This window comes from Phacochoerus africanus, chromosome 1 (assembly GCF_016906955.1).
Source record: "Phacochoerus africanus isolate WHEZ1 chromosome 1, ROS_Pafr_v1, whole genome shotgun sequence".
Classification (NCBI taxonomy): Eukaryota; Metazoa; Chordata; class Mammalia; order Artiodactyla; family Suidae; genus Phacochoerus; species Phacochoerus africanus.
Window position 1 is genome coordinate 262,157,844 of NC_062544.1, and position 105,692 is coordinate 262,263,535.

General features: G+C 42.1%; 1 protein-coding gene and 1 pseudogene across 1 annotated transcript; one reads left to right on the plus strand and one right to left on the minus strand.

The window, feature by feature from the left end:
- Window positions 1-34,432: 34,432 nt before the first annotated feature.
- Window positions 34,433-87,250, plus strand: CXADR (CXADR Ig-like cell adhesion molecule). Its single transcript, XM_047794729.1, has 7 exons — window positions 34,433-35,053; window positions 67,049-67,215; window positions 72,312-72,516; window positions 79,295-79,450; window positions 80,579-80,701; window positions 81,237-81,375; window positions 82,879-87,250. Exons 1-7 carry the CDS (start codon window positions 35,011-35,013, stop codon window positions 83,141-83,143), a joined length of 1,098 nt encoding a protein of 365 aa, XP_047650685.1. The 5' UTR covers window positions 34,433-35,010; the 3' UTR covers window positions 83,144-87,250.
- On the minus strand, window positions 59,747-60,793 carry LOC125135077 (heterogeneous nuclear ribonucleoprotein A1-like; annotated as a pseudogene).
- Window positions 87,251-105,692: the final 18,442 nt, after the last annotated feature.

A 105,692-nucleotide genomic window follows, 5' to 3' on the forward strand; every position in this document is an offset into this window, starting at 1 on the left:
ATAAAATAAAAAATAAAAAGTAGGTACAAAAAATATCTCTAGTATGTCCCCATGTACATGTATATGTGTTTTTAACAAATATTATATACATGTTTGGGTTTATATGTGTAAAACAATTCTGGAAATATATACTAGAAATTAGTAATGAGTCAGTAGCAATGGCTATTTCAGATTTTGACTGAATACCTTGCCAACTTTGATCTCCATAAAATTGTGAAAGAACATAAAGAACAAATTAATTACATCTATAAGATTTAGCAATCAAATTAATGGCCCATATTTGCAACTGATGATTTACTCGTTTGGGGGTTTTTTGTTTTGTTTTTTGTCTTTTTAGGGCCATACCTACAGCATATGGAGGTTCCCAAGCTAGGGGCCTAAATGGAGCTGTTGCTACCAGCCTACGTCACAGCCACAGCAATGCTAGATCCAAACCAAGTCTATGACCTACACCATAGCTCATGACAACACCGAAGCCTTAACCCACTGAGTGAGGCCAGGGATTGAGCCCGAAACCTCATGGTTCCTAGTCAGATTCATTTCCGCTGCACCATCATGGGAACTGCGATGGTTTACTCATTTTAACCAATATTTAATATGGCAAAATTCTGATGAACTAGAATAATTCTAGAAGTTTATTATAAAAAGGATCAGTGATTATATAATTGAATTTTTTGTTATTCAGGGACCGAACCCGCAACCTCATGGTTCCTAGTCGGATTCGTTAACCACTGCACCACGACGGGAACTCCTGAGTGATTTTTTTTTTTTTCTCAGCTCTTGTGAATGTGAAGAGGAATGAATAATAAGTAACTATGTGGCCCTATCAATTCTGAGATGTCAGGAAAAATCTGGAGAGGACAATCTGAGTGCAAGATTAGTAAGAGGAAATTACCATAATATATAGCATTTTTTCCCCTCCCTAAAACCTCCATATGCCGCAGGAGCGGCCCAAGAAATAGCAAAAAAGACAAAAAAAAAATCACTCAGTGGGTTAAGGATTTGAGAGAACTGAACAATGCAATGAGTTATTTAACATTTTTTATACTCTCTTACTTTTGTTTGTCTGACCTAATCATACTGGGGTATATATAGGGCCACATATTATAAAAAAGAAAATGTTTTACAATTATTTTATACTGTACAATATCTTGATGAAAACAAAGTGAATAAAACAAGAAACATCAGGTAAAATGGTCAAATAACAGAAAGACATTTTGCAAAGAGAAATATTGCAGGTCTAGAGGAAAAAAAAAAGGAGAACCAAAACAATATTAAGACACACCTCAACGAATTGTTAATAAATGGCAAGGGATGAGATAAATGCAGGTAAAAGCTACATTACTAAAAGAGATCCTCACAATGAAAGCAGAATGAAACAGCCAAAGATAGAAGCAATTAGAGAGGGGCTAACTGGGCTAGATGTGGAAGATAAAGAGAATTAAATATAACATATTCTTGAAAAAGTGAACCCAAAAATGCAAGAACATTTTGATTCAAAGATATAATTCCACTTATGATGGAACATGATGGAGGATAATGTGAGAAAAAGAATTTATGTATGTGTGTGACTGGGTTAGTTTGCGGCACAATAGAAATTGACAGAACACTGTAAACCAACTATAACGGAAAAAATGAAAATCATTAATTAAAAAAAGATATAATTCAAGAAATATCCCTGAAATGCACCAAAAACTGAATATGCACCATATGCCACATGTGTGGCCCTAAAGAGAGACCAAAAAAAAAAAAAAAAAAAAGCTTTTCAGCTTCTTCCCTGGTTGCACTTTCTCTCAGAGACTCATTCTGGGGTAAGCCAGCTGTTAAGCCAAGGACAAGGTTCTGAGGAACTGAAGTCTTTTGCCACCAGCCAGAAAAGAAGAATTTCCCAACAGCCACCACCTGACAGTCATCTTGGAAGAACATCTAAACCCAGCTGACCCTTAAGATGCCACAGCTTGAATGCATCCTCACAAGTGATCCTGAGACCAAACCATACAGCTAAGCCATTCCCAGGTTCCCAATCCTCAGAAACTGTGTATTATATATAACAAAGGTGTTGTACATGGCTAAAATTTCAAATAATTTGTTACACAGCAGTAGGTAATTAAAACCTCAAAAAGGGAAATAAAGTGTGACCCAAGAATAATATACAAGGTAACCCAAGAGCAATCTATTCTGGCAATATTTTATTCAAGAATAAAAGTAACAACTAGATACTTTCATAAGTAAAAAACATGAGGCAATCCAAGATGCATTAAAAGAACAAATTGTGAAGACACATCAGCCAATTAAGAGATTCAAACAGAGAATTCAGAAATGGATATGGTGGAAAAAAACCTGACAGTGAGTATGGACTCTGTGAAAAGGGAGAAATGATACATACTGTGGAAATTTTGCTACAGACTGGAAAATAAATGTTAAAAATCACACAATGTATAAACAATAATAATAGTATAAATAACAATATTGGGAGGAACTGCCAAAGTGCTAAGATCCTGCTTTCTTAGTGATATGAAAATAAAGGAAACTTCATTAAAATGGAGTTGGGAAGCTCTCATGCATGTCACTTGCCCCAGCTTACAGACCCCAGCAACGGCAAATTGACCCCCCACCACCACCTGCAGCCAATAAAGAACCACCAGTGCCCTCCCCAATTTCCTCCTTTCTTCTATAAAAGCAAGCCTTTCTCCTCCAGACTTGCCTATGTTTTCCCATACTTTGCTTGTCCCAAAATGAAATCCCTCTGCTATTCCTGAATTAACTCATTTTGCTGTTTTTTTTTTTAGGTCAAGAGCAGTATATTAATTATTAATAGCTAAGATGTAAAGGTTTTATTAAAAACTAAACACAACTTCAACGTCTTTGTACCTTTCATAGATTCTTTGTTAATGAGAGAAACCTTTTAGAAAATATTATCTCCTGTTGCTAACTAACATTTTAGAAAGAAAACAGATTGAAATAATGATTTGGGGTCAGGACCACAGCCCAGAAGACACAAATTTAAGAAGCACTTGAATTATGCTCAACCTGAGGACGAAATGGGGGAGGTTTATAAAAGCAAAGTCTGCAGGGTTACAGTTAGTTACATGGGTTGTTTATCAAGAATTATAATTGGAGCTGGCAAGAAGTAAGGGTGCTTGTTAAATGAGGATTGGTTGGTATCTGAAATAGTTGGAGAGTTACAAGGGGAGACCTTGAGACAGTAAGGCTGCAGCTGGCAGATGTTGTTCTGAATACGCCTGAGTAGGCAGCGTCCTTGGTTCTGGTACAGTTCAAAGAAAGTTCAAGTTTTCAGTGATGCAGAGACGAGTCTGAGGCCCAATGGCTCAAAGACTGCCCAACTCCATTTCTGTACACCTGAACTGTGGTTTTTCCATTATAATTTCAATTTGTCATCAATGTCCTGATTTTGAATTTCAACCATTACTTTAATCTCACTTTTCTCATATTGTATACTTGAATTAAATTGTATTTAGAAATAGGATTTATATCATCTCATTTGTAGAGAAGTTTATTTTTCACTCTTCTTCTTTTCACTGAAAAAATGTCTTAAGTGAGGTTCACTATTATGTGGGGTTTTTTGGGTTTGTTTTTTTGTTTTGTTTTTTAGGGACACACCTGCAGCATATAGAGGTTCGCAGGCTAGGGATGGAATCAGAGCTACAGCTGCTAGCCGATATACCACAGCTACAGCAATTCGCCCACACCACAGCTCACGGCAATGCTGAATTCTTCACCCATTGAGCAAAGCCAGGGATCAAACCCGCTTCCTCATGGATACTAGTCAAGTTCATTAACTGCTGAGCCACAATGGGAACTTCTATTGCGTTATTTCTTGGTGACAGAATTTGATGATTTTTTCCACTTCAATTTTGTACTTTTCCACATTGCATAAATTCCTTATATTATGTACATCTTTATTTGATAATCATAATTGAGTAATTTTTAACAATAAAATACTAGAAGCACATACAATATGTTTAGTGACTTATTCTAGAGGATGGGAATATTTACATTTGTGATTTTCTTCTTCATACTTTTTTACATTTCAAACTGGGAAGAAATAAAAAAACAATTTTGTTTTGGTCTTTTTAGGGCCACACCGGCGGCATATGGAGTTTCCCAGACTAGGGATCTAATTGGAGCTGTAGCCACCAGCCTACGCCAGAGCCACAGCAATGCCAGATCCTTAACCCACTAAGCAAGGCCAGGGATGGAACCTGCAACCTCATGGTTCCAAGTCAGATTCGTTTCCACTGCGCCAAGACAGGAACTCCAAGAAAATGATTTTTTAAAAAGCAACAAGTATCTAAAAGATTTTTCATAGCTTACATGTAACTACTGATATGTTTTTGTATGTACATGTATATATGTATACATATTTTATTGCTTTGTTGACCATAAAAGCAACACATGGCTTTTCTTTTAAAAATGTAAATGATGTCAAATGTAAGCCATGTAAAAAAAAATTTTCTTTTTACAGCCAAACCAACAGCATATGGAAGTTCCTGGGCAAGAGAATCTGAGTGAATCTGAGCTGAAGCTGCCAGCTGAAATGCCAGATCCGAGCCACATCTGTGACCTGAGCCGCATTTTATGACGAGGCCAGATTCTTAACCCACTGAGCCAGGCCAGGGATCTAAGCCTCATCCTCACAGACACTATGTTGAGTTCTTAACCTGCTAAGCCACAATGGGTACTCTGAAAAAATATTTTAAAGTGTAAAAGAAAAGAGTAGACTACCAGGATAGTCTTAAATTCCAATCCACCGTGATAGGCCCTGTAAATAAGCCTTTTCTTCTGATTTTATATTGTGTATGTAATCCACTAGATGATTGTCCTCTTGCAGAAAGATAGTGACTCTCTATTCACTGCTGCACCTCCTGTGCCCAAAACAGTGCCTGCACATATGTGGCACTTAATTCATCCTTCCTACTTTAATTAACAAATGGTTTTAAATTGAGATGATGTAGTATTTATGGGTTTGCATTTCCCTTTATTCATCTATTTCATACTTGTAATGAACTCTTCCCCATGTGATTTTTCTAAAACATTTTTGTCTATTCATTGCCCATCACATAAAGTCATTTTAGTTCACTATTTCCTTCTTGTTACAGTTCAAATTTTTTCTAAAATCTCATTTTTGTAGAAGTTCAAGAAACAGCCTTGTCATCAATCTGTCTGCATATTCATGGCTGATTATTCCTCAGAACAGATTCTAAAATGTAGGATTACTAGATCAAAGAGCATGAATATTTTAATAGCAGCATGATTTAGTAACTTATAATATAGCTACAACAAACATTATTGCACACTTACTCTGTACCAGACATTTTACTAAGAACTTCAGTCTCTTTGAGCAATTTACACTGACCCTACAATGTTAGTACTATGGCTATTCCTACTGTGCAAGAAAACCTGGGCTGAGAGAGTAACTTTCCTGAAGTCACACAACTAGTAAGTGGTGGAGGCAGGACTAGAAACAAAGCAAGATGACCCCAGGGCCTAATTCCATCCTCAAAGGTGAAAGTTGGGCAAGAAGTTTCCCCGGGTTTATTATTTCACTTCCACTATTTACTGGCTTTGGGACTTAAATAAGTTACTTAATCTCTTTGTCTTTGGTTTTCTGTAAAACAGAATTCATAATAATACTTTTCAAAGTGAGACAAATGAGATACTGTAAATAAAACTCTTACCAGTGCTGATACATAAGAAGAGCTCAACATAAGTTAGCTACCTAATTGCTATCTTGTTATTTTAGAAAGTTCTGACTATACCTTGTACATTTTCTACCAAAGCCTGACACATAATATTCTCACCAGGAATGTTACTGACAGATTTACATAGCTGCAGATTATACTGGGTTCCAAGAGTGCCAAGAAAAATAATACACCAAAGAGATGACCTACGTATACAGAACCTACTTCCTTTTGCTTGCATGTGATATATGCATCCTAAAGGTATTATCTGAATTTCCTACCCTAAACTTCCTTTCTATTCTTTGCCACAGTATTCATTTTGGGAAGAGGATTGTAAATAAGTAGAGAACTGACAGGATAATTTTGGTAAATCAAACCCTTAAAATTAAGTTGATATGAAATCTCTGGTTTATGAAGACAAAACTGAGGTTGTTTAAAATTAATAGTTTCATCGTTATTCTTTTTTTTCCCCAGGCATACAAGAAGCTAGAGAAAAAGAGAAATAACAGTGCTCCTCAGACTGCTTAATGTTTGAACTACTAATAAAATGGAGACATATTTAACTTACATATTACTCCTTATTTCATTCAATTTTTCTCACCCTTGTTGCAGCAAAAGCAAGCATTGACATTATAACCAAGATATTTTCATAATTTGTGATCAACTAACGGTAATAATCTCAAGAATTGTAAAAATGTAATTACATTCAAAGTGTTCACAACTTGATGATGAAAATACAAAGTGTAGAAAATTGGATGAGTACGTTCATCAAAATATGGAAATTAAAATAAAGACCATGGAGTTCCCATCATGGCTCAGTGGTTAATGAATCCAACTAGGAACCATGAGGTTGCAGGTTCAATCCCTGGCCTCGATCAGTAGGTTAAGGATCCAGTGTTGCCTTGAGCTGTGGTGTAGGTCACAGACGCGGCATCTGGTGTTGCTGTGACTGTGGCATAGGCCGGCAGCTACAGTTCGGATTAGACCCTTAGCCTGGGAACCTCCGTAAGCCGCAGGTGTGGCCTTAAAATAAAAGACAAAAAAAAAAGACCAAATAATAAAAGTTTCTATGCTTTTCAAAAATATTCGAAGATATATTGAAATTAAAGGTAAAATACAAATTAGAATCAAAGAATATCACAATTTTAAATTGAAATTATTTTAAAATGCTTAATTTTTATTTACCTTTTAGAAATTTAATTACATTGTATTGGGTTGGCGCTTTTTTTTTCCCCCTTTTTATGGTTGCACCTGCAGCATATGGAATTTCCCAGGCCAAGAGTCAAATCAGAACTGCAGCTGCTGACCTACGCCACAGCAATGCCGGATCCTTAACCCACTGAGCAAAGCCAGGGATCAAACCCACATCCTCATGGATACCAGCAGGGTTCTTAACCCAATGAGAACTCCTGTATTAGCTTTTTTTTAATTATGTGTAATTCTAGCATTCACTGCCCATCTAGTTGTCAATGTAAAAAAATCATTACTCCTGGTCAGTATATTCCGACATATATATATATATATATATATATATATAAACATATATATATATATATATATGTTTAAGAATAACATGGATTCTTCAACCTCACTTGCCACTATTCCAAATACCATATGAATACCAAATTGAGAGGTACCCACAGTTGGGAACCTGAACAGAAGCAAGAAAACAGAAGCTTCCCACTAACCGGAAAAACGATACGTCCATTAAGCAAGAATTGGCTGCATTCATGCTGAAGGGGAGGACTTGACAATCGGTCCTTTCTCTTACCTGAGCATTCCCGCTATTCAAATCCTCCTCACCCGCACCTTAAGGCAGTGTGTTTTTCTGACACAGGCAGCAAGAGACCTTCACGTTTGGTCACAGTAGTCTTGAGTTTCAAGGAAAGGAGGCAGGAGACGCATTTCCATGGGGTCTGAATGATGTCAGCCACAGGAGTGAATATGGAGGGTCACGGGCATCGCGTGCCAGCGTGCACCCTGTAATGACAAAGGCGCTGTCTCAGGCAGTTCCGCTTGCCACAACAGTATACCATAAATTGGGCCGCTTAAACTACGAACATTTATTTCCTCTCAGATCTAGAGGCTGGAAATCCCACATTAGGACGCCTGCACGGTCACGTTCTCAGCAAGCGGCCTCCCCCGGTTGTGTCCTCACAACGCCTTCCTCCGCGCACACGTGCAGAAGTAGAAATCCCTTTGCGCCTCTTCTTTTTATAAGGGTATTAACCCCACTGCCATTTCACCCGCCTTCACTAATCAGGGTCATTTTGAGACTCACAAGTCCTTCCATAGGCAGGTACCTTAAGCAACAAGATGCTTCTGTGAGGGATTTTCCAGGGACTTGGAGTCAGCTGTGTCTGCTTGGAGCTAGTTGAGACAAACTAGGCCCACGACCCTCCAACTGGGCATGCGTGAGTTTCACTCGGTGCCCTTTGGACGTCAGAGGGCGGGACACCGACCCCTCTCCACCCTCGGCTAAGCGCCTCCAATTCTGCATGGGCAGAGGCCTGTTGTTTAGTTACGCCTGCGCAGAGCATGGGTTACCGCACCTTTTTCCAATCACATCTCCCCATGCCTCCCCCACTCCCCACCCACCGCTGCCCTGCTTTGTTATTCTTTATCCCGCAAACATTCGAAGCACCCTGCCTTTGTGAGGGTGGATCTGAGACTTGTTCTGTCTTCTCACTTTGCTGCCTTGAGAATAAACCCTCTCTTTGCCGCAAACCTTGAGGTCTTAAGTGTTTTGGTTTGCCGCATCAAACGCGAGCCTAGTTCAGGAACACCATCATGAGGGCAGCACCCCTCAGGACCCAATTTAACCCTAATTGCCTTCCAAAGACTTGATGCCAAATGCCATCATATTGGGGGTTAGGGTTTCAACATATGAACTTGGGAGGGACACAAATGTTCAGTCCATAGCAGATATCCATGTGTTCTTTAAACATTTACGTTGTGGATGTTTTTGTGATATGTGTGGCCTGTTACAGTGTGGGACCCAGGGTGGCCCTCTTGCCCAGTTCTGAGAGCCTAACTACAGCAAGGGAGTGAGTATTGCATGGTCCCATCTTCAGAGTTTCTATCCAAACACCAAGATGAGAGTCCTACATTACTGGCATAGAACCCTTAAAAATTCACAAGGTCCTCCAGAGCAGGCATTCCTTCAGAGGCCAGAATCCCAAGTTCAAAGGGGTCAACTCTTCTATTTACAGTAATAGCAACTCGGGGTTCCCACTGTGGCTTAGTGATGACTAGGATCCATGAGGACGCAGGTTCAATACTGGGCCTCACTCAGTGGGTTAAGGATCCAGGTTGCAGATCCAGCTCGGATCTCACATACCTGCCCCTGTGGTGTAGGCCAGCAGCTAAGACTCCGATTGGACCCTTAGCCTGAAAACCTCCATATGCCTCTGGTATGGCCCTAAAAAGACAATCAATCAATCAATTTTAAAAAATAATAGCAATTCAAGGAACAGGAGGCCCCAAAAGAGCTGGCTCAAGACAGATGGTGGGCCCTACTTTCAATTTAGGGTCAGAGTCAGATGCTTGTTCCCACATCTTATTTCAGAGGCCCCTCTGCATTATCTGCACTTGGGTCTTGGTTGGGACCACCCTAGTACAAATCTGATTCTACCTGAAATCAAACCTCAGATAGAAAACTTTGGGGACAAGGATTGAGGTATTTATCTCTCCCTTTTCAGAAGATGTCTAGGCTCCTCATGTAAATGGATCCCTTCCACTTCTTAGCTCAGAAGCTGACTTTAAATCCTTGGAGTTCCCATAGTGGCACAGCGGAAACAAATCTGGCTGGGAACCATGAGGTTGCAGGTTCGATCCCTGGCCTCGATCAGTGGGTTAAGGATCCGGTGTTGCCATGAGCTGTGGTGTAGTTTGCAGACATGGCTCTGATCTGGAGTTGCTGTGGCTCTGGCGTAGGCCAGCAGCTGTAGTTCTGCTTAGACTCCCCCCCCCCCCCCAGTCTAGGAACTTCCATATGCTTCGAGTGCGGCCCTAAAAAGACAAAAAAATAATAATAAACTAAATCCTTCTTTTTACCTTTCTCCTGGGCATCAACCCATGTCCTCCTATACAAAAGACATAACGATCTACTCAGAAGTGGTCTTCCATCTCTACAGGTACAAGGAGGGGGTGGTAATATTCTCACATAAGAAAAGAAAGAAAATATGTCTATGATCCCTTTCAGGGCATAAATTTGGAAGATAATCCCATTTGACAAATCATTAAAAGCCTACTATCTATATGCTTCTAATTCCATGAAACCCTTCAAACAGTGTTGACATATTCTCACAGTAATTGGATACATTTGGTAATTCAATACATTTTATCTAATTGGTGTTCTAGGAGAATATATGTTTCTATTGTTTGTCAAGACTGGACTTCTGGGGAGTTCCCCCTGTGGCACAGTGAGTTAATGTGGTGCGGGTTCAATCCCTAGCCCAACATGGCGGGCTAAGGATCCAGCGTTGCCACACCTGTGGCATTGGTTGAAGCTCCAGCTCAGATTCGATCCCTGGCCCAGGAACTTTCATATGCTATGGGTGCAGCAAAAAAGAAAAAATAAAGACTAGTACCTTGGCTGTTTATTAGTGGTTATTTTTGATTAATCCTGATGTTGTATATTGAATGCTTGTCAAGATTCTGTATTTCACTACAAAGAGAGACCCATAACATGTACATCTTTAAAAATATGTATAAAATTTCTTAGCACTTTTAAAGGTAAAATGAGTCTTTTTTTTTTTTTTGTCTTTTCTAGGGCCACTCCCATGGCATATGGAGGTTCCCAGGCTAGGGGTCAAATCGGAGCTGTAGCCTCCAGCCTACACCAGAGCCACAGCAACGTGGGATCCGAGCCGCGTCTGCAACCTACACCACAGCTCACGGCAACGCCGGATCATCAACCCACTAAACAAGGCCAGGGATCAACCCCGCAACCTCATGGTTCCTAGTCAGATTCGCTAACCACTGCGCCACAACGGGAACTCCAAAATGAGTCATTATTTTTATTTCTTTTATGTGCAGCTACCACATAAAAGTAAATTTTGAGTACCTAGGATAAGGACTTTATGCAATCACACTATAGAACACTTTAAAACTAGTTTCATTACCTTTAGTATTTTTTTTTCCTGATTACAAAATTAATTAATATTCTCTGTAGTGTAGACTGGAGGCTGTAGCTCTGATTTTTTTTTTTTTTTTTTTGTCTTTTTGCCATTTCTTGGGCTGTTCCTCGGCATATGGAGATTCCCAGGCTAGGGGTCAAATCAGAGCTGTAGCCACTGGCCTATGCCAGAGCCACACCAACATGGGATCCAAGCTGCGTCTGCAACCTACACCACAGCTCACGGCAACGCCGGATCGTTAACCCACTGAGCAAGGCCAGGGATCAAACCCACAACCTCATGGTTCCTAGTTGGATTCGTTTCTGCTGCACCATGACCCACCATTTATTTTTAAAGCTGGGTTCTGAGCATACTTTTGGTTTTACACTTTGATGTCTTCACTTAACATATTGCAAATTTTTTCATGTTATTCAGTATTCTATGACACTTTTTAATGGCTGAAGGCCATATCATATAGCCCTATTGTTTAACCAAAACTCCTATTTTTAGACATTTTAAGTTATTTCTTCTGTTTTACTATTATTAACACCAAGAAAATTTCTAGAAGTACAGATTTTTTCTGACCACCCCCATGGTATGCAAGGTTTGGGGCTAGGTATCAAACCTGTGGCACAGCAGCAACTCAACCCATTTAAGTGAAAACACAGGATTCTTAACCCACTGTGCCAAAAGAGAACTCCTAGAAGTAGGTTTTTTTGTTTTTTGTTTTTTGTTTTTTGTTTTTGTCTTTTTAGGCGGCATGTAGAGGTTCCCAGGCTAGGGGTCTAATTGGAGCTACAGCTGCCGGTCTATACCACAGCCATAGCAACACCAGATCCAAGCCACATCTGTGACCTACACCACAGCTTACAGCAACGCTGGATCCTTAACCCACCGAGTGAGACCAGGGATCGAACACGCAACCTCATGGATGCTAGTCGGATTCATTTCTGCTGCGCCATGACGGGAACTCCAGAATTTTTGAGTAAAAGTATCTGTACATGTTCAGGTTCATGATATCCACTGCAAACTGCACACAATCATCGAGCCCACCTTCCACCCCACATTTACACAAAAGTCCGTTTGGCCTTTTGTGCATATAAAAGCCTATTCCCCACAACATTGTAAATAAAGTTTAATTTAAAAAATTTAAAAAAAGTTTTAAAAGCCTGTTGCCAGCATTTTCCATCATGGGGTGTTATATGTTTTTCAGTATTGCCCCGCCAATTTCTTTAGTTACTAGAAAAGAATTCTTTTTTTCTCATATATTTAATTGCTTCTTGTGTATATTTTGCCATTTTATCTGGGGTAGTCACATTTCTTAATGATTTTTTTACATTGGAAAAATAAATATTAAGGTAATTATCCTTGTCATATACTTGCAAACATTTTAACAATGTCATTTTTGCTTGTAATTTTGTTTGACATTTTTCAATTTACAGATGTTTTAAATTATTTGTGTTGTCAAATGTTATCAGTCATTTCCTTAATGTTTTCTTCCTTAGGTTTTATGTAATTACCCAGAAGTGTTCAGCCAGTGAAAATATAGCCAGCACACTTATGATTTGTGTACTTCTTCCTATATATGTTATATTTCAATAAAATTTACAAAAAATAGTAAAGATCTTTTCTAGTCTATATATGTATGTTACACATACACACATATACATAAACATATACATTCTTCCGTTTGCTTTATTACCTTATTTTTTAATTTATTTAATCCATGTGTGTATATTGCTGTAAAGTGAACTAATTAAAGGTATTTTTCCAAATCCTCAACTAATTTTATTTATTTATTTATTTACTTATTTTTCTCTTTATGGCTGCATCTGTGGCATATAGAAGTTCCCAGCCCAGGGGTCTAGACCACAGCTGTGACAACACTGGCTCTGAGCCACAAGTGCAAACTATGCCACAGCTTGCAGCAATGCTGGATCCTTAACCCACTCAGTGAGGCTAGGGATCCACCCTGCATCATCATAGACACCATGTTGGGTTCTTAACCTACTGAGCCACAATGGAAACTTCATCAACTAATTTCAGCAAAAAAAGTAATTTTTCTCTGATGAAGGGTAAAATTAATACCTCTTGCCCCCTGAACCTCAGTACCCACATTTGCAAAATGAATAAGATGGACTGATCTCTTGGCTCTTCTCCAGGTCTAAAGTTCTCTGATATAGTAATACAGATGTTAGAGAGTAATCCATAGTGATTTAAAACTGTAAGTGAAGGAAATACTGAAACTAAATATAATTCATCTACAACTTCAGACAGACTTGAATAACCAACCTAATGGCAATTGCATTCATATTAGTAAGGACCATGATAAAAAAATAAAAAAAATTAAAAAAAGATGAGGAAGTTCCCGTTGTGGCCCAGCGGATTAAGGACCCAACTAGTATAAATGAAGATGCAGATTCAGTCCCTGACCTCACTCAGTGGATTAAGGATCCGGCCTTGCCACAAGCTGCAGCATAAGTTGCAGGTATGGCTCGGATCTGATGTTGCATGACTGTGGTGTAGCCTGGCAGCTGCGGCTCTAATTGGACCCGAAGCCTGGAAACTTCCATATGCATGGGTTTAGCCCTAAAAAGAAAAATAAACAAACAACAACAACAAAAAGATGAAAATGAAGGTAGAAAAGTTGTTTCTCCCAAACTTGTAAGGGGAGGGGTCCAGGGAAGAAATTACCAGAAGCAGCAAATCTAGCTGAAATCTAGCCACATTTATGACCTGCACTATAGCTTGTAGCAACACCAGATCCTTAATGCACTGAGTGAGGCCAGGGATCAAACCCAAATCCTTCAGGGACACTATGTTTTTAACCCACTGAGCCACAGTGCCAACTCCAAGCAGAGTCCTTTCAAAGATCTAAAAGTATTGGAGTTCCTGTCATGGCTCAGTGGTTAAGGAATCCGACTAGGAACCATGAGGTTGCAGGTTCAATCCCTGGCCTGGCTCAGTGGCTTAGGGATCCAGCGTTGCCGTGAGCTCTGGTGTAGGTCGCAGACAGACGCGGCTTGGATCCCTCGTTGCTGTGGCTGTGGCATAGGCCAGCAGCTGTAGCTCCAATTAGACCCCTAGCCTGGGAACCTCCATATGCTGCGGGTGCAGCCCTAGAAAAGGCAAAAAGACAAAATAATAATAATAATAATAATAAATAAATAAATAAATAAATAAAAGTATGTACAGAAAGATCTCTCTCCCTCTAAAATTATGAGTGCTAAAAGCCACATGTAGAAAGTGCCTACCTAAAACAAAGCCAAACTGAGAAAAAGCAGAGCCAAAGGAATCAGCTAAGTCGTTCATTTGAACCTCTGGATTCAGCCATGCCTGAAGCAGGTAGAAAGCTTAGCAAATATTGGCACATATATATAAGTGTTAGTTGTTTGGGCTGTTGTTATTCCTTGAAGTGTCACCTCTCCTCCCCTACCATCCTGAAATACTCCAAACTCCTACACAAATTTATTACAGATGTTTTCAAAATTGTAAGAACTGCCCTGTCTACAGGGATCCTGGGAAGACACTCCCAGGGGCTGTGCTCTGAATCCACTAGAGTGTGAGTTCCAAGGTCAAGCTGCCCATGACCTGCTCCCACCAATGGCCCCCTCGTACTAGGGAAATAAAAGTAGGCTCATTCCTCACCTGGTGACTTGGCCTGAGGACTCCCCATTGGCTTTGCTGGAACTTTTTGAGCTGCACTGCAGTCTAAGACTCTTCTTACCCATCCTTCCTACCTCCCCTCCCTCTTTCACAAGAGTCAGTGCTCTGGTCTGAGCCTCTCTCAGTCTCCTCTACTGCCCTTCTCTCTGTTTCCCCCACAGGCATAATCCTGAGATATTTCATGCACTTCTAACCCTGTCTTGACATCTGCTTCTCAAAGGACCTAAACCCAACACAAGTCATAATCTGCCTTTTCATTCCTGTGTTTACATTTCTCCCTAAATGACTCAGGGTGGACACTATCAGACTTGTTAAATACCCACACCATACATAGACACACACACACACACACACACACACACACACACACACACACAGAGTCAGAACCACAGGCCAAAACTTCTTGGTCATCAGGTCAGCCTCAGAGACTTTGTGGTGTTACTTAGGGGAAGTCAGGCTGTGGTTAAAACAGGCTATCAGGAACCACGAGAACTGGCATATTATCAAGAAGCTGAATCATGGGCAACTGTTCCTCCATCTCCTTCTTCATTTTTTGTCCATAATTCATTTATTTAAATTAGTTAAGAAATAGGGATAATGCAGTCTATTTCAGCCTCATTTTCTAAAACACCTATATTCCTAGCACCTCAAAATTGGAACTTCTAGCCTATAAACCAACATTTCCATTCCCCACCATTCATCTCCAATTACTAAGGCACCATGGGATATTATGTCAGTCAAACTTATTCTCCTCTGAGTCAGCAAGTCCTCTTGGAAAACAAAAACAGAATTTTTATGCCTCGAAGAATTCTTATGTCTCCAGCCTCTGTTTAAGGGAAGTCGATCTCAGCAGTGAGTGAACCAGCCTGCTACATGCTCCTCCTCCCCCCCTCCCCCGCCCGCCAAGTATATCAGAACCCAGGAACTTTGTACTACATCCCCACCAGTGGGTTACCAGGCATTCTTTAAGACATAACACAGCCACAAGAAATTTGTGGTGACTGCTGATCCACCACAATGAAAGTATGCATGTTACAACATGCCAGGTCCATGCTGCACCCAATATCTCACCAGTGTGACCCTAAGGACTCCTTTTTTTTTTTTTTTTTGCCATTTCTTGGGCCGCTCCTGCAGCATATGGAGGTTCCCAGGCTAGGGGTCCAATCGGACCCATGGCATATGGCATATGGCATATCGGACCCATGGCATATGGAAGTTCCGAGGCTAAGCGTCAAATCAGAGCTACAACTGCTGACCTACACCACAGCCACAGCAACATAGGATCCAAGCTGTGTCTGAGACCTACACCACAGCTCACGGCAATGTGGGATCCCAATCCACTAAGCGAGGCCAGGGATCAAACGTGCATCCTCATGGATCATAGTTGGATTCATTTCCACTGTGCCACAAGGGGAACTCCAATAGAAGTTCGCTTTCCTTGGCACTGAGAATCTCCATTCTGTGGCCCTCCACACTACCGTGCTTGAAACTGCTAACAGTTACTGTTTCTGGAGAAATTGGAAATGACTGACAGGAATAAGGAATGATTTTAATATTTTATTCTATTTTATTTGGCTTCACTTGAAACACATGGAAGTTCCTGGGCCAGAGATTGAGACCAAGCCACAGCTGTGACCTATGCCATGCTGTAGCAACACCAGATCCTTACCCATTGCTCAGGCTAGGGATCGAATCTGTGCCTCAGCAGCAACCTAAAGCAATGCCGGATCCTTAACCCACTGTACCACAGTGGGGACTCCTTTTTTTGGGGGGGGGGCTGCACCTGTGGCATATGGAGGTTCCCAGGCTAGAGGTCCATTTGGAGCTGTAGCCGCCAGCCTACACCGCAGCCACAGCAACACGGGATCTGAGCCGCACCTGTGACCTACATCATAGCTCATGGCAACACCAGATCCTTAACCCACGGAGCAAGGCCAGGGATCGAACCCACATCCTCATGGGTGCTAGTCAGGTTTGTTAACCACTGAGCCACGACTGGAGCTCCGGGACTCCTTTTTATCATTTTATAGCTACTGAGGTTGTATGTATATAATCACATTAACCACTCAGCAAACTGTATATAATGTATATAATCACATTAAGCACTCAACAAACTAAAATAAAATAGATTACTGTGCTGTTCCTTAGGAATCTTAGATAGTCTAATGAGAATCGAATCAAGGCTCACAATTCTTGCACTTGGGAAGATAATTATCTTGGTCTATTTGGTCTGCATTCACAGACTGGGTGGCTTAAACTACAGTTATTTATTTCTCACAGCTCTGGAGACTGAGAAGTCCAAGGTCAAGGTGCCAGTGAATTCAGCATCTGGAAAGGACCCATTTGCTAGTTCAGTGATGAGCTTCTTCTCACTGTGTCCTCACATAATGGAAGGGGTTAAATAGCTCTCTGTGGTCTCACACTTATTCCATTCATGAGGACTTAACCCTCTTGACATACTCATCTCCCAAAGGTCCTACCTTCACATTACCATCACATTAAGGGGTGGGGTTTCAACACAGGACTCTGGGGGCAACACCAATATTCAGTATATAGTGATACTACTCTTCAGTCACTAAGTATCTCTCTGGTATAACACTTTCACAATATTTTAGCTATGCCTCTTGCAACAGGAACACTTCACATCTCTGAATCCCTCCAATAATGCCTTCCACTCCTCTTTCTAGAACATGGTGCTTCAGTATAACTATGGAGTCTATTCAGATCTCACAACATTTGCTTCCACAAGGCTTTCTAAAATAGACAATTTCCTAGCTGGCCCCAACCACTCAGTATTCACCTTTCAGCAAGCTGAGACAAGGTAAAATTTTCTATAGATCAGCATAAATCACCAAAGACAGAAATTCTTTGGCACTTCAAGTGGAACCATACAATCCCGATAGATAGAATGCATGCGTGTATATGCACTTGTTATTTCTAGTGAAAGGATCTATGACTTTTCATTAAATTCTCCAAATGAGGATTTCCTACTGTGGTGCAATGGGATTGGTGGTGTCTCTGGAGTGTTGGGAGCAGATTCAATCCCTGGCCCAGCACAGGGAGTTAAGGATCCAGCGTTGCTACAACTGATGTATAGGTTACAACTGCAGCTCAGACCTGATATGCCTGGCCTGGGAACTCCATATGCTGCAGGGTGGCCAAAAAAAGGAAAAAAAAAATTCTTGAAATGATTTATAACAGCTCCTCAAAACTTAAGAACCATGTAACAGATGTTGAAGGTGCCCGGCTTATATCCATCCTACATTTACTGTTCCCATATTTCCTATGGGTAAGAACCAATGGCTGACTGCCTGAGGGCTTCTCCAGATATGGAATATGCTAGCCCTGGAAAGGACAGATGGGGAATGCTGGGGAGTTACTGTCCCCAGGAATAGCCTTTAGCCACTGAGAGATGAGAGCTGGTAAACGAACTGTCAGCTCCTTACGCATCGTATAGGACAATTCCAAGACCTACACTACATAATCTTTCAGGGTCTCCCATTAGGATTAACCAACTGTTCACAGAGCCAATCTGCTCATCAATATACCTTCTATTGGCTTTTATCCATGATTGTCTCCGTTCTCCATTTCCCTACTTGTGCTTCCTGGCATCACTTGCTAAATAAAAACCTGCACTCAAATCTGCACCACAGGAGTTCCCATCATGGCTCAGTGGAAATGAATCTGACTAGCATCCATAAGGACGCAGGTTCCATCCCTGACCTTGCTCAGCTGGTTGAGGATCTCGCATTGCCATGAGCTGTGGTGTAGGCCACAGATGCAGTTCTGATCCAGCATTGCTCTGGCTGTGGCATAGGCCGGTGGCTACAGCTCCAACTGGATCCCTAGCCTAGGAACCTCCATATGCAGAGAGTGCAGCCCTAAAAAAAACAAAAAAAAATCTGTACCAAAATGACAGCCCAAGTCAAACTACTACCCTTTCAGTTCCCATAGAGATAATCCATTCTGACTGTCATCTGGGTCATCTGTACTCCAACCAACCAATATTAAAATCGGAATGCCTGCTAAATGGACCTAGTTCTATATCCATCTTTGGAAACCCAACTGCATTTCTCTAATTCCTCCAATAGTGCTTTTATTAGACTCCGCTTTGGATTCAACCTCACCACACTCTATACCACACAACGTAACTTATGGGAAAATGTATTACTCTTCCAATGTTTTAGGCTTCTGTGCCCTGCACCACTACTTAAAAATTCTCAGCAGCCCTTTGGGGCCTGAGGGAAAAAAATAAAACAAGTGAAAAAGGGGCTAACCCAAGATATCAGGAAGCTAAATCAGATTCATTAACCATTCATTTTGTTGAAGATTACAACCTACTCTGGTTTGTTCTTTGACTTGAACTGAGACTCCTCCTTCTTGCTGCCATTCCTTGGCTCTCATGCTTCTTAAGAAATTAATTGGAGTCTTAGCAGCATTCTAAGAAGCTGGCCCCTGGAATCTGGAGGCATGTCTTTTGGCAGATGGCTTTTTGCAGTTCTGCAGACCAAACCTAATTATCCATTTTGAGTTGTCATCTGAGTTTCTATGTGAGTTGCCAATGTTTGTCCATTTGATTCTTCTCCTGTCCATTAAGCAATTTTAGTGCATGAAAGAGCATCTGCACAAAAAGAGTGTCAGGAAACCAACAGCCATTTTTTTGAGGGCCATATGGGATATGCCGGGTTGTTCACCAGAAGTCGATTTCTTTTCTCTCCTTTTTTTTTTTTTTTTTTGTCTTTGTTGTTGTTGTTGTTGTTGTTGCTATTTCTTGGGCCACTCCCGCGGCATATGGAGGTTCCCAGGCTAGGGGTTGAATCGGAGCTGTAGCCACCGGCCTACGCCAGAGCCACAGCAACGCTGGATCTGAGCCGAGTCTGCAACCTACACCACAGCTCACGGCAATGCCGGATTGTTAACCCACTGAGCAAGGGCAGGGACCGAACCCACAAGCTCATGGTCCCTAGTCGGATTCGTTAACCACTGTGCCATGATGGGAACTCCCGGATTTCTTTTCTTAATCAAGTAGGAAACATATAATATTGGAGTAAATAAAAAAGATATGATCTAGCACACCAATAGGACAGTTTGGAAAAGTCCTATCATGTTAAGCAGTGCAACATATGCATCAAATGCATTCTACTTGGTCAAGCAGAGTGGGGTTTTTTTGTCTATTTATTTATTTGTTTTGATTTTTAGGGCTTCACCTACGGCATATGGAGGTTCCCAGGCTAGTGGTCAAATCAGAGCTGTAGCTGCTGGCCTAGGCCACAGCCACAGCAACGCAGGATCCAAACCACAGCTCACAGCAATGACAGATCCTTAACCCGCTGAGCAAGGCCAGGGATTGAACCCGAGTTCTCATGGATGCTAGTCAGACTTGTTTCCACTGAGCCATGATGGGAATTCCAAGCATAGTGTGCTTAATCTCTAGTAGAATAGCACAAAAACCAAAATGCACAAAATAGCACAAAAACTAAACTGAAGTATTTAAATACTTTTTAAGTAAGTACGTGTTGAATGTATTTACATGTCCTTTCCTCAGTTTTGTTGAGTTTCTACAAAGGGTCAACTGCCACCCCAACTCCTGGCCAATAAGTTTATCTGACTCACTGACAAAACAAAAATTAATCTTCTTTTCACTGACTCAGCCTATACTCCTTCTTTGCTTAGCAATAGCAGCACCAGGGAAACAGAAACTGAATATACAAAAACTAAAATCAGTTTATATGCAGTAAGGTTTTCATAAAAGTGCAATCACAATGGTCGGTGATTACAAGAGTGCTTTTTATAATGATAAAGATGACTTCTTAAGTCTTTCACATGCTTCTGAATCAGGAATGCTTAGCTGAGGTGTTCCTGTTGTGACCCAGTGGAAATGAATCCTACTAGGAACCATGAGGTTGTCGGTTCGATCCCTGGCCTTGCTCATTGGGTTAAGGCTCCAGCATTCCCATGAACTATGGTGTAGGTTGAAGACATGGCTTAGATCCTGTGTTGCTGTGGCAGTAGCTGTAACTCCGATTTGAATCCTAGCCTGGGAACCTCCATATGCCTCAGGCACCACCTAAAAAAAAAAAAAAAAAAGGTTCTGTTTCCCAACTCCAATATTTGTGTGCGCTACCAAGCAATTCTCAGATACCAGTAGGGTGTCCTTCAGTTCTGACACTATCTACCCAAACTGTGCATCAGATTCCACAGGTGGAAGGCTCAGACCTATAAGACACCCCCCCCCCACACACACACAGAATTTGCAAGCTCTTATTATCACCTGTGCTCCTAACCAACTGGCTGTAGGTGGGAGGTTCCAACTACCTCCACTATGGATTTATTTTCTAGGGCAGACTTCAGATGCCAGTCACAAATCCAAGTTGTTACCTGTACTTGTGAACAATGGGCTATAAATCAGAGGTTCCCATGATGCCTTCCCTAGGTTTGATTAATGCTAGAATGGCTCACAGAACTAAGGAAACCCATGAGGTTATCAGTTTATTACAAAGGATGTTAAAGGATAAAATCAACAGCCAGATGAGATACTTAGGGTGGGGTCCTGAACAAAGGAGCGTCTCTCCTAATGGAGTTTGGGGCCAGCAGGGTAGCACATGAAAGAGATCTGTTTCACCAACCAGGAAGCTCTTCAAAGCCCCTCCTTTTGAATTTTTATGGTGGCTTTATCACTTAGGCAGTGATTACATCGTTAACCATTGCTGACTGATTCAACCTCTAGCCCCTCACTCCTTCCCAGAAATCAGGGGATGGGAATGAAAGTTCCAACCCTCTATTTACGGTTAGTTCCCTTGGCAACAAGTCCCCATCTTTTTTTTTTTTCTTTTTCTTTTTTTCTTTTTTTTTTAGGGCCGCACCCACGGCATATGGAGGTTCCAGGTTAGGGGTCAAATCAGAGCTGTAGCCACCGGCCTACACCACAGCCACAGCCATGCGGGATCCAAGTCACATCTGTGACCTACACCACAGCTCAGGGCAATGGTGGATCCTTAACTCACTGAGCAAGGCCAGGGAATCGAACCTGAGTCCTCATGGATCCTAGTCAGATTTGTTTCAGCTGAGCCACAACGGGAATTCTGTCTTCCATCATGTTCTAGCCCAAGTGATTGAATATAGTCCCCTGTATATAGACTTCATTGCTTATCCATTCTAAATGTTAATAGTTTGCATCTACTAACCCCAAACTCCCAGTCCATCCCACTCCCTCTTCCCCTCTCTTGGCAACCACAGTCTGTTCTCCATGTCTGTGAGTCTGTTTCTGCTCCCTCTCACTTCTTTCTTTCACTCTTTCTTTCTTTCACTCTTTCTTTCACTCTTTCTTTCTTTCTTTCTTTCTATCTTTCTCTCTCTCTCTCTCTCTCTCTCTCTCTCTCTCTCTCTCTCTTTCTTTATGTCTTTTTGCCATTGCTTGGGCCACTCCCGTGGCATATGGATGTTCCCACGCTAGGGGTCAAATCGGAGCTGTAGCCACTGGCCTACGCCAAAGCCACAGCAGCACAGGATCCGAGCCGCATCTGCAACCTACACCACAGCTCACAGCAACGCCGGATCCTTCACCCACTGAGCAAGGCCAGGGATCAAACCCTAAACCTCATGGTTCCTAATCGGATTCGTTAACCACTGAGGCACGACGGGAACTCCATCCCTCTCACTTCTTTAAATGGAAATGTAGTCCCTTCTCCCTAAAGCTACAAACAAAACTAGTTCCGCATCATAATATGTGCAACTTGCCCTTAAACATTCTACGCTCTGCTCTTTTCCATGTCCAAGCCTTACTGGGGTCCTGGGTTGGCCTTGTGAATCCAAGTCCCTATAGAGACAATCTTCTGTCATTTAAGTCCTCATACAAACAGTCTTATGAATAACATTTCACCTGCTCTATCAGGAACATCATAGTCTAAATGGGTGTTTGTGGCCTTCCTTGGAAAATTAGGGAAATTAGCATAGCTGCTGTGAGATTTACAGCCAATGTAAAAAACAAACTAATTCCTCAAAGGAGTGTAATCTAGGCTCCAAAATCTGGATCTCCAGCCAGGTTGTCTCTCTTTCTGACACCTCCACTTGGATGTCCTCCGGCGCCAGAAACCTAACATTTACACTAGACGGAACCTGCTTGTCCTCTATTCCCTGTTTAGTTAATAGCACATTATCCACTGATTGCCCAAACCTAGAAACTTGAGAAGTCTGGGACAGGTTTCCTGTTCTTCACAGCCCACATCCAACTGGGCTTACATCCTGCTAGTCCTTTCTCTGAAATGTCTCTTTCACCACCACAACTCAAGTTCAGAGCCCAGCTTTTACTGTAACGATGACAATAATTTCAAACAACCTTCCTTTGTTTCTTCCTACTCTCTTCAGATCCATCCTTGATACTGCTTCTAGAATTTTCTTCCCAAAACACAGGATTATGACAAACCCTGTTTAAAACAAAAAACAGTAACAACCGCCACAACAATACACACACACAGCCCTGAATTCAGAAGATTCCTTTATTTAGGTATATCATTTTTTAAATTCTTTAAAATTTTTAAAATACTTTTTATAATTGAAGTATAATTGACCTACAATACTACATTAGTTTCAGGTGCACAATGTATTGATTTATATTTCCATACATTATAAAATGATCACCCTGAAAAGAGATTATTGCCCACTCTGTGTTACACTGATAGTACCTCTATCACTGATAGTACCTCTATCACTTTTGCTGGCAGCAACTCTCCACGCTCAGATGTGAGCCCTTCAATAAGGCCAGGGAACAGCAGCTCGAATGCTTCTAGTCTCTCAGCCTTTCTCTCTTTCTGTCTTTTCTTTCTTCCTTCCTTTCTTTCTTTCTTGCTGGTTTTTTAGGGCCACACTTGAGGCATATGGAAGTTCCCAGGCTAGGGGTCAAATTGAAGCTGCAGCCGCCAGCCTATGATGGCCATAGCCACAGCAACACCAGATCCGAGCCATGTCTGCAACCTACACCACAGCTTGGGGCAACGCTGGCTTTTTAACCCACTGAGGGAGGCCAGGGATCAAACCTTCATCCTCAGGGATACTAGCAGGGTTTGTTTCTGCTAAGCCACAGCAGGAACCCCTCTCAGCCTTTCACTAGAGTGAGCCCCTCCTAACCCATCAAAGGAACATAAGAAGATGACTAGAAGCCAAAGAGCCAAAGGGAAATACACAGAGAAGTCCACTTTTTTTTTTTTTTGCCTTTTTGTCTTTTTAGGGCCACACCAGCGACAGATGGAGGTTTCCAGGCTAGGAGTCAAATTGGACCTGTAGCTGCTGGCCTACACCCTAGCCACAGCAGCACAGAATCTGAGGCATGTTTTCGACCTACACCACAGCTCATGGTAACGCTGGATCCTTAACCCACTGAGCGAGGCCAGGGATCAAACTTGCATCCTCGTGGATGCTAGTTGGGTTCTTTAACCACTGAGCCACGATGGGAACTCCAAGAAGTCCACCTAGGTTCGAGTGGAACTCCTTCTATAGAAATAAAAAAAGAAATAATCCCCTGGTTTTCTTATCTAATCTCAGATTTCCAAAGACCAGAGATAAATTTTGTATTAAATTGTGGTAGATCCTTTTTTCTTTTGGCTGCACTCATGGCATGAGGAAGTTCCCAGGCCAAGGATAAAACCCACACTACAACTATAACCTGAGTCGCAAGAGTGACAACACCAGGTCCTTAACCTGCTGAGCAACGAGGGAACTCCCTTACTAGAGTTTAATGGTTTTAGTTTGAATTAAGTTGTTAAAAGTGTCTGTATATTTTCCTATTCAGATATGTTATAATAATAACTTAGAATGCCAACCATCTTATTTGGGATTATAATTCCAAGTTGAAGCTCGGGATTTGGGTTCAAATACTGATAGAACCACTTTTCCTAAAATCTAAATTAATTCAATCAACAAGTATGTTTTGAGGTCATATTTAGCACCAAACACTAAAGTAGATGCTGGGGCTACTATAGCAAGGAAAACCAGGCACTCTCTGCCCTCATGGAGCCTGCAGTTGGGAGAGTGGGGTAGGCATTCACCAAACAATTGCACAGCACATTCAAGTATAAAACTGCAACCATGCTAATTGTCCTGAAGAGGAGGTACCTCATATTCTGTGAAACTATGAAGTTGGAATTTGGTTTAATATGAGGTTCTCCTAGGAAGAGACACCTGATCTGAAAAAGCAAGGATAACCAGGAGATACTCACTTCACAAGGTCAAGTATTCCGGGTGAAGGGAACAGATTCTGCAAAATGGCTATAGCCACAGGGGGAATAGAGTGTATGAGATGAGCTTGGAGAGGTAGGTAAGAGTTAACCCCATTCATGGTTAAGATGTATTATCTTTATCACAAACACAATGGAGGCCATTGAAGAGCTAACTTTATAGTGAAGGAAAGTGTGCTACTATGTGGGATTATGGTCTAATAAAAGAGAAGGGAACTTATTCTGAATTCCATCTTTGACTCCTGGAGTGTCTTGTTAACAATTTAATGCCTCGTGACTCAAGTTTCTTTACCTATAACCAGCTTACTTCATGCACATCATCTCAAGTGTTGTAGAGACATTTTAAGGAAAAATGAATCATAACTATAACTACTGAGTTCTTTGAACACCTTGGATGAAAGATGTTATACAGCCTATAAATGCAAAGCATTATTATTGCCCATCAGACAGAAAGCTGTCTCCAGCCAAAAAGAAACCAGCAAAGTATAAAGTGTATTAGGTTCCCTCTACTTCTGTAATATTCAAATTTATAGTCTGGGTATAAATTAATGGGTTTAATGCTAGGTCAGCTTGGCATCTTTGATCTAAAAGGCCCAGAGCACTCTGCAAACATTGTCATCTATTATTAAAACACCAGCCACTATAACAACTCTTTCTTCCTGAGAATTATGATAGCATTTACTAAGTTTTTTTGTGTGTGTATTTGTTTTTTGATCATGGCCATGGCGTGTGGAAGTTCCTGGGCCAGGGATTGAGCCCATGCCACAGCAGCAACCTCACCTGGGCTGCTGCCAGTGACAATGCCAGATCTTTAAACTGATGTGCCACAAGGGAACTCCTTACATTTTTTCCAAAGGTCAACACCAAAGTTAGAGTCAAGCAGCCAAAGAGGGTACAAGCTCCTAGTTTATCCTGCCATCTGGTTGTTGTTGTTGTTTTTGCTTTGTTTTGTTTTCAGTCAAACAAGAAAACAAAAACACTTTAAAGCCAAAATATAAACTATAGAACATTGAGATGAAGGAAGAGGGAGTTCCCATTGCAGCTCAGTGGAAGTGAATCTGACTAGTATCTATGAGGATGCAGTTTCAATCCCTGGCCTCAATCAGTGCGTTCAGTAACCTCCCTGTGCCACAGGTGCGGCCCTAAAAAACCAAAAAAAAAGGAGGAGCTTAAATTCCCCCCCCAACCCCCCCCCCCAAAAAAACCAAGCAGGAGGCAGGAGTTCCCACTGTGGTTCAGCAGATTAAGAACCTGATGTAATCTCTGTGAGGATGCAGGTTCGATCTCTGGCCTTGATCAGTGGGTTAAGGATCTGGCGTTGCCTCAAGCTGCAGCATAGGTTGCAGACATGGCTTGGATCTGGTGTTGCTGTGGCTGTGGTGTAGGTCAGCAGCTTCAGCTCCAATTTGACCCTAGCCTATGAAATTTTCTATGCTGCAGGTGTGGCTGTAAAAAAACCCAACAACAACAACCAAAAAAACCACCCAAAAAAGCAATAAACTTTTTTTCCTAAATAAATATCCGATCTTATCTTTAGTGCAGGGCAATTTAGTACTTTCTGGATTGTTTTGGCCTAACAGGTGTCAACTAAAAAAAGGCACAACCTGAAAGTTGAAAGTTAAGTTTTATTTGGGGTGAAATTAGGACTTAAGCTGGGGAGACCGCATCTCAGGTAGTCCCGAGAAACCACTGAGATAGAAGGAGGAGGCAAGAGGTGAAGCTAGGATATATGAGTTTTTGCAACAAAGGAAAGGTAGTGGGAACAAAATGCAACTACAGGTAAGCAGATTTTTCAGAAAACCAATTTCTATGGGACGATGTAAAGGTCTGGGCTTACTGGAATTACTCCTCTGATATGCACCTCAGCTGTGGGCTGGTCTTTGTTTCTTCCCTGAGTTCCCTCAGGGCTCACTGGTCCACGCTTGGGAGTGACTGTTCTCACAGGTGACCATAACATCTTTGGTTTTGTCCACTTAACTAAGCCCAGGAGGCAGTATTTCAGAGCTACCCCAAAGAGGGAAGGGGGTAGTATCAAGATCTAAGTCATAAAGTTGAAGGGGGAGGTACATGCAGCCATGCCTACATTTTGCATAAGTTTGCTGCTGGTCTCATGAAGGTGCCACTAGTCACAGACATTAGTCATCATTGAAGGATTTTAGTGTTTTTCTACGTATGAGGAGATGCAAGAATTGGGCTCATAAAATCTTCTCTTAAAAAGTATCTTACTATCTGAAGACCTGCTCTTCCAGTTTTCCCAGAGCACAGAGTGCCTCATTCCTGGTCTCCACCCTAAGCTCCGCTCAGGGGGTGCTGCAGGTTGGCAGCTGCAGTGGCTCATGTTTCACTCCATGTAGAGGCTGATGGCAAGTGCCAAACTTCAGTTCACACAGGAAAGTAGAGAATAGGAACTGCAGATGAAAAAACCCTAAGGATGGCAACTTTTGGCAAAAAAAGTGAAATAGAGACAGAGCTAAGAGGGAAGTTTTTAAGTTGACTTCTTTCCTTTCAAAGAAAACCTTTAATATTATTAGTATCCTCAGCATAACTTATATTAGGGGAGGAGAGAGGGAGGAAGAGACAAGGAGTGCCCAGAGCCAGCTTGTCCAGGGCCTGTGAAAATGTTTTTAGTTGTTTTAAAATCAGAAGAAATGATGATATGATCCAGCCTGGATTAGATTTGTCTTTATACCAACACATCTCTGAAAGACAATTTAAAATTTCTTTTATTGGTGAGAGGGATTCACTAAGGAAAAAGTACTCAGGGCCTGTGAAAGTCAGAATGTGCTCTCAGAAATGCCGTAACTTAGTTATTTTGAAGAAAATTTGCTGAAGAAATACTTGACAAGGATTTATTTATTCTACCAGGACACTAGAGAATATCACAAAAGCAACAAAATATAATGTTTTTCAAGCGATTCAACAAACTGAATGGAACCAGCTAAGTGAAAAAATCTGGAGGGCTATCAACAGAGAAAGACATGGTTTGATTTCTCTGTACAGCTAATCTACAAAGCATGGGATTGTTATTTTATCTAAAAGGGCTAGTGGAAGTTCCGTCGTGGCTGGGCAGTAATGAACCCAACTAGTATCCATGAAGACGTGGATTCGATCCCTGGCCACACTCAGAGGGTTAAGGATCTGGCGTTGCCTTGAGCTGTGGTGTAGGTCAAAGACCCGGCTCGGATCTGGTGAGGCAGTGGGTGTGGCACAGGCTGGTGGCTACAGCTCTGATTGGACCCCTAGCCCGGGAACCTCTATATACTGTGGGTGAAGCCCTAAAAAGACAAAAAAAAAAAAAAAAGAATTGAATATCAAGATTTTTCCAGAATTGAGGGATGACAGTGATTCTCCCAGGTTCAGGAAATCCTTGGCTGGATAAATAAATAGAAACCCCAAACTAACACATTGTAATAAAATTGATCAACAAATCAAAGAGAAGGTCTTAAAAACAGCCAGATAAACTATGAGGAATCATTAGACTGACTTCATTAAAGCAGCAAAGGAAGGCAGAATACAGTGGAATAGCATTTTTTGTTGTTGTTGTTGTTGTTGTTGTTGTTGCTATTTCTTGGGCCGCTCCCTCGGCATATGGAGGTTCCCAGGCTAGGGGTTGAATCGGAGCTGTAGCCACCGGCCTACGCCAGAGCCACAGCAACACGGGATCTGAGCCGCTTCTGCAACCTACACCACAGCTCAAGGAAACGCCGGATCGTTAACCCACTGAGCAAGGGCAGGGACCGAACCCGCAACCTCATGGTTCCTAGTCGGATTCGTTAACCACTGCGCCACGACGGGAACTCCGGAATAGTATTTTGAAAGCACTTACAGAACAAACCAGTGAACCCCAAATTCTATACCAAGAATTCTACCTTTTAAGAATGAAGGGGGAGTTCCTATTGCTGCACAGTGGTGGCGGGGGTGGGGGGGAAGGCAAAATAAAGATACATATTTTCAGACAAACCACAACAAAGTTTACCTTAAAGAGAGCCTCAGTAAAGGAATTTGTAAAGGACATACTTCTGGAAGAAGGAAAATTATCCCTGAAGTGGTTTGAAATACAAGAAGAAATGGCAAAGAATACATAGATTGTTGACTAAAGAAGAATGCAAGTTTTATTTGGGATCTTACTGAGGACTACAGCCCAGGGAGCAGTCTCTTTGAAAGTTCTGGGGAACTGCTCCAAAGTGGTGGAGGAGAAGCCAGGATATACATAGGAGTGTTTTGCTGGGGGGCGGGGCGGGGAGCATGTAGTCATGTAATCAACCATCAGAAGATTACTGCTACTCACAAAAAAAAAGACATCTCAGGTGCTTTTCTATGTATGGGAAGATGGAAGATGGAAGAGTCTGGCTCCCTGAAAATTTTCCTTAGATAATGCATCCTAGCTATCTAGGGCTAGTATCCAAAGCACAGAATGCTTCCTGTTTTTCTCCATCTTGGATTCCCCTCAGGGTGCACCATGGGGTGGGAGGTGGGCAGTTGCAGAGGTTGATGACTTAATCCTTGTAGAACTGGAATGGTGAGCAAAGTTCTTTTTTTACTGGAGTGGTGGCAACATTCCCTTTCCCCAAGACAAATCTTATTAAAAATTGGCTATACATATATTTAAATAACAATGTATAATTGCAAGGTTGACAAAACAAAAGCAATGGGTTATAATAAATTATGAGAGGGACTTGATAGGAGTTAAACCAATCTAAGATCCTTGTATTATTCAAGAGAAGAGTAAAGATGTTCATTCTGGAGTTGCTGTCGTGGTGCAGAGGAAACAATCTGACTAGGAACCATGAGGTGGCGGGTTTGATCCCTGGCCTCTCCCAGTGGGTTAAGGATCCGGCGTTGCTGTGAGCTGTGGTGTAGGTCACAGATTCAGCTCAGATCTGGCGTTGCTGTGGCTGTGGCATATGCTGGTGGCCACAGCTCCTATTGGACCCCTAGCCTGGGAACCTCCATATACTGTGGGTGTGGCCCTAAAAAGCCAAAAAAAAAAAGTTCATTCTCTTCAGACTTTAAAAATTTCAATATGCAATGGGGACAGTTCACCCCAACTGAGGGCAGACTTGAAGAAAGATGGAGAATTAAACACACACATTTGCCTCTATTCCTCCTGAGAAACTGCATTAAAATTACAGTAAATGGACTTTTTAAAAAGGCCTCCAGATACTAGGACAAAGACAACAGAACAGAAGATAACAAAACCAAAATTTTGGAAACTTTGCAAAGCAGATGCATGCAAGTTTATTGATTGGATGCACTCAAGAAACGAGTTCTGGAGTTCCCGTCGTGGCGCAGTGGTTAACTAATCTGACTAGGAACCATGAGGTGGTGGGTTCGATCCCTGCCCTTGCTCAGTGGGTTAATGATCCGGCGTTGCTGTGGGCTGTGGTGTAGGTTGCAGACGCAGCTCTGATCCTGCGTTGCTGGGGTTGTGGTGTAGGCTGGCAGCTACATCTCTGATTAGACCCCTAGCTTTGGAAACTCCATATGCTGAGGGAGCAGCCCAAGAAATGGCAAAAAGACAAAAAAAAAAAAAAGAAACTTGAGTTCTAAGTAATGGGTCTAGTGAAGCTTCAAATAGTTTCAAAACTGAGCAAGACCCTCAGTGCTTCTTTGGGCCCTCCTAGGTACAAATCCTTTCCATGTCCCCATTTTCTTTCTTTTTTTTTAATTTTAAAAAAATTTATTATAATTATTATTATTTTTGTCCTTTTAAGACTGCATCTGCAGCATATGGAGGTTTCCAGGCTAGGGGTCAAATTGGAGCTGCAGCTGCTGGCCAGTGCCGCAGCCACAGCAATGCCAGATCCAAGCCCCATCTGTGACCTACACCACAGCTCAGGAAAAAGCCGCATCCGTAACCCACTGAGCGAGACTAGGGATCGAACCTTTGTCCTCATGGATGATAGTTTCATTTCCACTGAGCCACGACAAGAACTCCTTTAATTATTTTTTATAATGACTTTTATTCCCATTTCTTGTTTGAAGGAGATAGGCTTCCCTCAGCCTCCTTGACCTTCCTTGAGGTTCAAAAGTGTGTCAAAAATTGCTAATCAGAAAAGTGAGGGAATACAGAAACAAAGGAGGAGCAATAAAGAAACAATAGTGCAGCCATAAAGCAGATTCCTGCTTCCTCCTCAAGGGATAAACATAACAATATCTTTGAGTTCTTCTGCGGGAACTAAGGCCCTCACCCAGGTAGAGGATGGTAACTTTAGGCTGAACACAAGATTTCTGAAGCAACATCCTGTTACCTCACCATGAACCCATCAGAAGAAAGTGTGCACACAGCAGAAGATACCAAATCCTCTGACTTCCTCCCTAAATGATTAACTGCAATTAACTTCCCCTTTCTCCCTTTAAAAACTTCCATGGCTGAGCAGAATCTTGGGAGTTGGTTCTTGGACCCCAGGCTGCCAGCCTCCTGGATAATGCAAACTTTCCCTTCCAACCAATGCCTGTCTTAGAGTGCTTGGTCCCTTACCAAGAAAGGGCAATTCATTTAATGGTTGTGTGCTATTTGTTAGCTTGGTTTTCCTTTTTTTTTTTTTCCTGTCTTTTCTAGGGCCGCACCCATGGCACACGGAAGTTCTCAGGCTAGGGGTCTAATCGGAGCTATAGCCACTGGCCTACACTAGAGCCACTTTTTTGTCTTTTTGGGGCCACATCCTGAAGCATATGGAGGTTCCCAGGCTAGGGATAAAATCGAGCTACAGCTGCTGGCCATAGCCACAGCCACAGCCATAGAAATGCAGGATCCGAGCTGAGTCTGCGACCTACCCACAGCTCATGGCAACGCTGGGATCCTTGCAACCCACTAAGCAAGGCTAGGGATCGAACCTGCATCCTCATGGATACTAGTCAGGTTTTGTTAACCACTGAGGCACAACAAGAACTCCAGCTTGGTTTGAAGATACCAAACAGTTCATAATTTGTGTGTTCTAGAATCAATGAGATTATCTCATTACAGCTTCCAGGAGACAAAATTTCCAAGCTGACAACCACTACAAAAGCTTTTTAAGGTTCCGTTAATAAGTTTCACGGCTGGAGTTCCGGTCGTGGCTCAGTGGTTAATGAATCCGATTAGGAACCATGAGGTTTCAGTTCGATCCCTGGCCTCACTCAGTGGGTTAAGGATCTGGTGTTGCCGTGAGCTGTGGTATAGGTCGCAGATGTGGCTCAGATCCCGTGTTGCTGTGGCTCTGGTGTAGGCCAGTGGCTACAGCTCCAATTAGATCCCTAGTCTGGGAACCTCCCTTTGCTGTGGGTGTGGCCCTAGAAAAAGCAAAAAGACAAAAAAAAAAAAGGAGTTTCGCAGAGTTCCCACTGTGGCTCAATGGATCAGCGGTGTCCTGGGAGAAGTGGGATACAGGTTTGATTCTGGGCCCGGCACAGTGGTTTAAGAATCTGGCCTTGCTGTAGCTGTGGCTTAGGTCTCAACTGTGGCTCAGATTTGATCCCTGGCCTCGGAACTCCATATGTCATTGGGCAGACAAAAAAGAAAAAAATAGTTTCAGGTTATGCATAATTTTAGCTACTATTTATATGAAATAATGTACTCAAACCAAAGTCTAAAGACGACTTCATATAACATTTTTTTCCTTTTTTCCCCCAGTTTTAATATAATTTCTAAAAGAAAAATAGTTCACTAAATAGGACAAACTGCTTCTTTCAAAATTACTTAAATCTTAGAGATGATACATTTGGAAAAATCTGTGTTCAATAATCTGAAGAAGTAGAAAACATTAGTTTTGTGAAATTTACACTCAGAAGTACATCCTAAAAAGATACATTAAGATGTAATGATTTGAGTTATCACATGGATATTTATGTAGTCTTTATTAACATATATCATATGCTAATATATAAGTTAAACATATTCAGTTCATCAAATACTAAACAACCTACTATGGGCTGTGCTTCAAAGAGAAAAAAAAGATGAATGATGTACCTTTTGGCCTTGTAGGAATATTCAGAGTAAGAGAAATCAATGATAGGTATGAAAATACCAACCACAGAAGGAGGCAAAACGTAAGGACCGTAAAGCAAAATACCAGAAGGAAAGGGATTAAAAATCCTTTGGGGTAAATTACTGAGAATTTCCTGTAGTAAGTGGTTGAGATGAACTCTGAAGGGTGGGTTTGATTTCTACTGAAGGAGACACAAAGGTAGCAACTTAATAACAAATGTGTGTACTGCTTGGAAGTGATTAATACTAGAAAAATCCTCATAAGAGTCTGAAATAGATATGGACTTTAATACTTAATATTTTCTGGAGTTCATGTCATGGCTCAGTGGTTAACGGATCTGATTAGGAACCATGAGGTTTCGGGTTTGATCCCTGGCCTTGCTCAGTGGGTTAGGGATCCGGCAATGCTGTGAGCTCTGGTGTAGGTTGCAGACGCGGCTTGGATCCCATGTTGGTGTGGCTCTGGCATAGGCCAGTGGCTACAGCTCCAATTCGACCCTAGCCTGGGAACCTCCATATGCTGCAGGAGCAGCCCAAGAAATGGCAAAAAGACAAAACAAACAAACAAACAAAAACAATATTTTCTGATTTCATTGCACAAAATTTTCAGTTCCAAATATTTTATTTTTATTTTTTGACTGCCCCAGGCGGCATATGGAGTTCCCAGGCCAGGGATCAGATTCCAGCTGCAGTTGCAACCTACACTACAGCTGCTGGATCCTTAACCCACTGTGCTGGGTTGAGGATGGAAACTGCCTCCCAGCCAGAAACACCCGGGATCCCTTTGCACCACAGGGGGAACCCCTTCAGTTACATCCAATAGAATTCCTGTTTTCTTACCTAATAGTTCCTAGTGGTTAATCAGGACTCTCCTGAGATGAGCCAGGATTCTACTGCAGACAAATTAAATCAGGATTGCTGGAGGTCTTGGCATTTCATATAATTTCTCCAGAAATTCTGATCTGCAGGATTACAAACCACCGGACTAAACTGCAGTAGGGCAACTTTGGTCTTCCTGATAACTAGTTTATTTTCTTTGCTGGTTCAATAACTAACAAGAATTTTCCAATATTATTTTTTATTAGCTTCCACTTTACTGAGCACTTACTATGTGCCAGGCACAGTGCCAAGCATTCTTTTGTGCATTATCTCATCTAATCTTCATAGCTACCTTTGAGGTGGGTGCTACTTCGAAGTTACTTGCCCAGTTACTGCCCCATTCCGGAGCGCAAGTGTTTACCCACCCCAATCCACTAACTCCCTCCTCTAATTGACTCCTAATAAGGAACTCTTGGAAACACTAAAGTCTCTCAGCAGTTATAAATAAACGTTATCTGGAAAGAGCAACCAAGAATAAGCAGCAGAATGACCGAAGAACAAGTATGGAGGGCACCAGGTGACAGAAAAGTCAGGAAGATTCTGGCAGATTCAAGCTCTTCAGTTGCCTGACTCCCCCAGCTCTACCCCCCCGCCCCGCCCCAGGACATTAACCGTCCCTGCTAAACCCCAATTTTCAAGCTCACTAGTCTTTGTTGGCCAATTTCAGGGCTGGAATAACCTTTAAATACAAAGGAGGAAACCCAATCCGGGTATTTTCCAATTCCATAGCCGCAATTTAGGAGGTTAAGCAATACTGGGGATGCGGAAAAGCCTTCCGTAGCCTTCTTCAGCAGCCTAGTCGTCTTAACGAGATGGGTACAAATGCGAGGGGCTGCTCAGTTGGCTTCCTTTATCTGGAACCTTAGGTGGGAGAGCCCGCCCCAGCAGCAAAGCTCCAGAGGTAGGAGGCGTGGCTGGCCGGAGGCCCCCACCCCTACTACCCCGAAGGGAGGGGAGGGTTAGTGCGGACGCGGCTGCCCGCTTTAGCTGCCCTTCAGGGTCGGGTGCGATGTCTTGAGGCAAGGGCGCTACCGCAGTTTTAGTCTTCTGGGGAGACCAGCTGGCCGGACCCACGTGCACAAACCCGATTTAACTGAAGGCATTGAGACGGAGATCCCGGTTCAGACTTGGGGCCAGTGGCCGCTGGCGCACCTCAAAGCGGGAGCTCAGCCGGCCGGGAGTTCCTTTCTGGGGAGTGTCCCCAAGGGCAGCCAGTGAGGGGCTCCCGGTTGCCGTGGCAACCCCACGCGCCCGGCGGGGACCGCGCGCGCCGAGGGGCTTCGCCACTACCGGAAGTGACGTGTTTCACCTGCCGAGCGAGGGCGGGGTGGGACCAGGCTGCGAGGTGCCGCCGCCGTCAGCCAGTCGGGAGCGCGCGAGGAGCCGGGTGACTGAGACCGGTTTAGAGCCGCCTACCTGCAGTCGTCGCCCACGGCCGGGCCGCCACCATGGCGCTTCTGCTGCGCTTCGTGCTCCTGTGCGGAGTCGCGGGTGAGTGGGGGCAATTCGGTCCCTCGGGTCCTCATTGCCTGGCCAGCCCTGGGGCGTTCGCTGCCTGCGGTCACCCGGGAACAATGAGGCGTGGGGGAGGGGGCGGGAGCGATTTGGGGGCTGCGGCAGCCGTGGCGGTACGCGCGGAATTGCATTGGGATGATTTTGCGCGGCCGGGCTCGCGAGCTGCGAAGGTGGGGCGGCTGGGAAGGGAGCCCTGAGGTGGCGTGGGGTGCCTGGTGCGGGGGAGTTGGAGCGAGCTGACCGAGCCCCGGCATGAGGTTGGCGGTGGGGAGTCTCCCCGGGCGCCGGTGGGTGGGCGCGGCGTGCTGGGTGCGCCTGGTGTCTCTGCCAGACTATTCTTTGCGGTGGGTGCGGGCTTTGCTTTCTTTGCTCTTACCCTTTCCCTTCTTAGCCGTGGTGTCGAGTGTGTCCAGGGTCGGCCGACTTCAAAAGCCTTGGGCGGTGAGTTTTCAGGTGTCGAGCAGTCTAAGCGGGGAGGCTGAATTACAAACGCCATGATTAAATGGACACCGGGCTTTTCAGTGCTTTGGATCATCCAGGCTACCTCTAGGAAAGAGGCGATGAACGAACTGTAGCTTGAGCATTCTTGATCTCATAGAAGAGGCGAGCCCAGGCATGAGCTGTTAACTAGACGGTAACTCGACGAAGTAGACCGTGGAAAATCAGAAGTAGGTTCCTGCAAAAATGCAGTATTGATTTCTCCTCCCATTGGGTAAAGTGCAAAGGAGAAATTACTAACCTTGGTTTTGAGTATGTAATGATTTGATTCATTTTGATCGTAAGATGGGATGATGTGCTCAGGGTAATTCCGAAAGGATTCGCCAAACATGCATTCTACTGCCTCTTTCTGGGGAGGGAAAAATAGGCATTTTAAAAATGCCTGGACCAGTAGAAGGCATAATCATTGGCTGCTTAAAAAAGAACTGATCTTGTTTTGTCCAAGTAATCACTTGTCGAATTTTAGATCCCCAAAATCCTTTAAACCAACAAAAAAATTGCATAGGTGGAACCCTAGGAGGCACATTTTGTGTAGCCTCCAGTAGGATATTTTTAAGCACTCTAAAGCGGGGTCGAGTAGCCCTTTCTGTTGGGCTGGCTCTCTGCTTCCTGTTGAAATGTTAATTCCATTGTTGGATGCCACAGCTGTGGGCATTACTCCTGGGATCAACATTCTATTAACAAGTCTAATCTTCGATCTGGGTCTATAGCACTACCTCCACCTTTTTAATACATATCATTTAGGCCGGGCTGAAATTTCCAAAGCTTCCCCTAAAGATGAGGGGTCGGGAGTTCCCGTCGTGGCTCAGTGGTTAATGAATCTGACTAGGAACCATGAGGTTGCAGGTTCGATCCCTGGCCTTGCTCAGTGGGTTGGGGATCCGAGTTGCCGTGAGCTCTGGTGTAGGTCGCAGACATGGCTCGGATCCCGAGTTGCTGTGGCTCTGGCATAGGCTGGCAGCTACAGCTCCGATTAGACCCCTAGCCTGGGAGCCTCCATATGCTGCGGGAGCGGCCCAAGAAATGGCAAAAAGGCAAAAAAAAGATGAAGGGTCAGTAACATTTTACATGATACTGTCCCATCTGTTTTTTGGTCAAGGGCTACACTGAAGTAGAAGTTGAGACCATTGTGGCCTCTGTGTGAAAAAAAATGTTTTAGCCTATATCTAAACAGAAGTGGAAGAAGCTAAACCATATAGAGGAATTTTTTTTTTTTTCCCCCAGGAATATCAGGATAATTGTCTGGATTTAATTTTTTCATGATGCCTCACTTTGATAGGCACAATCTCAATCCCACAATCAATATTTTGATACATGTAGCATCATCCTGCTTATAAATTGTACTTCAGGGTACGGTGAACATCTCTTTAAAGGACTATTGTCTTCAAGTAAACAACTATTAGGAAACAACTCAAAAACTGCAGCCGATGTGGAGCTTTGAGTACTTCTACAGATACTTCATATTTTATTTTTGTCCTTTTTTTAGGGCCGCACTTGTGGCACATGGAGGTTCCCAGGCTAGGAGTCTAATCGGAGCTGTAGCCACCGGCCTACACCACCGCCACAACAACGCAAGATCCGAGCTGCGTCAGTGACCTACACCACAGCTTAGGGCAACGCTGGATCCTTAACCCACTGAGTGAGGCGAGGGATCTAACCTACAACCTCATGGCTCCTAGTCGGATTCTTTTCTGCTGCACCCTGATGGGAACTCCAAGATACTTCATATTTTAGAAGTCTGTTGCCATGAACTCAGTTTTGAGTGGTAACATGATTGATTGTACAATTGGAACCCTGACAGAATTCTTTTTGATGCATTTTTATTGCCTATTTAGTAGCAAGTCATACCATCAGTAATAGTGGTGGCAGTGGTGATGGAGCAGTAGCAGTAGTAGTAAAAGTAAAGCAGTTTATTAAATGCCAGGCACTGTTCTAAGGGCTTTACATATACTCATTTAATGGACCTGGTAACCCTAGATGATATGTACTGTAATGATCCCTGCTGTGCAAGTGGGAAAACTGAGGCACAAAGTGGTTATGTAACTTGCCAAGGTCACACATTTCCTCCTGAATCCCCTTCTTCTTATTATTGCTGTGCTGTTCTGCCTCTAGAGCAGCCACTGTCTTCTTTGATTACTTCTAATCAACATCCTAAATTTGTATCACTGGTTATCTGTCATTTATTATGAACCTGCTGTTGGTTTGACTGTGTGCCAAGAACTGAAGGCTTTTATTATTAGCCCTTTATTTTTATTTAAAAAATTTTTTTGAGGTTTTTATTATTTCTATTATAGTCGATTTACGTTATTCTGTCAATTTCTGCTGTACAGCAAAGTGACCCAGTTATACACATACATATATGTGTGTATGTATATATATATATATATATACATCCTTTTTCTCACACTATCCTCCATCATGTTCCATCACAAGTGACTAGATATGGTTCCTTGTGCTAATCAGCGGGATCTTATTGCTTATCCACTCCAAGTGCAATAGTTTGCATCTACTAAACCCAAACTCCTAATCCATCCCAGTCCCTCCCCCTCAGCAACAACAAGTCTCTTCTCCAAGTCCATGAGTTTGTTTCTTTTCTGCAGAAAGGTTCATTTGTGCTGTATATAGCTTCCAGATGTAAGTGCCATCACATGGTATTTGTTTTTCTCTTTCTGACTTACTTCACTTAGTATGAGAGTCTCTAGTTCCATCCATGTTGGTGCAACTGGCATTTTGTTCTTTTTTATGAATGAGTAGTATTCCATTGTGTGTATATACCACATCTTCTTGATCCATTCATCTGACAATAGACATTTAGGTTATTTTCCATGTCTTGGCTATTGTGAATAGTGCTGCAGTGAACATAAGGATGCATGAGTCTTTTCCAATGAAAGTTTTGTTTGGATATATGCCCAATAGTGGGATTGCTGGATCATATGATAGTTCTATATTTAGTTTTCTGAGGTACCTCCCTACTGTTTTCCAGAGTGGTTGTACCAGTTTATTTATGTTCCCAGCAGTAGTGTAGGAGGGTTTCCTTTTCTCCACACCCTCTCCAGCATTTGTTATTTGTTGACTTGTTATATTTATTTCTTGATCTTAGTTGAATATTTTCAGGCACTCTGAGAACACGAAGATTCAGACTTAGACTGGTGGTGTAAGCTAATGTGGCCCATGACCCAGCAGCAGCACCTAGGGGTGACAGTGTTAAAGTTTGGGGTGCTGCTGCTTTTCACATTGTCAACATGAGTGAAACTAAAAAAAGTAATTCTGGTCTCCCGACCACTTGTTAGCTGTTTTAGTGGTGGCAGGCCCCTGTCCTCTTTGTGTGCCTCAGTTGTGTCAAGGACGGGGATCCCACTAGAGGTCTTTATTGTTTGTTTATTTAATTATGATGATGATTTTTTTACTTTTTGAGGCCACACCCGCAGCGTATGGATGTTCCCAGGCTAGGGGTCAAATCGGAAGCTACAGCTGCCAGCCTATGGCACAGCCACAGCAACGTGGGGTCCAAGCCACGTCTGTGACCATACCACGGCTCATGGCAACACCAGATCCTTACCCCATTGAGCGAGGCCAGGGATCCGAACCCACATCTTCGTGGATACTAGTCGGGTTCATTAATTGCTGAGCCACAAAGGGAACCCCTATTTATGCTTTTTAGGGCCACACCCGCAGCATATGGAAGTTCCCAGGCTAGGGGTCAAATCAGAGCTACAGCTGCCAGCCTGCACCACAGCAACACAGGATCCAAGCTGTGTCTGACCTACACCATCACAGTAATGCTGGGTCCCCAACCCACTGAGCGAGGCCAGGGATCGAACCTGCATCCTTGTGGATACTAGTCGGATTTGTTTCTGCTTCCCTACAATAGGAACTCCCTAAGTGTATTGTTCTGCTTTACCTGGAAAATAAATGAAGATTTTAGATGTGAATTTTATCCTCTCCATATGCCTCTCCTATTATACCACCACCAGCACAAAGTTGCTTCTTCACGGCAAACCCCACCCCACATTAGCTCCTTACCCTAGCTATTGTGGGGTTTCCATAAAATTACCCATTATGTCTCACTGCACTAGATCAGAGAGCAGGGACACTCACTACCTGTGTTCATTGTTACAGTCGCAGTGTTAGCTTGTGGCACTTGGCAGATAGCACATGTTGAGCAAATGTTGCGTGATGTAACGCTTTCAGCCTCTCTGCTGCCAGGCCTATGTATGATAGAGCTCGAATGAGTTCCATCTCTTTCTCTCCCCTCTCGTCCAGTAAAGATGGTCCTCCGCTGGTGATCAATCCACTAGCCTTATTTCATTCCATTGTTAGCCTAAAGAAGTTAAGCCTCTGTTTTATCTCTGACTGCATTATTCTGTCCCACCCCCCTGCTTCAGCTGCCAAAGGTATCAGTAACCTCATGCCAAGTCCATTTATTTTTTTGGAGCTCCTTGACACCTATTTCGGTTCTTGCCCACTCTGTTAACCTGCCCTTTGCTGCCTTCTATAATAGTCCGTTAAGTGTCAGCCTTCCCCATGATTGGACCCATAGTCCTTTTTTCCAGCTTTGTCTTAAACCCAGGTGACTTCATCTACCCATCACTGTAATCTCCAAGTGGTTGCTAGTGACTTAAAATGTTGTCATCTTAGCTCTCCCTTGAATTGTGGGCCACTATTTCCAACTGCCTAACACTCAGCATTCCACGTGAATGCACTTGCATACCTCAGACTCTGCCGGCCCTCAACTGAACTTAGCATTAACCAATTGATAAAAGGATCCAGCATTCAAATATTTATGGCCTGCTGTCTACTGTGCCTGTGCTAGATGCCCCTGCAGTGGTTAGCGCAAGATTTTGAAGACTGTGAAAGATTCCGTAGAACATCCCAGCAGATAGGCTGTGTCTTGGGAGTTGAAGTGTTCAGGGCAGATAAGACATCTAACTAGCACTAATGTCTCTCTCGCTCTTTTTTTTTTTTTTTTTGCTTTTGGGCTGCACTTGAGGCATGTGGAGTTTCCCAGGCTTGGGGTCAAATCAGAGCTGTAGCTGTTGGCCTACACCACAGCCACAGCTTTTCAGATCTGAACCTTGTCTGCGACCTACACCACAGCTCAAGGCAATGCCAGATCCTTAACCCACTGGGCGAGGCTGGGGATTGAACCCACGTCCTCATGGATGCTAGTCAGATTTGTTTCTGCTGAGCCACGATGGGAACTCTTTTTTTTTTTTTTTTACTTCTGTCTCTTTTTGATGTGCACTTGAGTCATTATAAGGAAGTGTGGAGCTTGAGATTTTGCATTTTAACAGGTTCCACATGATGTCACTGCTGACTACCCTTTGGGTGAGCAAAGACATAGAGACTGTCAAGAGCTTAAGAGATGATCTCCATGAAGTAAGGTGTTGGTTCCCCCCCGCCCCAAGAGTGACATTAAGAAGCTTGTGAAGGGGTTAAAGAAGTGAGGTTATACACTTATAATAAGGCTTATTCTCTTGAGTGGTGCAGATCTCTGCCTCATTTCTGGAGGCAGGTGGAACCAATAGAGCTAACACAGGAATCTATCTGGGGTGATCTGGACACAAGCAGTCCCTGTCAAAGTACAGCAGAGTGGTGCTGGGCTTCCTCTTTGATCAGGAAAGTTGTGGGACCTGGTATCTGGTTGGTTGAATGGAGAGAAGAAGTTGGAAGCAGTAAGAATTCTGGCTTGAGTGAGTAATTATATCACTAACCTACAGGGCATAAAGAAAAGAGAAGAAGCAGGTTTTAGGAAGATGACAGTGAGCTTAAGTTTGAACAGATTGTATTTGCAGGGCCTGAGGGGAGATGGAGGTAAAAGATATCCAGTAGGAAGACTTAAGCCAAGGACAGGATCTCAGGAGAGAGGCGAGGATGGGTGATATGGAATTGAGAATCCCTGCTGATAGGTGGCATCTGTGTAAGTTTAACCAGGAACAGCAGGTAGGACCAGAAGAGAAGGTGTGATGTGCTAGGGAATATCAACATCCAATAAGTAGGCAGGAGGTGAGCAGTAGGAGTGATAGGGACTGTAGGAGGACTAGAGGATCAGAGTGTTCCAGAAAGTGATGAAGCAATGAGGCCAGTGGTCTTACATGAGGAGATTATTGAGAACATTCGGCAGGGGTTTTTTTGTTTTGTTTTTCATGGCTGCACCTGCAGCAAATGAAAGTTCCCCGGGCCAGGGGATGAATCAAAGCTGCAGTTGCAGGCCTATGCCACAGCCACCACAACACAGACCCAAGCTGCATCTGCAATCTATGCTGCAGCTTGTGGTAACACTGGCTCCCACTGAGTGGGGCCAGGGATTGAATTTGCGTCAGTCTTAACCCACTGAGCCCCAGTGGGAACTCCCATTTAGGAGGTTATTGATTTCAGACTTAGGACAGTTCCCGTATTGAGAGTAAAGCTAGATTTTAATAGATTGAGGAGTAGGCATCAGGTAGGTAGAGAATGAAAAGTGTACTTTGCACTTGAAGTTGGTTTAGCACTGTGTGTTGCAGTAATTCCAGGGGAGAAGGTAGAAGCCAGCAGATAAGAACTAATGTGTGTGTGTGTGTGTGTGTTTACTGAAGGTTAATTGATATATCATATTTCAGGTGTATAGCAGTGATTTAGTTCTCTCTGTATGTATATTTTTTCACATTCCTTTCCATTATAGGTTATTATAAGATACTGACTATAGGGAGTTCCCGTCGTGGCGCAGTGGTTAACGAATTCCGACTAGGAACCATGAGGTTGCGGGTTCGATCCCTGCCCTTGCTCAGTGTGTTTACGATCCAGCGTTTTCGTGAGCTGTGGTGTAGGTCGCAGATGCGGCTCGGATCCCGCGCTGCTGTAGCTCTGGCGTAGGCCGGTGGCTACAGCTCCGATTGGACCTCTAGCCTGGGAACCTCCATATGCCACAGGAGTGGCCCAAGAAATGGCAAAAAGACAAAAAAAAAAAAAAAGTAAGATACTGACTATAGTTCCCCTTGCTATACAGTAGGATCTTGTTTGTCTATAACTCTGACTATCCAGATTTAGAACCTTGTTCACATAATCATTCTTCCATGGAGTTCCCATCGTGGCTCAGTGGTTAATGAATCCGACTAGGAACCATGAGGTTGCGGGTTAGATCCCTGGCCTTGCTCAGTGGGTTAAGGATCTGGCATTGCTGTGAGCTGTGGTGTAGATTTCAGACTTCGGCTTGGATTCCGCGTTGCTGTGGCTCTGGCATAGGCCGGCGGCTACAGCTCCAATTAGACCCCTAGCCTGGGAACCTCCATATGCTGTGGGAGTGGCCCTAGAAAAGGCAAAAAGACCCCCCTCCCCCCAAAAAAAATCATTCTTCCTTAAAACAATGTATTCCTCTTTACACTCATTCCTGGACTCTGAAACCTTTCCCAGGAGTGTCACTCTCCTATCCCATCTCTTATATAGGGATATCATCAACTTAAAAAAGCTTAAAACTTGAGTATCCTTCCTGACATGTCTTCAGCCCTTTTATCCCTCCTTCAGCACTGTCCTGTCTCTCCTCTTCCTCCACCAGATTTCTTAAAAGGAGTTGCCTGCATTTGCTAACTCCATTATTTTCCTTCATGTCCACGCATTCTTCCACCCTTTGCAATCTTTTCACTTCTCTCTACTCCTATTAAACTGTGGTGGCCACCTTGGCTGCATCCAGTGGACATGTCACTCCGTTAATATGTCTCACCTTTAACCTTTTAAATGTCTCACAAAAATGGCTCTATTGTCTACTCTCTTTCCCTCTTGAGCTGCTCATTTTCCTTTGTGTGCCCACTTTTCCTCCCAGTACTTGTCTCTGGCTTCAGTTGCCATTTATATCCTTACAGTCTGTTTCTAGTCTCATTTTCCCAACACTTTGCCCATAATGTCAAATCACTCACTTGACAGCTCTGCTTAGACTCCCTCCAGGCACCACCAATTGAACTTGTCTCCACATCACTGCTCCATCTAACATTAAATGGCATTTTCAGCCACCGAAATGCCCAGGCAGAAATCTGGGTACCTTACTTGACTTTTCCTATTCTCACCAGCTTACATTGACTTGTATCCCTCCAGTCACAATTCATTGTTCAGGTTATACCATCATCTCTCTGTCTCTTCTTTTTGGCTTTTGTCTTTTCAAGGCTGCACCTGTGGCATATGGAGATTCCCAAGCTAGGTGTCTAATTGGAGCTGTAGCTGCCAGCCTGAGCCACAGCCACGCCGGACCTCTGCGACCTACACCACAGCTCATGGCAATACTGGATCCTTAACCCATTGAGCGAGGCCAGGGATCAAACCCCGAAACCTCATGGTTCCTAGTCGGATTTGTTTTCCACTGCACCACACCAGGAACTCCTCTTTTTTTTTTTTTTTTTTTTTAATTTTATGGCCACACTGGAAGTATATGGAAGTTCCTGGATAGAATCTGAGCCATATTAGCTGCAGCAATGCTGGATCCTTTAACCCACTGCACCTTTGCGGTGACCTGAGCCACTGCAGTTGGATTCTTAATCCACTGAGGTATACACCATCATCTCTTAAGATGATTGAAATATCTTCATAATTAGCCTCTCATTAAGTGAGTGAATAAATGGGGAGGGGAAAGATGTGCCAGGCAGGAATTTGTTTATTGGCTTGAGAAAAGACTTGGAGGGGAAAGAGCATTTGAAGACCAAGAATAGCTATATGGTTGAAGAGGTGAGCAGGGCTGGGCTTAGTGTCCTGCCAGGCTAGCTTTGTGTGTCAGCTCTGCCCTGTGTTCAGTGTTGGAGTGAATTTGTATCACAACTCCAGGCTCATTTTAATCTCCTGTTTGCTGCCTGTTCTCCCCACTCCCTTCATTTCCGCTTTTCCTCTATCATACGAAATCTTTATCAGGTGTAACTAAATAAAGGCGAGACTTGAGACTGGGAGTTTTGATTTGCTTCTTTTGGTGGCCAGCAAATAATGGGTGTGAACTTTAAAATAATTTAATAATTATTAATTATTAAAGTCACGTGAAAAGTAATCTAAAATTATCTGAAAAAACGAGCCTATGGCTTTGTCTTACTGTCTTTCACCTACCTTGTATCTTAATTAAAATATAGTTGATTTACAATGTTGTGCCAGTTTCCACTGTACAGTACCTTGCATCTGTTTTATTTGTTTATTTATTTGCTTTTTAGGGCCACACCCTCAGCATATAGAAGTTCCCAGGCTAGTGGTCGAATCAGAGCTACAACTGCCAGCCACAGCCACAGCAAGAAGGGATCCAAGCCCCATCCGGATCCTTAACCCACTGAGCAAGGACAGAGATGGAACCCTCATCCTCATGGATCCTAGTTGGCTTCGTTAACTGCTGAGCCATGAAGGGAACTCCTACCTTGCATTTTCAAAGAAAACAAATATTGGAGTTCCTGTCATGGCTCAGCAGAAACAAATTTGACTAGCATCCATGAGGATGCAGGTTCGTTTCCTGGCCTCGCTCAGTGGATTAAGGATCCGGTGTTGCCATGAGCTATGGAGTAAGTCGCAGAGATAGTTCCAATCTAGCATTGCTGTGCCTGTGGCATAGGCAGTTGGCTACAGCAGCTCTGATTCGACCCCTAGCCTAGGAACTTCCATATGCCATGGGTGCGGCCCTAAAAAAACAAAGAAAAAAAAGAAAACAAAACTAATGTTCAGGAATAATTCATTGGTTTTGGAATTAGATTGGTTTCTGTTAAAAGTGTGATGCTACAGAGAAGTAAAGAGCAGTAACTTTGCCTGGCTCTGGCCCCTTGCTTTATTCTCTACTTAATTTCTCCGAGGGACTGAAAACAACTGGCGGAGTGAGAGGGGGATGGGAGAATGTCACCTTGGCACAGTGGAGTGATCTGTTCTAGAAGCTGGTCGTTCTTGGTTTGGTGATCTCTTAGGGCTCTATTATTGGTATTCTTTGCAATTTGTTCATTTGTTGAATCCATTACTGTCTCCGTGTACGTGAAAACGGGAAGGAAGTTGAAAATGTTTTTGTACTCAGTCGCAAAATGGTGACTTAAAGGGATTTGATCCCTTTTGTGTTTTGCCTCTGGTCTTTTCTGTAGGCTTTCCCTCCCTTCAGTGACTCACCCTTCCTGGTTTCTAATAATGAGTTAGCCAATTAAAGTTTAAGCCTTAAAGGCCTTAGTTTGACTCAGCAGTGTTTGCAATTTATTTTAATTGGCAGGGTGCTAGAAGAAGAAAAGACTATTGCCTGCTCTCTTGACAAAGGGAAGGTGTAGGATAAGAGAGAGAGGTAGTATGCTTCTAGGTGGGAAATCACTGGCATGGTTCAGTTTGTTCTTCGATAGTTCACGAGAAAAAAGGATTAATAGATTAACCAATGTTTTTATACAGACTGAGACAATGCAGATTTCCTTGGAGACTATTAAATCACGTTCATTTTTTCAAAGATATTGTTTAAGTTGGAATGGGACTAACTGATTTTATTTACTTTTTTTTTCCCCCTGCTTTTTAGGGCTGCAGGTGTGGCATGTGAAAGTTCTCGGGCTAGGGGTTGAATTGGAGCTACAGTTGCCAGCCTACACCACAGCCACAGCAGCGCAGGATCCGGCCCTTTTCTGTGATCTACACCACAGCTCACTGCAACGCTGGATCCTTAACCCACTGAGTGAGGCCAGGGATCGTACCTGAGTCATTATGGATACTAGTCAGATTTGTTTCCGCTGAGCCACAGCGGGAACTCCTTCATTTACTTCTAAGAAATAAAACTGTTTAGATTTCAAAAACTAATCATGCTTGTTTTTAACTTTCTCACAGAGTAGCTATGTGTTCTTTGTGAGTTTTACAGGTTTCTCCAAAGGAAGGATGGTTTGTCTGCACAGATAAAAGTGCTCTCAAGGAATCTCAAAGAATAGGCAGATACAGTGAAATCAAGTGTGTTGAGCCCCATCTTTGTTGAATTGTTAGAGTGACTCTAGCTGACCCTTCTCAGTCTCTCAGATTGCCCTGTGAAGAGTGCTTTGAACCCTAGAATACCAGACAATTCCCATGGGGGTTTTCTTAATGGACCAGACAAAAAACTTTCAAGTGTTTTGTGCCCTGGATAGTTCTACAGTAAGAATTGAGAAGATTCTTTAGCCTACTTGGTTGTATAATGTGAAATCTGATACTTTTAGAATGAGCTGGTTGTGGAAAAGTGATCTTGCCCTGTTACAGGACCGTTTCACACGCATCTCATTTGATTCCACTCTCCTGATAGCCTACAGGTAGGAAGGACACATTCTATTTTTATTTATAGGAATCAAGTCATAAAACTCAGGCCTAAGTCCAGTAAATTATGGCATTGGTCCAGACACTGCTGTCTTAGTAGAAATATAATGCAAGCCACTTATGTCATTTAAAATTTTTTGGTGGTCCTATATAAAAGGGAAGAGGAAAAGGTTAAATTAATTTGAATGTATTTTGTTTAACCCAATATATGCAAAATATTAATTCCATATGTGGTCAAATTGAACATCAATAAGATTAAAAATTTTTTTTCATACCAAGCCTTCAAAATCTGGTCAGTATTTTACCCTACTGCACATCTCAATTTGCAGTAGCCCCATTTCACGTGCTCAGTAGCTGTTTTTTGGCTAGCAGATACCCTATTGGTCAGCACAGGTCTTGAACTTGGAGCTTGAGTTCCAGTTACCTTCCACCATAAGTTCCACAGAACAGAACTGTGAAAGCATGGGTGTGGTGTGCCATCAAAACAGCTTTGTCAAATGGAAAGTATCTTTGGAATTCCTCTCAGGAGATTTTTACCTATTTGTATCACATAGTATTCCTGTTGGCAGCAAGTTAAATAAGTTTCTTTTTCTTTCTTCCTTCCTTCCTTCTTTTTTTCTTTCTTTCTTTCTTTTTTTTTTTTGTTGTTGTTGTCTTTTTGCCATTTCTAGGGCTGCTCCTGCGGCATATGGAGGTTCCCAGGCTAGGGGTCGAATTGGAGCTGTACCCACTAGCCTACACCAGAGCCACAGCAACTCAGGATCCGAGCCAAGTCTGCAACCTACACCACAGCTCATGGCAACACTGGATCCTTAACCCACTGAGCAAGGCCAGGGATCGAACCTGAAACCTCATGGTTCCTAGTCGGATTCATTAACCACTGAGCCACGATGGGAACTCCAATATATGCATTTACATTTTAGTTATAAGGCAGGAAAAACAAATATATGGACACATAAGGACAAAAAATAATATTTTTAACCTGCCTATGGGGAAAATAAATGCATTTATGGAGAGATAGGAAGTGAGAAGTGAGTGGTCCCTGGTGATGGTTGGTAGGGAAATTTGAATTCATTTTGGGATATTAAAAGGGAGGTAACGGCAAAGATTGAGGCAATCAAGTTAGACATACTTACAGAAGGGATTTGTTTGTCTGTTTTTTAATTGTAAATAGCCTTTTTTTTTTTTGTCTTTTTGCCATTTCTTGGGGTGCTCCCACAGCACATGGAGGTTCCCAGGCTAGGGGTCTAATTGGAGCTGTAGCTGCCAGCCTACGCCAGAGCCACAGCAACGCGGAATCCGAGACACGTCTGCGACCCACATCACAGCTCGCGGCAACGCCGGATTGTCAACCCACTGAACAAGGGCAGGGATCAAACCCGCAACCTCATGGTTCCCAGTCGGATTCATTAACCACTGTGCCACGGGAACTCCAGCCTTTTCTTTATTCAGGGTTTTCTGTGACTAGATAACATTATTTGCTTGTATCGCTCTCTGTGCTTTCTTATTTTCTGTGATTTCATCTTTATAAGACACTTGACTTGAGTTTGCTTTGTTTTTTTGCCAAGCACTTTTCCTATTTCCTGTTAATCAAAGTAGGAGCGAGGCTGAGATTTTCATGAGCAAGGAGGCAAAGGCAGATTTCTTAAAATGGAGCAATACATAGTATTCTGTGAAGGTGATGAAAATATTCACCATGGCAACGAATCTGCTTTACCCATAATGCAAAATGCCCTATTTGCATATGTTTTGCCAGAGAATTCTGAAATTAGCGTTCTCTGTGTTAGAGAACATGGGGGAGGTAATGTGCTACATAGATTGAAAAAAAGAAAGAAAGAAGACTTAGACTTAATTTTAACCAGAAATGAAATTTGGATGCTTTCCTGAGGTGAGTGTGTCTGTGCCTGAGGGGAGGGAGGGTCACAATCCAAGTCAGCAGATACAGAAAATCTATGTGCAAGTTCACAGCCTTAACTCTTCCATTTGGTTTTACACTATATACTTTCCCAGTACCTGACTTGTAAGTTACATATTAAATGTCTTAAACAGGGGGGGGGGAGGGAGGGGGAGGGGTTGGGAGCTTGAGGTTAACGGATGCAAACTCTTGCTCTTGGAATGGATTAACAATGAGATCCTGCCGTGGAGCACTGAGAACTATGTCTAGATACTTACAACGAAGCTCGACAATGGGGGAAAAATTATGTATACATGTATGTGTAACTGGGTCCCCATGCTGTACAGTAGGGGGAAAAAAAAGTGCGTTGGGGGAAATACCAATAAAATATAAATTAAAAAAAAAATTTCTCAAACAGAACCTCAGTCCCTGTGGGAAACGTTTGGGGGGGGGGCAGGTCAATATAATATGTATACGTGGGCAAGGCTTGTAATAGGTGCTTCAGGAGACATGAGGAAGACACCGTTTCAGTGCCCTTGGCAAATTTTAGCCTGGAGGAGGGAGTCTGGCACTTACTCTCTGTTCTCAGATACTCAGCAGAGCAGGATATGGATCCTGGCAGATGTGCTATGTGATGTGAAAGCTGTACAGTGTTCTGATCATGCTCTTGGGGACGCCCTGGCTTCTCCCCACCATCTTCCCCTTCCCCTTGGGTACAACCCTTCGGCCCTTGAGACTCCTGCCCACTGCCAATGACAGACTTCAGTTGCCTTTCCACCTTGACCAAGAAATGCCTTACCTCATCTCCCCCCCTCCCCACCCCGGTAACAACATTGTCTTGGCATTTTAGGATTTTCCTTCTGCAATGCACTTTTCTAACATTGTTGGACCCAGGCCACTGCAGTGGCAGCGCCAGATCCCTAACCCGCTGCACCACAGGAGAACTCCATCTTTTAAAATTCATTTTTATTTTTATTTCTTGTTTTTTTGCTTTTTAGGGCCGCATATGGAGGTTCCCAGGCTAGGGGTCAAATCAGAGCTATAACTGCCGGCCTGCACTATAGCCACAGCAACACAGGATCCAAGCCGAATCTTCGACCTACACCACAGCTCACAGCAACACTGGATCCCTTAACCCACTCAGCGAGGCCCGGGATCTAACCCACAACCTCATAGTTCCTAGTTGGATTAGTTTCTGCTGTGCCACAATGGGAATTCCTAAAATTCATTTTTAGATAAACCTTTTATTTGAAATATGAACTCATACATAGAAAAGCATGCAGTTTAGGCCATTATTTATCAGGGTACAGGTGAGATCACTATCACAAAGCTGACATATTATGCAGTGGATCACCCAGATTGGGAAATAGAACATAATCCACAATTCAGAAGTCACCTCGTGACTCCTGCAGTCACTTCCTTCTGTCTCCTGTTTTCTAACAGGACAGATGCGTGTTAACACTATATAAATGGAATTATACAGTTTGTTTTTTGTCTAACTTTTGCTTATTACTGTGTTTGTAAAATCATTCCTGTTGCGTAGCTCGGGTTTATTCAATTGCATTGCTGTGTGGTATTCGGTTGTGTAACTGTACCACAGTTGGTTTGCCCATCCTACTGTTGATAGACATTTTTTCTTCCAATTTCTACTGTTGTGAAAAGTGCTGCTATGTCATCCTCAGGCTTGTGTTTTAGGTTACATGTGCTTGCAGGTCTTCAACAGTGGTTGGAGTTTCTGGGGTTCCCATAGATGAGACATCTGTTCAGTTTAGGTGGTACAGCCGAACGTTTTCCAAAGTTATTTGTACCAGTTGACACTCCCATCAGTGTAGTGTGAGAGTTGCCCCACATCTTCATTATAGCCTTTTTTTCATTTTGGCTGCTCTAGTGGGTGTGTAGTGCCACATTACTGTAGTTTTCTCTTTGAAACATTTTTATTATGGAAAATTTAAAATATAAAACTAGAAAAAAATGGTGTGATAAACCATATATCTTTGCTCAGCTCCATCAGCAATCAGCTCCTCTCCCTTGGGCAGGTGGGGCCATTCAGCAGTCCTCTGTGCTGCTTTTCCTGTTCCTCATTCCTCTTCCCATATTTCAGACTTGAACCAGTCTCCAAAAACCCCTCTACCCACATTGTATCTGCTCTTTTATTCTAAGTAAATGCTCTATGCCTCGTTTTTCACAGAAAATAGAGGCTGTCGGGTAAAATTCCCTTAATTTCTTAGACCTCAGTGTGGAGATTTATCCTGAACTGTGCCAGCCCTTGGTGCCTCCCTGGAATTTATTTATAGATGTCTCATCCCCTGTTTTCTAGGTCTCATTCTTTCCCAGGGTCTTGATCCTTCAGTCTCTGAATGTTCTGTTATACGTATTTTAACCTTTCCTGTTTTATTTGCTCCTTTCTTTTAACTTATACTCTAGATTTCTCACTTATTTCAAAATAACCTTTCCTTGACACATCTCACTCTATTTTTCTCTTACTCTTGAGAGCCATGTTGCTCAGAACAGCAGTCATTTATTTCTGTTGCTACTCATATAACCTCAACCTCTGTAGTTAGAAATATCCCACTGCAAACTCTTCACTTAATTAGACTTGGTCCATGTCACCAATGAGGTTCTGATTGCCAAACCTAGTAGGTGCACGTCAGTATCATTTATTTACATGATGGATTTTGCATTCTTTGTATATGAAAAGCACTGCAAAATGTCAGGGATAAAAATTACACCTTCCCAACGCTATACAAGTTTATATCCTAGTAGGGACAACAGGCTTATAAGATGGCAGTGAATTGTCATACTGGATACTGTTTTTTGTTTGTTTGTTTGTTTTTATCTTTTTTGGGACTGCTTCTGCGGCATATGGAGGTTCCCAAGCTAGGGATCCAATCGGAGCTGTGACCGCCGGCCTACGCCACAGCCACGCCAGATCCGAGCTTCGTCTGTAACTTACACCACAGCTCACACCAGATCCTTACCCCACTGAGCAAGGCCAGGAATCAAACCCAAAACCTCATGGTTGCTAGTCGGATTTGTTAACCACTGAACCATGACGGGAACTCCTGGATACTGTTCATTGAAAGAATGACACCAGGTTGTGCTGCAACAGTTTTAAGAGCTTTACATGCATTATTTTGTTTAATCCCTACAAAGGAGTAAGCATTGGTGCTATTAATTCCCATTTTAAAAAAGAAAACAGATACATTAAAAGACTAGAAGCTTGCCTGTGGCTAAGCATTTGGTAAGCTCAGTTTGAATTTGAACCCAGACCTGACTTTAGAGCCCATGCTGTCACGAGCAGAACTGCTTCCATAATTCAGTCTGCTGATGTTTCAGAAACGTCTGCATTTGGTGAACTCAGAACAGTTGATGCCTTCACCTTTGAGCTGAGCAGAAAGGGGAGGGGATTGGATGTCAGGGGAAGGCTTCTTGTTGGTTGCTTGATTGATGTTCTAAAATTAGGACATATTTACATCTGAAACATAATTTAGTTCAATACCCTTAGTTTATATTTGAGTCCCAGAGAAGCAACATTCTAAAGTGATAGAGCTTTTTGTGTGTGTGTGACAAACTTGACAACAAATCCTGGCCTGGTGTGTATTTCTGTTTAAGGAAAGATCCATCCAGGAGTTCCCATCATGGCTCAGTGGAAACCAAATCTGACTAGTACCCTTGTGGACTCTGGCCTCACTCAGTGGGTTAAGGATTCGGCATTGCCCTGAGCTGTGGTGTAGGTTGCAGATGTGGCTCGGATCTGACGTTGCTGTGGTGGAGGCCAGCAGCTACAGCTCCAATTCGATCCCTAGCCTGGGAACCTCCATATGCTGGAGGTGTAGCCCCCCCCAAAAGACAAAAAAACAAACAAACCCAGATTTTAAAAAAAAAGGGTTGATCCAAACACCTGAACCATGCGCTACCTAAAATGCTGTTTTCTTAGAAATCTAGTGTAGAAGAGGAATAGCATAAATTCCGAACCCTCCTCCACTGTGGTGACTGGATTGGGGTCTAATAACAAACTCACTGTGCTATTTTACAGTGATTTTTGAAGTGAAATCTCTGTGTCTAGGGGTGTTTCCTGGTGGACCTGTACTTGGAGAGCAAGTGTGGCTCCAGAGCCAGTCTGCCTAGATTTGCATCTTGCTCCCTAAGTAGCTTAGATACCTCTCAGTGACTGTTTATTGTAAAATCAGGATAATATTAGTACTTCCCTCAGAGTTGTCAAGAGAATTGAAAGAGTTAATATGTATGAAATATTTTGAAAAATTGCCTGGCACATAATAGGTACTCCGTCACTGTTAATAACTGTTTATTGGTATGATGATGATTTCCGCATTTCCATCCATCTCAGTTAATTTCCTGGCTGTTTGTTTTTTGATTTATCACTGGGGGTGGGGAGCTGGAAATTAATATTTTTTAAAAAAGCATAGAAAAGCAAATAAATACCCTTAATGTCATTTCTCATTGTTACTAACTTATCTGATGCAAAGTATTATTTTCTTAGCTCTAATTGTATATTAACATATTGTACTGAGTAATGCAAATGAGAATTAAACAACTAAAACTCCTAGACAGCAGAGTATAATTTTACCTTCCTGTGTTTTCTTCTCTGCTCCAGAAATATTTAAAGGCCTAGTTAGACCAATTAACTAGTGTTAACATATTTAAAGTGTTTTTCTTTCTCCTTTCTAGAAAGGAACACTTAGTATGTAGGTGATTTTTAAAGAGTTCTAATCCCCAAACAACTCCCTGGTGAGAAGGAAATTGGCGGATTGGAGTTAGGGTCAAAGAAACAGTCTAAATAGATTGGTGGTTGAATTTTTGCAACACTTTAAACAGTTTAAAGAATCCCAGTGACTTACCTGCTAACCTAGACTTTGGTAGTGCTTGTTATCAAACACACACAACGAAATTATACTTGTCCCAATCAATTCCTGATTTGCCTAGTTTACTTTTTAACATTGTTCTAATGAATAATTTTTGAATGTTACTGTGTTTTTATATACTGAATTTTATGGTCTGAACTCAACAATTCAATTGAATGTCTTCTCCATTTAAAATAGTAACCTTGGAGTTCCTGTCGCTGCACAGCGGAAACGAATCCGACTAGGAACCATGAGGTTGCAGGTTCCATCCCTGGCCTCACTCAGTGGGTTAGGATCCTGCGTTGCTGTGAGCTGTGGTGTAGGTCACAGATGCAGCTCAGATCTGGCGTTGCTGTGGCTGTGGTGTTAGGATGGCAGCTGTAGCTCTGATTAGACTCCTAGCCTGGGAACTTCCGTATGCTGCAGGTGTGGCCCTAAAAAGCAAAAAATAAAAAAAAATAAAATGGTAACCTCTATGACATTCTTTGATATTTCTTACAAAAGTCAATATCAAATAAGTTCTTTATAACAGCTGGCATTAAGATTATCATAACATACCCTTTTTCAAGAAACCAAAGAAGTATGTAAAACTTTTGTGGAAATTCCCAGGCCAGGGATCAAACTGGCACCACAGCAGTGACTGGAGCCACTGCAGTGACAATGCCAGCTCCTTAACCTGCTGTGCCACAAGAGAACTCCTAAATTATTCTTATTTTTATTCCTAGTTTTTACTTTTAATATCTTTGGAATTTCTCAACATATTTTGAGAAACTACACATTAGTATGTAATATATTTCTCATCTTGTTTTATGTTCTAGAAATAGTTGAAAAAGAGAAGCAACTTTTCTTCATCCTTAGTTGTGATCTTAGAATATTTACAAAAAAGCTTTTTATTGTTATATTTCTTTCATGTTAATATAACTGTGTGAAATGTTACATACGTTCATGTTAATTTCTTACCACATTTGATAACTTTTTTTGTAATGTGACTATTAAAGGAATAAGCGTTCGTCTTTGCTCCTATTAGCATTTGACCAGGTTTGCGCAGCTCCTCTGTGTCCATCTCCAGGGGCTTCATTGTTCCTTTCCTTTCCTTCCCTGGATGACCGTCTTCTCATGGCCTTCCTTCCCATACTTTCCCTGAAAGGTTTTACAGTCCTCTGTTCTATCACCACTCCTCTTTCAAATAGCTCCTGCACCATCCCTCTTCTTGTAGCGCCTGCCCTCCACTTGAACTGAGCAGTTCCGCCTGGGGGCTTGTTGGATAAGAATTGGAACATGCCCTCCAGAGATGAAACCCTGGGACCCTCTCACACAAGTAAAAGCACAGGCTTAAGGGTAGGGACGTGTAAACAGCTACCTTCAGTAGAGGAAGGGTGGTGTAATTGAGAGGAGGAAGCAATTAATACTGCCTATGGGGATCTAGGGAAACTTGGAGGAGGCCATAGGTAAGAGGTGAATGACTGCAGGTGCTTTCGTTGGGAGAAGGTGGAGCAAGGGAGGAAGTGGGCCTTCCATACAAGGGAAATGTTCAGGTAACTCACCGCTTCCCCTTGGTGCTTCCTCTGATTTCTTTGATTTCTTTCAATGACTGGAGAGCAGGAAATGACTGTTACGCAATGAATGTTATGGCTGCGTCTTTAATAGATAAAGGTCTTAACTTACTTTCACCTACTTTTAGTTACATTACATGTTGTTAATTTTCCTCCACTTTTTTTTACTGGTCACACCTGTGGCATCTGGGAGTATGGAAGTTCCGGGCCTAGGAGTTGACTCTGAGTCACAACTGTGGCAATGCTGTATCTTTTAACCCACTCTACCAGGCTGGAAATCAAACCCATACCTCAGGGGTGACCCAGGCCACTGCAGTTGGATTCTTAACCTATGCACAACAGCAGGAACTCCTTTCTCCACTATTTTGAGATGAAACATCTTTCATTTCCGGTAGATCCTCAGTTTCCCTTCTGTGACACAAAGGTACTACTTGGGCCTCTGAACTTTTCTCCATCCCACCCCGCCCACCTTTTTTCCAAGCTGAGAACCAGAAATTTTTCTATGCTAAAGGAAATCATTGATAGTAAGAAGCTTTGGTTTCTAAATCAAACGTGAAATATTCACTGAGGATGTAGGGTAGGAAGGACACACAGTAAAGCAGCAACTTCAGTCAAGCAGGATAAGTGTTTATGATGGAGCCTTACCAGTTGAGAGGAGTACATCAGATTGAACCTATATTTGGACACAAAGAATGCCTTCTGGGAAGTGCCTGAACTGAGACCAAAGTAATAAGAGTATAAGTCTAAGAGGTGGGATGGAGCAGGGAGGAAGGCAGGGTGCTCAGTGGGGAGCAGGGATGGAGAACTGGCCAAGGCCCCCTCGGGTGGAGGAGGGGTACGGTGCTGAGAAACCAAAGGTAGAGAAGGGCCTGGTCATAAAGGGCCTTGAAAGAGAACAACATGTCTGAATCAGTATGGGGCCACCAGAGGTTTTCAGACAAGGCAATGATATCATTTAAAAACCAGTGGTATAGAGAACACTCTAGGTGAAGTGGTAAAGTATGGAGATGGTTAGAATGAGGTAAGCTTGGATGCAGGGAAGATATCGGGCTTAACCTATGGGAGAGAGATATGGTAGTGGTGGCCTGGATGTGGATAAAAATGGTTGGATTTGGGGCATTTTAATTCTGATACCAATCCTGTTGTGTGTGGGTTGGTTTGTTTTTCTTTTTTTTTCATACCACCAAGTAATTATTTGACACCAGTGGGGTGTTGTAACACCATCTGCCTGGGCATAGTGTTAGATCCCACAGGTTAATAAAGGTCAGTCCCACAGGACTGCCACCCACACCTGGACTTCAGATGCAAGTTGCAAGTTCATGTTGTCACTTGTGCTTCTGACCAACCCTCTGTAGGTCTGAGGTTCCCACCACCGACTCTCCTTAGGCTTGATTAGTTTACTACAACAGCTCACAGAACTCAGGGAAACATCTCACTAGATCATTAGTTTATTACAACAGGACATGCAACCCAATGGAAGAGGTGTACAGGGCAAGGTATGAGGAAAGGCTTGGTGCCTTCATGCTCTCTGAGCACACCACTCACCCTGCATCTATCTCCACGTGTTCACTCACCCAGAAGCTCTCCTATCCTGACACTGTCCTTCTGGGTTTTTATAGAGGCTTCATTATAAAGGCACTGGCTGCAGGCGAATTAATCTCCAACTGCCCCCACCGCAGCCCAGGGGTGGGGATGGGGGTGCAGTTGGAAGTTGCATGCCCATCACAGGTTTGCTTCCCCTGGAAATTAGCCAGCCCATCCTTAGGTTACTTAGGGGTTTTTGAAAACTCACTTCATTAACATAATGAAAGACACTTAAAAAAAAATCACTTTTCGAGCTCTGTGCCAGGAACTGAGACACAGACCCGTGTGTGTGTGTGTGTGTGTGTGGCCACAACCAAGTTTCCAGGCCAGAAGGATTGCACCCATGCTGGAGCAGTAAACTGAGCTGCTACAGTGAAAACGTTGGATTCTTAGCCCGCAGAGCCATAGGGAACTCCTTTTTCTTATAAATCATAACGTTAAAGTTACCTTAAGGAAGTACCAGTTCTTAGCAAATTAGGGCTCCACCCTATGACTTCATTTAACATAATCACCTCCTTAAAGAACCTATCTCCAACACAATCACATGAGGGGAGTGGTTGGGGCTTCCCAAGGGTTTTGGTGGGACACGTTTCAGTCCATAGTATAGCTGCCCCCCCCCGAATATTGTTATTATATTTGTATATTTATTGTTTTTTGCTTTTTTTTTTAGGGCCACACCCATAGCATATGGAGGTTCTCAGGCTAGGAGTTGAATTGGAGCTGTAGCTGCTGGCCTATACCACAGCCACAGCAATGTAGGATCTAAGCTGTGTCTGAGACCCACACCACAGCTCAGGGCAATGCTGGATCCTTAACCCACTGAGCAAGACCAGGGGTCAAACCTACATCCTCATGGATGCTAGTCAGCTTCATTAACCACTGAGCTATGACGGGAACTCCTGTATATTTATTATTAAATGTGTATGTTAAAGGTCATTTTCTTTTTGAAAGGTCTGATTTGATGAGATGACTATCTTTGCCATCAGGTAAATAGAATTAAACCTGGAGGTGACAATATTTAGTCAGACTTCCATTAATATAAGCAAGAATCAATATTACTACATCAAAGCCATATTTTAGTAAGGTCTTTTTGCTAGAGGGAGGTGGTTGTGGTCTAGTGTGTTTGCCTTCATTCTTTGTCTCGGGTAGATGAGCTTCCCTAATTTCCCCCCCAGTTACTAGATGTCTAGGTTGTTTCAGATATGCTGTCTTTTGTTGGACATTGGGGTTATCTTAGGATGTCTCCTTATTACAGAGTCCTTGCGTGTGTTAGGTCTTGTGAGTTCAGCCTCAGTTCCTCAGTGGGTGTGCACGTTTACATCTCACAGGCCTCCTACTGTGTTCACTGTAAGTTGGACTCAGCCACCCTCCATATGTGCCACAGTCAGTTTCTTTTCTTTTCTTTCCTTTTTTTTTTTTTTTTTTTTTGCTTTTTAGGGCCGCACCCGGGGCATATGGAGGTCTCCAGGCTAGGGGTTGAATCAGAGCTACAGTTCTGGCCACAGCCACAGCAACACCAGATCTGAGCCGTGTCTGCAACCTACACCACAGCTCATGGCAATGCCAGATCCTTAACTCACTGAGCGAGGTCAGGGATTGAACCTGCAACCCCATCATTCCTAGTTGGATTTGTTTCCACTGTGCCACAATAGGAACTCCTATAGTCAGTTTTGGACACTTGCTCAGCTTGCCTTTTTTCTGTTTCTGTTCTCATATGAAGGTACTTGGGCCTGGGAGCTTGGCTTTGCCTGTGCTTTCCCCAGTGCATCCCAGAATTGTGACCTGCTTACCTCAGGCATCCAGAATTGCTCCTGTCTGCTGTAACAAGGCTTTGTTGATTGCTTAGTTCTAGTTTGTGTAGGAGCCCCTCTCTACCCAGGTGAAAACTCCTCACCTGTCATTGCTTGAATTCTTCAGGATCCCTGTGCATGTGCCACCTTAGGTCAGACTCTTGTTCGTATATAGGTAAATACAAGGAAAACATATTGTTCGTATATAGGTAAATACAAGGAAAACATATTTCGGACTGTTCCTTTGGTCTGATTTCCTCAGTGATGGAAGAGTAGAAAACCTTCCTTCATTCAGCAAGTTTTGTTAAAAGCTAAATGGTGATTATTTTTAACATAAAATTTTAATATAGTTAGATTTATGTTTTTCTTCATATAGCTCTCTATATTTGTCTTTTACACTTTCCTCAGTGAAAACATTACTGAAAATTCTCACACATTTACTGTATGTGTGCGTGTTTAACTCAACCATAAAGTTTCACGAGCATGTTCCAACTATGATTTTTAAGATTGACAGGAGGGAAAGATAGCTGAAGACCATCTAGGTTAACATGTAGCTACACTCTTTTTTTTTTTCTAAACTCTATGAATTTTTTTTCCCAAGAGGGTATTAAATCATTTATTGATTATACATGATAATAGATGATCCACATATTTCACTCCCATCTATAACTTTGTCTGGTACCATAATTGTTTAGATATATTGCTTAGGATGTGCTAGCAATCATATTAATAGCAAAAAAAAAAAAAAAAAAAACTCCATGACTTTGCTTGGGTGGCCCTTTTAAGGGTAAACTCCAGGTTACAACACAGTTAACTGTCAGTTCAGCTATACCAAGGTTTCTGAAGACAAGGCCTTCTCCACCCAAGCAGCTTGCAAATTTCGAACGGTACCTGGCATCACTCTGAAGGTATTCTAACTTCACACTATTGGGGTAATCTACCAAAATGGCTTCAGAGTAGACTAACTTTACACAGCACATTTAAAAAAAGACACATTTATTCAGCGTCATGATCAGACTATTACATTTAGCAATCAACAGCATGGGTGCAAAAAAAAAAAAAAAAACCACTACATTAAAACCCTCTGTTGGAATGCTTTACGCTTTCCATGGAACAGAAACTAAAATAACCTGTTATACAATTAGTGACAAATACAGTCCTCGGGTTTTTTTTGCCCATACACGAGTATTGTCTAAAACATGTCTTATTTATAGCAGCTCGGCCCTGCCACCACTGTGCTTGGCTGAGTTCACAAATCTGTTGTAACCTGTAGCTTCCCTGTCACTTCTGGCTCTCCTCTCCTGCTAAGCTTTGTTTCCTGGCAGTAATAATTAAAACCTTCTGCCACTGCCATAGCTACTACTGCTGCTGGAACCGCCATGGCCACCTTGGTTTTGTGGTTTGGCAAAATATTGGCCTCCACCACCAGAGCGGCCAGAACTTCTGCCTCCAAAATGTCCTCCTTTCATGGGTCCAAAATTTGAAGATTGATTGTTGTAATTGCCAAAATCATTGCAGCTTCTGCCACCTCCAGAATTGTTCCTGTCATTACCAAATCCATTATAGCCATCCCCACTGCCACAGTATCCACCACCACCATGACTGCCACCACAGCCACCTGGACCACTGAAGCTTCCCCCACGACCAAAGTTGTCATTTCCACCAAAACCACCTCCTTGACCACCACCAAAGTTTCCAGAACCACTTTGACCTCTTTGGCTGGATGAAGCACTAGCCATCTTTTGCTTGGATAGGGCTCTCCTCACTTCACAGTTGTGGCCAGTCATAGTGTGGTATTTCTGAACGACAGTCTTGTCTGCAGAGTCATGGTCATCAAAGGTTACAAAAGCAAAACCTCTCTTTTTGCCACTGCCTCGGTCAGTCATGATTTCAGTCACTTCAATTTTCCCATACTCTTCAAAATACTCTCTTAGGTGATGTTCTTGAGTGTCTTCTTTAATGCCACCCACAAAAATCTTTTTCACAGTTAAGTGGGCACCAGGTCTTTGAGAATCTTCTCTTGAGAAGACCCTCTTTGGTTCCACAACTCTTCCATCCACCTTGTGCGGCTTGCATTCATGGCTGCATCCACCTCCTCCACAGTGGCGTACGTGACAAACCCGAAGCCTCTGGGGCGCTTGGTGTTTGGGTCCCTCCTTACCACACAGTCTGAGCATTCCCCATTGCTCACAATGGCTCCTCAGACTCTCATCAGTTGTTTCAAAGCTCAAACCTCCGATGAAGAGCTTCCGCAGCTGTTCGGGATCTTTGGGAGACTCTGACTTAGACATGATGGTAGTGGGGAGGAGGATGTAAAGATGCTTACTCGGCAGCATCCAGGGGCAGAAAACAACTCTGTGAGTTTTATTATAGTTGTACAACCATCATCACAATCTAATTTTACAACATTTCCATCCCAAACCTCAGCCCATCACCCCCCCCAACATGTGGCTAAACTTGAAATTAAATACAGCAGGTTATCAGTTCCAAACATTGCCTGCCTTCTCCAGTAGTGCCTCCCATTACATCCAATGCTGCTCCATTCTGAGGGTAGAAACAGATCTAAGATCTTCACAGAAGACAACATAAAAGCTAAAAACAACTCTGATGATCCTGTGTCATTTTCATGCTCAGATAGAAGTCAGCCTGGGTAGAAGAGGGGCCCTGCAGACTCAAGTGACTTGGAATTTGGAGATTAGGAAAAGAAGCAGAAAACTTGGAGATGTTATTTTAGTCACTGCCAAAATGGGATGTGATTTGATTAGTTTATTTACATAATCCAGTGCTGAGCACTTATTAACAGGACTCTTCAAATACTTGTGGTTGATAATGTACTGTGCATTTCATCCCACTCTGAATAGAAGTTGGAATAAAATTATAAGAAGCTTTGTTATTTGATTTAATTTTGAAACCACGTTTGAAACTGCAAGTAGTTTGCAAGTGAAGTGATCACTCAGTTTGCTGCATAAATAGCAGTGTGCAGTATTAAGAAAAAATATCCAGAGACACTGCATGAAACCAAGTGCCTGCCTTTTGTCTTTTACAATTTGTGACTGTTGCATACATCAACACTTGAAAAACTATGCCTCTGAGCAGAGAGGCCCCTTCAGTGTTGCTAGGAAACCCAATAACTGTTTTGTACCATCTTGAGATTTTAATTCATTTCTCCTGCAACACAATGAAGAATGAAGAATGCAGTTCAATGAAGAGAAGTTCAGTGTTTTGAATGTTTTTGGAAAAAGAAATACTGAAAGCCATTTAAAAGTGTTTTTTTGTTTTTTGTTTTGTCTTTTTAGGGCTACACCCACAGCATTTGGAGGTTCCCAGGCTAGGGGTCAAGTCAAAGCTGTAGCCGCCATCCTTACTCCACAGTCACAGCAATGCCAGATCCAAACTGAATTTGTGGCTTACACCACAGCTCAACGCAACACTGGACCCTTAACCCACTGAGTGAGGTCAGGGATTGAACCTGAGTCCTCAAGGTTACTACTTGGGTTCATTAGTGCTGAACCACATGGGGAACTCCTATCCAGATCATGTTTATACACATGTAACTCTTTTATAAGATACTCTTTTAAAATTAATTTTTATGTATCAAGAAAGAATGGATGATACTGTTGCAAAGACAAAGTTACATTTTATTACAACGACTGTAGTATCTCCAATTAGGATTTGAACTTTTACTCATTTAGATGTCTAACTGATTCTTAACTTTTCACTTGATTTTGATAAAATAAAAACCAGAAGATGAGTAACCAGGAAGTTTTCATTGTTTTTTATAGCAAGTTTTCATTCTCACTTATCTGTTCTTGCCTCCATATTTTTGGTCTGTGTCTTGATTTATTTTGGAATGGAATTCTCATTTTGGACTGTACTTGCATGTTATCTTTCCTCATATGTATGGTATTCATACCTAGACAAATTAAATGCCAGCAGCAATTGTAGTAGCTATAGACAGGAGACTTCAAGTAGCAGGATCTTCTGGTAGATTAATGCTTTTCTTCAATTTTTCTGAAATTGACCAAATTTATAATCCAGTCACCAATTCTTTTTCTACTAATCTGCAAGGAAGCATAATGAGATAAAGGTACCCACAATTTCTTCTGACCCTAATGGAGCTAATGATTTAATGGCGAAGTAGGGCATCCATTTTAACAATTGATTTAAGGAGTTTCCTGGTAGCACAGCCAGTTAGGATCTGGCGTTGTCACAGATGTAGCACAGGTCAATCCGTGGCCCTGGAATTTCCACATGCCGAGGATGCAACCAAAAAAAAAAAAATAAAAAATCATTTAAAAATATAAGGTAGTGGACTTCCCGTCATGACACAGTGAAAACGAATCCGACTAGGAACCATGAGGTTGTGAGTTCAATCTCTGGCCTCGCTCAGTGGGTTAAGGATCCGGCATTGCCGTTAGCTGTGGTGTAGGTCTCAGATGCGGCTCAGATCTAGCATTGCTGTGGCTGTGGTATAGGCTGGTGGCTACAGCTCTGATTCAACCCCTAGCCTGGGAACGTCCATATGCTATGGGTGCCACCTCCAAAAAAGACAAAAGGACCAAAAAAAACCCAAAAAACCCCAAGGTAGTATGGGAAGAAAATAAGCTCATCAGTAATAGAAGATGTGACAAAAACCATGGTGCCTACCTGAGTTAACTTCATGATAAAAGTTTATAAAAGGGAAAAAAAAAGATAGTATATGTGGAGTGCCAAATAGGTGATACAGATAGAGGAAAGTAAAGTTCTGTGAGCACTCCTAGGAAGACAGAAAAATCATTGTAGGCTAGAGAGGTGGAATAATGCCTTAGTGAATTAGATAGGAATGGAACTGAGTTTATTAGAAATTATAGAAGGTATTGATTCACTGTAAAAATAAAAAATAATAAAAATAAAATAAAAGTTGTGGCTCAGCAGGTTAAGGACCCGATATTGTCTCTGTGAGAATGTGGGTTCGATCCCTGGCCTTGCTCAGTCATTTAAGGATCTGGCATTGCCACAAGCTGCAGTTTCGGCTGCAGGTATGGCTCAGATCTGGTGTGGCTGTGGCATAGGCCTGCAGCTGCAGCTCCTTTTATTTTTTTGCTTTTTAGGGCCGCATTTGTGGCATATGGAGGTTCCCAGGCTAGGAGTTGAATCAGAGCTACAGCTGCCGGCCTGTGCCACAGCCATAGCAATGCAGGATCCGAGCTACATCTGACCTACGCCACAGCTCATGGCACCGCTGGATCCTTAACCCACTGATCGAGGCCAGGGATTAAACCCGAAACTTCATGGTTCCTAGTTGGATTCGTTTCTGCTATGCCACGATGGGAACTCCTGCAGCTCCAATTCTACCCATAGCCTGGGAACTTCCGTATGCCATAGGTGGGGCTCTAAAAATTTTTAGAAGCATTTACTCAGAATATTTATTTTTTAACTTAATGTGTTTATTTTTGGCTGCATCCTCAGCCTTTGGAATTTCTGGGATCAGGGATCAAACTCACCACAGCTGTAACCAGAGCCACAGCAGTGAAAACATCAGATCCTTAGCCCCACTGAGCCATGAGTGAACTTCCAGGTGATTGAATATTAAAAGCAATAGTTGCAATTATATAATTATATATATATAAATATCAAATCATACCATTTAAAATAAAAATGTGGACATGAAATGGAGATTGCAGTAGTATACACTTAAGTGGGGGTGGTAAGTAGTCCATTTGGGCAGATTCAGTGGATGGTATAGCATCGATCTTTGTTGTTTAATAAAACCACCCAAACTTTAGAGGCTTAAAACAAACTCATGTGTTCATGATCCTCTCTAGGCTCATTCCTGGGGCTGCAGGTAGCTGGTGTGGACTGGGCTAGTGTTCTAGGGTGGCTGCATGTTGGGTACTGGTAGCCGTTGGTCAGATGCCTCAGTTCTCTCTTGTGTGGTTTGTTCACATGGTAACAGACAGCTGGGGTCCTTGAGGACTGGAGTGAGAGAAGCAGCAGCACCTCTTGAAGCCTAACCTTGGAACTGGCACAGCAGCTCTCAGGCTACATTCTTTTGGTGGCCAAAGCTAGGTCAGCCTCTGATTTAGAGGAGGACATGCAGAGTCTGTGTCCAGTTGTAATTTGCTATGTGCTGAGTGTACTTAAATGCGATAAAAGTTTAGGATGGTGCCTGAATATAAGTGGTCTCAAATTTCATTCTCAATATTGGCTTCAACTCTATTAACATTTTACTACCACTGATAGTCCACGTGTAAGGGCTAATGGAAAGGATCATGTGATGACTAATAATATAATTCTTTGTTTTGGTTTGTTCCATTGGAATTTATCATTTGAAAAGCAGCATCAAAATCATCATTATGGATAATTAGAACTTGGCTTTCCTTTTAATTTTGCTCTGTGTTTATTTTTATAGTGTGAGTAAGTGGGATGGGAAGTGGGGGGAAGAGAGGCAGGCCCCACGTATCCTAATCTTAGTGTTTGGGGCTTCTTTCAGTCATCACTCAGCCCTGAAGGTCAGGGTTGGGTGCTATAGAAGTCCAAAAGGCAGGGCGATAAATGGAAAACAGCATGTTCACTTGAAACTTCAGATCTGCAGGTGTTACACATAAGAAAATCTTGGGTGATCATAAGGAAAACATACAGTGACAGGCCAGTGCTTTGCAAACTTTTATAATGTAAATGGTAAAAAGAAGAAAAAAAGAAGAGGTTTTGTGGAGTTCCCATTGTGGTTCAGCAGTAATGAACCTGACTACTATCCAGGCGTGTTTGATCCTGGCCCTGCTCAGTAAGTTAAGGATCCAGCATTGCCAAGAGCTGAGGTGTAGGTTGCAGATGCATTGTGGATCCTGCGTTGCTGTGGCTGTGGCTGTGGTGTAAGGTGTGGTGTAGGCCAGCAGCTGCAGCTCTGATTCAACCCCTAGCCTGGGAACTTCCATATACTTCAAGTGCAGCCCTAAAAAGACAAAAAAAAAAAAAAGAAGCTTTTGTGTGGTAGTTCATTTACAGACTAAATTTGCATTTAATATAAGCTATTGGCTCTTCAAACTGCAACCTCTTAAGACATAAATAGTGAACAGACCTACTTTTATATGTGAATTGATGATTAAACTTGTTACTTTTTTCTCTTAGGTAAGAAATAGCATCATTTTGCTCAGTTTATGTCTGTTTTCTTTGCATATAAAATACTAGTTTTGTTGTAGGAAACCCTTAGTCCCAAGGAGGAGACTTTTTTTTTTTTTTTCCAATTCTTACAGAGTTGCAGTGGGTTTAAGCCATCTCTCTCACAAACTTAGTTGGAAGAACTACGTTGGAATTTTCTTTTGGGGCTCAGGACATCTATTTTTGCTTTTACAGTGTTTTTAAATGTCATTCAGCATTAATTCTCTCTTTAAATGTGATCTAAATGGAAATTTCATAGAACTTGAGAATAAGTTAGGAATTTTAAGATGTCTTTTAAAAACTAGTATAAATATATCTGACTATTTTTCAAAAGGGAAATAAATAGGAAGGGATAAACAATAAGATATGCCTTAAAGATAATATTGAGGTCAACTTTTTGGTACATTTTAAAATATGTAAATAGGAGTTCTCATTTGTGGCTTATTGGGGTAAGGATGAGGATTTGGATTTGATCCCTAGCATTGCTCAGTGGCTAAGAATGTGGTGCCATAAGCTGTGGTGTAAGTCACAGATGCAGCTCAGATCCAGTGTTGCTGTGACTGTGGCGTAGGCCTAAGCTGCAGCTCTGATTCGACCCCTGGCCTAGGAACTTCCATGTTCTGCAGGTGGGGCATTAAAACAAATAAAAATACATAAATTGACAGTGTTTCCCCTCTTTTTGAATTGTCATCAAAATTTATTGCTTAGAAATATTTTTAAGCATTCAATAAAAGATACAGAATCAAATTAATAAAAATTTGGAATTGAAGCCTTGGCAGAAAACATGTCAGTTCATCAGCATATGCCCCACTGATGGGAGTTTGCAGTGTGTTCCTGGCACCACGGCAAGTGTGAATTAATGTGGCTTGGCCTTGGATTAGTAGGACATAACTTACCTTCCAGAGACTCTATCCAGGATCAGTGTTTTTTTTTTGTTTGTTTGTTTGTTTGTTTTTTTGCCACACCTATAGCCGCGACCTGTGCCACAGCTGCTGTACCTTAACCCACTGCACCAGGCCAGGGAACAAACCTGTGCCTCAGCAGTGAAACAATACCGCTGAGCCATATCAGGAACTCCAAGCCAGGTTCAGTTTTAAACATCTGCTTGGATAATAGAAATCCTCTACTAGGTGCTTATATTTTATATATTTCATATAAGAATGCTGGTATTCCACACAATGTTGGGAAGTTGCCAGGGCTCTGAAAGGAAATTGTATTGAATAAGATGGATAGTAATACCGTCATTCCATTTCTACAGAGGCACAGACCTAAAACCTGGGGACTGCTGAGTTGGAATTTCATTGTTCTGGTCCCAAATAAAAATCCAGTTTGTACTGCATCCTGCACTGCCTCTGACCAGCTGAGCTGTGCTGAGTGTGCTGCCAGCCTGAGAGCAGGGGTTCAGTCCATGTACATGTTTCATTTTCTAGATCTCACCAGAAGTTTGAGTATCACTACTCCTGAACAGATGATTGAAAAGGCCAAAGGGGAAACTGCCTATTTGCCGTGCAGATTTACCCTGGGTCCAGAAGACCAGGGGCCGCTGGACATCGAGTGGCTGCTGTCACCAGCTGATAATCAGAAGGTGGATCAAGTGGTAAGTGCCGCTCACTCAGCAGATGTTGGGGGAACTTGTCTTATGGTGCCTGTCACTGTGCTGAGCACATAGGTGGGGGATGTGGGGAGCTATGAAGAAAGTCCTAGACTTCTTAGGCTTATGGTCTAGGTGAGGAAGGCAGTCCCTTTGGTAGAAAGGAAGGCCACATATGTAACGGAGTAAAATAGATAAGTGACCTATGATTTTAGAAGAAGAAAAGGTCACTAGACTTCTTAGAGAAGGCTGCAGGGAAGAAGACAACCTTGTGAACATCATGAAAATCTGGATTTGGAAATGTGTTTAAGTCAGGGAGGAGGGGAGGGGTATATACAGCCAGCATGACAGTGTGGCAGAAATATCGTTGAGGTGTTAGCAGACAGTGAGTGAATGAGGCTTGGTGAAAAGTTAGGTCGAATTGAATTTTTAAGTTTCACACAAGGATGCTATTATCAATTTAAGGGTCAGGTCTAACAGTGTGACGTAGGTGCATACTATTACAAAGTCTGTTTTCTGTATTTTTTCAAATTAAATGTCCTGTACAATGAATTTCTTTTTTGTGTGTGTGTTTTTGCCATTTCTAGGGCCGCTCCCGCGGCATATGGAGGTTCCCAGGCTAGGGGTCTAATCGGAGCTATAACAGCTGCCGGCCTACGCCAGAGCCACAGCAACACGGGATCCAAGCTGCGTCTGCAACCCACACCACAGCTCACGGCAACACCGGATCCTTAGCCCACTGAGCAAGGCCAGGGACTGAACCTGCAACCTCATGGTTCCTAGTTGGATTAGTTAACCACTGCACCACAACAGGAACTCTGTGTACAGTGAATTTCTTAGAAAACAAATACCAGTTGGTCCACCGTATCTGCGGATTTTGCAACTGTGAATTCAACCGATTGTGGATTGAAAATATTTGGGGAGTTCCCCTGCTGGCTCAGTGGGTTAAGGGTCTGGTGTTGCTGCTGCTATGGCTCAGGTTGCTGCCATGGTGTGACAAGGGTTTTGATTCCTGAGTCGAGAACTTCTGCAAGCTGCAGGTGAGGCCAAAAATAAATAAATAAATAAATAAAATATTTGGGAAAAAAATTTGCAGAAAATTCCTTAAAGTGAAACTTGAATTTCCCACATGCCATTAATGATTTACATAACATTTACATTGTATTAGGTATTATAAATCATCTAGAGATGATGTAACGTGTATGGGAGGTTACATGGGGTTGTATACGCAAGTACACCATCTTATGTGACGGACAAGGGACCTGAGCGTCTGTGGACTTTGGCATCTGAGAAGGGGAGGGATGTCCTGGAACCAACCCCCCATGGATACAATTACAAAGAAATAAGAGCCTAATGTAGAAAACTTAGAAAGCCAAAAGTAGCACAAAGGATAAAAATTGCCCTGTGACCTTGTTACCTAACTAGGTACCTTTGCCCAACATGCAGCAAAACGAGAAACTCAGAGTTATTCACAAGACAGCCCGGTGAGGACACAGGAGAACAGATCTCACATCTGCCTCCCCTGGGACTAGGGCTTGAGATACTTAGGAAATAAAGAAGCAGGTGGTTTTAGGCATGGGGAAAGGCGAAGTAATTGCTGTGCACAGGGATTGAAAATATTTGGGGAGTTCTCCTGGCGGATCTGAGTTCCATGCTTTTTAATGAGATGCATGTTCAGAAATGGAGGCACTTAGCATGATCTGAGGGTGGAGTTTTCAGCCCACTGACATCAAAAGGTCATTCACTGGACACCTGCCTAGACTCAGTTTTAAGGTCAGTGGTCCCAACTTAGCCAGCTTAAACTGGACAGGAGTCAAAAATAATTAAGGCAAACTTGGTCAGTGAAGGCAGGGTACAAGTAGAGGCATTTTGCTTAACAAGCTGTTCTCTTATATGTGCTTCTGTAAGACAAGCTCAAAGACTTTTTGTTAGTAACCAGTTTTTTGTTAACCCTATGGGGCATGGTTTCAACCTCATCTCCAAATACGTATTTCACACTTTGCCTTTTTCTTTTTCTTCCTTGTGGCACCGATGGCATATGAAAGTTCCTGGGTCAGGGATCGACCTGTGTCTCTCAGCTCAGGCAACCACTGTGCCAGGCCAGGGATCAAATTGGGAACCCAAGTCCGATTCTTAACACACTGTGCCCAGCAGGAACTCCGCACTTTACCTTTTAATGGTACCAGAATATTTAACTTAATTTAGAATGCTTCATATTAGATTCATCTGACATATTTGATTAAAAAACAATCAGTGTTGGAGTTCCCATCATGGCTCAGTGGTTAATGGAGTCTTGAGTCTGATACTAGAACTTCCTTCTCTCCCCCTAAGCAGAATAAATTGAGCCTGACTCATCCTATCTACTCAGCCCAGATACCCTGTCCACTCCCATCTTGCTCCTCATTCCAGTGAAGAAGCAGTGCCAGGCTTCTAGCTCAGGTTCTGCCCACCCCTCACTCCCTGGCCTATCAGTGCCCATCCCTAGAGTCCAGGACTCTGGTTCCATGATTAAGATGCATGAATGGAAAGCACGGGTCTTAAGCACTTCTGGCTTAGGACTCATGGATGAAGCCCTGTGACAAGGTGCCTCTTGGGACCCAGAAGTACAGTGTGCCCTGTAGCCTCATGCTTCCATTCATGGAAGGAGAACCCAGGGACCTCTGCGCTGAGTGGGAGGCTGAGTCTTGCTGCTTACAGGATGTATGAGATGAGTGTGAAATCATGAATTGGGCTTAAGTGTCCATTTCTGGGTTAAAAACCTAACCTCTAACCTAAAACACAGTAAAACAAGACTAAAAGAAGGGTCAGGGAGAGATTGATACAGAAGAGGAGCTTATATCGAATTTCAGCTACATTATTATAGTGCTAGCTAAATCTTTATTTCGATATTTTTAAGGAAGCAGGCAGTGCAGTGGGGGACTGGGCTAGAGGGATTTCCATCCTCATTCCCTGTGTGATCCCTTTCGTCAGCAGACAGCTACCATGTGCTGTTCATTTACTGTATGCTGGGTGGTGGTTTGCATACTTATTTAAGCCTTGAAACACCCCAGAATGAGAATCATACATGTAAGGAGGAGGAAATTGAGGCCCATGGATGTGAAGGAACACGCCCAGCTGGCAACAGACACACTGGGGGGTCTTTGCACTATCGTGTACTGCCTTCCGTGTTTCATAAGCTTCTGTTCCCTCATGTGTAAAACAGGAACAAGTACACGCACCTGTCACGGTTTGGATAAGAATTCTCTGAATTATTGTATACATCAGCGTTTTGCAAGCCTGTAAGTCCTACAGCAATGTTTGTAAAGTCAGCATATAGTGCCAGGCCAAACGGATCTGGTTTGCATCTCAGCTGTGTGATTCTGGGAGAGCTGATCTGTGACAGCCACTGCTTTCCTCAGGTTAAAGGTTAAATGTGCACTCAGAATTGCCTAGTAAATGTTACTTCCCCATTTCCTAATTTCTGTTTATAAGATTGTTTTCATGGGAAAATACTAAGATAGTTTACAAAAATGGCTGGCCGTGGGGACACATTTGTCAGGCCCTCCTTGAAAGATGACTAAAGTGTGTATGTGGCAAAACGAGGGATTGAAAGCACAATGGATTGAACTTTGTGGCTTTTTGCCACAAGGGAGCCCATAGTTTAATACAGAGGAGGAGAGACAGTCTCATTTGAGGAGTTTTCAGTGTTGCTGTTGACAAGCGAGTGTGGGGAGAAAATGGAGCAAATAAAGTGATGGCTTGTGTTTACAGAGTAAGTCAGCTGTGGACCCTTCAACTGCTTCTTTTATTTACGTAGCAAACTAGTATTGAGTGCTTCCTCAGTGCAGGCACTTTCAATGTGTAAGTAAAGGGTCTGTAGTGAATTAGGGGTCGGTCAGCACGTAGGGGAGGTGGTAATAGGAGAACCCGAGTCCATGGCCTGGAGAAATTCCTACAGATGGCACTGATTCTGATCTTACGGTTCATAATAAACATCTCAGATAAAAGATTATTTCCAGGATGTTGGCTGTGGTTGGGTTTTCTGATTATTATTTGAGTTTGGTACTAGTGCTCTTTGGCCCTTGATTCTCAGATGACTAGAAGGGAGGATTTCATTAATGAATGAAAAATCATTAAATGTGTTAAATCAGTATTAGTCATAGTTGGAGATGATTAACTTTTTCTGAGTCAAGTTTAACAGAATTCTTCTCTAAATCTAGTCTTTAGTTACTTCCATCAAAGCCTGTAACGGTGGTTCGGCAAACTCTGGAGTTAGGAAGGGTCTTTGTTCTTAGTAAGCAAGTGTTAATCGAAGGGTTTTGTTAACCTGGCTGGGCACACATATCTAAACAGGTTTATGATTTTATCTGTCAGAGTCTAGAACATTAAATGCCCTCAACTTAGTATATTAAGACAAAAAATACTGTCTTCTTAGAAAAATTTATTTTTTGGACCTTGGAAGTTCCCAGGCCAGGGGTTGAACCCACACTACAGCAACAACCCAGGCTGTTGCGGTGACAACATTGGATCCTTAACCCAGTGAGCCACATAAAACCCCCTGTTGTCTGTGTGTGTGTGTGTGTTTCAATTCTACAGGTTCATTAGCATAAGCCCTTTCTGGAGAGTTGTGGTGGTTTGTACCTGATTTTATGTGATTGAATGACATACTGCATCCTCTGAGGCAGCTGAGAAATAGAGTGCTGTCTAAGAATTCACAAATCCATGCTCCGTCCAATCTCACCAAATGGCTCTCTGCTGGAGGGCTGTATTACTTAAATCATGGGAGTCTTAGTTTTGCCGTTTAAACTGACAGTGTGTGACCATACTTATGGATCAGACTAGTCTCTTTCTATTTTCTTTTTTTTGTCTTTTTAGGGCTTGCACCCATGACATGTGGAGGTTCCCAGGCTAGGGGGTGAATTGGGGCTGAGACTGGTGGCCTACACCACAGCTCATGGTAATGCCAGATCCTTAACCCACTGAATGAGGCCAGGAATCGAACCTGTGTCCTCATGAATACTAGTCATTTGTTTCCACACAGTACCATGGTGTATCCAGAGCTCCTTTAATGAGGGGATCTTGCTTGTTTGTTTTTTCCTTATCTTATTTTGGTTTTCTTTCAGATTATTTTATATTCTGGAGACAAAATTTATGACGACTACTACCAAGATCTGAAAGGACGAGTACATTTTACAAGTAATGATCTCAAATCTGGTGATGCATCAATAAATGTAACAAATCTACAGTTGTCAGATATTGGCACATATCAGTGCAAAGTGAAAAAGGCTCCTGGTGTTGGAAATAAGAAGATTCAGCTGACAGTTCTTCGTAAGTTATTTGTGTTAACGTTTCTTGTTAATTGAGTGAGTGGTCACAGTACCGTAGTAGTGACATTTACGTGAGACAAAGCTTAGTTTTTTAGAAGAATTATTGTAAACATTTGATGTTAATTCCAATGTCTTCAAATAGGATAAAATATAAAGGTAGCAAATTTGGGGAGTAGGAAAAAATAAGTGACCGTCGTGGCGTGGTGGAAACAAATCTGGCTAGGAACCATGAGGCTGTGGGTTTGATCCCTGGCCTCGATCAGTGGGTTAAGGATCTGGCATTGCTGTGAGCTGTGGTGTAGGTCACAGACGCGGCTCAGATCAGTTGTTGCTGTGGCTGTGGTGTAGGCTGGCAGCTGTAGCTCCAATTCAGTCCCTAGCTTGGGAACTTCCCTATGCCACAAGTGTGGCCCTAAAAAGCAAAAAGAAATTTAAAAAAATAAAAAAATAAGTGACCACCTTTGTGAAATTTATGCAAGAGTTTGAGAGGAAATGAAGGCATTCTGTGATATGGGAGAAGAACCCTTAGCCAGGAGTTAGGGGATCCAGTCATTTCTCATTGTCTTCAGGTTTTCCCTGAGAATTAAATAGAACCACCTCATTTCAAAATGGGCTTCAGCCACATTTTTTTTCTTTTTTCTTTTTCTTTCTACAGCCACACTTGTGGCTTATGGAAGTTCCCAGGCTAGCAGTCAAATTGGAGCTGCACCTGCTGGCCTATGCCACAATCACAGCAACTCCAGCAGCTTGTGGCAATGCTGGATCCTCAACCCACTGAGAGAGGCCAGGGATCTGAATCCACATCCTCACGGATGCCAGTTGTTTTCTTAACTTGTTGAGCCACAATGGGAACTCCTCAGCCTACATTTTTGAAATATAAAAATAATTATTAAATCTCTATGTTGTCTCAGTTCAAAATTGTCACATATGCTTTAAGCTTTTTCTTTTGTTGGGGGGAGGGGGTGTACCCGCAGCATAGGGAGGTTCCCAGGCTAGGGATTCGATCGGAACTGTAGCTGCATGCCTATTCCAGAGCCACAGCAATGCTGGATCTGAGCCACATCTGAAACCTACACCGCAGCTCATGGCAACTCGATCTCCAACCCACCAAGCAAGGTCAGGGATTGAACCCATGTCCTCATGGGTGCTAGTCGGGTTCGCTAACCACTGAGCTACGACGGGAACTCCTGCTTTAAGCTTTTTCGTACTGCATTTCCCAGTGAATAAATGAGGTTTCTATGGTGAATAATTGGAGTGTTTAGAGCAGAGGAGATGGAATGTGGCAGAGGGAATATCGAATTGGGGTAAGGTCATTAGACCTCGTAGTCATTTAACTTTCCTGATGCTCCCCAGTGGTCTGGTGGTTAGGATCTGCTGCTCTCAAACCTTAGCATCACAGCTTTTCACCCTTAAAGTGAAGCGATTGGACGGATGGTCGCTAGGATGTAGCTCTCCGGGAGTGTTAAGAAGGAGATAAAAGTATGAACTGCTTTGCAAACAAAGACTGCACGGTTATTATCCTTCTCTAGATTCCATGGTCATGTACAAGCACTCTTAACCCCTGCAGATTGAGAAACCCTGAAAGGTATTGTCCACAAGTACACTGGTAAAGTGTTACTGTGGTAGGCTTTACCCAGAGTTACCATGGCTACTGTGTAGAAGATCACAGCTGTCTAGCACTGATCTGTACAAGTAAATCCCCCTGAGGCCTAAGGTGTCAGGTTTGGGGGATACTTGGGGACCCACTTTATGTGGGAAATGCTGATTGCTGGCATTGCCTCGCATACCCCTGGAGAGAACTCATCTGGACAGGTCTCCCCCACATCAGCTTTTACTTCACCCCTTCTGTTTCAGACAGCTGATTAGGGGTTCAGTGTGTTGGGTTCCAGACTCATTCTAAGTATCATTCTTTTCTGAAGAATGAACATCAGAGCAGATAGATACTGGGAACAAGAATGCCGATTTTTTTTTTTGTGTGTGCACCCCAATTGCAACTTGAAGGGTTATCTTAGTTGGTATGACAGTCTTCTGACAACATGATTGAGGGGGTGCCCAAAGGGGTCCTGGTGAAAGGCACTCCAAGCTAAGCGGCACTCATTCACAATATTTCCTTTGGTACAAAAGCAAGTGAACCTGAGCAAGGAACCAGGAAAAGGCACATTAGAAATTCTAGCCTTTTGTGTCTACATTCAGCAACGTGGAGTCAACTTTCTTCTCGTGAAGGTGAAAGCAGGTAAAACTTAATGATTTGTCTGAACTCTTATTCCAGACCCAGGCATACATGAAATTATAACCCTGACTATATCTTTTTAAAACACTACTCTCCAGGAAGCACTGAATTATGATATATATGGAATTTTAACTGGTTCTTGATGTACCAAGTAGATTATATGTGTTTATCAGGATTAATTATTATGAAATCCCTGTTTGGGGCTGGTACGCCGGGAGGAATGCAGTTGGCCCATGCTCCCAGAAGAGGTGCAGACAGGGTGTGTGTGTGTGTGTGTGTGTGTGTGAGAGAGTGTGATCTGTAGAATCAGCCTCTGGCCAGGCACACTTGAGGCAGCAGCCATGACTGTTTGGGCAGAAGGAAAGGCTTTTTACATTAAACCTCACACCTTAGCCTGCCTGTGTGGGAAGCACTAACACAGTAAACTCCTTTTGTTAGCTCTGTGGGGGATCAGCATGGCCAAGCAAGCCCTGAATTCAAACCAAGGAGGGAGGGAGGGATTGATGAGGGGTAAGAGGAGGGAGAGAGGGGGAAGTGGTTCCTGAAGGGAAGTGGGGATGACTAATACCCTGAGCTGGTGAGGCTGTCTTGAGGAGAGAGCTGGAGGAGAATTTCTTTGTGTCTCTCTTTCATGTTTTCAGATGAGTTTCTCATTCTGGAGAACATACCAGAAATTTTTCTTGAAAATGTAAGCTGGACAGAAACTTAATTTGTTCTTTTTTTTTTTTTTTTTTCTCTGAAAATCCTGTTTAGATAATCTGGAGAAAAGATTAAATAAAGTGCCCTCTAGGGACTAGACTGGAGGGGCAGTCCAGTGGCGCTCTTACTTGGTTCACCGTTAGAGACCCTGCCTGATATTTTGATAGGCTTGTGGGAAATCTGAAGATGCCACTGTGGTGTTCACAGGAATGAAAGCTCTTTCAGTGAGCTATGGGTGCCATGCATCTGGGGACCAGGGTGACCGACTGTTACCTGCCTGGGGGTGAGGGGTGATGTGCTGCTATCACTTGCTCCATTGCTTGGGCCCCTCGTGCTCCTGCAGCTACACCAGATGTACATGTGCATGCAACTCAGTAAAGATGAAAGGGGGTGAGGATAGCAAAGGGAACTGATAGCGGGTTAATATGGTGGCCACATATTACCAGCACCTCCTGTGAAAAAAGCCTGTTGTTGAGACCTTTCGGTGTAAGTAGACAGGGTTTGTTTGCACAGGAGAGTGGGTGCAGCTAATTTTCCTAGGTGTTCAGGGTGCACTCAGACTACACCCACATCCCCAGAACACAGGACAATAGTGTGTGTGGTGACTCGGTCAACATTGCAATTTTTTTCCCCACTTTTTATTCTGAAATAATTTTAGTTCTATAGACAAGTTGCAAAACTACCAGAAGATTCTTGACAGTATATCCATTATCTCATTCCTCCTGATGTTAACATTTTGCAAAATCATTGTATAATTACCCAAACCAAAAAGTTAATGTTGGGACAATACTGTTAACTAAACTGGAGGCCTAATTTGAACTTCACAGCTTTCCATTAATGCCCTTTTGTGCTGGGATCAAGTCTAAGGTTCACCCTGCATTTATGTCTCCTGAGTCTCCTCCAGTTAATGTCAGAGGGGCCATGGTGTCCTGTCCCTTTGTTAATGAGGCCCTGGTGTGGAGGGATGATGGTGCAGTATGTATGGAGCACAGCGTTATTGAATTGGTGGGACACCGACCAAGTACAAGTTGATGGTCGTGTACCCTTAACTGAGAAGGACAGTTTAGTGGCTCTGCTAAAGATCAAGAGGGCAATGCTCTGAGGATAATGGCCAGGTATCCCTGAACACTAGACCAAAGAAACATTCGGTGGGAAGACTTTATCTGTGTTCCCTTGTGGTTTTCTCTTTCTTGCAGTCTAGCACAATGCCATGGATCAGGAGTTATTCTTCCCCATGTTACAGTGGTTGAGGCTGGCCTTTAAAAGACTTGCACTTTCTCCTCACTCCTAAGCCACACTCAGAACCAGTGTTGGTAAAATCTTGTTCTGTTGAGGAAGGAATATATTGAAATCTCAAACTCAGTGGGACCCTGAGTTTCCTGAGCAGCCACCTTCAGGAACTGCCCATTATGGAATATCTTTCGTATATGGGAAAGGGGCATTTTCAGTGGAAAAGATGAGTGTTAAGGTCAGAATGCTGTACTGCCAGTAGATGTTTGATGTCCAAAGCATTGCTTCAATACCTCACTGCTAGTTTATGTAATAAAGGATTTATTGGTAGTTTGAAGAAATGGAGAACGTGGCTCATATCATTGAAGACTCAGAGCATGAAATAATGTACAAAACTGATTTAAAACCCAACTGATGTAATCTCCAGGGCAATATGATCAATCTTAAAAAGAAACAGATTTGCTTAGGAAAGTCAACAACACAGGTGAATCCATCTGTTGATCCTTATTAAAAAGTACCAGTAGTGGGAATTCCCATCGTGGCTCAGCGGAAACGAATCTGAGTAGTATCCATGAGGATGCAGTGCAGGTTCAATCCCTGGCCTCACTCAGTGAGTTAAGGATCCAGTGTTGCCGTGAGCTCTGGTGTGTGTCGCAGACGTGGTGAAGGCCAGCGTATAGTTCCTACACAACCCCTAGCCTGGGAACCTCCATATGCCGAGGGTGCGCCCCTAAAAAGACACACACACACACACACACACACACACACAAAGGTACCAGTAGTAACAGATGAAGGGGAGAAATCCAAATTTAAGAATTATCAAGAAATGTGTGAAGAAATGAGATCATGATTGACAACCTTAGTTAAAGATGCTACACTGGATATGACAAACCCTTTTGGCCAGATTTGGAAAAGAGTTTGATGCTTAGGGAGCTAAACATCCACTTACTTTATGTGACAAAGGAAACCATACCAATATTTATAGGAGTATTCAAGCAGTGGTGTTCATAACAGTGCAATACTGTAAAGCCCATTCACATTCATTCTTCGTAGTGAAAGAATAAAAGCCTATCTAGGACTTGAAAGAATGCAAGTTAAGTCAGAACAAGGAAGAAAAAAAGCAGCCTTGCCATTTATCAGACTGGAAGGACATGCAGATTGAGCCAGTTAGTTACAGGCTTTCTAGGGAATGTTCTTCCAAGGTCTTGGAGCATTATCAGCTCTGGGTACTGCTGTCTCCCACTCCAGCTGCCAGACCCACTTTGCACTGCTCATCTTTACAGAGGGGCTCGGGGTGCTAAATGCCCCTCATCCCCACTGTAATCCCCCCTTCTTTGAATCCTGCCTCAGATTCAGAACTGATCTCTGCCTCTTTCAGACTCTTCTCAGAACCCTTCAGAGTCCCTCTCCCTGGTCCAGTGATGCTCCTCGGCTTCCCCATTGCCTTCCTCACTGGTCAGCCTGAATTTTACAGACTACGCATCTGCTCCCGGTCAACTTAGCTACTAGGCTTTAGCCGTAGCCCCCAAATGGAACAGCAGTGTTCATCAATACACGCATGAACCAGCAAACTTAGGTTATAATCAGTGGGTTACAACTCGGCAGTAAAAAAGAACAAACTACTGACATCTGTACAATGACATGGATCAATTGGAGCAATCTTAGAAGCCTTACAATGAGTAAAAGAAGCAAAATCGTGCACTGTATTATTCCATTTATATGACTCAAGAAGAACTATAACAATAGAGATTTGATCAGTGGCTGTCTGGCACCAGGACTGGAGGGGGAGCCACTGCAGCCAGCACGAGGGAACTTGCTTGGGAGAGGGTTGGAGTGGTGCTTTAACAAGCATGTGTGGAAAGTGATCAGCCTGTGTGGGTAGAATGTGTTCATTTTACAGTGTGTATGTTATCTCTTAATGCAAGTAAGGAAAAGCGAATGAAATGCCAAGGTGTTAACCTAGGGTCGAGGTGGGTTGCAGGTCGTGGGGTTGGTGGTGGCTCTAAACAGTTACCCAGAGAAACCTGGAATATAACCTCAGGTCTGCCTCTTTAGAACTCTGCTCCCTGGATGGTTTGGGGTTGCTGAAAATGTGGAATGTTAATTGGTCCTTCCTGCACTAAGTGACTTGTCCCTCTTACCAGCATTATTATTTATCATAAGCCCCCTGACTGTTAACAGTTGCAGAGGGATGTGACACTGCACACGCCCAGAAGGCCACGTGCTCCCTGAGAGCTACGCTGCGTGTCAAGGTCCGAGTAGAGGAATAGGTCAGGAGTGGAGGGGGAAGCTTCCTTGGGTCTGAAGTAGCCCAGCCCGCGTCGTCCTTGCTTTCTTCAGACGTGCCCCACGGAATGGAGGGGCACAGAGCCGTGCTGAGATGCTGCCTGGCCGCCTCCTGCAGTGGCTGCTTGCCTGAGCTCATTCTTGCCTGTTTTGTGCTGGATAAAGCTGAGTAAACTGATGTTGGCAACCGATTGTAGGCTTTCAGTCTTGTGCCCGCCGACCCCAGGACCACCTGATACTGACTCAGTGCTTGTGCGGCATGCTGTGTGTTTAGTTGTTACAAATGTACATTCCATTCTCTTGTATAAATTTGTAATTTATTTTCTTTTCTCAGTTAAGCCTTCAGGTACAAGATGTTATGTTGATGGATCAGAAGAAATTGGAAATGACTTTAAACTAAAATGTGAACCAAAAGAAGGTTCACTCCCATTACTATATGAATGGCAGAAATTGTCCAATTCACAGAAGCTGCCCACCTTGTGGTTAGCAGGTACTGCTGATTATACAGTTTGAATGGTTTGTGCAAGTATGTGTAGATTTTAAAATCCCTAAATACCTTCCCTTTTCTGGACAGAGCAATCAGGACTCCATGAGAATTAGTGTTTTATAATGACAGCTTAGTGTCATGTGGTATTAATGAAGAGATATTTTTATAATGATCAGCCTTGAGGATGTTATAATTGGTATATTGATGGAAACTGTTCATTGTCTTAAGTTCATTGTCACCACAGGAGTTGGATCTTGAGTGTTTTGCTTGGATTCATGTCGAAGATAAGGTTATTTACCCATGGCATGTCTATAAAACAAAACACCTATGTGAAGCTACCCAGAAAGATTCAAACTGGTTAAATCCATTATTTTGGGGGCCACACCCACGGCATATGGAGGTTCCCAGGCTAGAGGTTGAATTGGAGCCGTAGCTGCCGGCCTACGCCACAGCCACAGCAACGCCAGATCCAAGCCGCGTCTGCAACCTACACCACAGCTTATGGCAACACTGGATCTTTAACCCACTGAGTGAGGCCAGGGATCAAACCTGCGTTCTCATGGATCCTAGTCAGATTTGTTTCTGCTGAGCCACAGTGGGAACTCCCAAATTGGTTAGGTCTGACCACTCCTCTGCTTGTTATAATTGACCTGTTATTCAAACTGATAACCATGCTCCACCCTCCTCCCACCCTCCTCACCCTGATCTTAGGTAGGATTTCTTCCCACCTCTGTTTATTTTTTCAAAACCAAGAGGCCAAATCATATGACCTCTTCTACCTTTCTTTTTTGTGTTTCTTCTGTCTGGAGGGATGAAATAGATTTTGCATATCTTGCTGCTGCCCCTAAGAGCCTCTGTGCTGTGGAATATTTTTTGTCATCGGTGTGGCTGTGCTTCAGCAGAGACTGTGCCTAGCCAAAGGGGTCATGATTACTTTGGCTTTGACGTGAATGAACTAGACGCACAGTTGTTTGCATTCTGGAGACTTGCCTGTGCCTTGTCGGGTTTGTTCAGTATCCAGCTTCAGTTTTTTACGTGTTGACCAAGTGGAGTTTGCCTTTGCTTAAAAACTCAGCAATATGTGACTGTAAAAATGATTTCATTCCCTCACCCTCCTCTTTCTGCCCATAGAAATGACTTCACCTGTTATATCTGTAAAAAATGCCTCTACTGAACACTCTGGGACATACAGCTGTACTGTGAAAAACAGAGTGGGCTCTGATCAATGCCTGCTTCGCCTGGATGTGGTTCCTCGTAAGTGTCTGTTCACTGTTTTGAAGATGTGTTTCATTATCTTGATACAGCCTCCTTGGCTTCAGTCAGCAAGTGTGTATTAAGGGCAGGGGGGTGCTAACTTTGAGCAGAGCACTCTGTGGTTTGGTTATTAGCTTGTCTAAGTCATGGAAAGGAAAAAGGTATGACATTTTATTAATAAAAACCTTCATTACTCTACTGACCTTAAGAAGGCAAGAATTGTCAGATCAACTCTTGTACTATATTTAGCCAATGTAAGTAAGTATAAGCTATTTAGAAATTCTTAAATGCCAACTAAGATTGTGAGTATTAAAATCTTTCAGTATGGTTTATTGTTTTTATCCTTGAAATAGAGTACACAGTTCAGAAGAAAGTTGTTTTAGTGGATTTTCCTTCAGACCGGGAAAAGCTAACTGATTTGTCTCTTAAATTGAGACAAATTCAATGAAATCAATCTGTCATTGTGTATTATTACGTGCAGTGTGACTAGATGAAAAATTTTTTCAACCATTCTTTTTTTAATATCTTATTCTAGCTTCAAATAGAGCTGGAACAATTGCAGGAGCTGTTATAGGAGTTTTGCTTGCTCTAGTGCTCATTGGTCTTATTGTGTTTTGCTGTCATAAAAAGCGCAGAGAAGAAAAATACGAAAAAGAAGTGCATCATGATATCAGGTAATTAAGTGGCAGAGGAGTTGACTGATGTATACTAAATGTATTATGTCTTTAAGGTGTTAGTTCTCATAATCATCTGAAGCATTTGCCCCTGTGAGAATTGGATGAAAGCTTCTTCTCTTTTCCTTAATGTACTGGAAAGCTTATACTTTCAATTTCAAATGTGCAGCTCCAGCCAACCTCCACTGTGCCTCCTTCCCCATTTTGAGACTTACTTGTAAGAACCACTGCAAAATGCTTATCTCCAGACTCTCTGCCTTCTCCCACTAGAGTACAGGCATGAAATTTTCAAAAAATGAATTGTTGAGGTTTCAAATAAAAAAAAAAATCTGATTGTATCAAGTGACACGGGTAGTTAATAGAATTATTGGTAATGTGATATTATTTTTTTAAATATTCTAAACTGGTAAATCTTAACTAGAAATGCACATTGGATTATAGAACTTGTAAAAATAACAACAGAGGGTCAAACTGACACCCAGGAAATTGACATTTGATGGGTCTAGGGTGGAATCTGGACATTTGTATTTTAAAATGCACCATAAGTGACTCATATATATTCCGTGTCAGTGCTTGGTGTGAAAATTTCTTATGCCTAATTCTCACTTTTTGCAAACTTAAATCTGCTCAAAGTTTTCAGCTGAAATCTTAGATGAGTAACTTTCATAATAAAAAAGATATTTTACCTCGTTCTTTTTTTTTTTTTTTGGTAGAAATATCTGTAGATGTTGCTTTATCGACTATTAAGTGTTATTACGTGGCTCTGACCAGATTATCTTTGTCTGTGATACGAGAATATGAAAACATTTGAGGTTTGTTCTTTGTAACACAGCATTATGGAACTATGTACTTTTAATTTTTTAAATTTTTTTTGTCTTTTTGCCTTTTCCAGGGCCTCACCGGCAGCATATGGATGTTCCCAGGCTAGGGGTCTAATCGGAGTCACTGGCCTATGCCTCAGCCACAGCAACTTGGGATCCGAGCCTCGTCTGTGACCTACACCACAGCTCATGGCAACGCTGGATCCTTAACCCACTGAGCAAGGCCAGGGATCAAACCCGAAACCTCATGATTCTTAGGCAGATTCGTTAACCACTGAGCCACAATGGGAACTCCTGGAACTATGTACTTTTATAACAATCACATTATTATGTGTGAAGGCATAAACTCTGTAAATGATAAATTTGAGATAGATACATAGTTCACAACATCACACCTTATTGTGCTTGCTTTTTGTGTGTCACACACCCTTCTTTTTTTCAAGGGTCCAGGGGTGGTTCACGCATTGCATGCAGATGTTCTGGGGCCAGGGATCGAACCTGTGCCATGGTAGTGACAATACTGGGTCCTGATCCCACTGAGCCACCAGGGAACTTCCTCACGTACACTTTTATATGCTTAGTGCTTAAATAGAAGATCTTCCTTTCCCCCCATGATTCATAGCTTACATGATTGTAGGTTTCTAGAAACTTGGTCTTTGAGCGCGTATTGTGATCTTTCTAGGGAAGACGTGCCTCCTCCGAAGAGCAGAACATCCACTGCCAGAAGCTACCTCGGCAGCAACCACTCGTCCCTGGGGTCCATGTCTCCTTCCAACATGGAAGGCTATTCCAAGACTCAGTATAACCAGGTACCAAGCGAAGACTTTGAACGCGCTCCTCAGAGTCCGACTCTCCCACTCGCTAAGGTAGCTGCCCCTAATCTCAGCCGGATGGGAGCAGTGCCTGTGATGATTCCAGCCCAGAGCAAGGACGGGTCCATAGTATAGAGCCTCTGTACCTTCATCTGTGCTCTCCACGTTCCTTTTCTCTTCTCGAAGTATCAACACCTATTCTGTTCTGAATTTTGCTACCAGCCTCAAAATATATCAAAAAGAAGTTCACCAGAAACGGTAAAAACTCCAGGTTTTGTGCAGTTATATTGAAATAGTAAAGGCATTAAAGAAAGTTCTAAGGGCAAATTCACCTTCTAAGTAATATATCCTTTAAGAGCTTGATTTTATAGGTTTCTGGGTATCAATACTTCAGTCAGATGCAGCACTTTGAGTGTGAAGTCATAGGTGAAGAAAGAAATTGGTGAACTTACATGCATATACCAAGCTGATACTTGAATCATCTGAAAGTGGTACTTTATAGTTTCTACCATTACTTTTAGGTTGCCTTTTTCAATTAATTTATGACCCTGTAATTCCCCTGCCCCCAAATTGGTACAGAAAGATTCATGACAAAAATAGTCACATACATTTATGTTGGTTCTTGTTTTTGCTTCAGTGAAAACTCTAAATGTGTTTAAAGTATCTCTAATAAGTAGAAAACACTACAATGTTCTAGAAACCACTCGTTCTGAGTCATTCATAAACCTTGTCTATGAAATGACTTAAGTGCTTAATTGATAGGTTGCTCTGGGCAGCAGGGACATAGTAAGCTCCTTTTTTATGCTAAAATAAAGGAGCATCTGTCTGGTCCATTTGGAAAATTTGCTGTCAACTACATGTAGTGATGGTAGTAGTGGTGCAATAGTGAGGGTGGACTTTGTTGCCGAGTGTCTTGATGCCTTGAGGCCTGTGCAGGTCTTCAGAACCCTGACTTGCTGTCAAGGATGTGTAGTGTTTTGCAGTTCTCAACTAAATGCTGGCCCTCCACTTTAGGCTATATTTTTCTAGTAAGAAAAAAGTATAACTCATTTATTATTTGACAGTTATAGAATATCTGTAACTCCCTAATTATTGGTTCTAAATTAAAAAAAAAATTTACCCCTGATTTAGTGGGGGTTTGGGGTGGGGGAGGGTTTTTGTTTTTGTGATGATGTTGCATAGTATATGTTCTAGGAATATACTCTTAAATTTGCCATCTTGAATGCTGTTCCTGGAGGATATTGTCTTCATAAACTTAGAATGATGAAATACACCCTAAACTAGTAAGTGTCCTCCATCAGTTCTGTATTTCAGACTTGGGAGGATGTACCGTTGCTATTGTATGGCCAACACGTCTTGTGTAGTTGCAGAAAATCAAGTTGAGCTTTGAAAAGTTTGTCTTAGTTTTGTGGAAGTGACGTAATCTTTAAAAAAAAAAAAAAAAGAAAGAAGAAAGAAATGATAGGAAAAGGAGTAAAAGGAATACTCCTACCTGCCAAATGTATTAAATGCTGTCTTAGTAGATGAAAGTGAATTTATTGTATTTCCCTTAAGATTGTGAGGAAGCGTGGATATATAGCATATAGTAGAATGAGCCATCAGTTTCTTTATAGTACATAAGGTTTGCAATAAATTATTTCATTAGCTCTAAAACCTTTTCCCTAGATTTCAGTAGGGAGTTGGTTTCTGTTCATCTCTTTGGGTGCTGTGGTGGTAAATGCTACATTATAAATTAATGTTAGCATGAATTTATGATTAGGCAGAGTATGTATACACTTTTTAATGGTAAACGTAAGCTGAATGTATAGTGGATTAGTGTATAGTTTGACATTTTTGGAATAGGTTTTTAATGTTACATAAAATTTGCTTTTATGCTTGTGTTAACATTTTCATCTGTGCCTTTTGGGTAATTCAGTTTTTATGATGAATTTCTGGTGCCTATGAGCTAGCTATCACCTGAAAGGTGCTTAGAGGTGAAGGTACTGTTCCTAAAAATGCATCACTGTGATACCTTTCTATCCTTACACTTTGAGTCTTGCCTCTTCTTTTCTGTTCTTTTTGGATGCAAGTTAACTGATTATGTTACTTGTCATGTTTCTACAATTTCGACATCCCCTACACTCTTTGTGTTTCTGATTTTATAACAATAACTATTTTTGAATACTGGATTCCCAGTCTGTTTTATATGAATACAATTTATAAGATATTTTAAGAATAAATAAGATCACGAACATTAATAATAAAACATTTTTGGTCCTCCCTATTTCCCATTTTCGTATAATGAAGATCATGCTGTCAATCTAAGTAGAAATTACTATGAAAAGTGGACATGTGTAAGGCTTTCCTCCCCTAGACTTGGTAGTTAGTCTAGGATTTGATTGTAAGGACATCAGAATCTCCCAGAGGTGCTTCGTTCCAGTTCAGGTCCATACCACCTACAACCTGAAAAACAAGCTCGGAAAAAGCCACTGTGTGACCTGAAGACACTATTGGATGTGGCTGGGTTTAGAGGACAGACTTCGGTTTTAGGTTTATGTCTCCAGCTACTCGTTGTAAATTTCAGCTAATCCAAAAGTGAGATACTGCTGATAATTTCCCAAACAATTCTACCTAATAATTTACTTTGAACTAGAGATCAAATATTTGTTCTGGAATTTCTATTGGTAATTATCAAGCAGTTCAACAAAAAATTGTTAAATGTTTCAATTAGAGTCAAACATCAGTCAAGGACAGCACTGACTCTTCAAAGTAAAACTGTTCCATTCCACTTTATACCTAAGAGACTTGACACCGACACCACATTCTTTTGAGTTATGCAGGAAAACTGTAAAAGAAATGATATCATAGAGGATGCAATTCTATGCTTTTAATATGTAGATGACAGGTGTTCTTTTTTCTTTTTGGCAATCTTATCAATATTTCCTTGTTAGAAGGCAGGAAAAAAAAAAAAAACTTTATTGATTACACTAGCTAGTTATTCCAGGCAAATAACTTCTTTGAAATTTGGGCAATCTACCATGGAGTTGTAATGGAAACGCAGCCTGAGCGTGGCTATTAGGGGGAGGTTAATTCAAGAAACACAATTAGATTATTGGTATGAATTAATACATGGTTTTTATTTAAAAGATAATTTTTAGGATTGAGTTCTGGAGATTTGGAGCAAGTGAAGGGGCAAGTAAACCTTTTGATTAAATATTTTTAAACTCATTGCATGATGTTGGAGATCAAATTCTGTAATGTATGGCATCTTAAAATAACTATTCTCTGTCTCTTTTTGTGTGTGTGCAGCATGTAAATTTGAAGTTATTTGTGAATGTTTAACGTTCTTTTTCTAATCTCTTTTCATCTCCACAGTGTTTAGGGCTTTCAGATGCCTTATTCTAGTGTGCACAGAAAAAGTCCATATTTTTTGTGGTTAATGCTTTGATGTGTCTTGTAAGGAGTAGTTTGTAGAAAACGTTAGCACACTTTAAACTTTTTAGTGGCTTGTGAAATTATATATTATATATATATATATGTACATATATCTTTATAATATTTCCTGTGTTTAGTAGTATAAATGTTCTGGGTAAGTTTTAATATTTCAAATGTCTTTGGCTATTCTTTCAATAAAGGCAACATGTTCTGTAGTTGGATTTTTTTTTTTTTTTAACTCATTTGACACTGAAATGGTCCATAACTGAGCACAGGTTCTACTTAAAAATGTTAATAGAAGTAGGAAAGAATAATAAATAAATTGGTGAATTGTGGTTCTGTTTATCTTCTGGATGGTAACACCAGCAAGTTAAGTGCTACATTTGGCTTCTTACTGTTAATTAAAATCCAGTTTTATAAAATACTTCATTTTGTAATTTCAGAGTGTGGTTAATATCAGTCGGGTTTGGTTTTGATCCTGAACACTAAAAGCTCCAAGGAAGAATGCTGTGTTTTCTACTAACTTATCTAATGACACAAGTGTTGAGAGAACCACAATTCACTAATTCACTTATTCTCTAACTCTGAATTTTTGTGACAAATACACTCATCCTACTGAGGAGAAATATTTTGACACTTCACATGCACAAGTACAGAATTGATAGTGTCAATTTAAAAAATGAACCTTTGTATTTCAAGCTTCTGGTTTAAATATCCGATGGTGCAGATTTTGAAATTTGTAAGAACAAAATTTGGCTTAAAAGAACCAAAAACTTGCTCTGGTTTTGTGACCTTGTGTACTTTTAAAATAAAATCAAGAAAGCAGTTCTCTGCCTCACGGTGTGGCATCATTGTGCCTTTGGGGGGAAAAAATGTCTGTAAAGCTTCAGTATGCTGTTTTCTCTGCTTTCCTGAGCTGGGGTTTCCTTTTCACCTCTCCTTTGCATCTTTTGTTAAACAAAGTAAAAATTAAAATAGCCACACACATCAGTGAAAATATATCAGACATATTTCCCCAGTCCTGTGCATCTCTTTAACTGCATACAACATAATAATTTGAGGTTGAAATCTCCAAAGTTCTGTGATCATTTCACAATTTACAGTATGGACTAGAGTTTTTCAGATGCATGAAAACTGTGCATACATGTACGCATTAAGTTCACAAACATCTAGTTATGGTTTAAAGCTGTTTTCATTGAGTCTAAATATTGATTTCAGAAAAAAACAGGATAGGGTAGTGATACTTTTTATTTTCGTAAGAAGGTATTTTAAGAAATATTTTGTTTATAATTTTTCAACATTTTGGGATGCATAATGCTTGGTTATGAGGGACCATCCTGTGTACTACTGCAGGATGCTTGTAGCATCGCTGACCTTTCCCTGCTAGGTGCCAGTAACTCTTTCCCTCCCTCCCCCAGAAGTGCCAATGAAAAACATCCCCAGCCTGTCAGTAGCCACTGGGGTGGGGGGCAAAGGTCCCCTCCCCCACTGAGAACCGGTGATTTATACTAATGCGAAGTTTTCTATTTGGAGGTTAAAAGAACAGCATAGGCTGAATACCACTTGTTACCATATCTTTTACTTGGCTTCAGTTTCCCAGTGCTTAAAATGGAGATTAAAAATACCTACATCACAGGGGATGTTGAAAAGTTTTAAAGAGATGGAATGATGAAAATTTTTTGCATTTATCCAAGGTGGCTGGGATGCCAATAGTGAGTGATACACGGATTTTCAGAGAATCAAGATTAAAATAAGGCTAAGTGAAACTACCAAGTATAATTTAATGCCTTTAATTTAGATCATATTTGAATCTTGCTGCTCTAAAGGCCAGATCATATTTCTGGTTAATTAAGTACCAAATGGCAAAACTGATGAAATTGAGCCAAAATTGAATATAAAATACTTTATTATTACTATTTTTTTTGTCTTTTTGCCTTTTCTAGGGCCACACCCGTGGCATATGGAGGTTCCCAGGCCAGGGGTCTAATTGGAGCTGTAGCTGCCGGCCTACACCAGAGCCACAGCAATGCTAAATCTGAGCCGCATCTGCGACGCCGGATCCTTAATCAACTGAGCAGGGTCAGGGATTGAACCCGCAACCTCATGCTTCCTAGTTGGATTGTTTCCTCTGCGCCATGACGGGAACTCCTAAAATACTCTATCGTTAGGTAAAAATGGTCAAGTTTTAGGTCTAAGGGGTAAATAAATGTAAATTCTAAATTTAGTAAAGTCAGCAGTGACAAGATCAGAAAGCCATTTCTAGGAACTCAGTTGAGTTCTTTTTTCCTTTTGGTATTTCTGATTCCTGAAGTGTAGATCAAACGAGATTTTGTTGTTGTTGTTGTTCTTTGGGGTTTTTTTGTGTGTGTTTTAGGGCCTCACCCTCAGCATATTGAGGTTCCCAGGCTAGAGGTTGAATCGAAGCCACAGCTGCCAGCGTATGCCACAGCAACGCAGGATCCGAGCCATGTCATCGACTTACACCACAGCTCACGGCCGTGCCAGATCCTTAATCCACTGATTGAGGCCAGGGGTTGAACCTGCAACCTCATGGTTCCTAGTCTGATTCATTTCTACGGCACCACGACGGGAACACCAGGATTTGTTTTGTTACTCAAATAACTTTTTTTTTTTTTCCTTAGGGCCAAACCCGAGGCATATGGAAGTCCCCAGGCTAGGGGTCAATTCAGAGCTGCAGCTGCCAGCCTGTGCCACAGCTGCAGCAACACCAGATCTGAGCCTCTGCTGTGACCTACACCACAGCCCATGGCAGTGCCAGGTCCTTAGAATGCTCATCCTTACGTATACTGGTCAGGTTTGTTACTGCTGAGTCATATCGGAAACTCCCTGTTACTTAAGTAATTTTTCTAAATTTTATAACTATTTATATTTTTCATTGTATTATTTATTTTTTTAAGCTCACACCTGTGGCGTATGGAAGTTCCCAGGCAAGCTGTTGAATCAGGCCTGCAGCTGCTGGCCTGTGCCACATCCGAGCTGCATCTGTGTCCTGCACTGCAACTTCTGGCTGGATCCCTGACCCACAGATTGAGGCCAGGGATTGAACCCATATCCTTATGGTTGCTGGTTGGGTTCATTACCACTGAGCCATAATGGCAACTCCCATAACTATTTGTAGAATGAAAAAAACAATTTCAGGAATTAATGAAGAACTGAGAAATAAATTTCAGACTAGGTCCTTGATACATATGCCTCTGGTTTCACTGCTGAGCTATAGAAATGCTAACTCTGATGGAGAATGAGAGAGGTAGGAGAAGATTCAGGGAATTACAGAGGTAAAACCTGATGTAGCCCTCAGCGAGACTCTAGAAGCCATCATGATCTTGCCTGGTCTTTCCCCAGGTCCTTCGTTGTCCACAGTCCTAGTGGATTGATTGTCTTAAAATGTAAATACATTTTATTTTATTTATTTTAAAACCACATCAGGGCTTTGCCGTTGTGGCTCATCAGAAAAAAACCCAGCTAGTATCCATGAAGTTGCAGGTTTGATCCCTGGTCTTACTTAGTGGGTTAAGGATCCAGTGTTGCCATGAGCTGTGGTGTAGATTATAGACAAGGCTCAGATTGAGGGTTGCCATTGCTGCAGCATAGGCCTGCAGCTGCAGCTCTGATTCTATGCCTAGCTTGGGAACTTCTGTATGCCACAGGTGCGGCCCTAAAAAGCGAAAAGAAAAGAAAAAGCACGTTAAGAGTTCCTGCTGTGGCACAGTGGATTAAGAATGCAGAGGTGTGGGTTCTTGGGGTTTAGATCCCCGGCCCGGCACAGTGGGTTAAATGACCTGGTATTGATGCAGCTGTGGCTCAGATTCAACCCCTGGCATGGGAACTCGGCGTGTGCTTCCAAAGCAACCAAGCAAACAAACAAAGACCTTCAGTTTCATTAATGAAAAGATAGTCCCCATCTCTGTCAGCTGAGTCCCAATACTCAAGTACAGTAAGGTTTTTTTCTTTTTTAAACATCACCTTACCCTGATACAAAAGGTCTCTCGTGACCATTCCATTTCTCTGTGGTTTGTTTGCTCCACACCTCGAGGTGCCCCTTTGTGATATTAGCCGTCCTCCAGAGCTGGTTTCATACCTCTGTGAAAATGCGACTTCCCTGCCTAGAGAGGGACCCTCCTTGTTTCCCTGACCAGTGTCAGTGCACACACTCTCCTTGGAGTCATTTTTCCTGTTCACACCCCTGCCCCTCACTCAAGTTAAATTAGGAGTGCATCTAGGCCCTTGGTATTGCCAGAATGGGTCTTTATGGCACAAAACCTTTGCCTTTTCGTTATTTAACATGCTTAATATACCCCTTGACCGGCTTGAAGCTGGTTTATTCACCTTTATCTCCAGATTCTAATTTTGACTTGCAGATTGCTCAGAAAGGGAACTGTGGGCATTAGGAACAAGTCTGCATTTGTCAAGTATGTGTCATGTGTTCAACAAGACAGCTGGCCTGGTTTCTTCCAAGAAAGCGATACCAAGAGAAAGAGGGTGAGTGAGTCCAGGTGGTGAAGGGAAACGTGCAAAGGGCTTAAAAGTTAACTTGCACATGGAGTTCCCGTTGTAGCGCAGCAGAAACGAATCTGACTAGGAACCATGGAGGTTGTTGGTTCTCTCCCTGGCCTCGCTCAGTGGGTTAAGGATCCAGCATTGCTGTGAGCTGTGGTATAGGTAGCAGACACAGCTTGGATCCTGCGTTGCTGTGGCTCTGGTGTAGGATGGCATCAACAGCCCTGATTGTACCCCTAGCCTGGGAACCTCCATGTGCTGCGGGTGCAGCCCTAAAAAGAATGACCAAAAAAAAAAGTTTACTTGCACAAATAAAAATGGGGCTGACCTGACTCAGTAGGTACCAACACAAAACCAAACTTAATTTTGGCATGCCTGTGACATGTGGAAGTTCCTGACCCAAGGATGGAACCAGCATCACAGCAGTGACAATGATGAATCCTTAACCTCCTGAGCCACCAACCAACTGCAAAACCTAAAAATTATTCAAACCTGGAGAAGTGGAGAAGCATTAGAGAAATAAGTTTCTAAAACCCTCCTCAGAGATTCTAAGTAGATTTGAGGTAAGGTCAGTGGCCTTGTTTCTGTCCCAGGTTATTTCAATAATAACCAAACTTGGGAACCTCTGAATTGTTTTGTTTGTTTTTTTTTTTTTTTTGTTTTTGCTTTTTTAGGGCTGCACCCCCAGCATATGGAGGTTCCCAGCCTAGGGGTCCAGTCGGAGCTACAGCTGCCAGCCTCCGCCAACAGCCATAGCAACACAGGATCCGAGGCGCATCTGCAACCTACACCACAGCTCATGGCAACACCAGATCCTTAACCCGCTGAGCAAGGCCAGGGATCAAATCCCCAACCTCATGGTTCCTAATCGGATTCATTTCTGCTTTGCCACAATGGGAACTCTGGGAACCTCTAAATTGTTTAGGAAACCCTGTGCTGACAACCACGCTAAGCCACTTGTGGTAGAATGTTTGTTTTTGGGTATCGCAAATTTTGAGAAATATTTAAGCACACCTTAAATAGATCACTAGATGCCAAAAAAGTTACATGCTTAGATGTCATTTCTAATTTGAATATAGTAATGATATTTCTTGATATTATAATTAGGGAGACCTACCTAGGTAACTAAAACACTGTATCTTAGGAGCTTTTAATTTTTAAAAAGTGAGATTTCATGTCTTTTAAAATGATTAGTCTCCTGAAAAGACTAGTCATTTATGTTTACAGTTAATTTCTGTGTATAATTGTATGAGTTTGCTAGGGCTGCCATAACAAAGTACACAAATGGAGTGGCTTAGCAGAAATTTACTGTCTCACAGTTCTGCAGGGTCAGAGTCTGCGATCAAGGTGATGATAGGGTTATTCTGTTTTGGTTTGGCTTTTTAGGGCTGCAGCCTTAGCATATGGAGGTTCCCAGGCTAGGGGTCCGTTGGGAGCTACAGCTGCAGGCCTACATCACGGCTCACAGCAACGCTGGGTCCTTAACCCACCGAGCAAGGCCAGGGATGGTACCCTTGTCCTCATGGATGCTAGTCGGGTTTGTTAACTACTGATCCATGATGGGAACTCCATGTTTTTTGTTTGTTTGTTTTTTCAGTATAGTTGGTTGATTTACAGTATTTCAGGTGTACAACATAATGGTACAATATTTTTATAGATTATACTCCATTAAAAGTTACTACAGGAGTTCCCATTGTGGCGCAGCAGGAAACAAATCAAACTAGTAACCATGAGCTTTTGGGTTCGATCTCTGGCCTCGCTCAGTGTGTTGGGGATCTGGCGTTGCCGTGAACTGTGAAGTATGTCACAGATGAGGCTTGGATCTGGCTTTGTTGTGGCTGTGGTGTAGGCTGGCAGCTATAGCTCCAATTCGACCCCTAGCCTGGGAACTTCCATGTGCTGCAAACTTGGCCCTTAAAAGCCAAAAAAAAAGAAGTCACTACAAAATAATGGCTGTAATTCCACGTGCTGTATAACAGTAGTTGGTACCTATTAATTTCATCCCCCTGTTCCTCCCCCACTTCCCTCTCCCCACTGGTAACTATAAGTTTCCTTTCTGTATCTGTGAGTCTGTTTCTGTTTTGCATATATAGTCATTTGTATTATCTTTCTAGAAATGCTCTATACGTGTACTTTCTGTGTGTGTGTCTGAGAGAGAGAGGGAGGAATAGAGATATTATCCTGAATACTCACTTTATTTAAAAATTTTTTTGGGGGGGAGTTCCCATCATGGCGCAGTGGTTAACGAATCCGACTAGGGACCATGAGGTTGCGGGTTCGGTCCCTGCCCTTGCTCAGTGGGTTAAGGATCCGGCGTTGCCGTGAGCTGTGGTGTAGGTTGCAGACGTGGCTCGGATCCCGCGTTGCTGTGGCTCTGGCGTAGGCCGGTGGCTACAGCTCCGATTCAACCCCTAGCCTGGGAACCTCCATATGCCGCAGAAGCGGCCCAAAGAAATAGCAAAAAGACAAAAAGAAAAAATAAATTAAAAAAAAAATTTCCTGAATACTTATTTTAAAAAGGTAATAGTGAATGGGAATGGATTAGTCATGGGGTATAAGGATATATTAGGTTTGTGTTTTGTTTTGTTTTGGTTTTGGCCATCCCCACGTCCCCATAGGAAGTTCCTGAGCCAAGGATTAGATCCAAGCCACAGTTGAGACCTACATTGCAGCTGTGGCAACACTGGATCCTTAACACACTGTGCTGGGCTGGGGATTGTACTTGTGTCCCAGTGCCACAGTGATGCTGCCAACCCCATTGAGCCACAGTGGGAACTCCAAAACTAGATTTTTGATTGGAGCAACTAAGTGGGAAATTAAGACATCAAGTCCTGTTTCTACTAGAATTTATTACAATCTTTGAAGGATGATAATAAGCAGGTGAATCATAAACCTAGACCTAAATAGAAAGCTCAGGCCTAGAGATAAAAAAATTTAATAGTCAGAAGTTTTAAGACAGATTTTTAAAAACACAAGAATAGATCATGACAAAGAAATAAATGTAGAGATTGGAGCCCTGATTCTTAATGTTTGAAAGTTAAGCCAAGGAGTTCAGTGTTGAACATGTTGAGCTTGAGAAGTTTATTGTATATATTAATGGAAATGTTGGAAATGCATCTAGAATGTGAGAACTGGGCTGAAAATAGAAGGTGGGAAAGTCATGATCATGAAAACATTGGCAATTACTAAGGAAGTGATACAGATAAAGATGAGTGCCCATAAAGGGAAGTTCACCTAAATAGGAAGTAAGAAAATGAAGGGGAAAAGTGTGTGTGTGTGTGTGTGTGTGTGTGTGTGTGTGTGTGTGTGTAAAGGGTTGACATGGGAGTCCAGTGCTGTCAGCCAATGGAGAGACATTATTCCTGGAAACTTTGGAAGAACTGTTTGAACCCATCTTTCTATTCCTGTTGAGAAGAATTTTCTGGTATTTTGAAGAGTTTCTGTTCCTCAAATTTAGATTTTTACTTTTTAGGGGATTGCTGCTTTGGTAGGAGAGAAAAATACCCATCAGAGATCCGTTGATTGAACACATTTTAGTTTGGTATTACATGTACTCAGTGTCAATGTGTGTACGGCGGGGGATTTGGACAGGGTAACCCTGTAAGGTGAGTTTGCGAGACAACTTGCCTGGTTCTGTCTGGATGGCCTTAGACAAACCACTTAAACCTCTATACTTTTCCTTAACAATAAAATGAGGATAATGGACCTGCCCAATGGATTTGCTCTGGGAATGATACTAATGTCAGGCACGTGGGCTGGCACCTGTCAGTGCTCTGTGAGCATTGGTTGTTATTATCATCGTTGCTGTTACTGTGTTATATTAGTAATATTTGCCTCATATCTTACAGGATTAGGTGACTATATCCCAGTTTTCCCAAGACAGCTCTGTCTTATGCCTGTTAATCTCACTGTAATTAACAAATAGCAACAACCCTTTCACTCGAGGAAGTGTCTCAGATTGGACAATCAGACCCATGGGTATCCTGTCTTTGGGGTTTATAGAGTCTTTTGGAAGTAGAGGCTTAGTGGTGTGGTACTCATTCAGCATGAAGAAGGGAACAGTGATTCTGTCACTGTTCCATCAAAAGTAGCACCATTATATTACGTACAATTAAATTTGCTTTATGTTTAGATTATCCCTAAAAGTTTAGAACATGCACAGCTATAATGTGTGGGATTATTCCATGTGTTATATAGAAGTATTTACCAGTAATGGAAAGTAGTGAAGACGTGTCCATACCAAAATATGATTAACTCATTGCATCTCTTCAATTTGATTTCATCTGACTTGATGGTGGAATGTTTTGAAAAACTATTTCCTTGTTTAGACAAAATTGTAACAACAGTAAATGGATTTAAAAATGTCACCCAAGGAGTTTTCTTGTGGGGCAGCGGGTTAAGGATCCCAGCATTGTCACTGCAGTGGCTTGGGTTGCTGCTGGGGCACCGGCCAAGAACTTCCGTATGCCATGGGACTGGCCACAAAAAATTTCACCCAGATGACATCACTACCAGAAGCCTTTCTGTTCTGTTTCTCTTTTCAGCTTGCTGTTGTGTCATATTTGTATGTATATTTCAGCTGTTGATAGAAGTATTTATATCCATTTTAATAGCTACATGATGTTTCATTAAGTTGATGTTCCATAATTCATTTTTCTTATTTTGGGGCCTAGAGGTTGTTTTTAATTCTCTGTTGTATGTAATATTGCATTCCTAGTATTTTTCCCCATTCTTTTGAGCACAGGTATTGAAATAGTAAGTCGTTAGAGCAAATTGTTGTGAAATTTAAGTGAAGTCATTGTTGTTTATTACACATAGACCATTTCACAAGCTACATTTTATGGATGCAGTGATCTCTAAACCACAATTTGAGGAACCTGATAAGGAGAAAAAGTTCTGGCCCTTTTAAACCAAAGGCTTATGTGTGTTAAATCTACCGAGGGTGACATCACTCAGGAAAATATGCCTGTGAAACGGACCTGAGTCCATCCCCTAGGGCACAGAAGACTGAGAAACAATTCTGGGAGTGAAGTCACTCATGAAGACAGACCAGTTCTGGTAGAGTGGTTGTGCCAGCCCTTAGTTCCGTGGACTGGAGCGTGAGTGAGAGCTAAGGAAGATGAATTCATACAGTTGGTGTACAAAACCATGCCTCACCCAGCTAAAATCCTACGGAGTCCAAATTATATAAAAGATGACATGGTTATTGCCCATTTCCCTACGAGATCCCCACCAGCTCTTGAGCCATCTGATTCATAAGACACAACTTGAAAACTACATTGGACTCTGCTTTCAGGATTCTTGGCCATGAAGGGGAAAAAGCGAGAGGAAACAGTAAATGGACTTGGACAAAGGTTGGCTTGTTCCTATGGACAGGCTAACCTTCCTGTGCTCTTCAACCATGGAGAAGGGGCCTGGAAAGAGGAAGGAGCCCACACAGAAGGCTGAAGGATTAACTTGAAGAGGTCAAGGAGGACATCTCCAGAATTTGAGGAGGCAGGTCAGGGGTTGGGGGCAGATTTAATAGGTTTGTGGCTGTGTGGATGGGATATAATTAGGTAATCTCACTTTTCTCCGAGAAGTAGAGGTGAGGTCATTCCCTGGGAGGGTTGCCCATTTTTCCTTTTTTTTTTTTTTAAATTTTAATTTTTATTTATTTATTTTTCAAATAGCTTTAATACCCAAGTTATTGGTTTTTTTTCATTTATAGGTTTTTATTTTTATTTTTTTAAATTGTTAGTTCCCCAATACCATTTTTCCTTTATATTACTCTCCTGCTTATTCATTTTGTCAGGTTATCCTTTTTCTTGGACCCTGTTTATGGTCTTACCCTTTTCTGACCATGTAATCCTTTTTAAAAATATTTATTCTTTTTAGGGCCGCACTCTTGGCATATGGAAGTTCCCAGGCTAGGGGTTGAATTGGAGCTGCAGCTGCTGGCCTATGCCACAGCCACAGCAATACCAGATCCAAGCCACATCTGCAACCTACATCACAGCTAATGGCAACGCCGGATTCTTAACCCACTGAGCGAGACCAGGGATTGAACCCAAGTCCTCCTGGATACTGGTTGGGTTCATTACCATTGAGCCACAATAAGAACTCCTTGACCATGTAATCCTAATCCTTAGGAAACTGTTTTCCTGGTTCAACCTGATTCTCCCTTCTTTTTTTTTTTTTTGTCTTTTTAGGGCTGCACCCATGGCATATGGAGGCTCCCATGATAGGGGTCTAATCAGAGTTGTAGCTGCTGGCCTACACCACAGCCACAGCAATGAAGGATCCAAGCCATGTCTGCAACCTACACCACAGCTCACAGCAATGCTGGATCCTTAACCTGCTGAGCAAGGCCAGGGATTGAACCCACATCCTCATGGATACTAGTTGGGTTTGTTAACTACTGAGCCATGACAGGAACTCCTGTTTTGCTTTTTATGGTCCTATCTATGCCATATGGAAGTTCCCAGGCTAGGGGTCCAACCAGAGCTACATCTGCTGGCCTATGCCACAGCCACAGCAACACAGGATCCAAGCCATGTCTGCGACCTATACCATAGCTCATGGCAACGCTGGATCCCTGACCCACTGAACAAGGCCAGGGATCAAACCTGTGTCCTCATGGATGCTAGTCATGTTCGTTAACCACTGAGCCACAACAGGAACTCCTGATTCTCCCTTCTTGAAATTGTATCCTCAGAGGAGGCTGAGGTTACCTGTCTTCATGTCTGTTGCCTCCCACTGAGCAGACGTCAGACAGCTCAGATGCAGAGCATCTTTAGATCTTAATGTTCAGTACTTAATAGATTCCCAGTAATCTTTTTTTTTTTTTCTTCTGGTCTTTTTAGGGCCACTCCCACGGCATAATAGAGGTTCCCAGGCTAGGGGTCCAATCAGAGCTATAGCTGCCAGCCTACACCAGAGCCACAGCAACACCAGATCCGAGCAGCATCTGCAACCTATACCATGGCTCACGGCAACGCTGGATCCTTAGCCCACTGAGCAAGGCCAGGGATCAAACTAGTACCCTCATGGTTCCAAGTCGAATTCGTTTCCGCTGCACCACAACGGGAACTCCCAGATTCTCAGTAATCTTTTGTTTGTTGATAATAATAACATGTTCTGGCTATGTTCATATCAAGCCGTTGCCACAAGTGTCCCTGTCACAGTGTGTCTCTTCATACTTTATCTTTGCTTTCTTCATGCTTCTGGGCCCAGAGCAGTTTTATGGAATCAGCACAAGCTATTAAAAGAGAAAGAGTTATCTTGCATTTGAAAAAGAAGATGTGTTGGTCACTTGGTAGGTCAGCTGTCACACACTATTCCACGTTCAGTGTTGGCTACTGGCACTGTGCTCTTTTCATGTTGCTAAGTAGGACATTTTTCCTCACGGAGTCCCAGAACTGTCAACAGAACATTTCTAGAGGACAGTAGAATGACCTTGCAATTCTGAGAGTAGACAGTGTGCTGGGGAAGATACAGTGGTTCTCCCTTTATCTAGGGGTGGGGATACCTTCTAAGACTCCAGTGGATGCTTAAAACTGCAGGTGGTACCAAACCCTATGTACAACAAGTTTCTCCTGTGCATATATTCCTATGATAGTTTCCGTTATAAATTAGGCACAGTAAGAGATCAGTAACAATAAAGCAGAACAATTATAACAATAAGCTGTGATAAAAGTTACGTGACTATGGGGAGTTCCCATTTTGGCTCATCAGTAATGAACCTGACTAGTATCTATGAGGATGCGGGTTCGATCCCTGGCCTCGCTCAGTGGGTTAAGGATCCAGCGTTGCTGTGGTGTAGGTTTCAGACACGACTCAGATCTGGTGTTGCTATGGCTGTGGTATACGCTGGCAGCTATAGCTCCAGTTGTATCCCTAGCCCTGGGAACTTCCATATGCTGCATGTATGGCCCTAAAAAAGTAGAAAAAAAAAAGTTGTATGAATGTGGTCTTAAAATATCTTATTTGACAAATATACCTTTTCCATTTAATTAAACACTTAATACCATGCACTGTGGCCATAAATTTTGCAGTTTGAAATGTGACCAGCACAAATTTTTTGCCTTCTTAACAATTTCATGGATAGAAGATTCATTCTTATCATAGATCTTCAAAACCTTACCATTTTTTTTTTTCTTTACTTATTAGTCGAGAACTTTTATTTTTTCACTTCAAGGAAGCTTCTCTTGGGCATGTTTGAATTGCCAGCATCACTTCCCTTGCACTCTAGGACCATTATTAAGTAAAGTAAGGGTTACTTCGACATGAATGTACCATCTGATGACTGGGAGGGCCACTCAGTGGCTAACAGGCAGGATACACTGGTCAAAGGGATAATTCACGTCCCCAGCAGGACAAACAGAGTAGGATGGTGCAATATTTCATTGCACTGCTCAGAACAGTGTGCAGTTTAAAACTTATGAATTGTTTATTCATAACAATAATATTAAACGGAAAATTGTTTGGACCATGCGTGGTTGGGTGGGGATAAATGAAACTGTGGAAAGTGAAACTATAGACCAGGGGGCAGCTACCGTACCAGTGACCAAGATTTTCAACCTTTTGGAAAATCACAGTCTATCAGCATTTAGCCTCCACTAGGCTTTTGATCTACTGACCAAAAGACATTTTATGTGTTCCCGGAAACAACAGAACAGAAAGTAAAATTAAATAATTACATAAAAGGAAATCTAATCAATGTCTTTCGGACTGAAAGATACCATCTGTTACATTCAGGACAGGGCAAAGATGTGCTGTGTAGTAGCCAGCAGGACTTTACTAACATGTTTTATGTAGATCTGGTTTTTGTGGTTTTGTAATTTTTTTACTTTTGCAATATTATGGGCAAAAGAATTATGATACTGTTAAGCGAAGACAGTTTACACAGTAGGTCACATTTGGTGAAAACCAAAGAAAGCCCCCAAGATATTCCATAGGCTATGTTATGTAGTTCGATATCATTTTATGAAAAAAAGTCAAGATTCAGAAAGGTTTTGATTTCCCAAGGCCACACGGTTAGGAATGAAATCCAGGTCTCCTGATTCCTGGGCTAGTCTTTCTAGGAACCTTGAGTCTTTGGCGGTCCTGCCCTGAGAGAATGATGCGAAAGGAAAGAAGGAAAGAGGTGGGGGATGTGGTTCTCTCACCTCCTACTCTCCTCCCAACACCAGCCAGGGAGGAGGCCCTGCAAGGGGAACAGACTGGCCTGGGCTGGCCCTGTTCCCTCCTAATCGTGGTCCCAGGCAGAGCACACTGCCCATAGAGGCCCTGTGGGCTGTGATTGCCTTGTTCACTACTAAGCCTATGTATGCTTGTTGTGTTGCTGATTTCATAATTAAATTGTATATTATCGATTGTACTAGAGAGAATGAAGACACCATATCTGAGGAAATGATTCTGCTGGCATTGCTTTGAAAATAGTGTTTTCACTTGACTGCAAAGAAAGCAAACTTAGTATCTGTATATTAAGGATGTAGGTTATGGAGAAGAAAAAAATCCAGGTAACTCCTAGCAATAAGGTCACATTCTAAGAAAGTTCCTAACTCTATATCAAAAATCTGGAGCCTGATGTTCCCATGAGCTGTGGCGTAGGTTGCAGATGTGGCTCAGATCTGGCATTGCTGTGGCTCTGGCATAGGCTGGCAGCTGTAGCTCAAATTGGACCCCTAGCCGGGAACTTCCATGTGCCACAAGAGGGGCCCTAAAAAGCACACAAGAAGGAAAAAAAAATCTAGTCCCTGAAAGTATATTGATATATTTTAAACATTTAAGGAAGTCCTGACGTGGCGCAGCAGAAAGGAATCCAACTAGGAACCATAAGGTTGTGGGTTCAATCCCTGGCCTCGATCAGTGGATTAAGGATCTGGTGTTGCTGTGAGCTGTGGTGTAGGTCATGGATTCGGCTGGGATCTGGCGTTGCTGTGGCTGTGGCACAGGTTGGCAGCTGTAGCTCTGATTCGACTCCTAGTCTGGTAATCTCCATGTGCTATGGGTGTGGCCCTAAAACGAACGAAAGAAAGACAGTTAAAATGCTTCAAAGATAGATATCATCTTTAATAGTTTCCTATTTAAACTTTTTTTTTTTTTTTTTCCTGCTTTTTAGGGCTGCAGTCAGCATATGGAAGTTACCAGGGTAGGGTCAAATCGGAGCCGTAGCCTCCAGCCTACACCACAGCCAAGTGACATGGGATCTGAGCCGCATCTGTGACCTGCACCACAACTCGTGGCAATACTGGACCCTTAACCCACTGATCGAGGCCAGGGATCAAACCCGAGTCCTTGTGGATCCTAGTTGGGTTCATTAACCACTGAGCCACGAGGGGAACTCCATACTACTTAAATGTTTTTACTGGCACTCCTAATTGTGTTAGGGAGAGGGATTTTGTGGTGAACCTGCATGCCAAATCCCTACGTCAGGCCTTATATTTTAAATTTTTGTGTATTCCCTACAAGATTTCACAGTGACTATCAAGCATCACAAATGGTGTTTTCAAAATTATTTACCAAAGGATCTTATTAGCTATCAATACCAGATTTTACATATGATGTGTGTTATCACTGAGCAATATTAGTAAACATGAAATAGCCAGATTTCATTTACACTAACTCAGATGAAAAAAACTGGTTTAAATTTTCTTCATGTTGCAATCACTTTAGACAGTTTTAAAATTTTGAATACACTCCAATTTTTAATCAGTAAAATTTACTTCATTTTTTTTTATCAGTGTTTGATGGATGAGCAATAAGATGAAAACAATTTTTTTAATTGAATTTAGTGAAACAATCTTTTTGTTTTTTGGTTGATTTTTTTAAAGCTTTTCTTATTAATTTGACTTAAAAATTATCATTTATAAATTTTCTACATGTAAATTCAAAAAATTGGCACTTCGAAGATCAGTTTTCCCGCTTATTTCTGATTTGAGAGGAATACCCTCCACCCAATTCACTCCCAACAAAGGAGGTATATGTTTAGGTATTTGAAAATTCATTTCCAAAGGAGATCTAAAGCTTAATATCTAATGATAAAGATTGGGTGAACCAATTAAGGCACATGAACATGAATACCATGAAACTATTAAAAAAAAAGTGTTTTAGGAGTTCCCTTTGTGGCTCAGTGAAAATGAATCTGACTAGCAACCATGAGGATACAGGTTCGATCCCTTGCCTTACTCAGTGGGTTGAGGACCTGGCATTGCCGTGTAGGTTGCAGATGTGGCTCAGATTTGGAGTGGCTGTGGCTGTGGCATAGGCCAGTGGCTACAGCTCCGATTAGACCCCTAGCCTGGGAACCTCCACATGCCATGAATGCAACTCGAAAAAGACAAAAAATAAATCATGTTTTAGGAAAAAAACAATGACATATATGTTCCACTTTTTTAAAATTGTGAGATGATAAAGTGAATATATTTCATAACAATATAGGAATATTTAAAGTAAAATCTCATTTTTAAACATCCCCTATCCACTAAAATATTAAGTGGTTATCTCTGCTGAAAGGATTATAGGTAATTTTAATGATCTTTTTCTCTGTGCTTTTAAAAAGGTATTTTTATATTCCCAAATGAACTATACGTATTTTTATTAACAAAAATAATTTAATAAATGTTTTGTGGTGTATAATAACTATGGCACACTTAGTTATATTCTCCATTACCAATGGCATTTCTATATGGAGGTACATAGGAAAATGCAGTGATTTAAACTATAACCACTAATACTTTTCATGGAGAAGGGAGATATAATTACAACCTTCAGCTCGCCATCTGGAAGAGTATCTGATGCCCTCTTGTGGTGAATAACTTTTATAGTGATTCATTTTTCATTGAAACCCAGTCTAAGAGAATGAACCAAAATATGATCCTATTGCTTCCTAATTGACAAACAATAATGCTTACATACTATTATTAACTGTTTAAGGGTTATCATTATAAGCAGTTTGGTCCATCTTTCCAGCTCTCTATCGTGCTCGTAAAAAAAGTATGTGTCCAGAAGTCACACTGCCTGGATATGAAGCCCTGCTAGTCTTAGCTCACCTGGGACAACCTGAATATTGTTTCCTCATATATAAGGTGAGGACAATTCTAGAACACACATAGGTTTATCATAGAATGGGAGGTGGAATTCCATTTTGCTAGATGCTTTATACATCTATACATTTATATGAACTAAAATGGTTAATAATGTCCTGTGATAAATCTAGGTGGGTTGTATTGTGTTCATTTTTTTGTTTCCGTTTTCACCCTTCATCCCTTTATGTAAACACAATAAATGTTTTTTTTGTTTGCTTTTTAGGGCTGCACCCTCAGCATATGGAGGTTCCCAGGCTAGGGGTCAAATTGGTGCTATAACTGCCAGGCTATAACATAGCCACAGCAACGAGGGATCGGAGCGGCGTCTGTGATCTACACCACAGCTCACAGCAATGCTGGATCCCTGACCTGTTGAGCGAGGCCAGGGATCGAACCCGCAACCTCATGGTTCCTAGTCAGATTCATATCTGTTGCGCCACGATGGAAACCCCTCCTATGTTATAGAGTATGTATTGATAACTTACATAAAAGGAACTCCCTGTCCATTCTTTTAATTTTTTTTAAATTACTCAATGAATTTTATTACATTTATAGTTGTACAATGATCATCACCTGCCCATTCTTCTTTAAAAAATTAAAGTTATTGAGAATTATTCTTCTATGTAAATTTAAGATCAGATTTCCAAGTTCCATTAAAATTTCATCAGGGAGGAGTTCCCGTCGTGGCGCAGTGATTAACGAATCCGACTAGAAACCATGAGGTTGCGGGTTCGGTCCCTGCCCTTGCTCAGTGGGTTAACGATCCGGCATTGCCATGAGCTGTGGTGTAGGTTGCAGACGCGGCTCGGATCCCGCGTTGCTGTGGCTCTGGCGTAGGCCGGCGGCTACAGCTCCGATTCAACCCCTGGCCTGGGAACCTCCATATGCCACGGGAGCGGCCCAAGAAATAGCAAAAAGACAAAAAAAAAAAAAAATTTCATCAGGGAGTTCTCTTGTGATACAGTGAGTTAAGGATCTGGCACCATTGCACTGGTTTGGTCACTGCTGTGGTGCAGGTTCGATCCCTGGCTCAGGAACTTCCATATGCAAAACAATTTTCTTTCATTGGGATTTTAATTATGATTCATATTAACTTTATGTATTAATTGAAAAGTATGTTTTTTTTGTAATATTGAGTTAATTTAGAAATATGGTATATTCTAGTCAGTTACTTTATACTTTTGGCAAATTCTTACACATTATTTTATGGGATTACTTTCTGTTAATTTCCAGGTATTTAATATTTTTAAAAAATTTTTATTTTATTGAAATACAGCTTATTTACAATATCGTATTATTTTCTAGTGTATAGCAAAGTGATTCAGTTATACATGTATAGTTTTCCCATATTCTCTTCCATCAAGGTTGGTTATAAGATATTGAATATAGTTCCCTGTGCTCTATGTAGTAGGATCTTGTGGTTAATACTCTTTCTTAATATTAGGGACTTTTCTCCCACAAAGTACTAGTTAACATATTCTCTCACAAATTCATATACACCATTGCAAACACTGGAGACTTATGTAATACTACCACTCTATTACAAGCATTTATTTTGAGTATTCCTTTCTAGACACAGCATGATCAGCAAAATTTTCTGACCACATTGCAGTGGTTTAATTCAGAAATGTACTAGATTGTCCATGAAACATATATGCAATTTGATTATCAGTGATGTATATTCATTTGTACTTGCTAAAAATAAATCCACTAAACTTGAGTGCTTTTTAAAAAATATTTGTCCTTTTACTTCTCTACTTAAAAGTTAAATAATGGTCAATGTAAATATCTAGAGACTGAGTTCTCTGTATCTGCCCTTCCCCTGCCTCTAAGAATATTTAAGTACTGTTAACAATTTGGTGTTTGTTTTTTCAGACAATATTGGCAACATCCTAGATTTAACATTTTTCTCCCCCTACTTGCAATATTCTCTAACTTGCAACATTTTAATCAATGTCATTACAAACTGATCTACTTTTGTTTGTGGCTACATGATATTTTCCACAGTATTTTCTTTTTCTTTTTGTCTTTTTGCCATTTCTTGGGCCACTCCCTCGGCATATGGAGGTTCCCAGGCTAGGGGTCAAATCGGAGCTGTAGCTGCCAGCCTACCAGAGCCACAGCAACGGAGGATCTGAGCCGCGTCTGCACCTACACCACAGCTCACGGCAACGCCGGATCGTTAACCCACGAGCAAGGGCAGGGACCGAACCCGCAACCTCATGGTTCCTAGTCAGATTCGTTAACCACAACGGGAATTCCTCCACAGTATTTTCTTGAATAGATGTTCAAATTTTATTTAACTCTTTATCTCTTGGGTTTTTGTTATTTTTGCCATTTACGACAATTTTGGAATGAGCAGTTTCACATAAATAATGACCCCTTTGTTTGAGTATTTCTTTAGATAAATTTCTAAAAGTATAGTTGCTAGGGTATGCACATTTACATTTTTTTTGTCTTTTTTTGCTATTTCTTGGACCGCTCCCGTGGCATATGGAGGTTCCCAGGCTAGGGGTTGAATTGGAGCCGTAGCCACCGGCCTACGCCAGAGCCACAGCAACGCTGGATCCGAGCTGCGTCTGCAGCCTACACCACAGCTCACGGCAACGCCGGATCGTTAACCCACTGAGCAAGGGCAGGGACCGAACCCGCAACCTCATGGTTTCTAGTCGGATTCGTTA

Bases quoted from the DNA above. Each gene is read 5' to 3' on its own strand.
- CXADR (XM_047794729.1), top strand. From the start codon at position 35,011: ATGGCGCTTCTGCTGCGCTTCGTGCTCCTGTGCGGAGTCGCGG. The intron at 67,216-72,311 runs GTAAGTGCCGCT...GTTTTCTTTCAG, and splicing joins ATCAGAAGGTGGATCAAGTG to ATTATTTTATATTCTGGAGA. The intron at 81,376-82,878 runs GTAATTAAGTGG...TGATCTTTCTAG, and splicing joins GAAGTGCATCATGATATCAG to GGAAGACGTGCCTCCTCCGA.